At 40.8% G+C, this 136,912-nt stretch overlaps 2 protein-coding genes and 1 pseudogene across 5 annotated transcripts; 2 read left to right on the plus strand and 1 right to left on the minus strand.

Moving 5' to 3' along the window:
- Positions 1 to 4,617: 4,617 nt before the first annotated feature.
- Positions 4,618 to 75,155, minus strand: Ptpn12 (protein tyrosine phosphatase non-receptor type 12). Of its 4 annotated transcripts, XM_076913149.1 has the most exons (19): positions 74,402 to 74,881; positions 59,893 to 59,968; positions 48,492 to 48,600; positions 40,563 to 40,639; positions 38,890 to 38,985; positions 35,529 to 35,567; positions 33,078 to 33,149; positions 30,216 to 30,275; positions 28,363 to 28,505; positions 24,319 to 24,385; positions 21,884 to 21,961; positions 21,689 to 21,784; positions 20,655 to 20,740; positions 16,209 to 17,179; positions 11,969 to 12,037; positions 11,479 to 11,546; positions 10,133 to 10,163; positions 7,637 to 7,738; positions 4,618 to 5,480 (listed from the first exon to the last, which is right to left on the minus strand). In XM_076913149.1, the coding sequence occupies exons 5-19, from the start codon at positions 38,911 to 38,913 to the stop codon at positions 5,419 to 5,421; spliced, it is 1,968 nt and encodes a 655-aa protein (XP_076769264.1). In that variant the 5' UTR covers positions 38,914 to 38,985; positions 40,563 to 40,639; positions 48,492 to 48,600; positions 59,893 to 59,968; positions 74,402 to 74,881; the 3' UTR covers positions 4,618 to 5,418. The 4 variants fall into 4 exon arrangements, with proteins under 4 accessions (XP_076769264.1, XP_034375428.1, XP_076769265.1 ...); XM_034519537.2 differs by lacking the exons at positions 59,893 to 59,968; positions 74,402 to 74,881 and adding an exon at positions 74,896 to 75,155; XM_076913150.1 differs by lacking the exon at positions 59,893 to 59,968.
- On the plus strand, positions 52,100 to 52,901 carry LOC117720929 (fructose-2,6-bisphosphatase TIGAR pseudogene; annotated as a pseudogene).
- Positions 75,156 to 75,417: 262 nt separating the features above from the next.
- LOC117720487 (sperm motility kinase 4A-like) lies at positions 75,418 to 120,849 on the plus strand. The gene is made up of 7 exons (XM_076913152.1): positions 75,418 to 75,727; positions 78,112 to 78,380; positions 116,162 to 116,308; positions 116,585 to 118,337; positions 118,674 to 118,768; positions 118,918 to 119,092; positions 119,601 to 120,849. Exons 3-4 carry the CDS (start codon positions 116,293 to 116,295, stop codon positions 118,315 to 118,317), a joined length of 1,749 nt encoding a protein of 582 aa, XP_076769267.1. The 5' UTR covers positions 75,418 to 75,727; positions 78,112 to 78,380; positions 116,162 to 116,292; the 3' UTR covers positions 118,318 to 118,337; positions 118,674 to 118,768; positions 118,918 to 119,092; positions 119,601 to 120,849.
- Positions 120,850 to 136,912: the final 16,063 nt, after the last annotated feature.

Raw genomic sequence — 136,912 nt, forward strand, 5'->3', positions numbered from 1 at the left:
GAATAATTTATGACACTCAACCTAAATTATATTTTGATAAAGGGATGGAAAGGTTTCCATGTAAAGACCAACATTCATTTACCTCAGCCAAGAGCATCACAGTCAGCCTGGACAACATCATCAGTACCCGGGTTCAAAAACAACTCATTTAAATATCAAATAGTTCATTTATTCTCTCTGGGTTTTTGTTCATATTTTGTTCAATATTTTTATTCATATATAGGTTCATGTTTTGTTTTGTTTTTTTTTTTTTTTTTTTTTTTTTTTGAGACGTTTCTCTGTGTAGCCCTGGCTGTTCTGTAACTTGCTCTTTAGATCAGGATGGCTTTGAACTCAGAAATCCACCTGCCTCTGCCTCCTGAGTGCTGGGATTAAAGGTGTGCGCCACCACTACCCAGCTATGTTCCTGTTCTTAATATGATCTACAGTGTAGTTGTTTCATAAGGCTATCAAATCTTTACTTCTATCTCTAGACTAGACATCACTTCCTGGATGACAGATTTATCAATTACTTAAAATTAAACATACACAAAACAGGCATTTTCCTTTTCAAGCCAGAATCCTGGAAACCAAGACTTGTACTTCAAACCCACAGTAAATTGTAGGTCTCCTTTCTTCCCAGTCACTGGCCCCTGGCCCATGAGATCCAAGGGATCAGAATCAACAAACAAGGTTTTGGACAGCCCATGAGTTCATATGAAAGTGACAACACTCAGATCAGCTTTCGGGAGACAGAGCAACTTTATTCGGTGTGAATCAAGGGTTATATACTTTTGGGAAAAGGGTAGGAATATCCAGGGTTGCCAAAGGTCACTGGCTGAAGGCTAAGGTACTGAGATGCCTCATTAGCAATGGGAGACACTCCGGGAATCTCAGGTGCTCGCTGACCTGGTTGTTATTTGGAGAAAGGAAGCTGAACCTGTAACCAAAGCTAAGTGACATTCCACAGGCAGAGGTTATAGGGGTTTCGAGCTCCCCAGACATAGTTGGAGAAGGAGCCCTGCTGGTTGCTGGTAGAGAAGTACACCATTTGCCCAGAGCTCAGAAGGCAATCATAGCAATGGTAGACTTCGACCTTAATTAGCAGGGTTTCTCCACAGTGAGTGGAGCTTTAATACATAAAAAGATACACTGGTGCTGGGCGGTGGTGGCGCACGCCTTTAATCCCAGCACTTGGGAGGCAGAGGCAGGCGGATTTCTGAGTTCCAGGCCAGCCTGGTCTACAGAGTGAGTTCCAGGACAGCCAGGACTACACAGAGAAACCCTGTCTCGAAAAACAAAAAAAAAAAAAAAAAAAAAAAAAGAGATACACTGGCACAGTGAGCCTTTTAAACTCACGAGTTTTACACTCAGCTTATTAAGTGACCCCAATGGTTTAGAGCATGTCCCCCACCTAACAGGCTGTCCTACTAAGTCACTTTAAGCTCATTAATGATGCAGAGCTTGTGTTTTATTGCTTTATGCTCATCAATATATGAAGACAGTGGCCATAAAATGAAAAGTATTACTTGGGAAAACAATGGCTCCCAAACAGGGCTAAGCTGGTGGCTACTGCAGAAGTCCTTTGTAACTTAGACACAGGGCAGAGTTTTTGGAAAGCGGCAGGATGAATCTGGCAGTGGCCTGCCAGGAGCTATATTTGTTCACTGTATGCTCTATAGGTCTCATCAAGAGCTTTAGGTAGTATAAAAAATTATCAGTGGGACAGGCAGAGGATTGTTAATGCCTGGTTCCAGCACTCCTGGGTCTGAGACAGGAGAATGGCCATGGATCTGGAATACATGTCAAAGAGGCTCTAGGGCTGGGGGTGGGGAGATATAGATGGGTAGGTAGTGAGTGCTTGGCTTAGCTGCTTTCCATCCTCATCCCTGAAAACCCAAGCAGAGTTAAGACCCTACCTCAAAAAACAAACCAACAAAAAACCCTACCCCACCTAAAACCACACCATCTGAAATTTATATAAAACATTTCTCTATGCTGGTGTAACCTGCCCACATATCTCCATCAATCTATTTGGTAAATATATTAGCTTAAGACTTCCTTTTGTTCTGTGACTACAATTGCTCATTTCACAGTGGATGTTGAAATTCATCTGTGTTCCTGGGCCATTGTTCATCCTAGCTGACCCAGAATTAAGCATCTCTATTTCCTTTGGAGCAGGAGGTATTTTCCTATGGCAGACTTTTACTTTCATGATTCTTCCTTCTGGCAGCACCACAGTCCCGACGTTTCTGTGTACCACACTGCTGTCAGCAACAGCCCCAAGTCAAAAAGAAAAGTTTTTTTTTTTTTTAATATGTATTTGTAGAAGTGAATCCTGTGAATTAGGATGTAAAGCCCAGGTCCAGCTATTGTTCCAGCCATGTGTGTGTGCTTCCCACTATGATAATGGACTAACTTTCTGAAACTGTAAGCGAGCCGACAGTCAAATGCTTTCCTTTTTAAGAGTTGCCTTGCCATGGTGTCTCTTCACAGCAACAGAACAGTAACTCATACACTCTATACTCTGAAATTTCCATTCTATAATTTACATATATGTATGTATGTACTGCAAAAGATACACATAAAAGCATTCAACAGTATATATAGTCTGTACTATTCCCAAATGCCAAATCATATTTTCACAATGGTGTAATTTATATTCACAAAACACAGAACTTTGACAATGAAAAAAAAGTCTTATACATAGAAAAATTAACAAATCTCATTAAGTGCAAGGGGTAGCCTCTCAGCAGGTAACATTTCTACTAAACTGGGTACTTATTCTTATATAGGCATGTATGTGTATTTTACAATGATTAATATGATTTTTTGTGCCCATCTAAATACATGTTGGATTCCAATGAAGGTACTTCAAGAAAGCCTGAACCCCCAATTTTTATTAAGTAATTTTAGCACCAGACGTATAAAAATTTTCCTTTGTGAAGACACTAAAATTATCTTTGTGTTACGTGTACACGTGTGTAGTACCTGTGGTGTTAAGGATACTGGGTCAACAATGGATGTCTTTCTCAATTACTCTCCGCATTAGCCTTGTGGAGGCCAGAGGACAGTCTGGTCTCTTTGTAGCACCACTGGATACCACAGGCTAGCTGGCCCGAGTACTTCAGGGAGTGTGTTTGCCTCTCACTTCCTGTTAGGTGAGCTGGGATTAGATACTTAATGTCACTGTGTCTGGCAGGTGTAGACTGAAGCCATCTGGCTTGCATGGCAAGCACTTTATCCACTGAGCCATCCTACCAACCCTTTCCACTCCCTTAAACCATTTAAAGGTATTGTTTTATGTGTGTGTGTGTTTTGCCTGCATTTATGTACATGTGTGTGCCTACTTCCCACTAGACTAAGAACTAGGTGTCTGATCCCCCGGAACTGGATTTAACAGAGGGTTCTCAGCTACCATGTGGGTGATGGGATCTGAATTCAGATCCCTCAGAAGAACAGCCAGTGCTCTTAGCTGCTAAGCAATTTTTCCTGCCTCTCAAACACTGCATTTTTTGGGATAATTCTCATCAAACCTGAAATCAGTTCCATGATTCAAATAGAATGCCAAACCAGAAGGTTTCAGGAAGTCTGCTTCCAGCTCCTTAACACTGAATTAGAAGTTGCCTTGAAACTTGCTATGTAGATCAGGCTGGCCTCAAACTCACTAGCTTTGTCTGCCTCTGTACCCCAAGTGCTAAGATTCTACTGGACCATTTTCTAATGACTAAAATACATGAAAACTTCTCATCGTCTACGGAGTCAACATGAAAAGTCATTTTTAAAATGCTAACATAAACCTGAACGTGCATCTCATAATCCCAGCAGTTGGGAGGCTGAGGCAGGAGGATCAGCAGCAAATCAAGGCCCAAATTGACTCCATAACAAATCTGAAGCCGGTCTGGAATACAAGAGATCCCGGTCCCCAAAATCAAAAACCAACTTGACAGAAATCACAGACATAACTAAGGGTTATGCTAACACAACCCAATTTACTGCAGCACTCTTTAGTCTCGTGGTTTCTCCAGTCTTTTGTAAGTACAGGGGAAACATATCGTCCAACCCAATCCCTGAGTCTAACAGTGTTTCTGGATAGCTCCTGAGGTCCCATCAGGACCCACCCGACCTCACTTCTGGGTGCTCTTCTGGGATCTTGGAAGAGTAACACTGACAGTGCTGACCTCGTTCTTAGTGCTGAGAACATGATTTCCTCAGAAGGTACTTTCTAGTCTCATTCTCACCCTTTCATAGGCTAAATCTCATTATGCTGCACACCCTTTATTAAAACCTTACAGGGTTAAAAATCAAATGACCCTCCTACTGCAGTCTCCTAGGTGCTCGCCTACAGGCATGCAGCTTTCTCTCTTCCTGTTCCATGATTAAGTGACTAAACCCCACCCACAACTCACGACTTAAACGGTAAGAAAGAAGGGCTGGAACCGCTCAACAGTTCGAGTGCATCGTCTTCTAGAGGGCCCTGGTCAGTTCCCAGCAACCACGCTGGACAGCTCGCGATCTCCTGTAATTCTGGCTCCAGGAGGATTCGATGCCTCTGGTCTCTGGGCACCGGCACTCATATGCACATAACTTCATAGATGCACACACACATATATATAATAAAAAACACAATACAAGACGTAGCAGTGTAAAACTTGTTTTTTTTTTTTTTTAATGGCAGGTCAAATATCCTGAAACATACATATATTCTGATAGTCTTCTAACCCCAGTTGAATTCAAATTTTAAAGGAACACACACGAGCTAAGAGAATTCAATATTGTTCCAAGGCACTTACTGAATCTCCATGACTAGATGAAAACAAGAACCATTAGAATGAACAATTAGACAGTATATAATATAAAAATAACTTTTTCCTTACAATTTACAAAACGTATTATTATTACAATCTTTGATCTCTGATAACCTGCAATGCTGGCTGCATGAATCCAGCAAGTTTAAAATTCAGAAACTGTTTTCTAAAACTTCAGGGCAAATAATTTACAAGTAAGATACACAAAGACTTAGACCATGCAGAAATTCTTACATCTTCTGTTAATAATATTTTAGGACTTCAACTTTATCAAATTATATACTTACTTGCCCTGTACATATACAAAATAATGCATACATGATAAAACAGCAAAAGAGTAGTCCTTTAAATCAATTTATCATAAAAGTATTACTATATTAACAAGTCTACAAGCAGCTTGTAACAGGGTTAAGAGACATTAAGGCAATAATACTTGAAGTTACAAAATAAACAATATGTAATACTTTTTCCTAAGTGTAGTATAAGGCAGGTAGATGGTCCCAGCAAAAAATATCAAGGTAACAATCTACACTGCTATCAGTCCCACATTTTAAAGATGGAATACTATAAATCTGGCTTTCAGTGGCACTTGAATTTTCCAGTATAATTTAAAGTGTCTTAACTCCCTGAATCATGTCCATTCTGAAGGTGGATCTCTTGGTCCTTTAGGTTTTCCACAGCGATTACCGAAACCTATTGTCAAACAAAAAATACAAAAACAAAAAACCCCACAATAACAAATTAACATTCAAAAGAACTTTTAAAAACTACATCTAAGAATACATCCATAGCTGTTTCCCCAAACCCAATTATCAGGGTTACCCCTACCATTGCAACAGACACCAGCCGCAGCCTCCTTCAACCCTGTCCATGCCTCCCGATGCCACAGACCACCCCGCTGGCCTCCCCTTCCCTAGTCTCCAACACCAGCAAGCACTCTTCAGTAAGCCCAGCAGTGGAGCAGGCCAATAAAACAGGTGTAACACACAGCCATCACACTCTGAAAATCTACAAGAAATAGAAACCAAAGAACAAAATACACACCCAACAAAGAAAACCCAGACATCAGCACTTCCATCACTCCAAACCCAGGTGCCTAGATGCCAGCATAAGAACACAATCAATAATAGCCAGAGCAGTATGTGACCACCAGAGCGAGGAATCCTACCTGGATGCTTCGATACATACACACGCACGCGCGCATACACACACACAAAAACCTTAGTAACAACTATATGAAGATGACAGAGCTCCTTAAAGAGGAAACTAATAGATCTCTCAAAGAAAGCAAGAAAAACACAAACAAAAATTGAACAAAAAGAAAGCCAAGAGGGGAAAAACAAACAAACAGATGAATAAAAATAATAAAACCATTCAAGACCTGAAAATGGAAATAAAAGCAATAAAGAAAACACAAAGTGATGGAATTCTGGAGATGGAAATTTAGGAATGTTAACAGGAACTACAGAGGCACATTTCACCAACAGATGGAAGAGAGCCTCAGGCAGTGAAGATACCACAGAAGACATAGATATGTCAGTCAGAGAAAACCTTGTATCTAAAAAATTCCTAACACAAAACACATAAAATATTGGACATTATGAAAAGGCCAAACCAAGAATAATAGGAATAGAGGAAAGAGGAGATTCTAAGACCAAAGGACCTGAAAATTTTTCAACAAAATCATAGAATAAAGTTTTCCTAACTAAAGAAGAATAAGACTATAACTGTATAAGCATACAGAACACCAAATAGATTAGACCAGAAGAGAAAGTCCCCTCACCAATAATAAACAAAACACTAAACATACAGAACAAAGAAAGATTATTATTTTTTTTTTTAAAGAATTTATTTATTTATTTTGTGTAAGTACACTGTAGCTGTCTTCAGACACCCATATGTGGGCATCAGATCTCATTATGGATGGTTGTGAGCCACCATGTGGTTACTGGGATTTGAACTCATGACCTCTGGAAGAGCAGTCAGTGCTCTTAACCACTGAGCCATCTCACCAGCCCAAGAAAGATTATTAAAAGCTTCAGAGAAGCCAGGTAGTTAATCCCAGCCACACCTTAAATCCCAGTAGCCGGAGGCAGAGGCAGACAGATCTCGAGTTCAAGGCCAGCCTGGTTTACAGAACAAGTTCCAGGACAGCCATGCTACACAGAGAAACCTTGTCTGGGGGTAAAAGGCTACAAGAGAAAAAGACCATATAACATATAAAGGCAGACTGAACAGATATCTTGCAGGCAGATACCAGCCTAGACTACCCAGCAAACCTTTCAATTACCATAGAAGGAGAAATTGAGACATTTAATGATCAAATTTAAATAGTATCTATCTACAAATCCAGCCCTACAGAAGGTGTTGGAAGGAAAACTGAACCCAAGGAACTTAATTACACTCATGAAAACTCAAGAAATAAGTAACCTCAGACCAGCAAACCCAAAAGAAACATCCACCACCACCACCACCAGAATAATAGGAATTAACAATCATTGGCTATCAGTATCTCAAGATCAACAGTCTTAGTTCCTCAATAAAAAGACACTGTATGTATGTATGTATGTATGTATGTATGTATGTATGTATGTATGTATGTGAAAACAGAATCCATCCTTCTGCTGAATATAAGAAACACACCCTAATATCAAGCATAGGCATTACCTCAGAGTAAAGGGTTGGAAAAAGACATTCCAGACCTAAACGGACCTAAGAAGCAAGCTTGTACAGTCATTCTAATATCTAACAAAATATATTTCCAACCAAAATTAATCCAACAAGATGGGAAAGGATAGCATTGAAAGAGAGCCACTAAGCCTGGCTTTTAGAATTATGAAGTAAATTACCAATATCTGTGACTTCTGTTAGACTTTCTGTTATTTGATCTTTCTTGTCACTGAAAGTAGGTGAGCAGTCTGTACAAGTCTCTGTGTTGATACCCCCTGCATCTAAAATAAAGAAGTCCGTATTAGTCACCATCATTTAAGGCAGCATCACAATCACAATACTTTGATGGCAGAAGGGTGTAGAATAAAACAGCAAGTTTCACCTTATGCCTGTCATTTCTAGAGACTCCATGATAAATACAAGAGAGGGGTGACGAGAAACTGTGGGGTGTGTGTGTTTATGTGTGTACAGTTGATGTGTGTTAGTGGTGTTGTTTTGAGACAGTCTTATTACATAGCTCAGACTGGTCTAAAGCGCTCCTGTTCCAGCCTCCTGAGTGCTAGAATCAGAGGCATGAACTGCAGCCCAGCTTCAAGCCAGGCAGTCACAAGTCTGTAACGGGAAGGTTCTTGTGTACTTACCTCATCTCATCAATTCTGAACCTGGCATGTTATGTTTTCTTAAAGTAGTTACAGTCAAACTGGTTTCTAACTGCTGGACAATTTCCTACTCTCCATGCCAGTACCAATTCTTTTGAAGACTTATTGTTTAAATTGTAGTTAATTTACTAATTTAAAGGTAACTTTAAAAAAAATAAGATTAATTCTTCTACAACTTCCTTCTCTCTTTTCTCCCTCCTTCATTCCTTCCTTCGGGACAGAACTTGGTAAGTAAACCAGGCTGGGCAGACTCAGAGATTCATCCGCTTCTGCCTCCAGAGTGTTCAGAGTGCAGGCAAGCAGCACACCCAGCCTCCCTCATAGTTTCTGTCATTCTCCTTCAACTTCTGTGAAAAACCTTTCCGGAAACCCAGACAACTCTATAGGTGTTCCCTGACCTTACAATACTTATACACTAGAAAAAAGCCAACGAACCTAAGGTCTGTTGTGTTATTCTTTGTCTATCCCCAACCCCAATTCCATTTTTCTTTGTTTTCATTTTGCTACCATAGAGTCTTGATATCTATCTATCTATCTATCTATCTATCTATCTATCTATCTATCTATCTATCTATCTATCTATCCATCCATCCATCCCAGGTAGGCTTCGACCTCCTAATCCCCTGGCCTGCGTCCGAAGTACTGGAATTTCATCACTGGGCCCTACATGGTTTCCTTTTACATCATGTCCATTTGTTACTTATGGAAATGCAGATGCCACAGCATGTGTGGAGGCCAGAGGACAACTTTCAGGAGTAGTAACTCTCCAGCATGTGGATCCTAGAGATTAAACACAGGCCATCAGCCTTGGCAGAGTGCCTTTACTCTGGGAGCCACTTCACCAGCCCTAAAACAATTTTCTAAAACAAACAAACAAGTTCAGCTCAAAGGTACGCAAAGTCCTGTCAAGAGCTGGACAGGACCTGGGGGTTATAGCCTTCCAGTTGCTGGCTTAGTAAGAGACACGCACAAATCATCTTAGTGTGGTAAACTTCATAATAAGATTACAGGCAGATATGATGGGTACAGGAGAGACAACGAGAAGTGGTGAGGTCCTCGGGGCCACCTTCTAAGAAGAAAGATGATGCAGAGTTAAAAGTTTCAACCTTAGTCAAGTGAAAGTCATCCAGAAGCCAGACTGTTTTAGAAGTCAAGGCTTAGAAAGGCAGAGGGTACAGGAGATGTGCTAACTGGAGCACAGGCAAGAAGCAGGGAACAGCGAGAGAGAGCCCAACAGTGATGTCTCAGAAGAGCAGAGGTCTTGGGAACTAGCAGTACTACAGTGACCGCAGTGTCAGTAACTTCATCTAGTTTATGATGGTGAACTCCTTCCATTGCTCCTTCCCTCCCTCCAGCTTGAGACAGTCTGATATAGTACAGGCTGGCTCTGACTCTCTGCTCCTTCCAAGTTCTGGGATTGCAGGTATGCACCACTATGCCTGATTTCTGAAGGGCTGGGAAATTAGGACTTCATGCACACTAGGCACTCACTGCGATATCCTTAATCAAATACAAAATTTCTAACTTGATAGTATTAACTATCGACTTATTTTCAAATAAACATAACCCCCTCAACAGTTATGGACACATTTCTATCTTGTTAGTCAATCTGGAGTGTTTACTCAAGTAGAAATGAACTTCTAAGTAATTGTTGTTAATTTTGGTGCTACAGAGTAAACCTAGACTTTAGACCTGTTAACTATGTGCTCAGTCCGAGCTATACCCATAGCTTCTAGATATTTTAATAAACAATAAAAAATACAACAAATGTCCAAGAAGCAATACATAAACCCATAACTTCTGATAATAAATGTTCCCATGACTTTCCAATTCAGATTAATAGTATCTATGGGTCAGTCAGCTTAGAAGAATTATCTCCTCACAGAACTGTTTCCTCAAGCAGTTATCCTGGAGACCTTCATATACAGGAACAACCAAAGATCATGAAGCAAGGTATGTGCTACTTCAGATAGATGAATCTGTAAAGTCTCCAGTAAACAAAAAATAATAACTTACCATGCTTTTCATTTCCAGAGGTTATCAAGTCCTGCAAAGACATTTTATAGTTATTACAGAAAGTTCATCTTATGTGCAATAAATAAAACACACTTAATCTATTATAGGAATAGATCCCAAGAAATTAAGGTGTATAAAAAAATTCCCTCCTTGTTATTTATTTTTTGAAACAGAATCTCATTTAGCCCAGGCTAGCTTCAAATGTACTATGTAGTGAAGGGTGGGCTCAAATTCCTGACCTTTCTTCCTCCACCTCCCACAGTGCTAGGATTACAGGCGTGCACTACCATGCTTGACTTGTATCTTGATTTTCAATATCAAAGAAAAAGAAAGCAAAGGTGTATCATTATGCTTGAAATTTTGTTATGCTTTACTTAAGATTTTTCCCATTTGTGTGTGTATGTGTGTGTGTGTGTGTGTGTGTACCTTTTGTGTGTACAGAGCTGAGAGGATGACACTGGGCATCCTGCTCTACTGTTCTCTGCCTTACTCCTTTGAGGCAGAGTCTCTCCCTGAATCTGGATGCAGGCTGGCAGTTTGGAAGCATCAGCGTTTGTCCCATCTCTACAGCTGTTACAGTGCTGGGTGCTGGGGCACACCAAGGCCCTCATGCTTGAACGGCAATTGCTCTTACGCCTGAGCCATCTTCTGTAGCTTTTATTATCTTGATGTATACTGTAAGGGAAAACTTCTGCATAAAAACAAAGCACCCCTACCACCTAGCTACTGCATGAAGGATCACAGAGCTGTAATCTACTATATTTTATCAAACTGTGGTGTTCCTGAGAACAAGGTGCCACTATGTAGTTTTCCTTGAATATAAAATAAACCTAGGGTGGTTGTGTATGACAGGGGGACAAAATCTAGCTATAGTAGTTTACTTCCCCAAATACTGGGTCCTATTCATACCTCCAAAATGATTTAAAACATGGTCTAATTTATGAATTTTTTCAACAGCAGTCTAACCAAATAACAGTTGGAAGAGATGGCCTTATGAAAGCCAGAGTTCTTTTTAAATATATTGTATCTTAAAAAAAAAAAAAAAGCTGTACCTTACATTTTATATCAACTTCTAATCTGAGTATACAGCCTGATAAGGTAGTGCATATATATAATATATATAGTTCTTGAACTGAGGAGGAAGAGGCAGGAGGGTCAAACGTTCAAGGTCAACCCCAGGCACAAGGTGACTATAGGAGACCCTGTCTCAAAAAATAACAAACACACACCTGTAAAAACACTAATTTAAAACGGTCAAGTACAGGAATGGGGGAAGCTCGTAACGGAAGGTAACAAGCTCTAAGGTGGAGCTAACGGAGAGCTATTCCAGTCCCCAGACAACTCACTTCAGATTCCCTTTGTTCAGACCGCTCCTCACTTGGAAGTCCGTGCCATTCAGCTCTTACAGGCATATCTGGGAACAAAAAAAGAAATCTCAGTGTTAAAACTTTGTCTTTACTCCTTTAATTGTCAATATTAAAGGTCAATACAAAAAACTCCTATAAATTTTAGAAGCGGTCTTCATAAGCGCGCCCATCCACAGCCCCGGTTGAATGTTAGCTTACACTCACTAGAAGGGAAGCAGCTACGGCTTCTGGACTGGTGAATGTGCTCACTGTGGGCACACTCAGATTCACATTTGCTAGTAGTTTCCAATGACTACCACAAATGTAATCACTTAGCAACTCCGGGAAGGGAAAAACACCACTTAAGAGTTTTCAAGTGAGTAATACAAAACTGTCAGCATCAATTAAAACTTACATTTTGATTGTAATTACTCAGTATAATAGTTGCTAGATTAACCTAGCAATGTAGAAGAAATATTTATTAGCTCACCTGCTAATACAAAAGACTCAGGTGTTCGTTCAGGTAAGGGAGGAGGTGACTCTTCACTAATATCAACATCTAAATTAAACACACAAATTTAGACAATTAAAAATTAGTAAAATACCATCTAAACAACAGTGAACTTTCTTGATGTCTTAAAAAAAATTAACACCAGGCACCAAAAAATTATTTTCAAACATTGTTACTACTCGATTCATGATAGAGAAGAGTTAAAAATCTTACTGAGCAAAGAAGGAACAGACTCCATTACTATGTACAAAGCAAACTCCTACAAGTCTCTAGGAGCCTGAAGACATTACTTTGCACTATGAGGCTTGCTAGGTTTCCTAATGATGCTTCGTGTGCAAAGCAGAGAGCTGTTGACCTGGTTAAACCCAGTGTTTCCTCAATTGCTTAACTGTCAGGAACTATGGCACACCATGCCACAGTGGCCCGTGCCAGAAAACTCAGTAAGGTTGAGCAGGTTCAGAGTCCCCGGCACCCAGGCACCCACCCGAGATGGTAGGCGGCTCCCTGTTCCCTACCAAATGCCTGGTCTGGAACACGTGATACACTTTCCACACAGGAAACACAACTGTGATCAGAACAGAGTTCTCCATGCTAATGAGGTATCTAGAAGAGTCCTGAGGGTTTGGCCAATAAGCTTCCCTTCCTGGACATTCCTTCTTGCAAAAGGTATTTAATCTCTGATCCATCCTGAGGAGTTGGTATGCACCCGTTTTCTACCATGACCAATCAATGAACAGTTTGGAACCTAGGACTGTCTCTTCCATTAAGAACTGTCATGGAAGCATGTCGAAGCCTTCACCTACAGAGCCACAACCTAAATCTCCTGTAGAAGGCTTCTCTGAGCTTCCAGACAGCTACTAAGCTAAGGACAATGGACAATCAGCTAAGCCAGAGCTCACCCCGCCCCACCTCATCTTACTCCTCCCTGGGCTCAGTCCTCAGGCCTCCTCCCTTCTCAGTTCCTCTGCAACTTCCAGTGGCATGTGGGTGTCCAGGAGTCTGAGAACCCCCTCCGCTGCGGCTTCTAGTAGTAACTGGATACCTAGAAGTCAGGGGACCCCAGTTTCGGCCTCCCACATCTTGGGCTGGTTTCCCACCCTGAGTAGTGTATCTGGTGTATGGTACTTCCCTAGAGCCTAGCCTAGATGGTGGACATAGGGTAAATGCAGTGCAGTGGCTCAGTGTTGCCGTTTCCACACCCCGGCAGCGGGGCAAAAACATGGGACCACAATGTGCCATCTATTCAGTTCACTCATGGAAAAAGTATCTACTTGAATCATCTCAAGCAACTAAAGTGACATTTTAAGTTATGTTATCTATTAGATATAATATAGCTACTAATATATCTAATATATTATACTAATATATAACCATATATTTATTACCAAGAACTGTGAAAGGTATCATTTGGCTCTGTGTCAAGAATATAAACTAAAGTCATTTTAAAGGCTTTTGCAGCAGTAGAAGAAACCTATTTAGCCCCTAGAAAAGATAAGATGTAATGCATTAGTTAAGTCCCATAGGTTAGCCTTGTAACTCAGAAAAAAACAGTGTGTTGGCTCTTTGAATTCCTGCTCTAGGGAGAGAAGAAAGAAATCAAGAACCTATGACAGCTGTGCATGTGTACCTAGTCTAGGCAGGCTAGATATGGGAAAATACACCGAGGAACCTGGATTATTCTGTCCAGGCTTTATTCTTATTTTCTTTGAAAATGAGCCATCTGGCAAGACATTATCTTTTTTTTTTTTTTTTTTTTTTTTACCATATTTGATAGCACTAAAAACTGAAAATCAAGTACATTTTCAACAAGCACTGAGGCTGGCCAACTGCCTGCACCCCTCTTATATTTACTTAGCTGGTGCCATCACACAAAGTATAGCCTTCACTCCAGAGTGCCAATGCAGTGCTTGATAGATATACCTAGAATAGCACAACTACTTATCCAAGAGCGGCAGTGACAAAGTAAGCCAACAAGCACCGTTCCTCCTTGTCCTCTGATAGCTAACTGCCACCGTGGGAAAACACTCACTTCAAGGCAGGACATACAACACTGGGGCTAAGTTCTGCACACTGCTAAGTATTTATCACGTTCTTCTTGATGATCACTTGTCAAGAATTCTGTTCTCTAACTGTGGTCCTTTCTTCTCAACTGCATGCTTCTCCTTGGATCTATAAATGGCCTTTTACTTCAGGCCTTCAGTAGAGCTTACTTAATCATGAGCGGGGTTAGAGCTCCAGGTTAGAGCATTTGCCCAGCATGTAAGAGATTCAAGTCTAGTTCCCAGTAGCCCCTCCCCCTACTCCCAAGTCTTATTCAAGGAGAGACTGCCTTGTTTTACAAAGCTTTTGAACATCACACAGTGTGTGGGGCCTACTCAGGTCAAATCTGAATAAAATTTCAGGCCTGAGAAAATAATGAAGTAAAAGTTCATGGCAATGTTTGGCATGTATAGACCCTGGGTACACAGAAAGGAAGAAAAGGAAAAGGGGAACTAATGAAAGAATTCATAGTGAAAAATTTTGTCAGGCAATAACTTACACAAAATACTATTTTGTTATCAATACAAAATTATAGGGTTAATTCACTAACACATTTTAATACAAAATTTCCTAATATTTTTATGTCAATTGTTTTACAAAGCAAGCAACAGATTAAGTAATAATTAAAAAATAAACAGTACATGATAAAATCTACAAGGTAAGTAATTAGGAACAATTAAAAATATGTCTTCTTGTTTTTTTACTTATTTATTTTTATTTTATGCACCTTAGTGTTTTGCTTGCATGTGTATCTGTGTGAGAATGATGGATCCCCTGGAACTGGAAGGCTATAGACAGCTGTCATCTGCTATGTGGGTGCTGGGAACTGAACCAGGGTCCTCTGGAACAGGCCTAGTGCTCTTAATAATTGAGCCATCACTCTATCCCTGAAAAATAACTCTACTGGGACAGTCAATGGTAGTGCATTCCTAGATATATCGGAGCACAAAGGATTGAGCCAGAAAGATGAAGTTGAGGCCCTTGTCTCAAAAACAAAGCAAGACAGAAGGCGTCATGAAGATTTCAAGAACCAATACTCTAGAATAGACATGGTGAGAATCCCAGTGCAAAGGTGTCAGGAGGACCTCGAGTCCCAGGTTAGCCTGGATGACATAAGGAAACCATGTCTCAAAAATCTTAGAGTGACTGAGTACATAGCAAACTGTTTAACAGAATCATTATGGGAACAGACCTGGTAGCAGGGCACATACACAGCCTGCAGTTTTGAATGACTAAAGCTGCCTCTAGACAGCTGAGTAGTGTCCAGCGCCTTTATGGGTTAACTTGCCATAAAGGCAAGTTACTTTTTTGTAAGCATTTATGAAAGGAGCTCTTTTAAAAAAGGTTATTTTGTAGTCCACGATAGGAAAATAGGACTATTAAGTATTTACAAGAAGCACGGGGGAAATTAAATGGCTAAGCAAGGGTTCTATGGTATTTGTACCACTAATTCCATGGACAATGAACAAATTATGGTAACAATAAATACAAACTCTAATTAAAATGTAAGAACAGGGGTTGGCCCTGATTTCTCGTGGGACCCTTTTCTTCCTCCTGAGTTGGCTTGTCCACCTTGAGGTGATGGTATGTGCCTGGTCTAGTGTAGCTTGTAGGCTGATATCCCTGGGAGGCCTGCTCTTTTGGTGGAGAGGGGCACAGATCTGGGGGAGAGAGGAGAGGCGGGGGAAGACAGAGAGAGAGGAAACTGACTGAGATGTAGCATGAGAGTGTAGAATGAAAACATATTAATGTAAATGCAGAGATACTAAATAAGGTTATATACTTCTATAAAACAATCCTGCTAATTATAGACATTTACACTAGTAGGAGAGAAGAAAAGACTCTGAATTAGAATTTAAAAAAAAAAAAATGCTATCTGGCCTGGTGTTGTGGTGCATGTGTTTAGTCCCAGCACTGAGGAGGCAGACACAGGTGGCTCTTTGGGATTTAAAGGCCAGCCAGGTCTAACACCAAGTTCCAGGACAACCAGAGACGAACAGAGAGACCCTGTCTCCAAGAAACAAAAACTAAACCACAAATAAACCAAAAGTTATCTAAATAACAACTAAATTTTGTTGCAGGTTCAACTGTGGAGTGGAGTAGCAATGAAATGACTGAGCTAATGCTTAGAGCAGAGATGGGCACATAACAAGGAGCAAAGTGCCCGACACCGGATTACCTTTCTCAGCACCAGAATGCGGCGTTCCTGCTACTTCCTGTCTGGCAATGGACATTGGCAATACTCTCCTAGTGCAAGCGCTCTCGGCACTGCTGGCCGGAGACACCGTGGCACTTGCAGTTGAAATGCTGGTTTTGTTTCTGCTCACAGCACCGGCAGCATTTCCTTCGTCGGAGTCTGAGTCGTCAGAGTGCAGAGGGTTGGTAAAGCTGAGAGGAACTCTCAACAGAGAGGAGCTGTTGTGGTGCTCCTTAAGGTCGTGGGCTTCCTCTCCTGCTGTAGAGTCTGGTGTGGAACTCACAGTTTTTAGAGTCTGAGAATGATTATCTGGGGATTTGCCTTCAGGTGAGTCAGATACAGACGTGGCATTTTCCGGTCCATGAACTGACCATATTACATGTCCTTTCTTATCAAGGGGCAAGCAGTCTGGCCGTGGAGGTGTGTGTGAGTTCTTCTGGGACTCTTCTGAAGAATCGGCTTTGTCTGAATGTGGCGCATTGCAATCCGCACAAGAATTCTGAGACACATCATCAACTTTTAGATCACCTGAACTTAACTCCTGTGGCTTAGAGGTTTTGTTAACTATAGAAGATGAAGCAGATTTAATTTTAATTGCATGTCCCCTATTCAAGAGTGTGTTCCCATCAAAACTTTTGGGTCCTTCTTGGAGAGGAACTTTCTTAATCTCAAAACTTAAATTTCGCTCTAACTTTTTATCTATGTGCTCAATAGCTGATTCACTTTTCCCCATTGGGTCCGCTGATCTATCATAGTTTCTGTTGAGGTCTGCTGGGGGCTGCTCTGGTGAAGCCATGTGCAGCACTGGCTTTGGGTGGTACCTGTCACTGTCCTGCCACACAGTGGTAACGGTTGGGAAGGCTGAAGGCGGCGACGGTGTCAGGATGGGTGGCACCGGGTGAGGTTCTGGTGGCTGTAGTATTTCTTCCTTGGCATCCCCTTCTACAAGGCAACTGAGGACAACACATAGGGCTTTAACAATGTTTAACATTTAGAAGTAAGCTGACTGATCACAATGCAGTTATAATGTTCTGATTTGTAAGCTAAGAAAATTCAATATTTATCAAGGTAACACAGATGTACTCTTTTAAAGTCCTATGACATTAATGAAAAACAGTAGCCCCTGTTGTCAGAAACGCGCTTCTGAATCCAGTGATGATGTCACCCATAGGCGATAGGGACCCATGCATCTGTTGCTATGGCAATCGCTATACATTCCCAGCATCCACCTGGTTCACCTCCTACCGTTACCTGCGAGTAGTTATCTCAGCCCAAATAAAAGGCAGACCTTCCTGAGTTTCGATTTCTTTCCCTCTTCGTCTCTATGCCCCACAATAAACCTCTCCGGTAGAACTGCACTGGCCTGGTGTGATCTGTCCAGATGTGCCACATTCTCACACAACAGCCCCACCTTCTAGTCTATTAACCAGAGGCACCTACTCTGAAATTCTTTTCACAGGGCTGGGTGTGAAGGCCTTTAATCCCTGCACTTGTGAGGCTAGCACAGTCTACAAATCAACTTTTGTGATAGACCCAGGACTACTTATTGAAAAAAAATATTTTAAAATGTCGATACTGCTATTATCTTTTGATCTTTTGTTCTAAACACTAAACTTCCTACTTTGGAATTATCTCCTATTTTACCTTTTTAATAGTCTTACAGTTTTTTTTTTTTTTTGGCTCAATCTATAACCATAGGTATTATTTACACAACACCATAGGTTTTTTTGTTTTGTTTTGTTTATAACTTTTTGTAATCCTGTGAGTCTTTGAGTTTTACAGGGTTTCTCTGTGTAGTCCCAGCTGTCCTGGAACTCACTCTGAAAAGAAGGCTGCCCTCAAATTCAGAGATCCACCTGCCTCTGCTACCCATATGGCGGGATTAAAGAACAAATACACAAAAAAGCCAAAAATACATTGCATCTACTTATCAGTGGGCTATTCAAATCCCTGAGTTGTTATGTATGTAAGGGGGTGTGTGTGTGTGTGTGTGTGTGTGTGTGTGTGTGTGTAGCTGTCTAGTTATGCTCACGTGAAGGCCAGAGGTCAAACTCTTCTATCATGCTCTACTCTCTCTTTAGAGACAGGCTCTCACTGAACCTCACTGAAACAGAGCTCCCGGGACCTGCCTATTTCTCTCTTTCTCTCCTTCTAATGGTTCCTTGTGTGGCAAGCTCTTTAAACACTACGTCATCTCCCCGTCCAGCCAGGTATGTGTTTTTGCAACTATCGAAAATAAACTGTTTTATTTATCTGATTAAATGGTCTTGTGAAGACCAGGCTGTAGTTGAGATGGCCTTGAACAAAGTTTTACTCATTATTTTTGTGTGCAATGTGGATGTGTGGCTATGTATGAACCACTATGGCAGGAAGAAGACAGACTCAGGAGTAAGTCTTACTTTCCACCCAGCTTTGAACTCAGGTCATCAGAATCCCTGACATTGATGACTTAATACTGAACCATCTGACAGGCCTGACCTTGAACTTCTGATCTTTCTGCCTTTACCCTCCAAGAGCCAGGGTACATGATTGGTCTGAAACCCTATAATTTTAAATGGGCTGGTCCTCTCATCATTTTCCTCCAATTTCTCTTTGATATTTTTGGCTTTTAATAAATCCAGATGCACTTTAACATACTGTCAGTTTTAAAAACACATATTTTGGTGTTTTGAAAACTGTGGCAAATAAAAACAGTATCATAAATATTGTCGGGCATAGGTGGGAGAGGAGGTCCTTGGTTCCGTGAAGGCTGGATGATGACCCAGTGTGGGGGAATTCGAGGTTGGGGAGGTGGGAGTGGGTGGGTGGGGGCACATCCTCATACAAGTAGGAGGAGGGAGGATGGGATGGGCGTTTCTGGGTGGGGAGAAATGGGGAAAGAGGATGACATCTGAAATGTAAATAAAATACCCAATAAAAAGTTAATTACAACCAAAATAATAAACCTATATTTAAAGTTCTATTTTCCACTGTCTACTACTCTATAAATAAACGTCTTTAACACAACTGATTTGAATTTAATACAGTTGTCTTTTAAAAAGTTAAAAACCTGAGGCTGGTGAGGTGTCTCCGCATTTAAAAATACTGTTGCTTCGGGGTCCCCAATGGAGCAGCTAAGGGAAGGACTGAAGGAGCTGAAGGGGTTTGCAACCCCATAGGAAGAACAACAATATCAACCAACCAGATCCTCCAGAACTGCCAGGGACTAAATCACCAACCAAGGAGTACACATGGAGGGACCCATGGCTCCAGCTGCATATGTAGCAGAGGATGGCCTTGTCGGGCATCAGTGGGAGGAGAGGCCCTTGGTCCTGTGAAGGCTAGATGCCCCAGTGTAGGGGAATGGGAGGGCAGTGAGGTGGGAGTGGGTGGGTGGGAGAGGAAGCACCCTCATAGAAGCAGGGGGAAGTGGGATGGGATGGGGATTTCTTGGGGGGGGGGATTGGGAAAGGGGATAACATTTGAAATATAAATACTCCAGTTCTAAGGGATCTGATGCCACCTTCTTCTTACATACACACATAGAGATTTATCTGCATACACATACATACATGCAGATAAAGTACACATAAAGTCAAATGAATACATCTAAAAAAATAATGAAAAAACCCACCATGTAGCCCAAGCTATCATTTGCAGCAATCCCCACATCTGCCTCAGTGTCTTCAATGCTGACACTGCATCATCTTATTCTGTACTTGCTTTTTTCAAGTGAATTTTCCCATACATCCTATGCTGTTTATGAGCTTTCCAAGTTAGACAGTTGTAAATACTTTGACACGAACCACCTTACTTGAATCTTTTCATTGTAATCTTAATGTCTTAGATGCTCTGTGCTTTGCACACAGGTTTGAAGGTGCAGTTTAGCACACTGTTGGCAGCACATATCCATGTTACGTTAGCACTTCCTTGGGATTGGGCACGCGGCCTGGTGGGAGAATGCTTGCCTCACATGCAGGAAGCACTGTCAAACCAAATTCTACACAAACAAAATAAAATCCTTTCTCCTTCAAGCCTCTACAACACCGTTTTCCAGTCTTGCTTCTTTCCTCTGTGCTATACCCAGAATAACGAGCTTTCAGTAAACCTTGGTCCAGACAGTATCTGGACAGCTTCTTGAAACATGAACTGTTCTCTGACTTCCTGGTTCTAGAGAGTCCTCCTATCCTAAGAGAAACCATTTTAAGTGAAGCTAAGGGAATATTTCCTATTCTAAGACCAAAATACGTATTTCAGTATAATGTACTACTGACATTTTATATAAAATCAAACAAAAACTTCAGCTTATCAGTAACAAATAATTGGAAATGTTCTATATCTTAAAAAGATAACCAGTTATAAAACTGAGAAATAATCAGAATTTGTCATTTTAGTTAGATCAGTAGAGTAACTGTCCTCTTAGAGAAAATTTCTTAAGACGCACAGTACCTCCGAGTCCTCGGTGGCTTTGGAGGGGGAGAGTCCTGTTTTTCGCTCTCAATGGAACTGATCATATTTCCAGAGGTAACTTCATTCTGCCAAGGGGGAAAATTTTTCACTAAAATTACAGGAAAAATAATTTTCCTTGATTGACACATGAGAGAATTAAACCCACAAAGTTGCCCTATGACCTCCACTGTGGTATGTAACCCTAACCCCACACCATGATGTGTACACACAAACACACACCCCTTAATAATAAATTAAAAAATCTGCAGATTCAGTAAGATCATTTAAGACTAATATGGCAATGAGTTTCAACATGACAAAAAGGGTCTTACTGGTGACCCTGTGACTCTGTTCTTAAAGAGCATGTAATACACCAGGCATGATGGTATGTTACATTCCAGTATATAACTCACGGAGGCTGAGGCGAGAGACCCTCCAACAGCCTGGGCTACATAGCAAGACTGTCTCACAACACAAACAAGCAATGGAGCATATGCAAAAACCTGCAAAATGTTATACTGCCGTGTCAAAATAAATTTCAGGTAGACTCAACTCATAATGATTTAGTTGGGGGTGAAAGCAAAAAGAATAATGCAGTTAAGTTTTTTAAAAGGTAGTTTATACTTGAAATAATGAATGTAGACTCTGACATAAGATCTTTTTAAATTTTACATAGATTATTCAGTTTGTTTTGAGTCACTAAATCTGTACCATAACAGATAAATTAAGTGAGTTAGTAGGACCCAGGTCAGATAACAGTTAGCCAGGCAGCCAGGCAGTGGTTGCGTACGCCTCTAATCCCAGCACTAGGGAGGCAGAGACAGGGGATCTCTGAACTCAAGGCCAGTCTGAATTTAAGTTCCAGGATAGTCAAGGCTACACAGAGAAACCCTGTCTTGAACCCCATGCCCCCACAAAGTCCCCAAACCAAATCTCCTGTGTGGACCTTCTCACCCAGCTACAACACAAGATCACAAGTGCTAAATCTTGGTATAAAGGAAGTCTGCCAAGGTTAGTGAGCCAAGAATACTTACACCATCTGTGATCTTCTGTGCTCCATGAATTTCATACAGTTGTAGCTGTTTTTCAAACAGCTGGGCAATAGCTCTATGAACAAGTTCATACTGCTCCTATTATAAAGAGAAGTGATAAACAGGAGACAATGAAGAGCATCTAAAGAGAAACATTTATGAAAATATAACTTATAAAGAGAAAAAAATCAACTATACCTTTGTTTGCACTGCAGAGTGTCTTTGTGTTCTCATTTCTTGTATTAAGTTAAATACATTAAATTCCTCTGGAATTTTCTAAAACAAGAATATAATGTATGTAACTGTGGACAATGTCAGAAAATAGTAAAATACTCTCCGAGTTTTCCCAGAGCCCTTAGTTAGACACATGCTGGATAACTACAAATACTGACTGCGCTCTGGCTATCAGACAGACACAGTGCTTCAAACAGTGCTTATCTGATCCTCAGCTGTCACACCACAGAGCAGAGTGTGACTACAGCATACAGGAAACACAGAGACCACGACAAACTGATGGATGGGGGGAAAAGCTACAGTTATGAAGGGGTGGGGAAGGTGCTCAAGTCAGGGAAGTGCTAATGTATGTAAGTATGAGGGCCTGGCTGCAGGTCCTCAGAACTGCCTGGTGGGCGGGACCCGCAGCCCCAGTGCTAGGGAGAGGCCGTCCTAGCTACACTCTATTTACCAAGACACATTAACTCAAAAAATATGATGGCAAATGAGCCAGGAAGACAGCTGAAGTCAACCTCTGACCACCACTTGCTAGCGTGTATATCTGTGCACAAATGAACACATGCACATACCATACAGACATGCACGTGAACACACAAGTGTGAATAAAAGGTCATTCTGTCAAAGTAAAGGAAATATATACAATCATAGGAAACAGGTAACTTGGAGAATTAAGAAGTTTAATATGGATAAAACCTAAGATAAAGTTACTTGAATTCAGATATAAATATAATAAAGAATTTGACTCTCTGGGCCACTGTGTCCTTGGCCACGGCCATGCAAGACACAACTGAAAGAACTAAGATTCATAGGCTTCGTCTCCAGGTGACTACTGTAAAGCCTGGACAACTCATACATTCCACACTGAGACTACAATCTTGACGTACATTTGTACCCTCCCAACTTCTACTCCAGTAAAGATGGCAGTCTGAATTAGGAAGAAGTGGGTAGGATTTGGTTGTCTGATAGAAACATTCTGAACTGATGAGAAAGACTGATGAGCAAAGAATAATTTTAAGCATTATAGCTATAGTCTCTAGAGACATTAAACCTAGTTCCAGATAAGGCCTAGGTTATATTTATGTTAAGACAAATTCAATCAAGTGGGAATTATAATTGAAATATACAACTTTAGAGATGTCTCAATCAAATATTTAAATATTCTGAAATTTTCCTAGAAATTTTGTTTGCTGGTATTTAAATATTTCTTCCTTTTCTGTCTCTTCCTTTTCTAGTTTTAATCTCTGAGTTTAAAAATATTTATGCTGTGAGGTGGTGGCACATGCCTCTAGAACATGGGAGGTAAAGGCAGGTGAATCTCTGTGAGTTCGAGGCCAGCCTGGTCTACAAAGTCAAAACATAGTGAAAGCCTGTCTAAATACTACCCCTTCCCAAATATATGTATGTACACCAGATGCTTGCCTGATGCCTGCAGAGGCCAGAAGGCCTTGGATAGCCTGAAACTGAAGTTATGTGCCACAGTATGGGTGCTGGAACTCAACTCTGGTCCCAGGCAGGGCCATCGATCTACTTTTATGTTAAAAATGAGATTCAGGCACAGTGGCACATTTCCTTTAATCTAAGAACTTGGGAGGCAAAAGCATCCTGGTGTTTCTGTCTCTCTCTTTCCCTCCCCCCCCCCCCCCCATATATAATAGGAAAGCCAGAACCACAAAGTGAGACTGTGTGTTTCATCACCCACCCCAAAAACCAACCAAACAAAAATAAACAAGTGGTGAGATCTTCATAAAATTTTTTCATTAAAAAACATTTCATATTAGGAAGAGACTAGCTTTTAAGGAATATAAAAATGAAAACTTGATTATTCCCTTGGGAGGAGGGGGCAGGGAAAGAACAGAGTGATGGATGAACAGTAATGGCAGGGGAAAAGATGATGTAAAAAGAAAACTAAGCATTGAACCTAGTTTATATAAAATGCTGACTGACATATTCATAACAAATTCTAAGCTATAAACGATACAGTTTGCCTATAACACAGAGAAAATGAACACAGTATGAATATACACATACAGAAGGGACTCTTACTGATCCTCGTGTCTTTCACAGCCTCAAACACAACTCAAGGAAATAATGGGTAGAAACCACAATGCTGACAGCAACTGTCACAACTAAAGTGCCACGGGTAGTGAATTGATTCTAGGCATGTTTGCTCTGTAGTGAACACTTAAACACTACACAAGAAAAAATTCTCAATGGAAAACAAACCCCCACGCTGGTGTGCAGTTCAGAGTCTCAAGGCAGCTGTAACATTTACACTTATTTACATTTCTCTTTACATGGTAAAACTAATTCTGGAAATATAGTATATCTAAAAAAACCCCACACTATCATTTTAACATAACAATAAAGCGAATTTGATGCTATATAAAAGGCATTCTTACCCCTGCTTTCAGTAAATTCCACGTGTAATCTATGGCACAAATAGCACCTGTTCGCCCACAGCCTGCACTAAGGGGACAAAATTTGAGAAAAAACAATTTGATTTTTTGTTAAAATAAAAGGCATGCTAAACATTCAGAAGCCCCCTACCCCCAATTAAGAAATTTGATGCAATTCTACATAGTAAGCCAAATATAAATTACAGTACAGTACCATCCTTAACATTAATATTTGAGTATTTTAAAAATGTAATTCAAGCAATTTCCAAGAGTAAGTGGCTCACAGAAAACCTGTAAGCCTTTAATTCTGTAAGTCTAATTCTAGCCAGTAAGAGATAAGATTATTCTCAACAGTTATAAGCAGAATATAATGCTCAAGATGACTTTATTGTTTTTGGCCAAGAAGACCCAGTAAATTGTAGCAGGTATGGAAGAGAAAGCCTCCCATGTAGGGATGAGCTCAGAGCAGCAGCAGTGACCTTAGCAGCCCAATCCCATAAACAAAGGAAGTTGACTACCACCAGCTCCTGAAGAACAAGCAGAAGCTACAGTTTGTTTGTTTTTACAACAGCGATGTTAATAAAATGGAATCATTCTTGTAAAATAGGCTCTAGAGCTGGGTGTGGGAGGCCTGCCGGAGGTGATGGAGCACTTCAGAGGCTGAGGCCTGAGTATTTGAGTTCCCAGCCAGTTTGGGATAGCTTTTACAATCCCATCTATAAACAAACACACTTTATATTGAACGGACATTTTCTTTCCTTTTGCAGATGTGGTGTTTAAGTTACTTCAGTTAACACATTGTTTTGTAACAGCATTAAATAACCACTATTTTTCCATACATGGTTTCTCTGCGTGGCAAGCCCTGGCTATCCTGGAAATCTCTGTAGACTAGGGTGGCCTCGAACTGCCTCTGCCTCCCAAGTGTTGGGATTAAGTGGGTTGTATACCACCACCACCACCCTGTAAATAATTTTTTAAACCAGAAAAATCCTACTGAAATAGACTTATGAATTATAGTTTCTGACTGAATAACAGGATGGAACAAGAAATAATTTCAAACAAGTTGTTAAAACAGAATCAAGTTAAAGCCATTTCATTTTTCAATTCCAGATCAAAAGTTTTCTTTTTTGACCACCAGTGAATTAACTATGAAAAGACTGCTTTAATCCACTGACTTGTTAGGTGGTTTCCATATTTCTACCAGCAACTGATTCTCTTGGAGGTAGTTCTCTTTACTAATCAAAAGACACCAGTTGGGTAAGAAAATTTCTAAACTGAAATAAATCAACCTTTTAAAAAAGTAACTAACCAATAATCTCTTATGTCTGAAAATTTTCATTTACTTACAAAAATCATTTTATATACATGAGTGTTTTGCCTGTCTGTATGTCTGCATACCACATGCATGCACATTTAGTGCCCAGAGAAACCAGGAGAGGATGTCTAATCCCCTGGAACTGGAGGTCTAAGCTGCTACGTGGGTGCTCAGAGTCGAACCTGGGTACTCTGGGAAAGCAGTCAGTGCTCTTAACCACTGTGCTGTTTCTTGTTTTCCTTCTTTTCTGAGACAGGGCCTACGTAGCCCAAGTTGGTCTCCTACTCACAATCTTCCTGCTTCTGTTTCTAAAATGCTGGGGTTACAGGCATGCACTTACCATGCTGTGTTCTTTATTTACTTCTTATGATAAAATTCAATTACAGATTTTTATACTATTTGGAAACATACAGATTTATCTAATAAAATTCTAAAATTAGGTTTTGAAATACTACACATTACTGAACAGTATAATCATGACTATACTATAAAGCTACTGCAAACCTTGTATTTTTTATGACTGATTCAATATTTATTCTTTTAAAAGTTATATTCTCCCTAACATTTTTATAGATACTACATGTGGCCCTTAAACACGACACTAGGGTGTGGTAGTTTGGATGAGTAATGTCTTCCACAGACTCACACATTTGAACACTTGGCCCCCAGTTGGTGGCACTTTAACAAGTTGGTGTAATGTGAGACCTTTAGGAGATGGAGTCTTGTTGGAGGGAGTACACTGTCAGAGGTGGGTTTGCAGGGTTTACAGTCTTGCCTTACTGACACTGAAGCTATGCCTTCCCCAACATTATGCACACTAACTCTCTGAAACTGTAAGCTAAAGTAAACCCTTTCTTCTTTAAACTGTTTTGGGTCATGGTATTTTATGACAGCAATAGAAAAGTAACAATCCAAGTGGCAGCTATTTTTCCCACGTTTAATACATTACTTAGTAGCTTCCTTTGCTGTATCCTTGGCTTTTGTTGGTTTGTTCCCTTAGGGTTTTATTGTTGATTCTCTTCTTCCTCCCTGACACAGTCTCACTGTTCAGTCCAGACTGGTCTTATCTCTTACTGGTTTCCCAACAGTTTCTATGTAGTAATATTATAGACACGAGCTACTTTATTGAGTCTTTGAATACTTTTAAATTAAAACTAGGTTAGGTAGAGTTCACTGGAGTAGAAAGATTATCAGATGAGACAAATCAGGGAACAAAGGGGTACCAATATCTAAGGATATAAAAATACTATAAATGCTTAGACACACATTCTTAATTTCCCAGACATGGAAAAAATTAAGGTTATCTTCCTTCCAACTGGAATGTTTCCTTGCTTTTCATTTAAAACATTTCATGGCTTATTAGTAGAAAAAATAATCATACAATAAAACAGGGCCATGTTCAGTTAAAAACAGCTGGTCTTATTTAGCACAGTTAACCTCTAATCCACACTTAGAACACAAAATTAGTTACCCCTTCAAGAATAAACAAATATCATATTCACTGTCCCTCGAAGTTGAAGGCTGGATTTACATGACTTCTTACCTCTCAAAATGACTAATTTGGCAAAGGCTAATTGGAATTTAAATATTACCTGAAAAGAGTGAGAATGCTTCTGCAGAGCAGTTTAACACAGACATAGCTAAACTTAAGCCTGCTAAGGGGGCAGGTCATTATTCTGGGCAATGCTACACAGCACAATTTAATAAAGATGTCCAGTAAACATGTACCAACAGTTTATATTTAACTACAAAAACGGTAGGCCAGGTATCATGGCACACATTTATAATCCAAGCAGGCCAGTGGAGGCAAGGAGGATAGTGTTGGCTACTTAGTAAGTCTGATGCCAGCTTGGCCTACATAAGATGCAGCTATAAGTCTTCAATTCTCAAAAAAAAGTTGGGGGATTTGAATATTTAACAATAAAAAATGCCACCCACCCTAATTCCTTAAAAGGTAATGCTAGTTTCATGTTTGCGTAAGATTTCAGCAGTTTTTAAACTATAATTTCAGGGTATGACAGCAGTGGTATAGACATAGCAGTTTGCTCCTCAGGAACAAAAACCAGCACAGAATGTTTGTCACTTGGAAAACACCTTACAACCTACATTGTAAGAGCTCTGAAATTCGGGTAGATCTTACAAATGACATCTATGCTGTGTAACTGGCAATGAATTCTCCTTTCAAACGCTCATGTTCAGTATGTGTAAGGTAATGTGTCCTCTTTCTCTCTTTCCTTTCTTTCTGCTAAGGGACAGCATTACTAGGAGCAGCCCTGACCTTTAGCCAGTCACATTTCACATTAGCCTCCTGGTTCTGGGATTATAAGCATGTTTCCTACATCCAGCACTTCATTGAGACCAATGCTATCTCAGATCAGTGAGACCGTTTATATCTATATACATTATTTTAAAGTCTGAGGCTTTATTATTCACAAAAATTTGCCTGACATTGATCATATCAGGAAATATGATGATGTTTTATAGTAACATTTAGACAATCTATTAAACAGATTAGATTATATCAATTCACAGGGTCTTATTCTCAAACATATTATAACATATTATATATAACATATAATATGTTATAATATTTTATAATATAATATATAAACATATTATAACAGGGCTAGGAAACGCTCAAGATATAATAAAACATATTAATGTAGAAATAAAACTTTATTTCATAAAACTTAAACACTGCACTTCTCTACATTTAGAAAATCATTTTGTACCTGCAATGAATACAAATAGGCACATCTTCATGTTCTTGGTATTTCCTCATTAAGCTTATCATGTCCAGAATAGAATCAAATGATGAAGGAACATCGTGGTCTGGCCAGTTCACGTAATGAAACTGATAGAGCCGACGGGATTCCTTCATGAAAAACAGAAATTCAGTACTTAGAAGAAAGCATTTACAAACTTGTAAGCTATGTATTCCATGTCTTTAAAAAATTTTCCCCCAATTTTAACCTTATAGTAAATACTGAAAGGGACAGCCTGCATAAATCAGAGATCCAAAGAAGCCTCAGTAACTGTAAAAGCTATTTTCGTTTATGAGTATGAGTCCACGGACAGATGTATACTGTGTGTGCAATATACATGCCCCAGAGGTCAAAGAGAGTTTTAGGTCTGAGTGGAATTAGAATGGCTAGCCATCAGCGCTATGCTAGAAACTAACCTGGGCAGTACTCAGCAAGGGCACTTAACCTTAGTCCCCTCAGTCCCGTCAATAACTTCTCAGATTGATTATTCTAGATGTCAGTAGAAAGAAGAAAGTTTGGGCTTCAGTTCCAATATTCAAGTTCTATATCTGTCATTTACTAAATAGGCAAGTTAACTTCTTAAATCTCCTTTATCTATGTCTATGTGCAAAACACACTTTTATGGTTAGGATAACTGATATATCTGTTACACTTGTAGAAGTTTAAAGTACTAATTAGAGATAAAATATGCAACCTGAGTACAAGAAATGACTTCACTAATCAACCAAGGGATATGATTGGTCCAGTCAGTGAGAAGAAAGACTGTACGTACATAGCTTGTCAGAAAGTAGATAGGGTAGCCTTACAAAGTTGATGTACCATGACTGTACTGGATGATTCTGTTTGTTCACTTGACACAAGCTAGCTACCATCATCAGAAACAAAGAGCCTCCATTGAGGAAATGCCTCCATGAGACTCAACTGTAAGGCCTTTTCGCAGTCACTGTTCAATGGCAAGAGCCCAGCCCATGCTGGGCGGTGCCATCCCTGGGCTGTGGTCCTGGGTCTATAAGAAATCGGGCTGAGCAAGCCAGGGGAGCGAGCCAGCAAGCAGCATCCTTCATGGCCTCTGCATGAGCTCTTTCCTCCAGGTTCCTGCCCAGTGTGAGTTCCTATGATGACTTCCTTCAGTACTGAACAGCAATGTGGAAATGTAAGCTGAACAAAGCCTTCCCCCTCAACCCCTCAAGTTCCTTTTTGGTCATGTTTAGTCAGAGCAATAGAAACCCTGACTAACAGTGGCCAAGATGGACTAATAATAAGAGGAGAAAGAAAGCTGGCAAGCATCCTTCCAATGTTTTATACATGTCTTTGGTTTCTTCCCTAAAAAATTATCATCTTGTTTGGCTCTGAATCATTTAAGTCAACAGCCTGAAGTAACCTTAATTTAAAATTTACTTTTTAATTTCTTATACTGCTGGGAATTGAGCCCTTGTACCTGCTAAACAAAGGCCCCCACCACTGAGCTATATTCCAGCTTCTAAGTGAAAATTTAGTTTTGTCTTTAAAAAAATTCTGAATACAAGTGAGTAATAAATAAATAATGCTATAATCTGCCAATGATTAACAGAAGAAAATTATGCAACAAAGAAAGCATAATTATGCCACACACAGAAAATTCCATTGTTCTAAGTAAAGTAAAACTCATTCTGTTTTACTATGCAGTTTGATAAGCATAAGGCTGAAGACACTAACTAAATAAACTACACAATAGCAAGACTCAGACCCACAGCAAGAATGGAAGGGGAGAGGGAGAGAAGGGAAGAGTAAATATGAATAGAAATAGGTACTCTTTTTAATCTATAATAGGAATTACTTACATTTTGAAATTCAAGTAAAAGTGTTCGAATGAAGTAGTCTGTTCTTGCTTGTTCATTTTCCTATAAAGATAAAAGCTTGTAAATTGAACCTGGTAACACATATCTTTAATCCCAGCACTTGGGAGGCAGAGGCACGCACTGGATCTCTGTGAGTTCGAATCCAACCTGGTCTGCCAAGAGAGTTTCTGTCCTGAAAAACCAAACAAACATAGAGTGTGTGTGCGTGCACACACGCGTGCACACACACACACACACACACACACACACACACACACACACTCACTTAAAGGTCCACAATCTAAAATTAACATTTAAAATTTTAGATGTACCTAATAGATATTTTAAAAATCTAAAAGACATTCATTTAATTTTTTTAAAAAAATGGTGCTAGGGACCAAGCCCCAAGGCCTTGAGCATGCTTGAGCCTTTATTGAGTATACTGTGATATGTATTAGATATGGTTCATCCTAAATAACACAAAACGCAGTAGGATTAAAACATGACATCATTGTCCACTGTAGTAGTACATACTTTAAAAAAAAAAAAAAGATTTTATTTGTCTACTTAATGTATGTGAGTGCTCTATCTGCACATACACCTGCATGCCAGAAGAGGACATCAGATCCCATTACAGATGGTTGTGAAGACCCATGTGGTTACTGGGAATTGAACTCAGGCCTGCTCTAATCTGTGGAGCCATCTCTCCAGCCTCAGTGCACACTTTTAATTCAAACCTTCAAGAGGCAGTGAGCTAATCTCTGTGAGTTCAAGGCCAACCATGACTGCACACTGTGACCTTGTTTGAGAAAGGAAACAACAACAAAAACTTTTAATGCTGTCCCACATTACCACTTTAGAATATTTGCTGCAGACTGAATGAGTTCAGTGGATTTTGGATTTACCAGGGTCTGTAATCTCACACACCCTTCTTCATTACAGAGCCCTCTGCATGTTCCATCACACTCCAGTGCCCTTTGGTTCTGTTTCTCTGAAGCATCCTATCGTTGGGTATTACAGCATTTATTGTGTAACATATTAAGGGCCTATAAGTAAAGCCATTGTATTCTATTTAGCTCATCTATATTTTACATCATTTTCTCTCTCTTCCCCTTGTCCTATTCTCTTCCCTCTTTATTTTAAACTTCATTTTCTCAAATTTCTACTGTGGTAGTATTTGAGCTTGAGTTTAACTCCGGAGGTTATTAAATGGTCTCCCATTTCAACCCTGCAACAAGGACCTTCCAGGTGGCTCTTTAATTCAGTTCCTTATGGTGTGGTGACCCCCAACCATACAATTATTTTCGTTGTTACTTCATAGTAGTTGTGGTGTAGTTTTCTTACTGTTACAAATTGTAATGTAAATATTTTTGTAGACAGAGGTTTACGAAAGGGGTCGTGACCCACAGACTGAGAATAACTGTTCTATAACTTGTTGTGTAGACCAGGCCAAACTTGAACAATCCTCCGTAGTGATGCTGGAATTAAAGCATCAACCAGGACCAGCCTACACTTTAGGGTGCATGTCAAATTACCTGCTGTAAGGAATAATCTTTACTTTCAAGATGGCAATTCAAATTTAACTTTATTTCTAATTTTAAAATGTGAGGAAGAATAACAGTGAAGATTAATATGATACACCTCAGTTAGCAATGTTCTTTTCCATTTATTTGATCAGAAGTGAGTATACCAACTTTCAAAGGAACAGTCACATGTACATTGTCAAGAGATGTAAAAAGACTAACAGAATCATCACAAAAGTAAAGAAAGTAACAGTTGTAAAAGTTGTTCCTAAACTCCTGAATTTGAAAGCAGTATAAAACATCAGTACTGATTACTGTTAAGTGAAATCTACATGGGATTAGTTCTAGGCTTGCAACATCCTGAGTTTGTACCATATTATAACTTAATTGTTCATCAGTCTATAATGTAGCTTTTCTGATTAAATAATGTATATAAAATAGGTACTGTGGTATGTAGATGGTGGTGTAAGTCTTACCTGGCTGTGAACTGTGTGAGCTACAATAAATACCTGACGTGGCAATACATGCCTACTGGTGCAATTGTGGCATGGAGTCATAGGATCCCCTTTTCATTGAACCTAAGGTCTGCTCCATAGGATGGAAATCAAGCCTGACACTGTAAACTGGACCGGACCTATGGTTGGATAGGTCATAGGCCCTTAGGGAGAAACCACTTTTATTACTTTGCTAAATGGACAAACTGTCTTCCAAAAACTCATCTTTCCTTAAATCCATCAGCAAACTCTCAAGCTTCAACAAAGAAGCTTCTTTCTGCTGCAGACAGAGGTAGAGTCTTAGCTGACGAAGGAGCAGAGAGTAAATGATGCGGAGCGCTCATCTACAAAGGAGACGTCTGTATGAGCCCCTCCCCACAAAGCCCAGGAAACACTATGGGCAAGCAGGAAGCTTCAGGAGCCAAAGTCTGTGAAACTGTTTTCTGGGTGCAACACACTGAAAACGTTGGAGCGGCAGCTCCCTCAACAAGACACAGCCGATCAAACTTCCAACATGGATGAAGAGGGCCTTCCTCATACAGCCCTACTCCAAGGGGAGGGGCTATTAACAGCTGTCGGCTGCTGGGTAAGGGACAGTTAATTTTCTTTATGATGTGGCTTCTGGAAGTTTGCCTATGCTCCAGCTTCCTGCTCTATACCACGTGCAGCCACTGGACTCAGTGGATTAAAGAAAGGTCATGAAGTTGGGAGAAAGAAGTTGGTGAGTCTAAGGACCTGGAAGATGAGGCAGGGATAGATCTGATCAAAAGATATTGTACTTGTGTACGAAATTCTCAAAGAACAAATTTTTAAAAAATATTTTAAAACAAATAAAAATAGGTACTTACACAAGAAATTTTAAATGGTGCAAATGTTCTAGGATCTTCTCCATACAAAGGCCAGTAGCGCTCACACTTTTTCTGTTGTCCAAAAAGATAAACAGAACAAAGTTCAGTAACATCAGCTTTTAGAAATGTTTTAGTCCTAGGGTTAAAAAGAAACAGCACTGGTTGGTATGAGAAGTTGTTTGGGGGCTGGAGAGATGGCTCAGAGGTTAAGAGCATTGGCCTCTCTTTCAAAGGATCCTGGTTCAATCCCCAGCATCCACATGGCAACTCATTACTGTCTGTACCTCCAATTAAATGAAATCCGACACCCTCACAGAGACATGCATGCAAGCAAAACACCAGTGCACATAAACCCAAAAAGGAACCATATTGAAGAAGAGGAAGAGGAAGCAGAAGCGGAAGCGGAAGCAGCAGCAGCAGCAGCAGCAGCAGCAGCAGCAGCAGCAGCAGCAGCAGCAGCAGCAGCAGCAGAGTTTCTATTGTTTTGTGCTAATTAAGACTGATTTTCACCACTTAATACAATGAGCTCCTTAACAAAATAAAAAGAAAATCCTATACTTCAACGGTACCTAAATGAGCCAGGTGGTAGCACACATGCCTTTAATCCCAGCACTCAAGAGGCAGAGCAGATCTCTGAGTCTAAGGCCAACCTGGTCTACAAAGGGAGTTTCAGGACAGCTAGGACTACCCAGAGAAATCCTGTCTTAAGAAAGCAAGAAAGCAAGAGAGAAGGAAACCCACTAGATGAATAAAATGTAAATTTCCAACTATAAGTAAATGACAAAGAATATTACCATTTATGTAGAAAATCTTATTAGCTTTCAATTTTTATACTTGATGATCTTTGTTTATTTTCTGTCTGACATCACTTAATACTGGCAAACAAAGTTGTTCCCAAGGAATAAAAGAAATTAATTAAAATATATCTTTTCTATTATTTATGATATATATAGAATAAAGGTTTGTCTTGCTTGTGTAACACATCTCTTATTAAAAATTTTTATAGCCATTTTTAAGAACTTAAAATTTACCTTTACTAATGAATCACATGAAGAATTTCAAATAAAGATACTACACAATTTATTCTTTAAGTTTGATTTGGGTGTCACATCTAGAGGTCAACGAGTTTTAGTTAAGTACTATTGTTTGTAAACGTGTCACTGTCTTCTACAGTGACAATCTCAGTACTGCTGCTGTAGGACACCACGATGGTCTGAAAACAACACTTATACAGAGCATCAGCTAAAAACAGAAGCAAGGCTGGAAGCTCAGTGGCAAGACTGTCTGCTAGTGTGTGTACGGTTCTAGGCCCAATCTGAGCATTACCAAAAAATAAACCAAGCAAGGGTTTTCTTTTCTGAGCTTTGAAAATAGTATCAACAGAAGCTGGGTGCACTGGCACAAGTATTTAGTCACAGCACTCGAAAGGCAGAGGCAGGTCTCTGAGTTCTAGGACAACCAGGGGCTGCCCAGAGAAACACTGTCTTGAAATCCCCCCCCCCCTCCAAAAGTATAAACAAACATAAAAGAAGACAGTGGTGGTGGGACTGGGGAGAGGGTGCAATGGATGTAGTACCTGCTCTGCAATCAGAAGCTGAATTTAGAACCCAGCACCCATGTAAAGTCAGGTATAGTATATCTGTCTATAATGCCAGCACTGTAGGGAGGATAGAATTCTGGACACGCTATGGACAGCCAATGTAGCTGAAATGGTAAGTTCCAAGTTTAGAGACCCTATCTCAAGCAAGGAGAGAGAGGGAGCAAGAGACAGACAGACAGAAAAATATTAACTGGATGCTGACCTCTGGTTTTTCATACTCAACATGCACCACATGTGACTCTGCCTGCACACACATACATGTGCCTATGTATGCACACATGCACACATACACAAATACAGAGGGAGATTAGTTTTTGTAAAGAGACTAATCAAAATATTCATGCTATTTTTAAATTATCTTTTTTTTTTGTTTGTTTGTTTTTTTTAAATTCTGAGACAAGGTCTCATACACATTTAACTGGCCTAGAACTCATTATGTAAACTGACTTGACCTCAAATTTGTGGCATGCTCCCTGCCTCTGCCTCCCAAGTGCTGGCATTACAATGGTATGACACCATATACAGCTTCAACTGCTGACCACCAAAATTACTTCAATATGCTTATTTGTCCAATTTTATTACCATTTTAAAATTCCTTTTTAGACAATAAATTACATTTGACTTAAAATACCATGAAACATTTGAAAACTATACTTAACAATACACTTAATTTTAGTATATTATAAAATCAATTTCTGAAACAGAGAAGTTTGTGCTACATGTTTCTTATAAAATAGCAGAGCACAAAAAAGAAGTGTGTACCCTTTAACTACATGGGATCAGATAACTGAAGTAATAAATGACCAAGAACTTCTATTCTCCAAATGCAATGTGTTAACTGGTATACATACCCTTCCCATCTCAAATTCTCGACAGGCCATTACGATAATCTAAGAAGGAGTTGGGGTGAGAGAGAGAAAAAAAATCAGTTAAAAATAGTTTTACTTTTAAAATGAAATATGAATGTCAATAATTATCTTTTAATCTGAGCAAGTTTACTTGATACGAGCTGTTCATCAGAGGACCTAGTTTTGGTTCCCAGCACCCCCGTGGTAGCTAGTAATTATCCACAACTCCAGTTCTAGATGCTCCAATACTCTTTTCTGACCTCTGCAGGCACTGCATACACATAACACATAACCAAATATGCAGGCAAAACACACATAAAAAAATAAAATCTTAAGACTAAGCATAGGATAAATGAACTATCAAAATCATACCTTCTAAACAAAACTAACCAAATAAGAGACCTCATTTAAAATGATTTACTTAGTTTGGATTAATTAATTTAGATTAATAATCTGATTTCTTATTTTTGACTTACACTAAAATACTATTAGGGTATTTACCTAATTTAGTATCACTCAGCTAGGCAGTGGTGGCACATGCCTTAAATCCCAGCACTTGGGAGGCAGAGGCAGGCAGATTTCTGAGTTTGAGGCCAGCCTGGGCTACACAGAGAAACCATGTCTCAAAAAGCCAAAAAAAAAAAAGATTACATTTAGTATTACTCAACCAAAATTAAAGCACATTTAAATGTAACTTTCTAAAGGTTGAATTTACTAAAATTAACAACCTCTAAATGAAAGTTATGCTATCTGCTTCCTCATTTTTTAGAAGCATCTTATATTTAAAATAAAAAAGTTGAAAACTTTAATAGTAAAAACTGTAGGTATATAATCACTATTATAATTATTATTGTACTTATTTATCCTTCTATCACCATATTTATAAAGGTATTTCAATGCCTTAGTAATGCAGTAGATATTAAATATGAGATAACTCATTTGTATTATCTAGAGCTCAATAATATTTAATATAATACTTTCTCTTGAAAATACATAACAATGAAATACAAATCTTATGGGATAATTCTCTAAATTTTGACAAATGCGTACTTCTGTAAAATCCAACCTTCTATGCAGACATAATATGTTCTCACTATCCAGAAAATGTGTTCCTGCTTTAAATCTCATTTTGAAATAAAAATTTCAGCAAACACTAGTTCTGTTACTGCATTCCCCTTTTATTAATCTCTCAAGGGGAGAATGGAAGATGCCAATGCATTAGAATCACTGCAAGGCCACAGAGAAAGGAATGAGAGCGCCTCACAATGGGCTTCCCACGTCTGCACCAGTGCTGATTCCACTGATGATGCCCAGTACCACAGATGGCTTCACAGGGTCCTACAAACCTTTCAAACCTTTCAAACCTAGGGGCACACTACTTCCCTTTATCCAAAAAAGCCAAAAAAGAATTAAAATGCTAATAGTTCAGATATGCATCCCACTGAATGACCAGGGATGGGGAGATAGGCTCTCTACATTCTTTTATACTTACTTGACTTCTTAATAATTTATAGTTAATATATTTACATCTATTTTCCTAGGAAGAGAGACTCAAAATATTCTTTCAGACAAAAGTTAAAAGATATGGTTGTCAAACCTAGCATAACTGACCTCTGAGAGGCTCCACCTAGCAACCAACGGAAACAGAGGCAGAGACCCACAGCCAAACACTGGATGGAGCTCCAGGAGTCTTAAGGAAGAGTTGGGGGAAGGATTCAGGGAACTGAAGCGGTAAGGGACTCCACAGGAAGATGAACAGAGTCAAAACCTTGGCCCTTGGGGGTTCCCAGAGACCGAATTACCAACCAAAGAGCATGGCTGGTCCTAGGCCTCCATGCACATATGTAGCACATGAGCAGCTTGGTCCTCAACAATAGTGAATCTGTTACCTGCCTGCCTGCTGGTGGATCTGGTTCCCCTCAAGAGACAGACTGCTTTGTCTGGCCTCAGTGGGAGAGGATGTGCCTAGACATGTAGTGACTTGATGTGTATGGGGGGGAGGGGAGGAATGAGATTCTGCATGAGTATTGGAAGGAGAATGTGAACTGATATTGGGATGTAAAGTGAATAAACTAAAATAAATAAATAAATAAATAAGTAAAAAAAAAAAAAAAAACAAAAGAAAACAAAAAAAAAAAAAAAAAGAAAAGAAGTGCCTGTCATGGATAGAGGAGAGGCACACTGAGTCCCCACTGGCTGAGAAGATGCGGACAACTGATGGCTGCTTGGGAGGAAAAACAGTTTTTCTTTTTCTTTTTTTCATTAACAAATTTTAAATTTCATGTATACAAATAGGTCTTTTGCCTGCATGTATGTCTGTGAGTTACATACATGCCTAGTGCCCACAGATGTCACAGAAGGACCTAGAACTGGAGTTAAAGATGGCTGTAAGCTTCCATGTGCTGCTGGGAACCAAAACTAGGTCTTCTTGGAAGAGCAGCTAGTGCTCTCCACTGCTGAGTCGGTTTTCCTTAGGGATACAGTCTTTGATGGGCTCAGCAGGCCTCAGTGGATGGCTCCACATTGATGTGTACATGGGAAAAAACTGGACTCTAAGGAGGGGCACCCAAGAGGGGCTAGATGGGGGAGAAGGTAAAGAGTGATGAAAATGCACTGAATGTGTGCATACATTTCTCAAACAATAAATTAAAAATATTATATTTATTATTTTTTAAAAAGAGCATGCCTATATTATCAATCATTTTGTTGGCATTAATCTTTTTGAAAAATGATTTTAACATTACTTAGTGGCTATATCATTGGTTGACTTAGGATAAGATTTAAATTATAGTCACACTTTTCTTAAAATATTTGAACTACTTTGTGAGAATTTAATGAGCCAGCTTCAAAAGTACTTTGTCTTTTCCAGAAACATCATTACACTTAAACCATTATACCTAAAAATTTGTCTTGCAAGGGCTTGAGAGATGGCCCAGAGATTAAGAGCACTGACAGCTCTTTTAGAGGACATGGGTTCAATTCCCAGGAACCACATGGCAGCTCACAGCTGTAACTCCAGTTCCAGAGGATCCCTCACATAGACATATATCCAAACAAAATACCAATTCACATAAAATAAAAATGGAAGCTCACAACTGCCTCTAACTCTGTTCTTGGGCTTTGGACTCTGACTTTCTCTCTCTCTCTCTCTCTCTCTCTCTCTCTCTCTCTCTCACACACACACACACACACACACACACACACACACACACACACACACACACACACACACAGAGGCAAAATACCAATGCACATAAAATAAAAATAAATTATCAAAAAAGGTGCTTCACTTCTTTCTCAGTAAGACACACCATGTCATTACATACTATAGATCTCAGAAATCTATGACAAGTAAGTCACTTACCACAACATTATACTCCCATATCATTCTCCAGAAGTCTATGACTGTATTTGCCAAAGGCCCTTGGGTTGCCACATATGCTTTTGGCCCATACACGCCCTGAAAGAGTGGAAGGTAAATTTTACATTTACTATGATTGACAAGAAAGAATATTTCATTAAGGTTTCAAATTTTGCTAGTAATGTTTTCATCTAAAGCCATTTTCACAGAGTATAAAACATGGCAAAATATACCCAATTCATTTTAGCTTTTGCTAATCAATAGTACTTTTGTATTTACTGGATATATTGTACAGAATTAGCAATTAAAATTTACTTTGTACTTAGAAATAAAAAGAAAATCTTGGGTATGATGGTGCATGCCTTTAATCCCATCACTCAGCAGGCAGAGGCCTACACTGTAGTAGATGCCTGTGATCTTTTGAGTTTGAGGCCAGCCTAGTCTACATAGTTAGCTCCAGGACAGTTAGGACTATATAATAGAGAGACACTGTCTCAGACAACAACAACAACAACAACAAAAACTTACTACCCCCTCCCCCCCCCAATTAACTATAACTATAGCAGAAACACAAAAGCACAGTTGGAATCTAAGAATACTAAACTAGTTAGGAGCTTTACCAATGGCCACCTTCAGAATCTATGCAAAGAGCCAGGTGGTGGTGGCTCAGCCTTTAATCCCAGCACTCGGGAGGCAGAGGCAGGCGGATTTCTGAGTTCGAGGCCAGCCTGGTCTACAGAGTGAGTTCCAGGACAGCCAGGGCTACACAGAGAAACCCTGTCTCAAAAAAACAATCCCCACCCCACCTCCCCACCCCCCAAAAAAAAAACAAAAAAAAAAAAAAAAAAAAAAAAGAGTCTATGCAAAGTGACAGCATACTCAAAACCTACTATACGGGTTTGAAATTAATAAGCTAAGAATAGATAAAACAAGGTATCTGATTAAAACAAACGAACTGGGATATAACTGAATCAGTGTCCTAAGAATAGTCTAACTAAAGTTATCTAACAAGAGGTCTATCACTTTATTTTTATTTACATATTTACATATCTATTTACATATATGGTTTTAATTTACATATTCATTTATGTATTTATTTATTTTGAGACAGTCACATTCCTTAGCTCATGCTGGCCTTGAATTTATAGCAATCCTCTAACATCAGCCTTCTGAATGTTAGGATCATAGGTACACACCTGAACTGTCATCACACATAGTAATAATCACCAAAGGTTTTAAAATTTTCAGTTATATTATATAGATTTTAATCAGTATCACTTGGTAATTTCAGCACTATTAGTTTATCCTAGGAAACTGTTCAAAAGAACAGTGCTCACTGTAATTTCATTACCAAGGAAAATTGGAAACTATCATATGGTTCAAAGTAGGTACACCTAAACTGAAAAGACAATTTACAGAATGACCTAACAGGTAGTACTTATAAAGCCTTGATGTAAAAGTAGCACACAGAAAACTGTCTCTGCTATTCTATATATGGTTTGATCTATGTGGCATAGGTAGCTACAAAAAAAGCAAATAAAATGTGCAAGACAAGGGTTTTCTTTTTATTTATTTCCTATTAGAACCATGCTGGGTAGTTAACACCTTTGATAAAAATCATTATATAAGAAGGCATGAAGCGTAGCAAGGAAACCTCCCTCCATTTTCATACGTACCTTAATAAAATTTGCATTGATATAATCTGAATCTTGGGATGGAGTTTTCAAAGTCAACTTAACTCGGCTGTGATCAACTACAAAAGAGAAAAGATTTTCATAACATATGTTATGAAATAACATAAGCATTTCTCCTCTGGCTTTTCCTGCAGGGCCCCACAATGCAGCTCACAAAGCCACTGAACTATTGTCAGCCACCAAGTGCTGGGATTACAAATCTATCACCACATTGACTTTAAAAAAAATAGAAACTGAAGTTTTAGGTACCAGGAAGATAATTTTTAACAAAAAAATAAAACTTTGAGAAAAGCAAGAAAAATGTAAATAAGTATATTACAGATGCAATCAGAATTATCTCTGGAACTTTAGAAATAGAAAACATTAGGCACTGATGCAAATTAACTAGAGTAATGTCTAGGGATTAAACCTCAGCATGTTTTTTATTTGTTTGGGTTTTTTTGTTTTTTTAAATTTGTTTTGTTCTGAGTCCTAACATTTATCAAGTATATGCAGGTGAATATCTGTGAGTTCCGGGCCACCTGGTTTATAAGCTCGACGACACACAGGGCTACATAGAGAAACCCTATCTTAAACTAAACCAAACCAAACCAAACCAAACCAAACCAAACCAAACCAAACCAAACCAAACCAAACCACACCACACCAAACCAAACCAAACCTTTATGTGTTTGGGTGTTTTGCCTACATGTGTGCCTGTGCGTGTGGGTGTGTACAATGCCCACAGGAGTTAGAAGACAGCTCAGATCCCCTGAGCTGGAATTACAGAAGGCTGTGAACTATGCTGTGGTGCTGGAGAACTGGAGGAAAGGCCACAGCTATCACTGAGCCATCTATCTCCCCAGCTCAAACATCACAACTTCTTAATTACTGTTTCTTTGCCAAAGTTCTTATTAAGAAACCAATCTTTCACATTTCACAGAAATTATAAAACTAAGTAATTATGACTATTGAATTAAGATATGATAAGATTGGAAAAAATGAGACATAAGAAAAAAAACCACAATCTTTTACTTTCCAATATCAGGATTTCTTTTATTTTGATGTGCATTGAGTTGTGTAAATCCTTACTCACTTTCTGTATTTATTTACTTATTTTATATGAGGGGGCACAGGACACTAATGAACTGTGTGTCACATGAACTGTATCAGAGGATGAACTGTAGCAGCTGGTTCTCTCCTTCTGCCATGTGGATTCTGGAAACAACTCAGGTCGTCAGATATGGCAGCAAGTAAGTTAGCTCATGGAGCCATCTTGTCAGCCTTTATGTTGATTTACAAAACATTTAGGTTGGGCATAAGGGTACATGCCTTTAATCCTAGTACCCAGGAGGCAGAGGCAGGAGGATCTCTGTGAATTTGAGACCAGCCTGGTCTACATACTGAGTTCTAGAGTACCCAAAGTTACATAGAAACCCTATTTCAAGACAACAACAAAAGACGAAACCCTTATAAACCCAAAAAACAATAATAAGTATTTAGAAATGACTTTAGATTTAGAAAAAATTGCAAAAATAATGTAGAGTTATAGCTCCTTGCTACTGAGATTCCTAATAATAGTTACAAATGTTTGATGGGTAGGAATACTTCAGCCAGGACCTTGCTATATATTCTGGACTAACTTCAAACTCATGATTCTTTGTATTTAGCCTCCTAAGTGTTGGGATTATAGAAATATCCCCCATGACTTAATCCTAACATCCTATATAAATACAGCATAATTAGCAAACCCAGAAAACTTAGTTATAAAACTATTAAGTAACAATGTTTAACCATTTTCATAGATTTAGTTATTCCTTCTCTTTTGTCTCTTCCAATTACAAGTTTTCCTAATTTATGACTTTTGACCAGGAGGGAATTATATATTTTTGGGGACTAATACCATAAGACTGAGGACTGGCGAGATGGCTGGGTAGCTATAGGCCATTGCTGCTTTGCAGAGGATTGCAGTGATTCTCAATGCCCCTACCAGATGGCTCACAACCACTTGTAGCTCCAGAGCTAAAGGATCTGATGAACTCTGGCCTCCCCAGAGGACCTGCACACATGTGATGCACATAAACTTACACAGGCACACACATGCTCACATACATAAAGAAAAAAGGAACACTACAGAATTATGTTTGTTCTTAATGTATAACATCATGGTTGAAGACAGGATGGTTCATGAGGTGCATATACATCTTATTACTTATAATTTAAAGGAACCTCAGACACCTGGTTGATAAGATATTAGAACTGTCTAATACTTATTACCTTTGGATTAGAAAGGATCAGAACATGTACACTGTAACTATGACCATCACATTATGGCCTTTTAATCCGCAGACAATGAATCAGAAAGCCAATTAACACACAAAAAGAAAAACTAGAGATGGCAACAGCTATGCATAAACTAAACTATTACAAGGACAACTGTAACAAATAACTTCTTTTTCATTGGTTCAAATATTCTAGAAAGTACTAAAGTTCTTTTTCGAGACAGGGTTTCTCTGTGTAGCCCTGGCTGTCCTGGACTCACTCTGTAGACCAGGCTGGCCTCGAACTCAGAAATCCGCCTGCCTCTGCCTCCCAAGTGCTGGGATTAAAGGCGCGCGCCACCACCACCCGGCAGTACTAAAGTTCTTTTTACTTATTTTTTTGAGGGATAAAATCTTTATTTAGGAAGAGATATAAGAAAGATATACTAGTAATCTCTATACAAACTATGTCTAAAAAATATTCCTGGCACTAGAATGGTTACGTGTTTGCTAGTGCTTTCATTCACATTACTTGGCCTCCTTTTTAAAGTACCATTTTGGAAAGAAAACAGATGTTACAAACATGCTGCTTCTGATACATGAGGCTAGAATATTCGGTCAGGATGATGCTGGTTACTTCTATGATGCTTCCTCTTACTACGTTCTCTAGTAATAAGGGGTCCCAGTTAATAACTGTTATCCACACGGCATACCACTCTCTAGTCAAAGTACCTTAAAGGCAGAGTACAACAACTGGTTCCAAAATGATAGTTAAGACCGTTAGCCTACATGTTAGGCTGTCTACGTGCAGGGTGGGAATTACTTCCTCACTCTTAAAAGTTTTCTAAGATAAGCTATAATCTTATAATAATATAATCTTCCTGTTTAACAATAAAATAGGTGGAGCATTCACCAACTCCAAAGGCTTTCTCAATTTTAGCCCTTACAAACAAGAAAACATAGGTAAATAACCTTTTATCTAATAGTACACAGTGAAATTTTAATTCAGAGAATAGTTTCTAGGATGCAGGATACATTAAGAACTCTTGCTGGACACTGGCCCACACTTGTAATCCCAGCACTTGGGAGGCTAAGGCAAGAGGACCAAGGGCTTGGCCAATCAGAACTACAAAGTATGAGACCTCTACCTCAAACCCAAGCAGAAACAACGACAAAAAGACTTCCTATAACACAGTAAGATTACAATAAAGTTTTCTTTAAATAATTTGAAGACTTTTCACCAAAGAATTAGCTAGCAGCACATGAAAAGCTACAAATCAGAAACACCTCAAGAAGCACTAGAAAAACTATAATCAAAAGTCTGGGCCTGGGAAGACATTTCAGTGCTTAAGGCAGCTGAGTGTTTGCTGACTACATCTCCTCAGAACCCACATAAACGCCATAGATGGCTCACTTGTAATTCCAGCCTCAGAGGGCAGAGACAAGTCCCTGAGCAAGCTAGACAGTAAGAACAGTCTTAACAGTGAGCTCTGGACTTCATTAAGACTTTTGCTTCAATCTGAAGAGCAATGGAGAAAAACTACCAGCATTGACCTCAGGCCTCGACAAGCATGTGTGAACACTTATGCACACTCATATAATACCCAAAGACATGGAAAGAAAAAGAAAGTCCTGAAGCTAAGTGCAATGGTTCACATCCCTAACTCCAGCTGCTGAGGAGGCTGAGGCAGGAAGAATGCTTGAAGCTAGTAGCTTAATACCAAGTGGATACAGTCTCAAGCAAAAATCTACCCGTTACAAGTGTCGGTAGGAATGTGGGAAGCTGGTGCTTGCACACTACTGTTGGGAACAGAAAACAGGATAGTGACTTTGGAATATATTTATCTCAATTTCTTAGAAGCTAAACAGAAGCTACGTATTGTGGTGCATGCCTATAGATCCAGTATTACAAGGCTGAGGCAGGAGGATGAAGAATTCAGAAGCTAGCCTAGGCTACACAGCAACTTGCTGCCTCATAAAACCAAAAAGGTTAAATACAAACTTCTGTACGTCTACAATTATATTCCTACATAAGCACTTAAGAATAAAAGTGTATCTATATGCTGGAGAGACGGACAGCTCAGTGGTTAAGACTTCTCACTGGCTGCTCTTTCAGACGTCCTGAATTCAATTCTCAGCAACCACATGGTGGCTTGCAACCATCTATAATGGGATCTGATGCCTTTTTCTGGTACATAAATCATATATGTTTATGGTGGTGGTGCACACCTTTAATCCAGCATTCAGGAGGCAAAGGTGGGCAGATGTCTGTAAGTTTTTAGCCAGCCTGGTCCACCAGGGCTACATAGAGAAAGAAAATCTGTCTCAAAAGAGCCCCTACTCCCCCAAATGGATAAATAAAATGTAATACAGACACAGAGTATTCCTCAATACTAAAAAGAAATTAACTACTAATACTACAATAACACAAATATAACTTTAAAAATATGCTGAGTTAATGATATCGAGCACCACAGATCACAAATTACATGATAGCTATGTTAAGTTTGTCGAACACATTCTAGAATCAGAAAGCATACTAGCAACTGACTGGGACTAAATACCTAACTTTTGAATGTAATGAAATGTCCTAAAACTGGACTGGGCTAGTCACTGCATGACATAAGTTTACTTTGAAAATTAATTTATATACTTTAAATGGGTAACTTTCATGGTGTAGAAATCATATGTTAAAGCCATTAAAAAGTGTGCTTATGCAAACAATGGACATGCTAAACATTCAATGGAAATTAGCAAATTATTTTCTAACAAATATATAAGTACAGTTGCTTTCAATATTACATGTCAAAGCAAAAAACGGGTAGAAATTTATTGAAATTCTACTTGTAAAACCAGGCCCTCCTGACACACAGATCCAGAGCTGCTATTCTAAAGAAGGTTTCTCAACTTCAGCTTAGACAAGTCTGTTCTCAGGACAGTAACTGTGCACTAGTACCCTGGAAGTCTACTAGACGCTGGTAGAGGAAATGCCTCCAGACACTGCCAAATATCCTTAAGTGCCACAACCATTCTATCTGAACATCAAGGCTTTGGATACAAACTACCTTCCATTATGTGAGCACTGTGATAAATTTACTTAGCTTCTCCAGCCTCAGCTTCTCACCTGTAAATGGTATATTACCAACCACCATGGTTTTGTTGGTTTTTTTTTTTTTTTTTTGGGGGGGGGGAAGAAACTATCACATAAATCGGTAACCAATATAAACGAGGGCTTTCTTTGTTAGAAGGCTGGCCCATTAGCCTGCCACTACCGCTCACAACCTGACACTTTCCCTTGGTTCCCAGCTTTCTCTGTGGCCCTAATCCTTTCTACATTATCCCTATGAGCACTAATTATGTATTCACTGTCTACCATCTAGGCTAGAAAATGAAATACAAAAGGAGGGACTTTTGCACGTTCTCTTCTGTATCATCAGCGTATCTGCTCACAACTTTCTGTAACATGAATGTAAAAACAGAAACCTGGAGCCAGTTAAGATTTACTTCTCTAGACCACAGAAAAATCAGTGAACAGTACTGAAAATTATGCTTAATAAAGTATCCAGAAATCCGTATTAACTCCTGTGGTGGTTTGAATATGCTTGACTCATGTGAAGTGGCACTATTAGGAGGTGTGACCTTGTTGGAGGAAGTGTGTCACTGTGTAGGCGGGCTTTGAGGTCTCCTAGTGCTCAGGTTTCACCCAGTGCAGAAGAGCCCCTCCTCCTGGCTACCTGTGTAAGAGTCTCCTGCTGCCTTTGGGCCAAGATGTAGAACTCTCAGTTAGTTCCTCCAGCACAATGCCTGCCTGGATGCTGCCATGCTTCCCACCATGATAATGGACTAAACCTCTGAAACTGTAAGCCAGACCCAGTTAAATGTTTACCTTATAAGAGTTTGCTTGGTCATGGTGTCTCTTCACAGAAATAAAACTCTAAGACAACTCTTATTTCAAGGAGGATTAGTGCTATGGTCTGACTGTATTCCCACAACATTTATATGCTGAAACCTAATTCCCAATGCAAAAGCATCAAGGAGACGAGCCTTTAGGAGGTGAGGAGAGCATGTTCTGATGAATTCAATGGCTATCACTATAAAAGAGGCCCAAGGAAACTTGTTTGCTCCTCATTCTCCATGAGGATTCTGTGAGAAGGCACCAACTATGAATAGTGGGTGGGCACTCATGACACACCATGCCTTGATTCTGGACTTCTCTCAATGCACTTCTACTGTTTATAACACACCAAGTTTATGGTATTTGTGTTACGGCAACCTGAACAGACTAAAGCAACTGGTAAGGGAAGTGGAGTGTATTTGAAGCAAAAGCTTTGAGTGGTTACCGTGTTAGGTTAGTAAAAGATGTCTGACCTATCTAACACCCAAAGCAGGCCTTAGATGCATCATCACTACCAACTTCAACTTACTATTGAGAAAACTAGACACAGTAAAGACCAGCCCTGAGTCTTATAGCTACAAACTAGTGATATTCAGAGTTGAACTTACAGAGTGGTAACTCATCACTGTTACTCTGTGCGGTTCTTTGTTAATTTTATTACTAGTGTCTAATCATACAATCCTCAGATGAGAATAATGTAGAACAGTTAAGAGTAGAAGGATTAAATTTAGGTAAAGAAGCCAATGAGGAGGACTGGAAAGATGGCTCCTGAGTTCATCCCCACCACCCACATAAAAAGCCAGGCATGAGTGGTACTTACACTCCCAGCACTAGGGATATGGACAAAGACAGGTAAATCCCTGATGTCCGCTGGCCAGGGAATCTAGTGAGATAGCAAATCTCAAATAAAGAAAAAGAAAACCAAGTGGCTTCTGAACCACTATACTGAGAGGGCTGACTTTCGACGACCTCCCAATACACACATAAATATGCATGCACACAAGCAAACAGTGGAACGGAGGGAAGCAGGAGGAAATGATCTGAAAGAGGTTATCATGGAAGAAGAGAAACTCAGAAAATGGACTGGCAATGGCGTAACATTTAACAGGAAAGAAAATCCTGGAAAAAGAGCACTGGGCCTAGTAAGGTCACTACTAGGTCTGTGACATGAGGATACTTTAGAGAGAAGCTCTAATAATGACAGTTAAGGAAATGGTGCTATGGAATGTAGATAAGTGAAAGGAAACACTACATCAGCTTTCAAAAAATGCAGGTCCAATGCAAGACACCTTTACAGAATGCAAACTCTCATTTAAGCATGTGTTTACAGTTACTTAGCTAGAAAACAATATTATCTTAGCATATAATTATAATGAGAATATAATGTTTTCACTTGAGACATGCTTAAGAGACAGACTGCTGAGGATAGCAGACACAGGTTTCTGAGGCATCTTATGGCCCATTTTAAATCCACAGTTAATCAATTAAGGCTCTTTTGTGATCAGGTAGCAGATAAGTCAGTGTTTTAAGAAACTATCCCAATCGTCTACATTACTTTTCTTTGTTTGTTTTTGGTAAAAACCAAACCAAACCAAAACCACAAACTGCTACCCAAGAAGGAAGGGATTGTAAGAAGCAGTCACAGTTATTCTGTAGTGAATCTTGGGAAGGACTGATACTACCTCCTTAGCTATTCAATTCAGGAACAAAGCTCGTGGGATTACAAAGGGCTAGATAGCATTTCTATTTATTCTATCAAGGGCATTTCAAACTTACATGGCAGTATGTCCTTATATCTGTTCTTTTTAACATTTTCTTCTTTTTCTCCAGTGGCTGTGGGATAAATCTTTTCTGTTCTATATTTGGTAGACAATCTTCTCAATCGCTTAAAATACAAGAAAATAAAATTCAAGTTTAGAGAAACATTGGTATTTTCAAAATGTTAATGATTTACAAAGAGCTCTTCAATGAATTCTCCTGACCCAACTCCTCAGTTAATTCTCCTATCGCTCTAAGCTGTTAGCTTCCCTATCCCTTAAACATTAAGCCTAAGAATAATTTGTTTTTAGAATAAGTGCAAACAGAGATTAGTGTTTATTACAAATGAGCAAGGGGGAACAACTGGAAGTAATTCTATTTAAAGACACCAATAAGCTGAGAATTTCTGTGTTTAATAAGGGTCTCATTAAGCAAGTTTTAAAATCATACTTGGGGAATTATGTACAGGCTTCTTCTCTCAATAACGCAGGAGTACCCATGATGTGTCAGGCTCTCTCAAAGACAGAAGCTAATAATGACTTGTAAAACACTGCAAAACAAAGTTCTTTCACACTGAATTGGAAATGTCCAACAAAGACTGATTCTGCTTATTCACTGAATTACAGAAGTGGTTTGTGGGTTAGTGACAAATTCTTACCACATATGGCAGTAGGGATGTTCTTTGGGCTGGAATATTTCTGTTTGTCAGTAATACACTTCCTGCTTTCAGCAGAACTGAAAGTCAGCATTGTGAATTGTTTAGGTTCTACTCGAATATATTTTTAAAACTTGATTTCAAAGTAGTTTACTTTCTTGAAGGATTAAAGGCATATTGAAAGCATTTTGACTTCAGGACTCATTCAATGCAAATGAAATGAAAAAAAAGTCTGGTAGCAATTTAATTTTTTCACCAGTTTATTTTTATAGCCTGTGATGCTGACCCTCAAGCAATTAAGAATTTCATGACTATATTTTTTAAAATCAGAGAATTTTAACACATAAGAATCTTGTTTTATTCTTGTTATATTACTTTAAGTAATTTACACACAGGTATTTACATAGTGAATGGTTATTTTTGTTTTACTTTTTAAAAAAAGACATTTTAGAGACTGAACACAGGAATATACTTTTTTTTTTCTCTTAACAAAAATCATGCTGTGCTAACACAGCACAATGCCAAAGTAAAAATTTTACATGGTTATGGTGACTTTTCCTATAGTAGTAAAAATCTCAAAATATATAGATGTGTAAAGTACCCAGGTTTCCTTATGCCTGTAACCCTAGTACTCCTGGGACTGGGACACTGGGCAGTAAGCAGACTTCAACTCAATGTAGGTCCAAAAGGAACATTACCAAACAAGGATGGAGGGTTGGCAGTTACAAATCCACCTATTTTAAATTTCTACACATCTGCCCTCCAGATAAAACTGGCACACATCAAGTAACATATGCACAAAGGTGCATACTGCAGTGTTTGTAGTAGCAGAAGTTCACAAACAATAAAAAATAGCCTATTAATAGGACTGAATAAATTTGTTTCATACAATCAAATATGATATGGCTAGAAAGCACGTAAGGAAGCTCTGTCTTAAATACAGGAATATGGCACCGTATCAAAAAGCCCCATTGAATGTAAAAGAAGAAAACACAACAATGTTCTATTAGCATTAAAGGAGTTTAAAACATGTCTGTTTGTACATATGCACAAAACATGTCCCCAAGAAATCTAATACCAAAGGTTGAAGTTGTGGGGAAAGAAAATGGGAACACTGGGAAATTAACAGCAAAGAGATTAGTGTGTCTTGTATACTTTCAGATTGTACAAATATCCTGCCTACTCAAAATTTAAATGTAAGATAGAAAAGACAAAAAGGTTCATAGATTTCATTATCCCTTCTTAGCAATCACATCTTGCACATCTAGTTTCTCTGCTCAAAGATCTGATAATCTGAAAAGATATATTTCAAGTTATTTACTTTAATATAAAGTATTATGTGAAAATCAAACTTAAAGAAGGATGTCAATTTAAATAGCCAAAGAAGAATTGGCAGAAAAGAAATGTACTTTACATCACTATTACTGAGAAGAGAACTAAAAACAAAGGAAGAAAGAGGACCAAGGTGAACTATAAAACACCACACACTTCTACAGCACCTACTGCATCATTCAAGCACTTTGTTTGTGTGAATGACTGAGAAATATATTTTACCAAATCCTATTGTGAAAGCTGATAATTATTAGAGAATGTCTTTATATCATAAGTGAATATTTATGTTTGGATTTTTATTTATCCAATGTTCTTAAAGCCTGACATATCATGAATGCCTTATATACTCCACTTTAAAACAAAGAATGTTTTATGAAAATAAAATAAAAACCCTAGCATCTATCTGAGTAGTATACTCAGCCTGATCTGGTCATTGCGTATTCTATATGTATGTATGTGTATGGACACACACAGATACATACATACATATATATGTATTAAAATGTCACACAGTACCAGATATATGTATAATTATTATATGTAAATTAAATCACACATATAAAAGTTAAATATAGTATCTTAAAAATCATTATTCAAATTAGATATTCACCATAAAACAGAATAAAACTTTGTTGTGCACTTTGAAAAGTCAACATCAAGAAGTCTACCAAGCTGTATTAAAAAGACATTTAAGTAGACATTTTATTCTTATCAAAAATATAGTCAGCCTTACAATTAGTTGCAGTAATTAAAATTTTGGTTTTGATAATGTGTGATAATGAACACATTTAATCCAGTGTTATAACCTTTATAAAATACATATAAGGCCTCCAGACTCAGCAAAGAGTCTGGGCATAAAATGGCTCAATAACCATTAATTACTATTAGCCAATTAAAAAAAAACTAAGTATTACTTGTTACTTCAGATTTCCTAGACTGAATATCAAAAAGAAATATATTCTGGGCCCATTTATCTGCTTGAAACTGCTGTATAGTGTAAAGCAGTCTGTTTACCAGGAAGGTCAGACTGCTGAGGTCCCCAGACATTCAAAAGGTCTGGGGTAAAGAAACCAGAACACTTTCATTCTTAGTCAATTAACAGGTGCTGCTGCTGAATGCCCGACCAAGCCTTTGAAGGAGTACTGACTAACTGCTTGGTAGAGCAGAATCTGATTTTCAACTGTTGGGTTCCTTTGTATTTATTTTACATACAGGTTTACAGTATCAAATAATTCTGAGAAAAATGCTTAGAGACTTTTCATTGGAAACTGGGGAAGAAGCCGGGCAATGGTGGCGCACGCCTTTAATCCCAGCACTTGGGAGGCAGAGGCAGGTGGATTTCTGAGTTTGAGGCCAGCGTGGTCTAGAGAGTGAGTTCCAGGACAGCCAGGGCTACACAGAGAAATCCTGTCTAGAAAAAACAAAAACAAACAAACAAACAAACAAACAAAGGAAACTGGGGAAGAAATTAGTAAGGAAGGGAAAATGCAGTTTAAAAAGTTTGGAGAGGGATGCCTCGACCAATATCTACCGAGCGGGTCTGCAGGGCAGATGGAAGTAGTGCAGGCAAAGTGGCCCCACAGTCCTGCGCAGAAAGGTGCCACAGAGCTGGATCCTGGCTCATGTGCCTTGGGCCAAGATGCCACGCTTCGCCTTGACTGTCATCCGCCATGGCGAAACAAGCCTTAAGGAGAAAATCATTTAAGGACAAGGAGTAGATGCACCCCTTTCCGAGACTGGGTTTAGGCAAGCAGCTGCCGCTGGTCGGTTTCTGAGCAATGTGCAGTTTACGCACACTTTCTCCAGCGATCTCACAAGGACTAAGCAGACCACACGTGGCATTTTGGAGAAAAGCAGAAAGGCAAGAGTTTGCAAAGACATGGCGGTGAAGTATGACTCCAGACTCCGAGAAAGGATGTACAAAAGGCAAGCCGGGCCATGGCCAAAGCCGCTGGGGAAGACTGTCCCATGTTCATCCCACCAGGAGAAAGAGACGGTAGAGGAGGTACAAATGCATGGAAAGGATTTCTTTGATTTCATTTGTCAGCTAATCCTGGACAAGACAAGCCAGAGAGAAAGCTTCTTCCCTGGAATGCCAGGCCGCTGTTTGGAGAGCTCTTTGTCGGAGGTTTTCCCCGTGGGAAAACATGGTAGCATGGGGTCGAATCCCGAAGGCGGTGCCCTGGGCTTAGCAGCCAGCATCTTGGTTGTGAGCCATGGAGCTTACATGAGCCTCTTTGGTTATTTTCTGAGTGATCTCAGATGCTCACTGGCAGCAACAAGAGACAAATTCGAACTTTCATCCATCACTTCCAACTGGGACAGCGTCTTCATCATAGACTGTGAGGAAGCACTCGAGCCATGTCTGTATGGACCTCCAGGACCATCTGAACAGAGTGACTGAAAAGTACTGCGTTAAAGCCCCACAGTGCAGCCTCTGAAGGGAGTGCCTCGGCCTCTGGTGTTTTTGCCCTCTGCTCCTGCCGTTTTAGAAGCAGTCAAAAATTTCAAGTGATAAAGCCCCACCGGGGTTCTGGCTGTATCAGACGTTATTGGGAGTTCAGTCACAGCCAACCTGGTTTTTCTGAAACATCCTTTTCTACAGTGATTTTGCCACTCCGTCCCATTGTGTCTCTGAACTGTTAACTTATGAGGACATTCAGCATTGCACACTGGGGATGAGGAGCCTTCTTCCCACACGCTTCCTTTCACTGGCCTTTTTTATGTCTAGATGGTGTTGGCTTTTGAAGATAATTGTATGATTTTTCCACTTGCTTACCAAGTGCTTGCAAGAAAGAATGGTTTAAAAAAAAGTCCAGAGAGGGTGGAAGAAAGGATACCATAGCTGAGTAACAAATGAAGGGAAAACTCAGGCTGTAACAAATAAAAGGGCATAAACAGGATTACACTGTCCTGAGAATGACATGGGAACACTATCTCTTAAAATTCAGGGGTCACAGGTCTGAATGTAGTAGATAGGAAAAATCTGGCAGTAGTACAGGGTTTCTAAAGGCACACCTACCAAAAATGAACCCCAAATCAAACATAACCCATCTGAGGCTCTGGCTGTGCTCACCTGTGATGCATCAGCTGATTTTACTGTGCATGACCCCATGCTAAGCAACATAATCATTACCTGAAACTCCTCAACTCAGATAGGAGACCACTGCATGTAATGAATGGTAGTCTGGTTTTGTTTTCAACTGTACACATCAAGTTTGCAGCTATTATAAAAACATAATGGTTTAATGAAAGAAAACAGACTTTAATTAGCATGCAACTATCAAATTAGCTTATCTCTGGACTGTACTTGCTTAGAACGTTTGATTAAAATCCAACTAGTATGACTTACTTGGTAAAGTGTTGCTGCATTAGCCTGGGACCAGAGGTTCCTCCCTAGAGCCCATGTAGTAAGGCTGGGTTCTGCAGGCCACACAGGTAATCCCAGCACTGGGGAGGCAGAGAGAACAAGATCCCTGAGCCTTTCTAGCCAGCCAATCTAGATGAATAGGGAGCTCCGGGTTCAATGAAATGGCTTGACTCAAAACAGAGTGAAGAGTGATAGAGGGAAGATGCCAACAGCACCATCTGACCTCACCATGCACTCATTCCTGTGCCTGCACATGAGGCTCCCCTAAATTCCAGTGTGAGTTTCTAAGTTAGGTTTCATTAAAAACAAAAACACACACACAAAAAAAAACAATTTAGAACAATTTCTGAGATGGCCCTAAGTATTATACTGTTATCATTTGTACTATATCTGTACTATATGTGAAATGATATTTTTAGCATAAACAATGATAAAAATCAAATTTAATCAACTCTGGAAAACAATGAAGATGCTCTATGACCTACACTAGCACACATTTAGCCAGGATTTCCTAATACAAAACTCTATAAGCATGGGCAAGTGAGATAGCTCAGAGGCTAAGGGTATCTGTTGTCAAATGTGATGATGACCAGAGTTCCATCTCCAGACCCTATATGGTAAAAGAGAACCAAGTGCCACACAAATTATCCTACCTCCATATGCATCTTATAAACTAGCACAGGCATTCCGGTGAACACACATGCACACATTTGCTGCTTGTTGGTGCTATGCTAAACAACATGATTCCTTAGAGACAGTTTATTTTTATCCTACAGGTTACAGCCCATTATCTGGTAAACCAGGGAAGGAGCACATGTAAAAACTGAAGCAGAAATCACAGAGATTAATCTGATTCATGCTCAGCTAGCCTTCTTATAGAGCCTATACCCAACTACCTAGAGATGGCACCAGGCATGGTGGGCTGGGCCCTCCACATCTATCATGGCAGTTTCAAACACGCGGTCACAGACAGGCCAGTCTCCTTAGGAAATTTATCAATTGAGGTTACCTCTTCTCAAATGACTCTAGGCTATGTCAAGAAGACAATAAAGACTAGCCAGCCCATACATACTGTAAATTTTTTAAAAGTGTGTCTACCTTATTAGCATACACATTTCCCTAATCTTAACCCCTTAATCAGTGTGGATTTCAATACCAGGCATTCTACTTCTAAGGTAAAGTCTTAGCCCTGCTCTCATCTTTAACAAACAGTAAAATCATATGCATGCCAAAGAATTGTTTTTAAGAATTATGACTTATTAGTAAAGGCTTGATCTATATACAAGTTTATGTATCTATCTATATACCTGGTGTTCCAAGTGAAAAAGTTTAAGACTCTGTTGTAAAATACAAGAATTATCCAACCCTGTATGAACACAGCAAAACTGTACCCCAGCAGGCGAAACTGGCAAAAAGCACCATGTTTTGTTTTTTCGTTTTTTCATTTGAAGCTGTAACTCAGGACTGACTAATTAAGAATATAACTGAAGAAAATAAAGAATCTCAAGGTCTCCTAGGTTAAAAAAAAAAAAAAAAATCCAGCTGACTTCTCTGCTTCATTTGTTCCATCTGTCTTTGCTTTTCAGTACACCAGAATAGAACTCATCTTGAAACATTTTCCTAAGACTAGTACTGTTGTAACACTTTGTCATCCACTTCCTCCCAACTGCTTCCTCATCTCTACCTCAACTCTTTCTATGGACCTCTAACGGAAGTCACAACCCAGTACACAAGCACACCACCCTTGGTACAACTAGAACTACTTGAAGACATAGGCCAGAGGGTCATATTTTATTAACAGCAGCTCCTATCACCAAAATTCATGACACACATTCTTCTGCCTCTGCTTCTGAAGTCCTGGTACCTCGTGTATGTACTACCACTCCCAGCTAGAAACACAAATTTTAATACAAGTTTATCTTTTCCTTACCATGAAGTATTTTATAGAAATAAAAGAATATTTGAATCAGAAGAGTAATAAAATTTTGTCATATTGGGCCAGTGAGATGGCTCAGCAAATAAAGAGGTGCTTGCCACCAAGTCTGATGAACTGAGTTTGAACCCCAGGACCCATGTGATCACTGTGTTGTACACACTCACACTCCACAAATAGTAAGCAAATGTAGTAAAAATTTGCCATATATGTTAGTTTTATTAAACAAAGTTATATATAAAAAAGAAAGATGTATTTTACAAAGTAAATTGGATGGGAACGTGTTTGCTCCAATTCACAGAGCAGACTCACTTCTATTACCAGCACCTTCCTGATCTCTTTAGCTAATGCCTCTCCAGTGTCTACTGACTCTTTTAAGTAAATTCCAACTCCAATGTTTTCTTGTTCTCCCTGTCCACAAAGTGAATTGTTTGGAAGTTCCAAACTTAGGGCATGAAAACTATGGCTCCTCTTCTGGATGTAGTGATGATCCCAGTGACTAGGACATGGAGGGTTAAAAATTAAGGCAACGCTGAAAGTTGTACCACATGCCTTTAATCACAGCACTTGAGAGGAGGCAGAGACAAGCAGATCTCTGTGAGCTCCAGGAAGGACTACATAGTGAGACCTTGTCTCCACTTCCTCTTCCTCCCTCAGCATCAATTCAAGACAAGTCTTTGCTACATAATGAGTTTGAGATCATCTTGTGTTACTTGAGACCTGTCTCCAACAATACATGCAAAAAGTGGCTCCTAATCGAATCTTCCTTCAGATGATTTATCTTACCTTCAAGAAAACAGTCACCATTTTCACAGGATACTAAAGTAGCCCATCATTAATAAAATTAAGAACATCAAGACTCACTATTATAAATTAACTGACAATAACACTGATTCTCTTTATGTCCAACTAAAAAGACAAACCAAAGCCCCAAATTAATAGAACAGATATTTCTCACTGCCAAAACATAGCAGAGGCCAATTATCACGTCTGCAGTTTAAACAGTTCAATATATATTCACCGCTATATGGAAAATAGTTATTTTTACAACACTGGAGTGCCACAAAGCTGTGGTCAATAGACCAGAAGTTTTAAAAAGAAAAACTACATTTCCTGGTAAACCACTAACCTTCTTAAAAAAAAAAAAAAAAAAAAAAAAAAAAAAAAAAAAAAAAAAACCAACCTTTTTTCCTGTTACAACTCTACTGAAATTTACTTTTAGGAGGTTGTCAATAATCTAAAGAGGCATCAAAGGTCAATACTGAACTCAAAAATTTATAATAGAAGGTTAAGATTCAGAGGCAATGATGATGATCACGACTATTCATATGACTGATTTCATGTAATTTCTTTTTCCTGTTTTAGGGTTTATTTACCATCCCTGGCTTTTAATCTCATCACTATTGCCAATGACTATAATTCAGTGTCTGTTGTGATCTTTTATATTTTCTTATTTATATTATATAATATTTATATTATCTTTTTATTTCCTCCACAATGCCAGTGTTTTCTATACATTCAGTAAAGCAGAGTATGTCTTTCAGACACCACAACGCATCAGAACGCCACAGCTAATGAACTGGCATCAATAAAATGCTAATTAAAATTTGATCTTTGTTGCTTAGTGATACCGATTAGAAACTGATAAAAGAAAAAATGAAGTAGTCTGCCTTAAGTAATAACTAACTTGCCCTTCCATACAAGTACTAACCAGGCCTGAACCTATGTAGCTTCTAAGAGCTGATGAGATACAGTGCATCCACGTTGGCATGGCCCTAGTCATCTTGTCTTCAATAACATGCATCAAGTTTTTAAAGTCCATTTTAACTTCAGCTTCTTAAAAAATATATATACTATTGTTGTCTTGGGGCAAGGTGAAGCAGTGGGACAACATATACCTCCACACCTGGTATAAAACTCATACTTTCCAACTGGGGATACAGTTCTCTGGTAGAGCGCTTTTCTAACATGCACGCAGCCCAAGGTTCAATTCCTTGCAGCGTGCAAATAAAACCTCATCCTGTTTCCTTGCTAATCAGCCTCCTTTTGGTCCATCTCCTAATCTTTCCACCAGCTCCTACTAGCCTTCTGTTTTCCAAATATGTTCATCTGTTCTCTCCTGAAGAATGGTTTTTCCTCAGTTTGTCATGGACTCCGGCTCTCCATCAAACTCTGATCTTTTTAAGATGGTAGCACTGTAGTCATGTGTCAAACAAGGAATCAGCATACTTATATATAAAAAACTTGCCAAAGAATCCAGGGTGATCCAAATTATAATCACACTCAGAGCCATGGCTAAAGGATACAAAGTAAAAACAGCAAAAGAAAAGGGGTGTGAAGTAAAGCTCAGGGTACAAGTTTCCCATAGTTTTCTCCCAGTGAAGTCAAAGGACTCAGGAATTCCTAAAGCAAGTTGTCTACCAGGGAAACTCACTAGAGAGATGGTGCCAGGGTTCACTGCCTGGCCACATAGGCATTCTTGAGTAGTACACCCCAACAGTCTAAACTCCTACATGGAAGAAAGGTGATCATAAGCCATGTTGCTTGAACAATCAAGACACAACTGAACTACAACTTGAGGATAGAACTACTCCTAACAAGGAAACTCTTTTCTAAAGGCCCAAGTTCCCAGACATCAGCCAAGGCTCAAGCATATAAAGGAGGTCTCCCTAAGACAAGCAATCCCAGGCCTGCTAAGCAGCTCTTCTCCACACAAATATAAAGTGAAGAAGCAAAATGTCTCTCTCCTCTTCAAGTACTTCTCATCTTCTACAGGTGTCTGCAGGGGAAATTACTGTACTTTAGGTTTCACAAAAATTGGTGTAATTAAGATACTAGGGCATACTCTTTTTTTTATATACATACATTACAGACAGACTTCCAGAATCTGACATGTGTCAATCCTATGAGAAGTGGCCAGCTACTTTCCCCAGTAGCTGTCATTATTTTACTTTCCCATGAATAGACTTAGAATCATTTTTTTAGAATTATTTATTATATGTATGTGAGTACACTGTCACTGTCTTCAGACACACCAGATCCTATTACACATAAGATCCTATTACAGATGGTTGTGAACCACCATGTGGTTGCTGGGAATTGAACTCAGGACCTCTGGAAGAGCAGTCAGTGCTCCTGACTACTGAGCCATCTCTCCAGCCCTAGAATCATTATTCTGTTTTTGTTTTTTGTTTTTTCGAGACAGGGTTTCTCTGTGTTGTCCTGGCTGTCCTAGAACTCACTTTGTAGACCAGGCTGGCCTCGAACTCAGAAATCCACCTGCCTCTGCCTCCCGAGTGCTGGGATTAAAGGCGTGCGCCACCACCGCCCGGTTAGAATCATTATTCTATACTCTCTTCTATACTGTTACTGTTCTCAATTTTGTCAGGTATAAATTAGTTAGGCCCTCCAAAAAAGAAAAAGAAAGAATGATCACTAATTTACATTTCTCTGATTACTGGAAAGATTGGTAATTCCCCTGCCTCCCCTCCCCAACATTTTCTTAATTATCATGCCATGTGCCTATGTTTCTACTTAGAGCAGTGGTTCTCAACCTTCCTAATGTTGCAATATAGTTCCTCACATTGTGGTGACCCCCAACCATAATATTATTTCATTGTTATTTTATTTTTGGTTTTTCAAGACAGGGTTTCTCTGTGTAGCTCTGGCTGCCCTGGAACTTGTTCTATAGACCAGACTGCCCTCAATCTCATAGATCTGCCTGTCTCTGCCTCCCGAGTGGTGGGACTAAAGGCGTGGGCAACCACTGCCCAGCTTCATAACTGTAATTTTGCTAGTGTTATCATAGTGTAAATATCTGATATGCAGAATATTTGACATGCAATCCCTGTGAAAGATCATGCGACCCCCAAAGGGGTAGTGACCCATAGACTGAGAACTATTGTACTAGAGTGTTTTGGTTTTAGAAGTGTTTTGATCTTTAGAAGACACTTATGTTTTTGGACAGTAATCTTCCATCTGTTCAACATGCTAAATATTTTATCTTAAAACTACTGCTTATCTTTGCCTCACAGTTGTGTTCCTAAACTTTCAAATTTGCCTTTATTCACTTTCCATGTATGTGTACCATGCTTCATAATAAGTTAGAGAACAGACGTTTATGCCTTACCTATGGAAAGCCAAACGGAAGAATTACTTGTGATTTCAGAAGCCAGGTAAACAAGGAGAAAATAAAATAAAAGATGCTGAAAAAAAACAAACAAACAATTTCTTACTAAGTTGCAAAGGCTGGTCTTGAAGTCAATTCCATATCCCAGATAGGTCTTGAAAATGGTATTTCCCTCCCTCAGACTCCTGAACAGCTGGGATTACAAGCTAAGCTAAAACTTTTATTTCACTTGTATTTAACAGGTAAAAGATTTCATTCACATACTAGCAGAAAAATTATGTATGTTATGTGTATACTGTTACGTGTATGGTTATGTACAAATAAAATGTTAACAATGACAGAAGAAATAAGAGAGAGGAATAAGTATTACTTAGTATTACTTAGTCATGAAAATGGTCCTTCCCCAGGCTCACGTGTTTTAAGACTTGACTCTAAGTTGGTAGTTCTGTTTGGGAGGTGATGGGACTTTTAGGATGGAGCCTTTCTAGAGAAGGTGTGTAACCGGAGACTGACTAGCCTTTGAGGGCTATAGTAGCACTATAACCAAGTTCCTACATCTAGGAGTACTATCTTCTACTTCCCAGGTACTCAGGTGGGATGTACCCTCCTGATCCTGCTGCCAAGGCCTCCGCACCATCACAGACAGCTAAGCTCTGCATCCAGAGTTCAAAATAAGTTTTTTCCTTAAATTGTTCTTGTTTGTGGTATTTTACCACAGGCATGCAAGTGCACATGTGTATATGTGTGTGTCACTAAACAACGGAAACCATAACAAACTAATACTAGTGTTAACTTACCTAAAAATATGAACATTGAGTAGGATTAGTTAAAAATGTACATTACAAGTTCTAGGGCAATCACTTTAAAAGGTAAAAAAGTAAAAAATGATAAAGAAGAGAAAATATTGATAATATAACATACTCAGTGAAGAGCCAAAAGGCAAAAAAAAAACCAAAAAAACCAAAAAAAACAAAAACAACAACAACAACAACAAAAAAAACTAAACTAAAAAGAACAAGGAAAACCAAACCAAACCAAACAAAACAAAAAACCCAAAAATGTAACAAATGTAGCAGACATTGAATGTCAGTAGTATAAATGTATCAATTAAAAGATTTTGAGAATAGGTAAGGAACAACACAATTACATATTGGTTACAGAAACTCACTTTATTAAGAAGGCATATACGGACTAAAAGCAAATGGATGGTGGGACTGTGTGTAGAGATACATACTACAATCTCAGCACGCAGGAGACTGAGCAAGAAGAAAGAGTTCCAGGCTACTCTGGCCTACATAGTGAGAGACCCTGAATCCCCACCCCACCAACAAAAATCTACCATTCTAAGATGAGTCAAGAAATGGCCATACTAATTCTGGACAGAACGGACTGCACAAGTAAAATGATGAAAACGGAAGGGGTTATCACAGAATACTACAGAAGTCAGTTCTCCAAGAAGACATAACAATCCATACGTACATTTAACACTAATTCATCACAACACATAAGGAAGACTGACAGAAATGGAAGGAGGGTTGCTGGAGTCCACTTACTGCAGTTGGAGATGTCACCTATTTATCAGAACCAGGTAGATGTTAGGGGCAGAAAATCAGTAAGGACATAACTGAACACAACACCACCATCAATCAACTAGATATAATGGATACCTATAAATTACTTCATGAACAACTGCAGAATACATGTTCCCTTCAAGTGCACAGAAACCCTGGCCAAGACCGACTGTATAATGAAGCATAAATACAGGTCATAATATAAAACTTAACATATTCAGAAGAAAAGAAATTACATCGTGTTTGTTATTAAACAGAAACAGGATCAAATAGAAATCAGTAATAGAAATTCTTGGAGATTAAAAACACATTTCTAAATAATACAAGTGGAGAAGAGGTATAGCCCAGTGTTACCACTCAGTACCAGACCTTGCCTAGGAGACACAAGGTTCTGGGTTCAATCTCTATCACTACACTAAGCAAATAAATAATAGATGCGTTAAAAAAAAAAAAAAAAAAAAAAAAAAAAACAGGAAAAAATTTCAAACGATTTTGACCTGCCCGGGTGTGGTGGCATATGCCTGTAATCAGCACAGGGAGGCCTGGGCTGCTGTTCACTAATGCCACCCTTCCATGGAATACTATCATTTGTATAGACTAGCTTGGTATCTGTTAGACATTCTCATTCTTCTTCTTCTTCTTCTTTTTTTTTTTTCTGGTGCTAAACCAAATCCAGGGTTTCACATAAGAGGTAAAGTCATATCCCAGAGGTTTCTGTCATGGTTTGAATATGCTTGGTCCAGGGAGTAGCACTATTTGGAGATGTGGCCTTGTTGGAGTAGTTGTGCCACTGTGGGCGTGGGCTTAAGACCCTCACTCTAGTCCTAGCTGCCTGGAAGTGAGTATTCAGCTAACAGCCTTCAGATGAAGATGTAGAACTCTCAGCTTCTGCACCATGCCTGCCCGGATGCTGCCATGTCCCCACCTTGATGATACTGGACTGAAACAGACCTGTAAGCCAGCACCAATTAAATGTTATCTTTTATAAGACTTGATTGGTCATGGTGTCTGTTCACAGCAGTAAAACCCTAAGGCTGTTTCCTTCAAAATTAACAAGTAAAAAGCCTATTGCTTCAAAGGGAAACAAATGACATAGAGCCTTCAAGCCAACATTCAGAATGTTTATTACCTGTCTTAATTTTTTTATTCTAAAATGAGGAATATGGAAATCATTCAGCCTTAGGTTGGCCCACATCACAAAAAAGGAAATGACTTTATCAATTTATGAAGTTGTAATCACAGGAAGCACTATAGAACGTAATCATATGCTACATTATAAAATGTTTTTATGAGTGAGAAGATGATTCTCAAGATTCCATTTAGTTCTGAGCCTCTTAATTCAAAATATAAAAGTTTCATAGTTAACTACCAGTGTACAACTAGAGCTCAACAGGGAAAAACTCAGAGAGAAAATAAACTAAGAATGAAGGCGATACCCCAAGTTACTCACCTGGAGTAGGCAGCATATAAACGTCACGGACTGGGATGAACATACTCTGTTACTTTAAACAGAAAGAAAGATCTGCTGTTTCTTTTCTTTCTGAGATGGGGTTCCATTATATAGACTTGACTGGCCTGGAACTTGCTCTGTAGACCAGGCTAGTCTCAAACTCTACCAAGTGCCAGGATTAAAGGCATGTGCCACAATGCCCACTTCTCTTTCTTTAACACATGAAGAATAAATGCTGTGCACTATATTAAACTCCTGGGAAATGCTGGGAATCTTAAGAGGTGGAGACTAGTAGGTGTTTATTGAGTTATTGGGGGAATGCCCTCAAATGGGTCTGTGGGATAACTCCATTCCTCCCAAGTCCTGGCCATGAAGAGCTGTCCATTCTGAAACACTCTCAGCCACCATGTACTGCTTTGTTACATACCCAAAAGCAACTCGATCAACTATCAAGAACTGGAGCCTCTGACAGTGTAGGTCAGATACAACTTTTTGCCAAGCCTGATAGCAGAGGCCTATAATCCAAGATCACACCCAAGTTCAAAGGAAGCACAAGCAGCACTCCATATCACAGACAAAACGTATGCTGGAGAGAAAGTTCAGCACTTAGAACTTGATGCTCTTGCAGTGGACATGGGTTCATTTGCCAGTACCAACATGGCAGGTCACAATCCTCTGTAACTCCTGTTTTAACCTCTAAGGGCTCTCTAGGCATACATATGCCATGGTACACATACATACATACATGGTACATATACATAAAATAAAAAAGTTTTAAAAGGCTGAACAATAGTAACAGCTCAGTAACATGTAGTGCAAAAAAAAAAAGTACCATTTTTCTCTTTTAAGAGGTGACTACCTCAAGTACCTGTTCCAGTAATAGAAAGGTGTCTAAAGAAGGGGTGAAACCTTTAAACAGCTTTTTTAAGTTTGGTTTTTAAAAAGATCATGAATTATACTATATACTTCTATGGGCTGCCTTCCTAGTAAAACATTCTTTAACCTTTTTAACATGCCTTTCTCTTCAGAAGTTTCTTTCATACACATGAGTAAGTTCTCACCCTCGCACTTACACACACCCACCTCACTGCTGAGTGTATTCTCAGTAATCTCTAAGTGAGACATAAGAACGGTTCTAGGCATGCTGAGCTGTGAGCTGAGCTCCTCCCTTAAGCTCAAAACAGATCAGTTACTATGCGGTGTAAAGGATGCCCTTATTCAGCAGAAATGGGCAAAACGGAGTCCAGAGAAGTAAAGCCAAGTAAAAAGCAGCCCCATCTGTCAGAGATAGATGTGGAAGAACCACAGAAGCGCTGACATGCAGAGTCATCTAGGTAATGACCTTTACCCCTTATAATCTTAACTTAGTTTGGGGGTAGGTTATTAACATCAAATAAAGGTTTCTGGAAAAATTTCAAGATAATTACGCGCCACTTGGGGAGGCTTTATCAATGTTTTGGAACTAATACAGGCAAATATTAGCCTGTGCAGCACAATCTCAAAGGAAAGCTTCTGTTTTCATTTCATGTCTCAGGTTAAACCCAGCTTGTCACCTTTCAAGATCCATCGCACGTACCTTAACTTCTAGTTTCAGCATTCCTTCATCATTGCTCTATGACTCCAGAAGTAAAGCCATCCTGAATAAAGGCAGGCAGGGAGAAAGGACCTAGAAAGGCTCTTCAGTTTTGTAACACAGGGTCTATGAACTCCTTTCCTGATTCACTGTGTTAAATGTAGGGGTTTTGGCATGTGAACGTGTATGTGTGTATGGGGGTGAATGTGGCTGCTTCCTACCTAGGATCTTGACAAGAGGGGGCTTCTCACAGAACCTAAAGCTCACTGATCTTGTTAGAATGGCTGAGCACCTAAGATTGTCTTGCTTCTTCAATACTGAGATTACACAGTACACCACCATGCCTGTATTTCTCATAGGTACCAGAGAGCTAAACTCAGGCCCTCATACTTACATGCCAAGACTGAGTCATATCTCCAGCCTTCAAATATAATTTCTAAGCACATACTTCTTGTGTATTTATGTGTATGTTTGAGGGTATGCCACATGTGGTGTGCATGCCTACAGAGGTCGAAGAGAGCACTGAATCCTCTGGAGCTAGAGTCAGAGCAACTGTGAGCCACCCTATGCGGGCACTGACTGGGAACTGAACTCAGGCCCTCTGCAAGAGCAGTGTTTTTAACCACCGAGTCATCTCTCTGGTCCCTCAAATGTAATTTTAAAACGCAGTATTTTTTAACATATCTGACAAAACCAATAAAAAAAACACCAAGCTAGTAGTAGGATATTTGTGTTTGCAAGTTTTTATGTCAACCTGACACAAGGTAGAATGATTATGGACTAACCTAACCTAAATTAAGAAAATGTCTCAACTGACTGGCCTGTGGGTGAAGCCTGTAGTTCATTTCCTTAGTTAGTGATTGATGTGGGAAGGCCAACCTACTATGGGTATTGCTACCCCTGGGCTAGGGTCCTGGGTCATATAAAAAAAGACTTAGCAAGTCACAGGAATAGCCAGTAAGCAGCACTCCCTCTGGCCTCTGCATCATTTCCTGCCTTCAGGCTCCTGCCCTGCCTGAGTTCCTGACCTGACCTCCCTGGATGACAGATTACAAACTGTAAAATGAAATAAACCCTTTCCTCCCCAAGTTACTTTTGCTTGTCATGGAGCTTCATCACAGTACCAGAAACTCTTAACTAAAATAGGGTGTAACCCAACAGTAGATCATGGGGTTATCATTCAAGGTCCTGGGAGGAATCCTCAGTACCAAAAGGAAAAGAAAGAAAAAACCAAGTGTTTTGATTGCTTTGCTTTCTTAGTGTTGGAAGGGAACCAACCTAGGGCCTCACACGTGCTACTCAAGTACTCTCTTACTTGGCTCAATTTCCAAACCTGTAAATAAGAAAACATCAGCTTAACCAAGAAGTGGGCAGAGAGAGAAGGCAGGACTTCACATATCATAAAAATCACTAGCTTCAAGAATACTATTGAACTGGAGTGGCGGTGCATGTCTGTAATCCCATACTTGGAATGCCAAGGCAAGCTATCTCAAATTCCAGGCCAGCCTGTACTATATAGCTGTTACATGAAATGTTGAGTAATATACAGCCCCAAAGCCCTAGGTAACAGGATCTCCACCTCACATGTCCCAGGAAAAGCTTCTGAAAGCCAACTACTGCTTGTTTCTTGCATCTACTACAAGCTAGCAACATAATACACACTGTACTATTAAACACCTGGAAACAAGCTTTTTTTGTGATTTCAGAAGAGATAATTGTGAGTAATTATATAAATCTAAAAAATTTAGCCACTATAAGAATACAAAAAATGTTGGAGTTCGGCGTCTTTGTGGAAGAGTGGTGGTCGAAGAAATACGTATCACTTTGCTTACCTTAGCACGTTTTCAACTCAAATCTAATCAAAGGCCCTTTCCCTATATCTAATTCTACAGAGGAGAACAAGTGCCTCTAGGTCAACTACACTAATATACTTATCCCAGAAAATGGAAGTTAAGTACACATCCCCTTCTACAGTTTAGGTAAAGATTCTAAGTTTTTAATTGTCAGGGTATGGGGGTAAAAGTTTGTAATTCCAGCACTGAAGAGGCTGAGACAGGACTACTGCAGGTTTGAGGCCAGTTTTGGTTATAAGCAAACAAAAAATTTTGTTTACTTATTTTTGAGACAAGGTCTCTCTATGTCATCCTGGCTGTCCTAGAGCCTGTGTAGACCAGATAAGGGTAAAGAGAGAAAATAAAAATGAATCATGTACCAGGTGGTAGTGGAGCACGCCTTTGATCACAATGCTTGGGAGGCAGAGGCAGGTGGATCTCTGTGAGTTCGAGGTCAGCCTGGTCTACAGAGTGAGTCCCAATATACTCAAAATAACAATAACAACAACCATCAAACAAACAAACAAAAAAAAATGCTTCTAATGCATTCTATAAGGCTGTATTAAAAGAAAGAAGGAAGAGATTAAATGCATGTCTCCTGATCTTACTACTATGGTTCCCTTTAGCCTAAAGATACAGCACTTTCAAGTATGTTAGGAAAGTGAGGACAATCCATGGAACAGACTGAGTGATGACACCGGAGGCAAGGAGACAGCAAGAACTACTTTGTACTCACTTGCCAAGCACCCACCAGTTCACAAGAAACCACAGGGACACAGTTATCTAGACTTTATTCATTATATCCAAAACCAGAAGTTGAAATTGGTACTTTATTAATGCAATACCCTTAACAGTACATGATTTATGGAGTATGTCCCACCTAGATGAACCCTGAATCTCTAAGCATACTGAGCAGCATTCACAGAATCAGATTTATGCAGAAGAAACTGCAAAAACCAAAGCATCCTTATTTACCTCAGTCTGGCTTTTTTTTTTTTAAATCTAGAAAAATTCTTACTCATCTATTTATGTGTGTGTGAGTGTGTTCACATGTGAATACAGGTGGCCCTAGGAGTCCAGAGAGAATCCTTTGGAACTGAAATTATTATAGGCAGATGTGAGCCACCTGATATGGGTGCTGGGAACTAAACTTGGGTCATCTGTAAGAACCATATGAGCTAACCTTTCCATAAACATATGTATGTATGTGCATGCCACAGTGCTTAAGTGGAACAGTCAGTTCTCGGCTTCCTTCAAATGGGTTCCAGGGACTCAACTCTGGTCCTAAGGTTAGCAGCAAGGTGCCTTTACCTCCAGAGCCATCTTATTGACCAATCTGATTATTTATCATGTTTTCTTTCTCAGTGATTAATAAAAGTACTGCCACATTTGTGTGACACACCTGTGTGTAGAAAAGGGGAGAAACAGCTCTCATAATAGTCTAAGACTTCTATGAACTTTTTCGACCTTTTGAAAAATTCAGCTGATGAATAAATCTGTCTTTCTAGCAGTAAACTTGACTATAATTTCTACATGCAGTGGACCACAGCACTTACATTACAGTCAAGGCTGAGGGCCAGATTAAAAATGACATGCCTGCCTCTAGTCTTAGAGATTTTCAATGAGGAAAGTCAGAACGTAAATGTTTATGAGATTAATGAAACGAGTGGTATAGAAACATGAACACGTTTAATGCATAAAAGTTAAATTCATCTGAATGTTAATGTCTTTCTTTTTCATCCTTTCAAAACTTTAAAACATTGTCTCTTCTTTTGAGACAAGGTTTCTCTGTGTAGCCCTGGCTGTCCTCAAACACAGAGATCTGACTGCTTCTGCCTTCTGAGTGCTGAGATTAGAAGATGTGATTCGCCACCACTGCCTGGCCTTCAAAACCTTTCTAAACTAAATGTCCAACACAAAAAAATAAAATAAATAAATAAATAAATAACCCAGCAATATTCTAAAAACAAATGTAGTAAATCATTCTTGGAAATGAACACATTAGGTAAATTTTTAGTGCACTGTTTCAAAGATCTGGAAAATTAAAAGGTTGTCTGCCACTTGTGAAATTTAAATTTTAAGTATGTCTGTCTGGATACAAAAGATGGGTAAGAAAGCAATGACTAAATGAGTTACATTAAGCATGAAGATTAGCTCAATTTTAAGGACTGAAAACTATTTCCTATTTTTAGTTTTCAAAAACTAGTTACAGACACAAAATCTTGCAAGCTAATCCAAGATACTATTTCATACTTGCAAAGAACAATAACCAGAAAGACAGACATGAGGATATTGTAAACTGGGATTCACATATATTTCATTATGTGGGGGTGTTAAATATACAGTTTTGGAAGAAACTCAACCAGCTAAACAATTCCAGTCATTCTGTTTTTAGTCTAAGAGAACTGGAAACCTAGGCCCACACAAAGTCACACACAAACATTCACAGTAGCATTACTGTTCATAGCGGCCAAAGGGGGAAACAACCAAATAACCCTCAATAGACTAATGAATACATCAAATGCACTCTCCACATAACAGATTATATTTCAGTCATAAACAGAATGAAGTACCATTAGCACACACTGCAACATGAATGAATCTTAAAAAGCATGCCCTCGAGGTTTGGTGGCTGTGGGAGACTGAAGAGGACACCTGCACCTGTCCAGCAGGGGCTACACGACAATACCTAACTCGGACACCAGGGGCTACACCGACGATGACAAAATTCAGACACCAAAGCAAACAAACAAAAACAGGGTGGGGGTGGGAGTGGGAGTGGGGGCAGAGCACAAAGGAAAGAAAACATTGTGGAAGACAGTCGTCACAAATATTCCAACTGCATTTAACAGACCGTCCAGATCTGTCAAGTTTCCAAAGGTGGAAGGTGGGCAACTGATCACTGCACTGAGAGGGGGAATGATCGCAAACATACATGGGGTTTCTTTTGGGGTGCTTAAGATGTTCTGCAATTGATTGTGGAACTCTGTTGCTATACTAAAAACTAGTGAACTATACATTTTGAATGAACCATTTTTTTCTTTGTAAAGCTATTAACTTTAAAAAACCCCATAGGCCACAATATTGAAACAATATTTTATACCTCTTTAGTCTATGAAGCTTAAGATCTCTGTAGTCTTTCAGTATCTCTTTATGTTTTCTAAAATTCCAAATACAAGCACCAAATCTGAAGATTTCAGAGTTTTACTTATTTGTCCTTAAAAGAAAATAAATGCATAGATAATAAATAGTAGAAAAACACTCTGAAAACTTGTCTGTTTTTCAGATTCTACCATCTAGTTTCAAAATGTTAGACTAGATAGAAGACAACTATACCTATACATCACCTATTTTCTCTCCCAAGAACTGTAATCTGGCTTCCTTCTATATCCTAACCCCAAAATGCTTTTTTCTAGATAGCAAACCTGTCAAACAGAGTGGGTGCTTTCTCAGCTGCACCGTGCCAGGCCTTTAAGCACTATGATTTAGCTCTACTGACAATTCCTCTCTCAAATCCCTCCCAGGCTTCTCAGACATCCCTGGTTCCTTTCCTGTCCCTCTACTCCTGACCACACCTTCCCAGGAACAACCACAACACATTTTTAAGGTCTACCCTATTCAAGATAATGCTAGCCTGAATCAGCTTAGTCACTCAGGATGCTCAACCACCTCCTCCAAACTCACGACTGCTACCTATATGATGCTCCATACTTGTACCGGACACTTCATGGGCATTTAACATAACTGGGACTAAACTCCTCTTCTGAAACTTTCTCCTAGAATCGTATTTGATCAGCCCTACTTGTCTCTTTTCTTATTCTATCACCCACTGTACTAAATGGTACCTTCTAGCTTGAGGGATTGCATTCCAAGCCACAATATCATGTCCATACCTAGTAAACATTAAGACATCTCTCCTTTTCCCCAGTCAGGTTATTTAGCCCAGGCTAGCTTTCAACTCAGGATCCTCAGTCTTCTGAGCTCTGGAACCATGAGTGTGCACCACTCCCCTGGGCTTGAGGCTTCAAATACACCGTGTATACTCTAGTTTTACTGGCTTAATTCAGATAAAGCCCTTTTTGTCAAACAACTACCTTACTTAAGACATTCTACTGCCTGCCCTACAGAGATTCAGAGTAGTATCTTTCAGTTTCTCTACCAGAACATATCTGAATAAGATAAGGCTTACAGTAAGTAATCTTAAAAGGCAGGATGGAAGGTAGGGTGTGAGGAAGGGAAGACCACAAGGATGGTAAACTAGCATATTTGTTATGCTCAATAACCTCATGTTTCCCTGGGACCCTAAAAGGTATTTCCAGCCTGTAGCTTCCACATATACAACAGGGTAAGGAAGAATGTGGCCAAACACCAAACTGTAAACTCATTTAAAACATAATGAGATTTTTCTGGAGCTTTTTTGGTTTTGTTTTGTTAACTCAACTGCATGGTTTTCCAATGTGAATTTATAGATGACAACTTGGTATTGCAATGTCAGGGCTGGGCATGCCTGCTAAGGATCAGTGTACAATGACCGTTATGGTCCTACAGAATACTACAGAGTAAACACAGTAAGACCCTTCACCAAGTGGAGGAGGAAAATAAAATGGAGTCACCACCACCACCCTCTCCTCACAGTTCAAAACCTACCTGCCTCAGGCATCACCTTCTGTCTGCATTATATATTGGTTTTCTGGTCCTCAATACATGGTTCAAGGCTGCCTCTCCTCAGTCAATTTCAGGGAATGGGTATGGACTAAAACCTAACTCTGAGGGTTAGAGAGTTGTTTCAGGCTCCATTAAGGGCACTGGCTATTCTAGAGGACCTGGGTTCCATTCCAGCACCCAATGACAACTCTCAATTATAACTCCAGTTCCAGGGAGTTATGGACCCCATCTTCTGAACATCAGACATGCATGTGATACACTGACATACATGTAGGTAAAACAGCCATATACACAAATAAAAATAAGAGACAAAACATAACTGTGAAATACTGATGCGGACCATCATCTTAGTCTGAAAGTTGAGAATAAAAATCAAGTTCCAGTCCTGTCATAAATTAGTTTATCTTATTAGCAAAATTAGCATGTCAAGCATAATGTGGCTGGCTACAAATCCCTGGTGACTATGTTTCTCCTTCTGAGAGAACAGGTACAACTGGCCAAGGACAAGAATAAACTATAGTTAACTCCTTTTCTCCTCCCTCTGTCCATCTTTAAGACAGGATCTCAGTTCTCACATAAGCTAGGCTTATCTGAATCTCACAATCTCCTGACTGCTGGAATTACATGAAAAGACTACCACATGCCTGTGCAGACAGAAAATCTTCTATCAACAATAGTAACCAAGAAATTCGTGCCAGGAATAGTGGCAAATATTCCTAGCACCTGAGTGGTAGAGGCAAGAGAATAAGCACAAGGTCAGCTTAATATACATAGCAAGTTCAAAGCTGGCCTAGGCTGTATGAAATCCATCCAGACTCAAAAAAGCCAAAATGAGAAAAAAAAAAAAAAAAAAAAAAAAAAAAAAAAAAAAAAAAAACCAAAGCAAACAAGATACAATTTTTAAACCATTAAATATAAAGATAATTATAATATGTATTTATACTGACAGTTGTATAAAGTAACTTTTTAAAGTTGTAAGCATATATGTTTTGTATCTTCTGAGTACTTCCTGTACAAATACATTAGGAATAAACAATGTAGAGGCTTTATTCATGTTAATCAAAGTATATAACAAAAATACAATAGACTAAACATTGCAATACAAGCAAATAGTTTAACTATAATAGTCACATTGTGGCATGCTTAAATTATTCCTAGAAAGCAGCTATAATTAATAAAAGACACCAAAATCTAAGCTTAAAAAAACCCCCAAAGACAAGAACATACATAACACAGGTACGGCAGCTCATACCTTTCATCCTAGTACTGGGGAGGCTGAGACAGGGCTGCCACCAGTTCAAGCCTGGGTCATAGAGTTCAGCTCCCTGCCCCCCAGAAACAAAACAAAACTTCCAACTACTTACAAAGGCATACATATGTACTTATTGTGACACAGACTCATTACAAACATAGGTACAGGAAGAATAATGGAAGTAGCTCCACCCTTAAAATAGGGCCACTACAGAAGCCCAACCCATCTCCCCAAATATAAAGAATTACTGATTATACCATTACTGTTAATAATTATATTCTACAGTTTGCAATTTTGAAACTATTACTTTATAATGAAACAGTTATATGTAGTGGTGATATTACTTTTTAAGACTCAATTCTACATGAAGAGATCTTAAAATGGATATTTAAATCCACTTCAGAATTTAAGAATAACAAGTTAGAATTTATCTGCTCATCTATGATTCTCTTTCCATGACAGAAGACAGTTCCTTTCCAGCCTTCTAGTCAAGGGAAAAAAGCCGAGGCAACTGCCAACAATCATAATTATAGCTACTGCTTATCAAGTCAGGAAATTAAAAAAGCAAGCCCTATAAAAGAATAGCTTTAGTCATCAAATCTCTCATGTAGAACTACCCAGCTATACTTTGGTATTATGGAAGAATGGGAACACATTTGGTCTTTGTGAAATGACATCTCCAATAGGAATCCCTGACTCATCTCCAAAGCATGAACTCCAAGGCTACATCCTCTGTCCAAAAGTGCAGGGACTGGGCACCTGTCTGGATGGCCTGCATTATCAAACAATGATCCTTGACAGAATATGTCCACGCCAGCAAGATGACAAGCATGCCACAAACAGCCAGGGCCACATGGCCCCTTATATGACCAAGAAAGCCATTAGCTCTAAATACCCTAAATAAACTATTTTCTTCTACATTTACTACAGACCAGTAAAAAGAGGACTTTTTCCAATTTTTGCAAATCATATCATTCAAAAGATAATAACCAATCAAAATTCGATGGTAAGAAGAGGGAAAAATACCTTTTCCAAAACATCTAAATATCAGAAAATATTTAAAATAAGGAATAATTGGACTTTGATCTACATTTTCAGTCCTCACTATAGCTTGTTCCTAATTTCTTTTTTTATAAATTTTTAAGGTGGAAGTCAAAAAGCCCCACAATACTCCTAATACTGTGCAAGGCCAACGGTCTACTTCTCAAGCCATTAACAATTTTTACACTAAAGTTTTACTAGGCAAAAGTCTCTTTAAAATGTGAAAACCCACTTCAGTACTAAAAATCTCTTCATTTGCACTTTGAAATAAAAACTAGCTAACATTTCGTAGCCACTCACTTTTATAGCTCTCAACCGCATATGGTTTTTCATAACCAAATTTCAGATGAACTGATTATTCTTAGACGTGCACCTTGTCCAGAGCAAATTTTTCCCTAGCTCAGTTGTTAGTCCCAACCCCCGCTAAAGAGCGAAGGACTTCCCAAAGTCCCATTTCCTTTTCCATTCCCCAGACCTCCAGGGTTTACAACGCCCCAGTCTTGCGCAACATCCGTAGGAGCAGCAGCCGCAACCACCGCCTCCAAAGCCGGGAAACAACCCTAGAGGGAACATTGTCCAACAGAAAAATAAAAGGAGCGGGGAGGGGGGTGATGTAGGAAGTCAGCTTCTGGTCCCACGCCTTCGAAATTGATAAACCCCCCCCCTTCCAATTACACACCTAGAGAAATTTCACGTACTAGACTTTTAACTCTCACCTCCACTCACTCAAGCCTGCCTACACAAGCAGAGGGCGGAAAGGGGGGTGGCGGAAAAGAGGGGACGGGAAGGTTATCTCCCAGTCCAGGGCTTCAGCCCATACAGTCGCCTCCACCCGACCAGGACTATTGTTCCCAAGTTCCCCACCCCCACCCCGGATAGGAAGTGATAGTCACATCCCCTCCGGCTTCTGCAATATCCCCTCAAGTCCGGAGTGAGCTTCCTTCAGGATAACCCCCATCCACACTGACCCCCACCCCCACCCCCTTCAACCTAAAGTCACACGGCCTCACAAACCACCTCAAACCTGGATCTCGGGAAGAAAAGAAACCTGGCCAGATAAATAGAGAGCAGGTAAACCGTGGGATTGCTTATGGTCAACCCTCTGGCAAGCGGTGAGATAATAACCGTGAACTCGGGCACCGCGTAGTCCTGCCGTCCACTCGGACCAAGGCCGGCATCAGTACGGGGAGCCAGCGAGTTAATGCTCCGTCAGTCTCAAGCCTTGAGCTCTGCCGGCCGCAGCCAGACAGGTCGCCTCGACCCTCCCCGGAGGGGCAGGCGGGGAAGGCAGGCGTGGGAAGGCGAGCCCGCACCCCAGTCGCCGCCGCCCGGCCCGGCCGGGCAGACAATAGGTAGTCGCGGGCGGCGGGGCCGGAGCGGGCTGGGCCCGGCGGCCGCTCCCTTCGCTCCCGGGCCGGCAGGGCGGGCGCAGCACCGGCCGCGGAAAAAAGAAGCTGACCTCGCCTCCCGCAAGCTCGCGGACGGCGCTCGCGGCTGGGCGCGCGCCCCGCGCCCGTCCTCGCACCGCACACAAAGCGCTGGCAGCCCCGACCGGCTGGGAGAGGCGAGGGAAGCTCGGCGGCTGGCGACACGAGGCGCCGGCAAGAACGGACACTCACCATGAAGTCCCGGGCGAAGTTGTCCTCCCCATTGTGGTCCGGACTCTTCATGGCCTGGACCCTCTGGATGAACCTCCTCAGGATCTCCACTTGCTCCATCCTCCCGCGTCCTCCCCGCCGCCCGCCCGCGCGCCGCAGCGCCCGCTCCGTCTTTCCCGGCTCGTTCCGGCCGCCCTCCCTCCCCGCCGCGCGAGGCGGCTGCGGCTGCGGCTGCGGCGGCACCGGCCCGGCTCCCCGCGCAACTTAAAGAGCAGCGCCGCTTTCTCCACTACCAGGCGAGCCGCGGGCTAGCGCCGGCCCCTACCCCCAGCTTGCTCCATCCTCCTTCCCCGCCCTCCTCACTCCGAGCTGCCGCCGCCGCCGCCTCAGGAACACGGCTCTCCGTTCGCCCTGCCCCCTTCCCGGTTCGGCCTCCCCCCCCACCCCCCACCAGCAGCCGCAGCCGCCTCTCCCCACGGGCGCGCCCCCGCCGCCACCCAGACGCGCGGGCCCGTACGGCGGCCCCGCCCCAAGAGCGAAGACCAAGCCGCCCCCGCTCGCCACCCGGGCCCGCCCCCTTCTGCTCTGAGTGGCTGGGAGCCGCTTCCGGGGCGTGGCTGTGTCTGGGAGCTCGCCGCTCGCTGCGCTGAGGTTGGGTTGTGGTGGAAGTCCTGCGTCTGGAAGCCCGGCCAAGCCCAGTGGGTCAGACAGTAAACTTCAGATGGGGCTTGCGGCCTCCGGGTCTGGCGGAGAGGGAAAGCTGATTCCCAGAGTGCTTCAGCGCCACCGCCGGCCGTGGGCTGGGACTACACGACCCCGCCTGCCGCAGTGCTGGGAGCCGGGTGGGACAGAGGTATGCTGGGAACTGTAGTAGAGCCTTCTCCACCTTCACTGCCCGTAGGTGCTCTTCTGACTTATGCATTGGTGAGGGTCACCCAAGGCTTTGGCACTTTGGCTAGGAGAAGCCAGAAGTTTCTTCGGTGAAAGGGCTTACTCTTCGCAAACATTGTAACCCCAGTGAGTGAAAGCTTTTAATTAGGAATACGTTCTTCACATTACACCCTTTTTGCCAAGAGGAAGGTAATACAGCTTCCTATCTTTAAATCCTCACGGTTTCAGAATTGAATGAGTGACATTCTTTCGTAGAATAGAAGTTGTGACTCTTAGCAGAGAACATGCTGATGCAATCTGTCCTTTCATAAATAGAAATGATTTGCCCAAATCTCACCCCACCCCCACAGCATACTCATGTAGAGTCAGAACTAGAACGCAAGTTCTTTTACTTTGACTCTAAAAACACACACTGCTTCTCGAAAAGACGAGAGTTTGCGGTGGTACTGTTGCACAACTAAGGGATTTGATCCATGGACTGACTGTGGTCACCTACACCCACAAACAAAAAACATGTTTTCACAGAACAGGTTGCCGAGAAATTTGCTTAAGATAGGAGATGTCAATGCAGGAAACATTTCCTAAACTGATGTTTGGTCGGACCATGAAATTAATTAAAAAGAAAATAGAAGACAACAAATGCCAAGTAGCAATATACAATTACACTTTCAAATACAAAGAATGATCCATCTAATAAGTCCTACCCATTTCTCTCAAGACATTTCAAGAAATACTTTCAGTTCTAAAAGAAATTGTCGAAAGGAGTGTCTCTAGTAATTTAACCCACTACACATGCTAAATTTCACTGAATGTGAGCAAAAGAATTCAGGCTGAAGGTGACAAATAGGTAAATAGCAGAATGCTTTCACTTTTATTTATGTCTTTTTATATTTTGGATTCTCTGAGCCAGGGTCTCATTTGGTAACCCAGGCTGGCCTGAATGCATGGTGGTCTTCCTGCCTCAGCCTCACAGGTGCTGGGAACACAAGCGAGGACCACTGTGACCACCTACACTTTTGATATGTCCAAAGACTGTACAAACCAGTCAGTGATTAGCAGACGGTGTATGGATGCGCTTTGTAGGAACTATTGGCAGTCCAGTGGGTACCAGGCTGGGTCTGATTTGCCCTAGCGATTTGTAGGTTATCTTTTTTTCCATATGAGAAAACTCGCAATGCTTGAGGGTTGCTTGAGTTCCCAGCAGCTATTTTTGGCATTGTGTGTAGGTGAGGTAAAAATTAAAGTGTGTCTGAAAAGTTCATTGATTTTTTAAAAGGCTTAGCTTTCCTTGATGATTAGCAAGCTACTTTTTCTAACTTTTTTTCTTTTGTAAGATTTATTTTATGTATATGAGTACACTGTTACTGTCTTCAGACAAACCAGAAGAGGGCATCGATCCCAATACAGATGTTTGTGAGCCACTATGTAGTTGCTAGGAATTGAACTCAGGACCTGTGGAAGAGCAGCCAGCGCTCTTAACCCCTGAGCCATCTCCAGTCCACTTCTGACTTTTCTTACAATTAGAAATTGTACAAGATAATGAATTTGGTTATGGTTTCTTCACACATGCATTCCATATCCATTGTTCATATTCGTCCTCCCATAGCCCTTTCTTGGCCACCCTTATATGCTTTGTCCTCCCAGGTTTCCCTCTTCTAAATCTGTCTGGGAGGCCATCAAATGGCTCAGTGCTTTCTACCAAGCCTGATGATCTGTTTGTTTTCTGCAAGAAAAGAACTTTCATCAAATTGACCTCCATGCACCATCCCCTCCCCCACACAAATAAACAAATGTATTTAAAAAATCTAGAATATCCTAAATATATTTGGGTCTTCTTTCAATCTACATGTCCTTTGAGACACTCAAAACATGAAGGGTTATGTGCTGTGTGTATGTATGTGTAAAGGGTTATGTGGTGTGTGTGTGTGTGAGATACAAAAATGTTTCAGAAGAGTGCCTTTACCTAAGAAGTATATAGTTTTAGAAGACAGAAAAAATTAATTTAGTGAATGCCAAATGAGAAGTTAAGAACAAGAGATCTAATCATCCTGAGAAGAGCATACCAGAGCAAGCTGAGAGAGAAGCCATAGTCTTAGGACAAGTGAGTTTGAACAGGAAAGAGAGCACCCAGGCAAGAGAAGAGGTGAGGCACATGTGGAGAGCAGCAGAGCAGAAGTCTAAATAGATTTTGTATGCGTGGCTCCACAGTAGACTGGTCTCCAGAAAGACCACTTAAGGAAGGATTCACACTTGGTACTGTGGACATGGGCAGCCACCAGAGGGTTCTGATGTTAGAAGTCCACTGGAACTGAGGAAGATATTAATCTGGCTTTTTTTTTTTTAAAGCAAGTCATAAGAGTTAATAGAGGGAAGATGAAATGAGAACTACCAGGAGGCAGTGCATGGAGCAACAGAAGCTGACCCGGAAGTCAAAGCTCAAGTACAAAGACCCAGATGGAGAGAGAGACTACAAAACCCAGCATTAGGCAGCTGACATGGGAATAAACCGGAAGGCTGGATAGAAAATGACAAAAGTTAGGGCTTGGGCATAGCTCAGTGCTAGACATAGATGGTAATCCATGAAAACCTGGGTTCACCTTAGTACCACACACAAGGTAAGACAAAACTCACAACTTTCTATGAAGCTAGTTTTTAAAAATAAAAATAATTTATGTATTTTGACATGGAATTGTCCCAAATATCTATTTGTTGCCAGGAAAATAAGGTACATTTAGGATATACTATTTATGCTTTTGTTTAAAATTTAAATGTGTGTAAAATGTTAGTATAATGAAATCATTTCTTTCTGAAGAGTACTTCAAAAATTGGCTGTGGCTGCCTCTAGAAGGTCCTTGAGAATTTAAGGTGATTTCCTTTTATTTTTTTTTAAAATGTGTGACTGTGTGTGCACGTCAGAAATGTGTACAGATGCCCTTAGATGCCAAATAGGGTATTGGATACCCTGGAGCTGGAGTTACAGGTGATCTCAGTTGCCTGTTGTGGGTGCTGCAACCTGAACTCAGGTCCCCTGGAAGAGTAGTAAGTGCTCTTACCTGCTGAGTCATCTCTCCAGCCCCATCTCTTTATAGTATTTGGTTTGAGAGGCAAGGTCTCACTGGAAGCCAAAGCTGGCATCAAACTTGCTCTGTAGTCAGAGTAGTCTCAAATTTATAGTCCCCTTGCCTCAGCCTCCCAAATACTGGGATTATAAGTGTATAACACAATGATCAGGGCTGTGTATCCTTCCGTATTCTGACTATTTTGCTATTCTCAGTATTGATTTTTTTCCAACAAAATTAAATGTTATTCCAAGTGATAGGAAGAATGGCAGTATCTTTTATGAAACAGATAAAGAATAAATAAAAGAGGTAGGCCTTGTTTGGGGGAAGCTGGTGTTTTGGTTTGTTTGTTTGTTCAAGATAAGGTCTCATGTAGCCAGGCAGGCCTTAAACTTGATATGCAGACAAAGACCGTCATAAATTCCAGATCTTCTGCCTCCACCTTTCAAGTACTGGGATGACAGTATGCATTCTCATTGTCTGACAGGTTTGTTTTATGATAGATGGGAAATAGCATATTTTTCAGGGAAGTTTAGTCTCTAGACAGTCCTCAGCTACACCTGAGTGTTTGGGCACTTACATTATCACTCAACTTATTAATTCCTATAAACTGGCCAGTGACCTATGACTTGGTATAAGAGAGTGATTTGAGCAGTTGCTTCTCATAGGAATCTGAACTTGGAAACCAAGACACAAGTCGTTACAGTAATAAGGGCAGGAAGGAAATGTATGCTAGTATGAGGTATGATTAGGTTTTGGCAAGCTGAAGTTGAGAGGTGGGGTTGGGTTGGGATGCCAGAGAATCTGATTAGTAAAGAACCTGGAGCAGGCATGTAGCAGTGTGTGGAAATGTTAGCGTGCAGCCCCGTATAGCCACCAGGAGTGTCCTTGGAGCAGCCTGACTTCTGAAAAAATTGGGGATAGGTTTGATTGATTTATAAATAAACAAATCCAGCTGTTCTCAGAACAGGACAGGCAAAGATAGAGAATGTGGGCTCTCAAGTCAGAGAGACTGCTTACACACTTTATGTGGAGCTGGTCACTTAACCTCTGTGAGTCTTTTCTCGTGGGAAAGCTGCCCCATGCCCCCGAGCTGCATCTCAGCATACAGCACTATGCATCATACTTTCACACAGAAAACAAAAAACTAGTTAATCCTGGTGATTTCTACACTGAAATTTCATCCCTCCTGTTTTACCTCTTTTAGCTCTTTTTCTACTTATCAACTACCAACACTGTAGGGAAATACATGAGGAGTTAGAAGGGAGCCAAATAGCTTGTTAGAGAGTGAAGGTACTTTGGTGGTTTCAGCAAGAAGTTTCAAAAAGTTAATAATCTGAAAGAGGTTTCAGGAGTGTCTATTTGTTCATTCTCATGCTCTCAGTTCATAGTTCATTTGCAGAACATTTAGCCTGTGTCTTTGCATCTGTTCTTGTAAAAGCTATGGTTATCAAGGCATCTAGAGCATTTATTGCTTTCTTTAAAAAAAAAAAAAAAAAAAAAAAAAAAAAAAAAAAAAAAAAAAACCTATCTCAGGAAGTAATTTGGTATCACTAGCCTCACCAAGAAAAGCTAAACAAATCACAGGCAGTGAACATGATTAACTCATGCCAAGCGACAAACATGAGACTCATGAACATAACCCACAGGTCCTGAGTTTACAGATTGTTACACAAACCTTTGAGTCCCAACACTGTGCCTGGTATAAATTATGTGAAACTAAAGGTGAAGATTCACTCCATTCCTGAGATTCTAATGCTGACCTCCCATCTCATCCTGTTGGTAAGCCGTGTCCCAAAGGCCCGCTAGCTGGGAAGTTATGGGGAGTGAATAGCACAGGAGAGAAATTCTTCTCCAGTTTATTTTTGCCGTTTACTCCTACATTCCTCAATCCAGTCTCAGCAGAAACAGTTGTTCACCATTTTTTTTTTAATTCGGAACATTTTTTTTTCTGAAAGTGTTTAATCCAATAAAAGGGAAAATGGACTAAAGGAACACACTTTTTAATATCTTGAATTAACAATATTTTACGAAACAAGGGCTCATAAAAACAAAGAAAAGTAGGGATGAAGAGATGGCTCAGCAGTTGAGGGCACTGACTGCTCTTTTAGAGAACCTGGGTTCAAAACCCAGAATCCACATGGCAGCTCACAACTGTAAGTGCAAGATCTGACACCTTCACACAGACATGCATTCAGGCAGAAATCAATGCACATAAAATGGAAATAAAAAGAAAAGAGGAGCTTGGAAAGGATAAAATTTAAAAATCTATATTCCTGAGGCTTTATTTTATAGCTTTTAAGCAGATTAGTCTCTGTTTAGTTTGAGTCTTATGATCTTCATCTTTAAATGTTAGAATACTGGTAGGAGAGAGGTGGAAGGGAAATGCCTACTGCTGAAGACAACATTCACTTAAGAAACAGGCCCAGAAACCCCTGAGCTGGAGCTGACCTGGATGTCCCCTCCCTGAAGACTAGCTTTCATGGTATCAAAAGGCAGCATGTAAGCTTCCAAAGGAGGGAGGCAACCTACCCAGCTATGGATGCTCATGAACCACATTAATGACCAAGATGGCACAATAACCCTGAGGGTACAGTAGTGGCATGCATATCTTGGCAGTAACCAACAGCTCTCTAGTTGGAGGGAAACCATGCTTGGTGTTGGGAACCTTGCTAAATACTCAGTACCTAGAAGAGTTGTGATTATTGAAGGAGAATTTGGTAAGTGATGAACAAGCTTTGATACTAGCACTAGTGATCTTTTGGAGGCCATGTTCCAAGTGTGTTTTTAGTGAATACAGTCTAGGCTGAATAGGTGTTGACCAGATGCCAACTTCACCTAGGGGGTGATAATGAAACAAGGGCCAGGAGAATTCTAAACAGGCATTTGTCCGCAGCCTAAAAGAGCTGCTTCAGGCGGAAGGAGCAGGGTTTTCAAATCATATGTTAGAAAGATTTTTGGCTCAAATAGATTCATGCTGTCGATGGTTCCCACAAGAAGGAACTTTGAATAAGAAAACCTGGGAAATAGTCGGAGAAGTTTTGAGAACCACCCAGGCAGATCCTAACACTCTCTGCATGTGGGAGCTTATAAAAGATGCTATTGATAATAAAATAAATAAAGAGACCTTGCATGCATTAGCTGCTGCCCAGGAACAGCTTGAAGAAATTCAAGAACACCTATCAGAGAGGGCTTTTACAGAAAAAGGCCCTCTCAACTTTAAATCAGACCCCGTATACCTTTTAGAGCTCAGAAAAAAAGAAATTGGAGATTCTGATGATGAATTAGACCCAGAGGAGGGAGCTGATTTAAAAGGAAGGGCTGCCAAATATTACAATGAGGATTGGCCTCCCTATGCACCTACTGCTCCACCTTTGATGCAGCAGATGCTGCCCAGATGGACATGACGGTATATAAATTAGAGATGGAAATTAAGCTGCAGAAATTGACTAATGAGCTACAAGAGTTAAAGTGTCAGTCAGGTGCGAAAAGGAGCGATGATTCTGAGATGTGCCAATCGCCATTAGAAAGAACTGTGAATCAGGCTCGCAGGGATGGGCAAGATATATCTGACATGTTAGCTTTACTGTAGTTGATATAATTGACCAGCAGAACAAAAGAGACAATATCAGGCATTGGAGTTCAAGGTGATAAAATAATTAAAAACAGCTGTGGCACAGTTTGGGCCTACCATCTCCTTCACACAAGCTTTATTGGATACTTTGGTAGAAGCAAATTTAATTCCCCAAGAATGGAAAATTATATGTAAGGCTACATTGTCAAGAGGATATTACTTACTTTGGAGCTCAGAATGACATGAAACAAGTAAGAGAACCACCATGATGAGTGCTCAGGCAGGTAACACAGATTGGGATATTAACATGTTCCTAGAAGAAGGTCAATATGAAGGTAATGCTAATCAGATTGATCTACCTTCAGGAGTGTATGCACAGATTGCAATGGCTGCCCATCATGCTTGGAATCAATTACCTATTAAAGGGGATCTCAGTGGGAATTTATCTGGTATTAAACAAGGCCCTGATGAATTGTTTCAGGAATTTGTGGACAGGCTGCTGAAAGCAGCTACTAGAATTTTTGGAGATCCCCAAGCAGGAGTTCCTTTTGTTACACAATTGGCTTAAGAGAATGATAATGCAGCCTGCCACACAGCTATCCAGCCATATAAAGCAAGGACAGACTTACACGGATGCATTCATCTTTGTGCTGAAATTGGGCCCTCATACTATCAGGGTCTGGCTATGGCTGCTGCCTTACAAGGGACCACTGTGCAAGCAATACTTTCACAGAAGCATAAGGATAAAAGATGTTTTAAATGTGGAGATTTAGGTCATTTAAAAATGACTGTCTCAAGAACACAGGCACAAGCAAACCATCAGGTCACACTCCAGAAATTTGTTTTTGGTGCAAGAGGGGTAATCATTGGGCCAGGGGATGCAAATCTAAAACAGATAATCAGAGCCATCCCTTGTTAGGAAACAAGTGGAGGTGCCAGACTCAGGCCCCTAGGAATCCACAGGCAACAGCTTATGAGGCCATGAAGCTGTTGCCAAGCCAGGGAAATCTATTTCTGAATTTATCTGAGCAACCCCCAGAAGTGCAGGACTGGACCTCAGTTCCACCACCTACACAGTGCTGACCCCAGAAATGGGAGTTCAGACACTTTCTACAGGAGTTTTTGGGCCCTTGCCTCCAGGGACATGGGGATTACTTCTGGGCTGATGCAGCAGTATTTCAAAAGGATTGCAAATCTATCTAGGTGTTATACGTAATGATTATGAGGGAGAAATTAAAATTATGGCTGCTTCCCCCCATGGTATTATAACTGTACCTACTGCAAATTTGTTAAGAATGAGAGAGGACAAGATGGCTTTGGTTTCTCTGATGTGTACTGGGTTCAATCTATTACTAGCAAGAGACCTAATCTTAAACTAATAATTGAAGGAAAAAGTTTTGAAGGATTAATAGATACTGGGACTAATGTAACAGTTATTGGAGGACAAGATTGGCCTTCAGCTTGGCCTTTATCTGATACTCTCACTTACCTTAAGGGGATTGGTTATGCCAATAACCTGAAACAGAGTTCTAAACTTCTAACTTGGAGAGATGAAGAGGGCAATTCAGGACAAATTCAACCCTATGTCATGCCACATTTGCCTATAACCCTCTGGGGAAGAGATCTCTTGTCACAGATGGGTCTTATGTGCAGCCCTAATGAAGTAGTGACTAAACAAATGCTAAGACAAGGATTTTTGCCTGGTCAAGGACTTGAAAAAGAAGGACAAGGTATTATAACATTTGAAAGGCCTAAACCTCATTCTAACACTAGGGTTTTGGGGTATTTTCCCCTGTCTTGCCTGCATCCCATGATGATAAAATTCAATGGCTTAACAATGTCCCAGTGTTGGTTGATCAGTGATCTTTATCTGAAAAACAAATAGAAGCTGCCTCATTGCTTGTGCAGGAGCAATTAGAGGCAGGGCACATAGTAGAATCCCAGTTACCCTGGAACACTTCAATATTTGTTATCAAGAAAAAATCTGAAAAATGGTGATTGTTACAAGATCTAAGAAAGGTTAATGAAACCATGGTACCCATGGAAGCTTTACAACCTGGGCTTCCATCTCCAGTAGCCATTCCTAAAGGATATTATAAAATAATAGTAGATTTGAAAGATTGTTTCTTTACTATACCCTTGCATCCTCCGGATTGTAAAAAATTTGCTTTCAAAATTTCAGTGTTTCTTCTATTAATTTTAGAGAGCCAATGAAAAGGTATCATTGGGTAGTTCTTCCTCAGGGCATGGCCAATAGTCCTACATTATGTCAAAAATTTGTGGCACAAGCCATTCAGCCTGTAAGACAGCAATGGCCAATAATTTACATCATATATTATAGGGTTGATATTCTCCTAGCAGGAAAGGATCCTTTGGACTTGCTTTTATGTTATAGAGATTTACAGCAGTCATTAGCTGATAAAGGACTACAAATAGCTCCTGAAAAGGTACAAACTCAGAATTCTTATAATTATTTAGGCTTTAGGCTTACAGATCAAGCCATTTGTTCCCAGGAGGTAATCATCCACAGGGACAGTTTAAAAACTTTAAATGATTTTAAAAAGCTGTTAGGTGATATCAATTGGCTTCATCCCCATTTAAAGCTTACTGCAGGGGAATTGAAACTCCTATTTGATATTCTCAAAGGGAGTCCTAATACTACCTCCTCTTGATCTTTAAACCCAGAAGGATTGTTGGCCTTACAACAAGTAGAAAGAGCTATTGAGAAACAATTTGTTACTTATATGGATTATTCTTTGCCTCTACATTTGTTGATTTTTAATACGAGTCATACACTTACAGGGTTGTTGTGGCAAAAGGCGCCTCTCATGTGGATATATTCAAGGATATCCCCTAAATGTAAAATCCTGCCATATTCTGAGGCAGTAGCCCATATGATTATATTTGGAAGGAAACAGGCATTGATTTATTTTGGCAAAGAGCCAGACATCATTATTCAGCCTTTTAATGCAGATCAGAATACTTGGTTAAAGCAGCATAGTATAGATTGGTTGCTTGCTCAAATAGGATTTAATGGCGTTATAGATAATCATTATCCTCCAGATAGATTGATATAATTTTTAAATGTACATAAGGTTATATTTCCTAACACGACTTCCTTGCAGCCCCTACATGATGCTCTTTTAATCTTTACTGATGGCTCCTCTAAAGGACAAGCAGGATATCTCATAAATAAACAACAGGTAGTCATAGAGACTCCTGGACTCTCTGCTCAGCTAGCAGAACTGACAACAGTACTGAATGTTTTTTAGTCTGTAAATGATGCTTTTAATCTTCTTACCAGTAGTCTATATGTGGCTCAGTCTGTCCCCTTTTTGGAAACTTGTGGTGTATTTCATTTCAATACACCAACCAGATCTCTCTCTGTTTTCACAACTACAAAATCTCATTCTTACCTGAAAAAAACTCTTTTATATTGGCCATATACAAGCTCATTCTGATCTTCCTGGACTTTTAGCTATAGGCAATGATCATACTGACAGAGCTTTAATAGGAGAAGCCTTAATTTTGGATCCTATTGTATTGACTAGATGTGATAATAATAAAATTTCATCTCTCTAGTCACATCTTAAGGCTCCAACATAAGATCACTAAGGAGCAGGCTAGAATGATTGTAAAACAATGCCCTAACTGTCTTGCTTTATCTCTAGTCACTCATTTAGGCATTAATCCAAGAGGCCTTATGCCCAATCATATTTGGCAAATGGATGTAACTCATTATGCAGAATTTGGAAAATTGAAATATATACATGTCTGTATTGACATTTGCTCAGGATACCTTTCTGCTTCTCTACGTATGGGAGAAGCCTCTAGAAATGTAATTGATCGTTGCTTACAAGCATTTAATGCTATGAGATTACCTAAAGTCATCAAGACAGATAATGGGCCAGCCTATACTGGAAACAACTTTACATAATTTTGTAAGGAATTTGGTATTGAACATAAAACTGGAATTCCTTATAACCTAATGGGACAAGGAATTGTTGAACATGGACATCACACTCTGAAAAACTGACCTTTAAAAACTAAAGAGGGGGAATTATACTCTCCAAGGTCACCAAAAGCACACCTTGCTTTTGTCTTGTTTTAAATTTTTTGCAAACTGATGCTAAAGGCCAGTCTGTAGCAGATTGCCTGGCCTCCAGTCATTTCCAGCTCATTTGCCAGTGTCAAATGGAGAGATCCCTTAACTAATACTTAGAATGGTCCTGACCCTCTTTTAATTTGGGGTCATGGTTCTGTCTGTGGTTTTTCACAAAAAGAAAAATGGAGCCCGATGGCTGTCTGAAAGATTGGTCCAGCAAGACACAGATCTTGAGCCTAATAATCATGATACTAATGATGAAGTTGGCTCAAAGTCCCTATCAGCCAACTGAGTTAACCTGGCGTATAGTGTCCACTCTTACTAGAGAGTGTTTTTTATCATTATTTAAAGCCACCCTCTATATACCTGGTGGTCATATCTTGCGTCTGATCCCTGCCAATTAGCAGCTGGATTAGATACCTGGGACATTCCTGCATACAACTTTATTTTCTACACTTCTTGGATCCTGTTGCTTTTAACCTTTGAACCTTGTATCTCAAACAGATTGGTTGCCTTCACACAGGATCACTCTCAGCAAGCTTAGCTATTCATTGTGGCAGTTATTCACTGATATGAAGAAATGCATTGAGTGCGTGCTCACAGGTCCTTTGGTCTGAATGTGGCTTTGGTCTGTATGGGAAAGAGTGTGCTATAGATGGCTGATAGTCAAAGACAGGTAAGAGTGTTCTTGAGCTTTTATAGACCTAAGATAGAGGCATACATCAATAATGCTATGTATGTTCTCCATGACGGGTAATAAGGAGCAATATAGACACCAACCTAAGACAGGCATGGCCGCCCAGCCACTCTTTACCCTAGACGAGATGATGGAAAACAAGTAAATCTTGTGCCCCCTGTCCAGCTGCTGGCACTGCTCATCTTCAAAAAACTAATAAGGGGGAATTGTGCCTTCCACCCAGCCTCAAGCAGGCCAGAAAGACCTTGTTTAACACAATAGACCTAATAATAGGACCTAGGTGGAGTTACCCACCTTGGCTACAGGCACAACTTCCTACAGAAACTTAGAAGAACAGACTGCCTGCTGAGCTTGCCTTGAGACATCTCTGGCTGAAACAAAGGATGAGTTCTCCCACCCATCTCCAGCTGAAACAAAGGATGGGTTCTCCCACCTATCTCCAGCTGAAGCAAGAATGGGTTTGGTGGGGTTTTCCCTTTAAATATAAGAGCTGAATATTAAAAATTTGAGCCTTGATCAGAAAACTTTGTCTTTGCTTCATGCCTCTCTCACCTCTCTGTCTCCCATTTTCATTTCCAGCCCTCCTTTCAGGTGAACTCAGTTCGCCCATAGCTGCAAGAAGCTACACTTTTCCATGAGGTGTCGCCTTTGAGTTGCTCATAGTCTTTTAGTGAGCCCCTCACTCACACATCTATAAGTAACCTCAATAAACTTACTGTCTCACACAATAGAGAACTGATTCATTGGTTTGTTAGTGCCCTTTCCATGGAGAATAGGTGAATAGATATTTGTTCATAGCTCACAGAAAAAGTTATACAATACCTGCCTTCCTGAAAACTTCCCCCTTGAGCTAAAAAATTAAACTGATGTATAATTAGTAGGTTTTTATGTATACATGTGTGTTATGTATGGTGTAAGCATATGAGTCTACATGTGTATATCTAGATGGCCTTTTCCTATTGCTCTCTACTTTATTTCTTTGAGACAATATCTCTTACAGAACTAGCCTGTGAGATCTCAGAATCTGTTTGTCTCTCCCCTCATCCAACTTCCAGTGCTGCAGCCATGCCCAGTTTTTTTGTAAGGGCCAAGTATTCAAACTCAGATTCTCATGCCTACATAGCAAGAGATAAAAGATTACACCCACTGAGACATACCCCTACCCCTGAGTTAACCATTTTTAAGCAAATAGTTCAGTGGTGTTTAGTATATTTCACAGTATTTGCATGATACTCCCCAAAGGAAATCACATCCCCACTAAGTATTTGCTCCCTATTTACTCCTTGGCGAAACTCTGACAGCCACTGATCTGTGTTCCAATGAAGCACTCTATGAGTTACTTAGACTCTGCATTTTGTATGGTGGAATCACACACTATATGAGCTCCCATGTGGCTTCTTTCACTTAACATGCCATTTGCTTGTTAACCATTTTCTTGTATGCAGAATGTTGTTTTTTTCTATGCATCTATAACCTTGTGTTGAGTAGAGCATTGCCATTATTATCATTATTTTATTATTAATGTAAAAGTGCATGCCTGTAATCTTAGTACTGGGGATGCTGAAGCAGACAGATGTTAGAAGTTCAAGGCCTGTCTGAGCCACAAAGCAAGATCCTATCTCAAAAAAGGTAAAAGTCATGGAACATAAAGCTTACCATCTTGCTTCATTGTTAAATATATTCACATTGTTCCAAGAGAAATCTCAGGACATTTTTTCATCCTGCAAAACTGTTGTCCTGTATCAGCTTTTACATCAGCATATATTGGTTATTGTGAAATTAGATGTGTACATATATATGTGCACCTGTGTGGTTATAATCTCATGATAGGAAGAATATAAAATACTTGCTATAGAAAGGGACAGCAGGCTATCAGACAAGGTCTGCCCTGCACAGTCTTGCCCAGCTTCTCCCCTCCCCCAGAATACTACTCTGCTTGAATCCAGTCAACTCCTTCTTCAATTACCTTTCTCCTTTGTGCTTGTTTCCTTTGGCACTCCAGCCCTTGGCATCCCTGCTGTCTCATGAAATTCTTGCCCTTGCCAGCATCTGACCTCAGTCTATACTGGCTGGTTATTTCTTCTCCAGGGTGCTTCTCCACCAGGTATCCACATGGCTCATTCCCTGGATTAGTAGTTTTAAAATTCTCACTCTGTGTGTGTGTGTGTGTGTGTGTGTGTGTGTGTGTGTGTGTGTCTGTGAATTTAGATTTTGACTTTTATATTACTGTGGCTTTCAAGAAAGCAATACAAAGTATATTCCATTTAGTCTCCTTCCTGCAGTAAAAATTGATTGACTCATTACTGGCTCTTTAAAGGTCCTTTTGTATTCCTTTCCTCATTAAGAGGATTGACAGCTATAAGCTAGTGTTATTTATAAGCCATACAGTCAGCCATAGTGATGAGTGTCCTATTTATGGTATAATTAGCTGACTCATAAATTACTTATCACTTATCAGTCATTTGCCTCTAGGTGTTAGGTAACATATGGTGTAATTCCTAAGAATAAAAATGGGGAAACACTGTTAGTACACACTGACTTGAGACCATGCTATTTCAAAATTTTAATGTTTATCCTTGCATACTCCCAGAACAAATACAGATCAGAGATATAAGTGAAATTTTAGGAAGTTGATCAGCTTAAAAAAGTAACCTACTTTTGAATAATCATTTGAAGTAATCATTTATTAATCTAGCCAATATTTATTAAGCAGGTATATGCATCAAGCACAGGCAACAACTATAAAGACAAACAAGGTATAACTCGTAATTTAATTTAATTTTTTTTTAAATTTGTAACTTAATGGAAGCACATCAGTAAGCAACTAAGTACAATAAAATGTGATACTATCCAAAAGGGCCATCTAGGGTGCAGCAGAGGATAGAGATGAGAGTGTAGAAGGCACGCACACTGTGGCCATGAGAATGAAGCAGAAATCGAACAAAGAGCTTCACTTGAGACAGGTTGGGCAAGCAGCTCAGTCCAGGAAGTGAGCTTGATCTGCAGAACCCACGTTTGGGTTTTCTTTGTTTGTTGTTGCTTAAACCTGGGCATGGTCATGGTAGTGCCTGTTTCTAATCCCTGCACTGGGAAGACAGAGCAGGGAAAATCCTGGACTCTGGCTAGTCAGCCTCACTGGTTATATAGTAGATGAACTCTAACAATGAGAGATCCTGTTTCCAAACCTAATGTGGACTCAAGGCATAAAGATCCAGATGTTGCAAACGATCTATCTGGTTAGCAGAGCTGGTTAGCTTGGGAGTGTAAGACCACAATGGTGTGTAGGAATCAGTGATTGGATATCGTGGCATTCTGTATCTGTGCTGGTTAGTTGTTGTCAACTTTAACAGGAATCTTCTCTATCAGATTGGCCTGTGGCAGCATTTTCTTGATTAATGAGTGATACCGAGTGAAGGCCACTGTGGGTGGTGCCACAGCTGGGCAGGTAGGCTTACACGACAGGTAACTGAGTAAGCCAGTCAGCAAAGTTCTCACAGTCTCTGCTTCAGTCTATCCCCCCAGGTTGTCTTCTTGACTTTCTTCCTCTGATGATTGCCTGTGATAGTGACTATTGATGGTCAACTTGGCATTGACATTTAGGATATAGAATCATCTGTAGACAAACCTCTGGCCATGTCTGTAAGGGAGTTCCTGGATTGGCTTAATTGAGGTTTGAAGACTAATCCTAACACTAGGCAGCACCATGCCATGGGGCTGTCAGACTGAACGAGAGGAAAAAAAATTGAGCTGAGCACCAGAACTCATCTCTGTTTCCTGAATGTGGACACAGTGGGACCAGCTCTTGCTGCCCGACTGCACCTTTGTGTCAGCCAAAAGACACAACCTGTTCCCTAAACTGCTTTTGCCAAATGCTTAGTCACAGCAATGAGAAAGTAAATTCAGCCAGTAAATACCTCCAGATAAGATAGCATCATCAAGGTGGGGTGTGGTGGAGCATACCTTAATTCCAGCATTCCAGGACTGAGGCAGGAGGATCTCTGTAAGTTCAAATTCAGGACTGACCTGGTTCACTTAGTGAGTTTTAAGCTAGCTAAGTATCAAAGTAAGACCTTGTCTTAAAAAAAAAGTAGAATGTCAGTTTACTTGCCTAGGTGATGGGTTAAACAGAAGGAACTGGAACAGCACTCCATGAGTGCTGAGATTCTGAACTAAGAACATAGCAAGTAAGAGAAGAGGAGACAGCTGAGTAATGTTAGAATCCAGAGGGCTTTCTGAGTACTTGATGGAGTTATGGGGAAAGGGAGCAGTTGGGACACCAGTCACAGCCTTCATTGCCTGCAAGAATGAATGAGAGGAACTTCCGTGTCCCTGGTGGCCACTGTGATTCATCCGAGCCTCACAGGGACTGGTGATGCTCATTCCTAGCCAGTTCTACACAGGCAGTGCTTTTTGTGGTCTCCTGATTATTATTAATTTTTTTACAACTTAAAATCATATATTTTTGAAATTTATTCTCTCATATTACACCCTCACTGCAGTTTCTTCCCGCTTCCCTTTTTGCCCCACACCCACACCCACACCCACTTCTCTTCTGTTTCCCTTCAGAAAAGGGCAGGCCTCACAGGGATATGAACCAAATATGGCAATATCAAAGTTGCAATAAGACTAGGCACCTCACCTCCTATTTATTACTGTCTGCTTTTTACTGACTGTTTTTTAAAGAGAAGACTAAATATGTATTTCATGTGAAATCTCCCAAATCTTAAGGGATGTCCTAAACATTCTATAGCCTTGGCTGGAAGTGCGTAGAAAGTAGGCAATAGTAAATAATAATAACATGTACCAGCAAGTGTGGCGGCCCAGACTCATTCTTCTTTTCTAGTTAGTTATTAAAAGCATGATGCTCAACCAAAGTGTATTGTGTGTGTGTCCCAAAATATCATATTTCTTAGATATACACATTTTATTATACCTCAATAAAGCTGAATAAAAAGCAAATCAAACCATGAGGTTAAAGTAAAGAGGTGTTGGGAACAGAGAGACTGCACACGAGAGCACTGGCTGCTCTTCCAGAGGTTGGAGTTTGATTCCTAGACCCACATGGTGGTTTACAACTGTGTGCATCTCCAGTTTAGGGAATCTGATGTCCTCTGGCCCCCTCTGGCAGTTTACACATGTGGTGCACAGACACACATTCAGGCAAAATAAAAATAAATAAATAAAATAATTCACATAAAAATAAATAAGTAAGCAAAACTGTTAAGAAATGAAGTTTGGGTCAATTCAATACTATAGAAACAGGCTGCTTGGAAGGTAGCTTTGGAAAGAACTGACGGGTTTAAATGTGTTGAATTACCAGGAGGCCACACAAATGAAGTTGCTGAATGTAGGTATTCTGGACTGGAAAATAAAGTTTTGGAAGAGCACTAAGTAAAAGACATGACCGTTAGTGGTTTAGAGTGAGATGAAAAGAGAAGCAAGAACCAAATCCTGGGGAACATCTTTAAAAGGCAGGCAGAGAAAGGAGTTAGCAAACCGCAGCACTGTCAGATTAGGAAAGAATCAGATACCAGTTATGTCTTGCAAGTCCAGGGAGATGTTTGTTTACTGAGACAGAGTCTCACTATACTGGCTGGCTTGGAACTAGCTATATAGACCAGGCTGGCCTTGCACTCAGAAATCTACCTGCCTCTGCCTCGCAAGTGCTGGGAGTAAACATGTGTGTCACCGTGGCTCTGGGCAAGGAGACATTTTTAAAGTTTGCATACCTTGAAAACCTTAAGTAACAGTAAACAGAGATGGGAGAGTGGGAGATAGATAGATAGATAGATAGATAGATAGATAGATAGATAGATAGATAGATAGATAGATAGAAAGAATATAAAAATATGAGAATATGAGATGAATGATGATTGGCCAGTTGCTGAAGTGGCAGACATAGGCATAGTTTCATTAACAATGTCAGAGAACATAATGCCTGTGGAGCTCTCCTTGATTCCATTTTGTTTTTTTAGCAAACTTTTACATTGTCTGAAAATATGACTGAGAAATTACCCTGGGATTTCTGAAGACATCTCTCCCAGGCAGTTAGTAAGAAGAATTTCCCAGCCTACCACATAATGAACTCCTGATAGAATCTTAAGCATTTGAAGTAAAATGTCAAATCTAGTTATATATTAGAATCCTCCGTGTGTGTGCATGTGTGTGTGAGTGTGTGTCACTAGGGACTGAACTCAAGGCCTTGCACTTATAAAGTAAGCACTCTGTTATTGAACTATGTCTCCCATTCAACCTACGAGTCTTTAAAACACATAACACCACAGCCCTGATCTAAATCAGGAACTAGGCTCATCCTAGTTGTGTTGCCTACATGTCCAAGGTTAAAAATTATTGGCTTGCTGAAACTGGAGTTGCTTGGAAAACTTAGCAGAGTTAGTCCCCTCTTCAGGGCAGCCCACTATGTGTATGTAAGCCTTCCTGTCTCTCCCAATTATGTTAGATTCTAGTATTTTCCACTTTAAACTGCCACATTTTCTGTTTCATTCAGTTAGTAGGCAGAACTATAGCCTATTGATAGAATTTCTGTCCTCATCATTTGTAGGCGTGTAACATCCAGGACAGATCTTTCCTTCCTGATCTTCATGCCCCTGCACAGTCTTCTTCTACTTCATACCAATGTTGGTCTGGGTGACACACAATTCAAGATAAATCAGAGTGTGTTACTTTTAAGACTGGATCAAACTATGACAGTCACTTCTGACCTTCACTCTTGGATGCCACATCACTGAAGATGACTGTCATGTGTAATGTAGCCAAGCAAGTATGTGCAGAAATGAAGAAGTGGAGGCTCCCAACAGCTAGCATCCTGCCATGGGAGTGTGCCACTGACGCTGCTGATTCTATAGCCCCATCCAGACCTTCAGCTTACTGCACTAGTAGTGACTACAAGTTCAGGAGCCAGTGCTGTCTAGCTACACAGCTCCTCAAAAAAATCATGAGCAACAGATGAACATTTGTTGTTGTGACCTAGTGAGTTCTAGAGCAGTAATCTATTATTCTAATATTGCAACTAGTATAGGGAGCCCCTCAAATCTAAAGATTTCCTCAATATACTCTACATTAATTCATTTAGATGGCTTGTATCATTCTCCTGTCTATGCCCCAGAGACAAAACCTGAGCTCCTTGCCTGAAACTACAGAGCCGTTAAAGAATTCCCATCTTTTGTTGGCAGGCTTTGGTATTTTGTATCTGGCTTGAGGAAACCATTCTCTGTGTTTATGCCTATGAAATGTTGTATTTCAGTCTTTGTAATAACATTAGAAAATTTGAAGATTGATTGACTTTTAAAAAATATTATAATTACTCCTAAGATGATGGACACATGAGTAGCTCCTTAAAGTTATGGTGATGTAGAAGAAAGGAAATTATACTGCTCTGTTGTGGGAGATATTTTAAATGGCAGCACCCAATCTTCTATTACTGGGCTTCCAAGTTCCCTACTAGGCTAGGCCTGAGGCCACGAGCTAGCGGCGGAGGTGTGTTCTCACTGCTGCTGCAACTCACACAGCCAGAGACACAGGCCCTGCCACCCATGAGACACCAGCATTGGAGATGGCTCTGCTAATCTCCCACACTGTCTCTACAAGATTGGGCAGTGCCCAGATCATCCCAACATCCATGTGGGCCCAGTAAAAAAATGAGACTCTAATGCTTAAATATTAATCAAAGGCTTTATATATTTGGTAATGCTCAATCAACAAAATGCCCATAATTATAGATATTTCCCATTTAACTAACCTAGATATACATTGTTACCCAGGACTGCTCCCGGTACATTCGGTCATCCATGGTCCTCCTATATCTCTGCCTGTCCCTTGCCTCGCTCCCCCTCTTCCTCCTCCTCTTCCTCCTTTCCTCCTCTTCCTCTCCTTACTCATTCCACCTTAGCTCCTCCCAACGTGTGGGAAAAATATCCCACTACACTGCTCTATTAGAATTATCAATGTATGTTGAGTGTTTACTATGGTCATTGGATATAAAAGTTACTTTGTCTTATTTGAATTCCCTTAATAAAAGGTTGCTCTGAAAACACTACATTTCCTCAGTCTCTGCTTAACTGTCCCAAACTCTGTCTACCAAGATGTAAATGGGAACTATCTAAAACACAAGAAGCAGGAAGGATGGGTACTTTTCAAACTGTAAAAATCTCTGCTTGGCAACCTGTCAAGGACCCAGCACACCTCAAAATAGAATATAAAATACAGAGTGATTTTAAGTAGAAAAACCATGTGATAACAATCTCTTTTATCCCATATATTAGTATAATGAAAAATTTTTATAATTGTGTATTAATTCCCTTAATCCCAGCAATGGGGAGGCAGAGGCAGGCAGATCATTTGAGTTTGAAGTCTGTTGCATGCAGCTACACCGCCTAAGCTCTGGGAACAGGCCCACCCCCCACCCAGCTTCCTGTGAATCCATGGATAAAAGATGCACACACAGTTGTTCATTTTCAATTTGCCTCCTTGACACACTTGCTGACCATCATTAAACTCCTGCTGCTAGCATGCTCTGATAAGAGTACTGACAAGTACTCTCAGCTCTGCACCTCCCATGATACATCTACTAAACATTCCTGACCACCCACCTGCCTGTAGGATCTGCCAGAGACCACCACTCCTCCCAAGGCTTGCTTGGCTTTTGGCTTTTCCCTCTCCAAAGCATGGCAAACTCTCCTCTCCTCCCTTGCATCTGTCTCTTTTCATCCAGGGACCCAGAAGTCCTCTCAGTAATTGGCCCATGGCTTCTTTACTGACAGATCAAGAACCAGTTGGGGAGCAAGACAGCATCAGAACCATCCTTACAAAGGCCAGCCCAGTCTATATAACAATTTTTAGGCCAAAATTTGTTATGTTTTTTGGTTTTAAATTATTTTTACATTTATTTATCTGCCAGGGCAGGGTGTGTGAGCCATCATATGTGTCAGATAAGGTCAAAGCAGTTGGTCCTTAGCTTCCAGCAAGTGGAATGAATTCAAGTCATCAGGTGGCAAGCACCTTTACTTGCAGATATACCTCACCATATGGTTTGTTTGTGTGTCTATGTGTGTTTGTGTGTGCATGCACTCACGTGTTTACAGTGCAGAGGTTGATTTCATATGTCTTTTTCTAACACTCTTAGTTCAGAGGAAGGACCTTTCTTGCTAAATACCTGCAGAGCTTGTCACTTTGCCTAGAATGGCTACAGGCTGGCTGCGGGGATCTTCCTATCCCTGTCCCACTGAACACTCAGATTACACCACACTTGCTTTTTTATGTGGGTACTGGGGATCTGAACTCAGGTCCTCATGTTTGTATGGCAAATTCTGAACCCACTCAGTCACCTCCCTATCTCCTGTGCTATAGTTTTTAAAAGGTTTTCTAAACCTGCTCCACCCTATACAGGGTCATGTTGTATAGACCAAAATGGCCTCAAACTAGCTATGTAGCCCAGACAGGTTTTGAACTCGGAATTAATCTATTTCTAAATCTGGTTTTATTCTGGAAAAAAATTATTTAAATCTTTCACAAAACTTTAAAGACATGACCTACCAAAAGTATTGAGTAAAGTACCATTAAAATGTAAAGATGGATATACAATTTCTTTCAGAAATTTAGTTCTTTTTTTCTCCTACCATTCCTATTATTAAATGGATTCATCTTTTCTTTTCTTTTTTCCCTTCCCTTCTCCCTCTCACTCAGCCCCACTTTCCCCAGCCATGCGCACTCTGGTCCCAAGGTTTTTATTTATTTATTATACATAAGTACACTGTAGCTGTCTTCAGACACCCCATAAGAAGGCATCAGATTTCATTATGGATGGTTGTGAGCCACAATGTGGTTGCTGGGATTTGAACTCATGACCTCCAGAAGATCAATCAGTGTTCTCAACTGCTGAATCATCTTACCAGCTCAGAAATTTAGTTCTTTTGGTTGAGTTTAGTTTGTTTGTTTTGAAGACCCCCCTCTCTGGGGAGACCCTCACTCAAGTCTAGGGAAGTCACGGCCACCCAAAAACTCGCAAGACACCGAATCTGGATAAAAACAGCAGAGGCTTTATTCGGGAGAGTTAGCCGGCTGTCAATTCATTTGTCCATGCAGGAGCTGAACTGACAAAGACCAGCTGGCTGAGGGGCTTTTTAAAAAGGGAAAACCACAAGCCAGGGGAGTGAGGAGTGGGTGAGGGGTTGCTAAGGAAACATAACATAAAAATAGTGGAAAATTCCAGAGGAACCCAACCTAAGTGAGTCAGGGTCATGTGGAAAACACTCTGTATACTCATTCTTCTCAAAAATGTGGTCTTGCCATGTCACTGTGGCCTTGCCCTGTCACTGTGGCCCTGCCCTGACACTTGCTCAACTATTTCTCAGTTATTCCAGACACAGCCCTGCCCTGTCACTTGTTCAACTATTTCTCAGTTGCTCCAGACACGACCCTGCCCTGTCATCATGGTTACTAGTTTCTCAGCACCACCTAGATGACTTGCATTCCTCTCTTCTGGTTCCTGAAACCGGACAGTCTACATTTTTAGCTTGCTTCAGAGAAAATTTTCCATGCCCTTTAAAGTGAGGCTTAGAGAAAAGCCTATATACAATTTATAAAATGATATTTATAATTTTTCACTCTACAGTTTCAAGGAAGGTGTGTATTGGGTAGCCCTGGCTGTTCTGGAACTTACTTTGTAGATCAGGCTAACCTTGAACTCACAGAAATCTCCCTGCCTCTGACTCCTGAGTACTGGGATTAAAAGTGTGCACCACCTCCACCTGCCAGTAACTTAATTCTTAGGAAAAGAAATAAAGTACATTTATAAAAAATAATGAGTTAAATTACTATATGGTATCAAATAAAGAGTTCTAAAGATAAATATGTATTTTCATAAATAGTACAACAGATACAGTATAAATGATAAGGAGATAATGCATGTTTCATAGAGGTCATAGTACTTGTTGATAAAGTAACTTAAGGGATTTATAATTGTGCTGTTTAGTTTTGTCAACTTGACAAAAACCTAGACAGACCTGATGTGGTGGTTTATATATTCTTGACCCAGGGTGTGGCACTATTTGGAGGTGTGGCCTTGTTGGAGTGGGTGTGGCCTTGTAGTAGATATGTCACTGTAGGTGTGGGCTTTAATACCCTAGTGCTAGCTACTGGAAGCCAGTGTTCTACTAGCAGCCTTCACATGAAACTGTAGAACTATCAACTCCTCTTGCACCATGCCTGCCTGGAAACTGCCATGTTTCCCACCTTGATGATAATGGAGTGAACCTCTGAACCTGTAAGCCAGCCCCAGTTAAACTCTGTCCTTTATAAGACTTGCCATGGTCATGGTGTCTGTTCACAGCAGCAAAACCCTAACCAAGACACCTGGGAAAGAAAATCTCAGTTGAGGAATCGATTCCATCAGATTTTCCTGTAGGCAATCTGTGCAGGTGTTTTCTTGGTTAATGAGTGATGTGGGAGGGCCCAGCCCACTGTGGGTAGTGCCACACCTGGGCAGGTGATTCTGAGTGATATAAGCCAGTTTAGCTGGCTGAGGGACACGTCTTTAATTCCAGCATTAGAGAGGCAGAGATTGGTGGATCTCTGTGAGTTCAAAGCATGCCCAGTCTACAAATCAAGTTCCAGACTAGTCAGAGCCAGATGATGAGACTGTATCTCAAAACAAAACAAAACAAAACAAAATATAAACAAGGCAAAAGCAAGATGAGACAGCCCTGGAGAGGATTCACGTAGGCTGTGTTCCCCACGGCTTCTGCTTCAGTTTCTGCATGTAGATTTCTGCCTTGAGCTCCTGCCCTAGCTTCCCTCAATGATGGTCCATTAGGTGGTTATCACTGCAATAGAAAGCAAACTGGACCAACAACCTTCATATGAGACCCAAAATGATTTAGATTTTGCCAGTATAGTGCCAAATATTCCTTAAAGCCATAAATTACACTTTGAAATTATGAATATTGTTTTTTAGCATTATAATTTTTATAACTTAGTCTCACAGAAATATGTGTATAAGGAAAGCCAAAAAAAGCAAGCAAAAATAGAAATATGTTTTAGCATTATAAAGTAAATATTTTGACTAATAACGGTATGTTAGGTTATTTGAACCAATCTTGCTAAAGATAACTTTAAAATGCTGACAAACATGAAAAGACATAATTTAAAAGCACTGGAGAGAAAGAAAGACTGGAACCCAGATGAGTTAGCACAAAAACCATTTGCTAAAGACATGTACTGACTTCTAGCAAATTCCAGCTTTAATTTTGGTGGCAAGGGCACAAAGTGCCTGGCTAACATCACTGGGAGACTAGCAGTCTGTGCAGTTGGACAGTAAGCTGAGTTTCTAAAAACATACAGCTTGGGACAAGGATAAACCAGTGCTCAGGGTGACAGTTTGGTTAGTGTTAGCTACATGGCTGAAGGTTGTTGAGGCCTGCTCTGCTAGCATAGCTGTAGCCATGTTGTTCCATGCCCACCAGCTATTTTATATTGTTGCTCTAATATGCCTGCCAGTCATCGATGCAGAAAATAACTTGACCCAGAGCAGGGTCATGCTGACCACATACCCTGTTATGTTCTGTATGCCTTAAGGTTTGTTGACCTGAAGAAATTCCACAAGCTTTACACAGGACCCATCAAATTAAAGGTCAATATAAATTGTTATATCTAAATTGGCTTGAGTCAGGGCTGACCACTGGGCAGCACTGCCAGCACTTGCGTATGAGTTTAGTGTGGTTTTTGGAGTTTTAGCTTTGATAAGCTGACCGCATGAGTAGGACACTTCATATTCAGCAGAGGAAAATTCCACCAAGAAGAAGTCTCAATTCTGAACATTTATGCCCTAAATGCAAGGGTACCTACATTCATAAAAGAAGCATTACTAAGGTTCAAAATATACATTGAGCCTTACATGATAATAGTGGGAGACTTTAACACCCCACTCTCACCAATGGACAAGTCATTGAAACAGAAACTCAACAAAGACACAGTGGAAATAATAGAATTTATGAACCAAATGGATTTAACAGATATCTAAAGAACATTTCACCTCCCCAAACAAGAGAATCTTCCTTCTTTTCAGCACCTGATGGGACCATCTCCAAAACTGACCATATAATTGGACATAAAACAAGCATTAACAGATATAAGAAGATGGAAATAATCCCATGCATTCTACCACAGACTAAGATCACCACAGACTAAGGCTAGACTTCAATACCAGCAAAACCAACAGAAAGCCCACATACTCATGGAAACTAAACAATTAGATCACCACAGACTAAGGCTAGACTTCAATACCAGCAAAACCAACAGAAAGCCCACATACTCATGGAAACTAAACAATTCTCTGCTCAATGATAACTTGGTCAGGGAAGAAATAAAGAAAGAAATCAAAGACTTTATAGAATTCAAGGAAAACAAAGACACATTATACCAAACTTATGGGACACGATGAAAACAGTGTGAAGGAGAAAATTCAAAGCACTAAATTACTTCATAAAGAAATTGGAGAGATCACATACCAGCAACTTAATAGCACACCTGACAGGTCTAGAACAGCAACAACAAAAAGCAAACACACCCAAGAGGACTAGACAGCAGGAAATAGTCAAACTCAGAGCTGTGGGAAATCAACCAGGTAGAGACAAAGAGAACAAACAAAGAATCAACAAAACCAAGAGCTGATTCTTTGAGAAAATCAACAAAATAAATAAACCTTTAGCCAAACTAACTAAAGGGCACAGAGACAATTTCCAAATTAACAAAATCAGAAATGAAAAGGGAGAGTTAAAAACAGAAACTGAGAAAATTAAAAAAGACATTAGAACCTACTACAAAAGCCTATATTAATTTCATCTATATTCTAGATGAAATGGATGATTTTCTAGATAGATGCCACATACCAAAGTTAAATCAAGATCAGGTGAACTATTAAAACAGTCCCATAACCCCTAAGGAAATAGAAACAGTCATCAAAAACTTAAAACCTCCCAACCAACTAACCAAAAAAAAAAAACCCAGGGCCACATGGTTTTGGTGCAGAATTCTATCAGACCTTCAAAGAAGAGCTAATGCCAATACTCCTCAAACTATTTCATGAAATAGTAACAGAAGGAACACTACCTAATTCATTTTATGAAGCCAAAGTTACTCTGATACCTAAACCACACAAAGACCCAAGAAAGAAAGAGCACTTCAGACCAATCTCACTTATGTCAATGCAAAAATACTCAATAAAATTCTCACAAACTCAATCTAAAAACACATCAAAACCATCATTCACCATGATCAAGTAGGCTTCATCCCAGGGATGCAGGGATGGTTCAATATACAAAATCCATTAACATAATACACTATATAAACAAACTCAAGGAAAAAAAACCACATGATTATATTAGATGCTGAAAAAGCATTTGACAAAATTCAATACCCCTTCATGTTAAAAGTCTCGGAGAGATCAGGAATTTGTGGCACATACCTAAGCATACTAAAAGTGATACATAGCAAACCAACAGCCAACATCAAATTAAATGGAGAGAAGCTAGAAGCGATCCTGCTAAACCCAGGATAAGACAAGGTTGTCTACTCTCTACTTATCAATAGATATATTACTATCAATATAGCACTCTAAGTTCTAGCCACAGCAATTGGACAACAAAACGAGATCAAGGGGATACAGATGGGAAAGAAAGATGTCAAATTATCACTATTTGCAGATGATATGATAGTATACATAATGGACCCCAAAAATTACACCAGAGAACTTATATAGCTGATTAAAATTTTCAGCAAAGTGGCAGGGTATAAAAATTAACTCAGATCAGTAGCTTTTCTCTACTCAAATGATAAACAGGCTGAGAAAGAAATTAGGAAAACAGCACCCTTCATAATAGTCACAAATAATATGAAATATCTTGGTGCAAATCTTACCAAGCAAGCAAAAGATCTGTATGACGAGAACTATAAATCCCTGAAAAAAGAAATTGAAGAAGACCCAAGAAGATGGAAAGATCTCCCAAATCAAAACCCAGAAGTAAACCCACATACCTATGGACACTTGATATTTGACAAAGAAGCCAAAAACGTACAGTGGAACAAAGAAAGCATCTTCAATAAGCGGTGCTGATCTAACTGGCAGTCTGTAGTAGAATAATGAAAACAGATCCATATTTATCGCCTTTCACAAAGCTCAAGTCCAAGTGGATCAACGACCTCAACATAAAACCAGATACACTGAATCTAATAGAAGAGAAAGTGGGAATGAGCCTTGAATTCATTGGCATGGGGGTGTGGGTGGGCGGATTTCCTGAACAGAACACCAATGGCTTAGGCTCTAAGATCAACAATCAATAATAAATGGAACGTCATGAAGCTGAAAAGCTTCTGTAAGGCAAAAGACACCATCAACAAGACAAATCAGCAACCTACAGATTGGAAAAAAAACTTCATTAACCCTACATCTGACAGAGGACTAATATTCAAAATATATAAAGAACTCAAGAAGTTGACCTCCTAAAAACCAAATAAGCTAATTTAAAAGTGAGGGTACAGAGCTAAATAGAGAATTCACAACAGAAGAATCTTGAATGGCTAAGAAGCACTTAAAGAAATGTTCAAAGTCCTTAGTCATCAGAGAAATGCAAATCAAAATGACTCTGAGATTCCACCTCACACCAATCAGAATGGCTAAGATAAGAATTTAGGTGACAGCACATGTTGTGGAGGATGTGGAGAAAGAGGAACATTCCTCCATTGCTGGTAGGATTGCAAACTGGCACAACCACTCTGGAAATCAATCTGGCAGTTCCTCAGAGAATTGGAAATAGTTCTACCTGAACACCCAGATATACCACTCTTGGGCATATACCCAAAAGATGCCCCACCATGCCCCAGGGGCACATGCTCTACTGTGTTCATAGGGGCCTTATTTGTCATAGGGAGGAGAAGGGGAAAAGAGGAACAGGCTCAGATATTGGGGGGGGGGGGCAGGAGAGAAGCACAGAGGGCCAAGAGAATGAATGGAAACAAGCAGCACTGGGGATGTATGGGAGGTGAGGGACTCTCCTCTGTGGGAGGGGCAACAACTGGGTTTTTTGTTTGTTCTTGTGTGGAGTGAAAAATTATAAATATCATTTTATAAATTGTATATAGGCTTTTCTCTAAGCCTCACTTTAAAGGGCATGGAAAATTTTCTCTGAAGCAAGCTAAAAATGTAGACTGTCCGGTTTCAGGAACCAGAAGAGAGGAATGCAAGTCATCTAGGTGGTGCTGAGAAACTAGTAACCATGATGACAGGGCAGGGTCGTGTCTGGAGCAACTGAGAAATAGTTGAACAAGTGACAGGGCAGGGCTGTGTCTGGAATAACTGAGAAATAGTTGAGCAAGTGTCAGGGCAGGGCCACAGTGACAGGGCAAGGCCACAGTGACATGGCAAGACCACATTTTTGAGAAGAATGAGTATACAGAGTGTTTTCCACATGACCCTGACTCACTTAGGTTGGGTTCCTCTGGAATTTTCCACTATTTTTATGTTATGTTTCCTTAGCAACCCCTCACCCACTCCTCACTCCCCTGGCTTGTGGTTTTCCCCTTTTAAAAAGCCCCTCAGCCAGCTGGTCTTTGTCAGTACAGCTCCTGCATGGACAAATGAATTGACAGTTAGCTGGCTAACTCTCCCGAATAAAGCCTCTGCTGTTTGCATCCAGATTCAGTGTCTTGCGAGTTTTGGGTGGTTGTAACTTCCCTAGACTTGAGTGAGGGTCTCCCCAGAGAGGGGGGTCTTCACTTGTTTTGTTTTTCAAGACAGGGTTTCTCTGTGTAGTCCTGGCTGTCCTGGAACTCACTCTGTAGACCAGGCTGGCCTTGAACTCAGAAATCTGCCTGCCTCTGCCTCCCAATGCTGGGATTAAAGGCGTGCACCATCACTGCTCAGCAGGAGCGGGCAACAACTGGAATGTAAATAAATAAAATAATAAAAAAGTAGCTCTCTCAGCAAGAGCACCAATTTCTATTCAGCAGGAAAAAAAAGCTGACCCCATTAAGTGTCAGGTGTATAGGAGGCACCCCACAAACCACACAAACACCAGTCTCAATTAAACAGGGAGATTTGTTGAATGTACACCCCATGACTGATAGACCAGGGCAACAACTCAGGCTTGAGAGTTGAAAGCTACACAGCAGAGGCTGTACAAAGGCAGGCAGGTCTTTTACAAAAGATGAGGTGGGAAGCTTTTCTGGCTGCAGGCACCTGTACTCAGGATACATCATCAGCCCTTTCCCTGAAACCCCCTCCCCCCACACCAACCCATACTGGCTAGTTTTGTGTGTCAACTTGACTCAAGCTAGAATCATCAGAGAAGGAAGAGGTTGAGGAAATGCCTCCAGGAGATCCAGCTGTAAGGCATTTTCTCAATTAGTGATCAATGGCAAAGGGCCCAGTCCATTGTAGGTGGTCCCATACCCTGAGCTGTTAGATCCTTTAGATCAATGGTTCTTAACCTGTGGGTCAGGACCCCTTTTTGGGGCAGGGTCAAACAACCCTTTCTGAAGACAACAAAGGGAGTGTTTCACATAATAATGTGGCTCAGTCACTTAGAATTTCAACAAGAATGTTCTGTGAGGACAGGGACAAGACTGTCCAAATTAATTTAACTTTTACAATAATGGTAAGAAGATCACAGTGAAGGAACACACAGGTGGAGAGATGGCTCAGTAGTTAAGAGCAATGGTTGCTCTTCCAGAGGTCCTGGGTTCAATTCGCAGCACCTACATAGCAGGACACAATCAGATATACCTCTAGCCATAGGGCCGTGGGTCACAGGTCTTTTAGGGGTTGAACAACCCTTTCACAGGGGATGTCTAAGATCATCAGAAAACACAGATATTTACATTTTGATTCATAAAAGTAGCAACAAAATCATTTTATGTTTGGAGGGGTCCCCACTGTGCCCTCCACCCAGCCTTGAGCAGGCCAGAAAGACCTTGTTTACCACAATAGACCAAATATTAGGACCTAGGTGGAGTTATCCACCTCAGCTGCAAGCACAACCTGCTACAGGAACTTAGTAGAATAAACTGCCTGCTGACAAACTTGCCTTGAGACATCTCTGGCTGTGACTAAGGAGGGGTTCCCTCACCCATCTCCAGCACTGATCAAGGATGGGCTCCCCCACCCATCTCTGGCTGAAACAAGAAGGGGTTTGGTGGGGCTTTCCCTTTAAATTAGAAGAGCTGAACATTAAATAAACTTCAAGCCTGGATCAGAAAACTTCGTCTTGGCTTCATCTTTCTCTTGCCCTTCCGTCCCTTTCTTCATTTCCAGTCCTCCTTTCAGGTGAATCCAGTTGGTCCATGGCCACAGGCAGCTACACCCCACAACGTGAGGAACTTTAATTTTCTTTTCTCTTTTTCTTTCTTTTCTTTCTCTCCTTTCTTTTCTTTTCTTTTCTTTTCTTTTCTTTTCTTTTCTTTTCTTTCTTTCTTTTCTTTCTTTCTTTTCTTTTCTTTCTTTCTTTCTTTCTTTCTTTCTTTCTTTCTTTCTCTCTTTCTTCTTTTCCTTTCTTTTTGAGACAGGGTTTTTCAGGGTAGCCCTGGCTGTCCTGGAACTCGCACTATAGACCAGGGTGGCCTTGATCTCAGAAACCTGCCTGCCTCAGCCTCCTGAGTGCTGGGATTAAACAGGTATGTCACTACTGTGGCTATGAGGAGCTTTTCTATGGGGTTGTAGTATTTAGATTGTGTCCTTGTCTACTTACTTTTCATGTATGTTTTCAAGTAAACAATGTAAGATCAATAATAGATGAAAATCATTTTTAACCTTTCCTCTAATTCTGTATTAATTATATTTTTCCAGACATTTTAAAACTGTTTCAAAACTACATTTCCAAATGTTATATTTATATAGAGATGTATATGTGAATATCTATAAGAGGACATGTTGGGTTAAAGTAAGGGTCCTAAGTCTAACCTGCCATGGGGCTAGGGCCACTGTTCGGGGAGGCTGGAGGCAGGATTCGGGAAGTTTGACTGCACTTTCGCCCCATGCTGGAGCTGGGTGGGTCGGGCTGTGAGAAGCCACTGTGAGGACACCGCTCCCGGAGTGGGGGAGTGCAGTCTTAGGTCTTGGGAGACTGCTGGAGTTGGCTCAGAGGTCCCCAGGCCTTCGATGAGGCCAGGGATTGTCTGGTTCTCAGGCTCTTGGGCACCCAGGCACTGCTGGAAGCCTTGAAGGAGTTGACAATGAAGTGGGGGGCCCACAGACTGGATTGTCCAGCTGTGAAGAGGAGATGGGGAGAGTACTCTGGCTGTGCCCCACAGGGATGAGAGTCCTTGGCTTATTGGCAGCAGTCAGCTTGGCTTGCTTGGCTTGGTCACAGCAGCTCGGCTAGCTTGGCTTGCTTGGGTTGGTGGTCATTGTGGCTGGGAACTCAGAGGTCTTCTACAGGAGATTAGATGGGGGCTCTGTAGACAAAGGCCTGTTCCATTGTTCCCCAAGGGAAAGAAAACAGTCCCTGGTCTTAAGATGTTTATTGTCATGGTGAAAAGTAGATGATAAACTGTACCCTCAGGGAGGGCCTGAGGTTAAATACTTTTTGCCAGGAGTAGGGTCTGGAAAGGAAAATTTAATTGGGCCTTTAGGTACCTCATTAATATGGAGATCTGTCTTGAGGCTACATGACCTGTGGTCATGCCTTCTACCTGTGGAGGGGCTAGTAGAGGTGTGGCCCTTACATGACTGAAGGACACAAATCTATGGAGGGTTACAGCCTTGTGTCAGGAGCCTGGGGTCTGGGAGCTTGGTGAAATGCCTTCTGTCCCTTAGGGTCACCTGAGGTCCCACCTGGGGGCCCCTCGGGATCACCTGAGGTCTCTGGAGTTTCCAGCCTGTGCTCGATCAGGAACCAGGCTGCCTTTCACAGTCCTACAAGGACACACATCATATATATGAATGCACATGTGGTTAAATACATTAAATGCCATGTGTACCTTCAATCCTGCGCTCAGTACACAGAGGCAGGAGGTCTTACATAGTGAATTCTAGGCCAAGGCTACATAGTGAAACACTGTCTCAAATATAGTTGTGTGTGTGTATGTGTGTGTGTGTGTGTGTAAGAAGACTTTTAATGTTTTAACACATGTAGACTGACAACTTTTTCACAATAGAAAATTAATGAAATGTCCACAATGTATTTTTAAAAGATAGATTTTGAGGACTGGAGACATAGCTTGGTGGCTGAGAACACTGGCTGCTCTTCCAGAGGACATAGGTTCAATTCCCAGTACCCACACAGCAGCTCACAACTGTCATGTGGTGCACAGACATATTGTATGTATTGGTGGCCAAAACACCAATATACATAAAATGAGTAAACACTTTTTAAAAGACAGATTAGCAACAAAATCTTTTTGGTGAAAAACAGCAGACTTTCCCCTTATTCATGTCTATATTAGGAGTGTTCAATGAACAGTCTTTCTTTCTTTTTTACTTCCTTTCTTTTTTTAGTAATTGATTCCAAACTCCTTTTGTATAACTATAATATATTTCTTATTTATCAATTTGTTTGTCATGTGCTGTCATTTAGCAAATTACCTAAAAATACAATGGCTTAAAACAACAAGCATTTATTATCCCAGATTCTATGCATGAGGACTTTGAGGATTAATCCCCAGAGTTCATTGTACCAACTGAAAGAGAAAACCAACTGATGACTGTTGGGGAACCTTGCTGTTAAAGTCGCAGTCTCCCATGGTGGGGAGGGCTCCCTTTCTTAGAGGAGCTTCCCTTTCTCTGGCTGACTTTGTCTTGAGAGTGTCTCTGAATCCTGGGGCCTGGCCTTATCTGAAGAATGACCTTATACAGAGCTGCACAAGCTGAACTCAGCTCACAAGTCCGGCTCTGGCTTCCTGCTCACATGATAATTATAGGTTCTGTGTTAGCACTTTCCACCTGTACCCCTAAAAGCCATTTATGTACCCTATTTCTGGAACAATAGAGTTCTCTTCTCATTACAGTGGCCCATTTGTCAGTTGTCTGAACCCCCATGGCCTCTGAGGAAAAGAGAGACCTACAGTGACTCCTGTAAATAGCCCTCTGTCGGTTACACATATACCTTCACACACACACACACACACACACACACACACACACACACACACACACAATCTAAATAAATGGATGAATCAATAGATTGATAAATGTTTTAAAATATTTATTCTAAATGTATTATGTTTGTCACTGTATCCAAGCACCTGACAGGAACATGTTAAGGAAGGAAGGAATTCTTCACCACCTCCCAATAATCATCACATTATGAACTCACTGAGGGATCTCTTGATAAGGTCAGAGACCTCATGATCTAATTGTTTTTGGGCACCATTATAGGTAAAGCCAAGGTTTTGCTTCATTATTCTGGTAGGTGTTAATTAAGTCAAGCTGAGAGCCAGAATTACCATCACAGTTGGTGATTCTGGGCTTTGGGTGTGAGTGTTTGAAGGCTTGCCTGAGGATGGAGGCTGATTGTAAGATGGCTCACTTACATGGGTGTTGGCTTCTTTCACTTCTTGGCTAGAGCCCTACGTTTCTTCTTGGCTTCTCCACTGGGCTCATGCCACAGCCGCGTGTTTTCCCACATCACGTGGTCCAAAGAGCGTAAGGGTGATGAGCTGTGGTGCTTGCTGTTACCTACTCTCCAAGGTTACATTCTGTTGTCTGCACTTTTTTCTGTTGGGCACAAGTAAGTCTTGAAATCCAGGTCATACTAAGTAAGGGGAATTGATCTCAAAGCTCCTCCCTGTCTGTGCTTCCCCTATTCATCCAATAAACTCACTTCCTTTGGCTAAGTATATGGTGACGCTCTCACTGCTGTGACTGCATGAGTAGCACAGAGCAGGCAGCATCCCATGGCGGCTGTTGTACACTTGTCTTTTTCTTAAGCACTGTTTTACTTTTTCACGAGTGTCTAAGTCTTTCCTTTACCATGTCTTCTTTTCTATTTATTTATTTGACACAAGATTGCCTATGAACCCCAGGGATCTTCCTGTATTCTGCCCCTTGAGTATCGAGGTGACAGGTGTGTGCCACAGTGCCCAGCTTTTGCATAAGCATTAGGGATTCAAACTCCAGTCCTGACTCTCGCACACATCTCCTGGCTGAGCTCACTGCACAGCTCTCAACTGGCTCACTTCATCCATTTCTCTTACTCTGAGCTGTTTTCTTCTTCACTGGTTTCCTGCTCTCTCTATTTAGAAATCTACCAGGATCTCTTGACCTTCCTTTCCTTCTTCTGTTGTTTTTGTCCTTGTGAATTTATACCCATTATCTTCCTGTCTCAGCCTCTCATGCTCATTGTATGTGGCACTGTTTCGTGGGCTGGGTCCTAGACTGTATCCCAGTAGAAAAATTGAATTGAATGGAACTACCTGTTTATTCTCTGTGCTCTTGACTTCCCCGTGACAATGTGATGTGCCTTGACTTCCCCGTGACAATGTGATGTGCCTTGACTTCCCCGTGACAATGTGATGTGCCTTGACTTCCCCGTGACAATGTGATGTGCCTTGACTTCCCTGTAATGATAACCATAGTCTGGAACTGGAAGCCAGGTAAACCCTCTCCCCTGTGGTTTCCCCTCTGCCACAGTTCCTTTTTCTCAGGGTATTTTGTCACAACAACAGAATTGAAACTAGAACACTAGGTATTAAGCTTTCTAGTCTTCCACTTCTCTTCACTAAAATATAAGAAATGTTACTTTGTACATAGTGTGAGAGGGAAGACTGAGGCTGGAGTGATCAGAGCCATGGCCAAGACTGCTGCTGAGAACAGCTTACAGATTCCGCTTTACTTTTTTTTTTTTTTTTTTTTTTTTTTTTAATTTTATTAATGGCTGGAGAGACAGCCGCGGGTGCTGGGAACCAGACTCTTATATTTTTGGTTGTGAGCCTAGCCTTTAACAGCCAAGCCATCTCTACACTTTAGAATTTTTAGTCATCAGGCAAATGAGAAAGAACAGATAAAGTGCTGTATTTATGAGGGAAAAACAAGCACACGGCTTCACAGAAGCATAGCTGGTGTTCTTGATAAAGCCGAAGAGAAAACGTCTTCTGGTTTGTAAAGAAGGTGTCACTAAGGGCTCAGGATATAGGTCAATGACAGCCCTTGCCTAGCATGTACGAGAGCCTGAGTTTGATTCCTCAGCCTTGTCATCCCCCCCAAAACACATGTGATCAGCAGGGCATGATGATTCCAAGTTGAGTCAGGAGGATCATGTTCTTTGGGACCAGCTCATGCTACATATGACAGTCTGGTCTAAAGGGGTTGTGGTAGTGGGGAGGGGGGATGCAAAACAAAAGCCAAACAAAAATAACATATCAGAATCTATAGCTGAAAATAAATGCTCAAAGGCCATTTTAGAGCATCTATATGGACAGATGTGACAGCCACCACAGTAAAAGCAAGACAGGTTGTAGCATGGTACAAACTCTAGTGGTGTGCTCGCCATTAGGACATTGGTTGGACTTACAAGTGCAAGTGACTACAGGGGACAGCTGTGAGATAGGGTGTGTGTGTGTGTGTGTGTGTGTGTGTGTGTGTGTGTGTGTGTGTGTATGAGTGTCTGTGTGAGAAAGACAGAGACAGAGAGGTGTGGATTGTGACCCGACAGCCTCCTTCCAGAATTAAATGGTGCAACAGGCATTTCTCAACTCCAGTAGACATTGCCATGTCTGGTGTACTGTGGTCCTACCTTCTAGATTTGCAATCCCAATTTTTCTTTTTCTATTTAATTTTTTTTGAGACATGACCTCATTTAGTCTAGGCTACCCCGAAACTATAATGAAAACTCAGTCTTGAATTCCTGATTTCCCTGCCTCCCCTTCCCCCGCTCCTCTAAAGTTGATATTATAGCCCTGTACCACCACTCTTAGCTTCAGTTTTTCAAAGCTGACTACTACTTTTTAAAATATTGTACAGGTCAGATTAGTTATTCCTGTGAGCTAAGATGATCCTGTTGGCGAATGGTTATTGAGAAGAATGGATTGATTTCATATTCTTTAGGTAAGCCACCACAGGTACACATGTGCATACTACTACATATGTACTCATTGGGGGTAAGATTCTTTAAAAACAGATGTGGCTTAGTTGGCAAAATATTTGCCTTGTAGCCATGAAGACCTCTACGGTTGGTTTTCAATGCCTACCTTAAAAACTAGGCATGGTGGCAAAAGCTGGTAATCCCTGGAACTTGCTGGCCAGGCAGCCTAGCTGTATTGAAAAGTACAGGTGTTAGCAAGAGAACCAATCTCAAGAACAAGGTTAGCAGCATCTGCTGAGGAACCATACTGAAGGTCGCTCTTTGGCGACCCCTGCATGCATATGCACATACATGTACCTACCCATACCTGAGAACATACAACCACCCAGATATCACACATACAAAGCAACGTGATAAGAGAATTGCTTAAGAAATACAAGGCTCTGAGCTAGAAGTTAAAAAGGAAGAGAGTGATGTATTCACTTCTCATCCCTGGATCATTCCTTCTCATTTTATTATTATTATTATTATTATTATTATTATTATTATTATTATTATTATTGGTTTTTCGAGACAGAGTTTCTCTGTGTAGTCCTGGTTGTCCTGGAACTCACTGTGTAGACCAGGCTGGCCTCGAACTCAGAAATCTGCCTGCCTCTGCCTCCCAAGTGCTGGGATTAAAGGTGTGCGCCACCACCGCCCAGCTCGTCCACAGCACCAACTTTAAAACTTGCAGCTGATCTAGAAGAGGGCCGGCCTACTCCATGGAGGCAGCGTTCACCACAGGCCGCTTCCAATACCTCTCAGCACTGACACTAATGTTTGATTTTCGTCTGCTAAGTAATCAATTTGAAACTTATACATGATGGGCCTAATAAAAGGGATTGAACCCTAGTTTTATGAGAAACAGAGAGTGTGGCTGAAAAGTCTTAGCAGGATGCATGAGACGAGGAGCGGAGCCCTTCCGATGCACATGTACCAGCCAGGCTAACTGAGGCGAGGGCTCCAACAGTGCTGATATTACGGTTTTTCTCAGGGACAAGTGTAGTCAGCTACTGACTGACAAGGATCCTATTTCACGATGACTTCAAATAGTCAGTTAAATCCAACATAGCCAGATAGAAACTTCAGAGACCTCAGCAAAAATATGTCCTGTTTGTTTGATTTGAACTGCAAATCCAAGAAACAATTTTTTTTTAAAAAATAATTTAGTTTAGAACCAAATGATTTACAGCATTAATTAAGACCTGTCCTAGGGTGTTTGGTGTATAGGGCAACTCTTTTAGCACTGTACAGATTTCTGACTAGAGCCCTTTACTTGTTTGGGGGTCACAGCCAGAGGTGCTGCCACTAGGCATAGACAGCCTACAAAGCCAATGTCTTAGCACTTAATTCTAGTGGGTGTGGAAGCCCAGGGTCTTCTTTTAGTTTAAGCTTAGCATTAGGAACCCAGACAAACTGGCTTGAATTATAATGTAGCCAATTGAGAAAAATAATCCTGTTTGGCAATGTGTAATTATTTTTTATATTTTCTAAAATTTTTATAGTTTATAATAAAGGCATGAATTTAAAAAAAAAAGAAAAGAAAAACTCCACAGTTTAAAAATAGACTAATACGGACAGAAGGCACAGAGTCATCAGTAATCAAAACGAAAACCCAAGCATTATTCAGTGGTGAAACTAAGTAAAAAGATTGGGGTTTGCCAGTGTGATTCTTTTTGCATTCCCTGTGGTTCTTCTACTATGCAATAGACAGAAACTGGCTCAGAGCATGGCTTCCCAAGTTCTCCATTCCATAATAACAGTGGAGTGGCAGCAGCTTCGGGGAGTGCAGGACACATTGCAACAAACTGTAAAGAGCTCAGTAAAAAAGTGATTGTCATGTCAGCATAAGAGCCGGAGTTCAGATCCCTCATGAGAGCAGGTGGACACAGCAGTCACCTGTAAGCCCAGCACTGGGGCGGTGCAGACAGGGAATCCACAGGCCAAATAACCAGCTGGATTAGTTGGAAGCAGCAAGCTCTGGGTTCAGTGAAAGACCATTCGTTGATAAATAAAGTAGACAGAGATTGAGGAAGACACCAGCATCAACCTCTATACAGAAATCACACAAATACACACATACTTGTACAATACACATACGCACACGCACACACACACGCACACACATGCACACGCACATGCACACACATGCACACGCACATGCACACGCACATGCACAAGTACACACAAAGTGCAAAGGGGCTTATGTACTGGAAGGGATCATAGACCCATTTAACTGTCAGTTTAAACTGGCTGCCCATAAAACCTAAGTAACTTCAAATTATTCTATCTCCCCTCTATCACAATGATTATTTATTGGGTGTAAGGAATGGAACAAAGTAACTATGTAATTAAATATTCTTCATTTTGTTGCATTGACTTTACCTGGGGAAATATGAATAAATGCCTCAATATAAATAGAGTATCAGTGACAGACCCAAGGAAAGATTCCACCCAAGTCTAGCTTGGTGAACCGGTGGGTTTATTGTTATTTCTTACAGGAGCATGGATATGAACTTGGTTATTTATTAGAGTGTGAGTGACCTCCAAACAGCTTACATTTCCAAACTATGGTACATAGTGCGCTTGCTGGCTTCCTCATAGCTGTGAAAGCAGAAGCTCCTTCAGCTAATGATCTGTCCCTATATGCTAGCACTTCCGGAGACGCTGGGGTGGAGGGTAGAATTGCAGAAGTCTGGGAGAGTGGTCCAGAAATGAGTGCCTGGGGTCTCAGATAAAGGTCTAAAGATTCACAGCAACCTCCTATGGGGAGTCAGCAACAGGGCTGATCTTGGGAGGCAGGGAGGCATTACTGTGGCAGTCAGTTGCTCTGGTGTGGATGGCCACAGCCATGCTCCCAGAGGATGGTGTTCCACTGCACATTTCATTTAAATGCTAGAAAGAACTCTTTCTGTTTCCCTCTGGTAGGCATTAAAAAATAAAATGCTTATTACTGAAAGACGTTAGCACTTAGAGTTAATATCACTTCCTGTCAGGTGGATGTAAAATTTAGAAATAGTGACAAAATGCTTTAGCAGGTCACATTGGTGTTGATCTGTTGTTACATGTTATATCTACTATTATTGCATCTTGACGTGCAAATAATCCTTGATTCCATGAGTAAGATTTCCATGGCTGTATATGAAAGATTCTTAGTTTAGTTTTGATGGTTCTGAAAGGCAGAGTAGAGTCACAAGCTCAGTTCTGAAGTCTGCTCTTGAAGATATGATTGTATGTTCTTCAAAGGTTTTGGTTGCCTTTCCCTGGGATTTCTAATTAGTTTTTAATATGTCCATGAACAGGTAGCTTCCAGGACTTCCTTAAAACAAACATATTTTTAATGTGAAAAGGCAACATAGAAACATTACTATAACTAAGATCTAACCAATGGCAAAATGAAGGCTGGTGTATCTCATGGTAATGTATACATAACATTATGCTTATTCATAAACATTTTTAGGATAGGACTTTTCCTAATCCTCTAGTCTTTTGTGTTCATTCCTGGTATACTGTATATATAGAGGATCTCTTGTACTGTATGGAAACATCATCCATCAATAAAATGATGTTGTCTGAAAAGACTGGAAGATGGAACATCTAGCAGAGACGTGAGAGAGAGGTGGGGAGGGAGGGAAAGAGAGGGAGAAGGAGGGAGAGGAAGAAGGAGAGAAATCTGGGACAGAGGGAAAGGGAGAGAGAGAGAGAGAGAAAGAGAGGAGAGAGAGAGAGAGAGAGAGAGAGAGAGAGAGAGAGAGAGAGAGAGAGAGAGAGAGGCAGAGAGAGGTCATATTTCTTGCTCTTTCCTTTTCTGGAAATATCTAGATGTCCTTCCAATCCATTTTGTTTCCACCTCCATCTAAAACATTCCTTTTGACATGATGCTAAATCCCCAGTGGGGGAACCATAACATTCCCAGAAAACCCCTTATGCCATGAGACTAAATAAAGCCCTTCCTCCCTTAAGGTGCCTCTTGTCAGGTCATTGCTCTCAGTGAAATGAACAGTAAGAGATAGAGCCTGTTGGTACCAAGGAGTGAGAAAAGCCACTGTGGGTTGTTCCAGCTCTGAGTGGCCACTAATGCTCTGATGTCACAAAGAGCCATTGTGACGAATGACCAAAGTCAATCATTTAATGCCCTGTCTGGGCTGCTCTGTGTTCTTCTGTGCAGAAAGCTGTTTGGCAGTGATTGTAGGACCTGGTGGTTGGTGGCTGGATCAGATTTGGAATTTTATGATTGTTTGAATTTTGACATTGAACATCAGCTATACCTACTCAGAGTGAGTTATTTCCTGCTGTTTCCTTTCCAGGAGCTCAGAGGTTTGGATTTCTGTTTATATGACTTGATTCACTCGGGATCTTTGTTTACAGCTTCCCCATCTTCTTCTGTGTGTTTCTTTAACTTTTTTCATTTGGCTCTCTGGATTAACATCCATCTATTTTCCTTCTTCCTTTTTTCTTTTTTCTTTCTCCTTTCTCTTTCCTTCTTTAGTTTGATTTGGGTTTCTTGTTCTTTGTAGACTGGGTTTCTTACTCTGTAGACCAGAGTAGCCTCAAACTCAGAGATTTGCCTGCCTTGCCTCACAAGTGCTGAGATGAAATGTGGGGAGAAACCCGAGTGGCATCCCTGCCTGGCTAACATTCACATTTCTTTTCCTGACTTCTCTTTGACTTTGTCACTTCCTTTTACTCTCTATGTCATCCTCTCTCTAATCCTCCAGTCCCCACATACTTCTCCTTTCCTTCAGTCCAGCCTCAAACAACAAGGATCCTGCATATAAGGAAAAATTTACAGTATTTGTCTCTGTTGGGATATGTTATTTTGTATAACACAGTGACCTCAAAGTATATCCATTTCCAGAAAAAAAATTGACAAATTTTCATTCTTATTCGTAGGTGCAGTGCAGCTTTTGCCCCATCCTGTGTACATACTGTGTTTATCTATTGGGGCAGGTTGCATTTCATGCATTTCCGGGTAAAGCTGCCTTGATGTTCAAGTTTGGGCTTTAACTCAGCACTGGCCCTTCATGATGGATGTCTTAGGTAAGTTTGTCAAAGTGTTGTCTTTTGATATGGGGATCCTCGTTCTCCTGACTAAACTGTAGTCTTCTATTGCCCTTGCTTCTTTCTGCTCTGAGCCTCCTTCCTTCTTTGCATCCACTGTGTTTGCCTTTGCTTTGTTCTGGTTTCCCTGTGCCCTTGAGGCATCACCAGACTTGTCTTTGGAGGTATCCCTGACTTTGAATCTTAGATCTTTAGCAGTAAGCTTTCCTAGAAGTAATTCTAATTTGTTTTCCCTGCCATCTTTACTTGTTATAGCTTCTGGTGACTCCGACCAAGAGAAGGGAAATGTGATGATGAGAGAGCTTGAGACCCATTGCCATGAAGGGAACACCCTGGCACACGGTTACTACATCCTGGGCACAATAGATAAAGGGTCCTTTGCAGAAGTCAAAGTGGGTCTCCACGTTATGACAGAAATGATGGTGGCTATTAAGATACTGAAAAGGGGCACAAAGACAGACACCTTAGTTATTTCTGAGGTTGACATAGTAAAACGTTTGCATCACAGTAACATAATACAGTTGTTTCAAGTCATTGAAACAAAGCACACAACTTATATCGTGATGGAATACGCAGCCCGGGGATCCCTGCAGAAACACATCAGCATCTATGGGCTTTTAGATGAGGATGAGGCACGTAGCATATTTACGGAATTGTCTTTGGCCATCAACTATATACACAGTCAGAATATTGCCCACCGAGACATCAAGGCCGAGAACATTCTACTGGATTGGGAGGGGCATGTAAAACTTGCAGATTTTGGCTTAAGCAAAAAAGTGGCCCCTAGAATGAAGTGGAAAGGATTCTGTGGCACAGCACAATATTGTGCTCCTGAAGTCTTTGGTCTTGAAGCTTATGATGTCTTTCCATGTGACATATGGAGTACTAGGGTGTTATTATATTATGTACTTATCGGCCATTTTCCCTTCCAAGTGACACTGTTTTCTGAAATAAAACATGAAATCCTCCCCTGGAGCTGTTGTATCCCGTATACTGTGTCCCCAGAGCTTCAAGATCTTTTGCATAGATTAATGACAATAGACCCCACAATGAGGCCATCCAGCCAAGAACTATTAGCACACCCATGGCTGTGCCATGATGAAGACAGACTTGGATCCTCAGAGATTTCAATCCCTCTAGAACCAGAGCCGAACATTGCGTTTGCAATGTTCTTACTAGGATATAACATTAAGGAGCTCAGAGACTCTTTGAGAGAACGGAATTATAGTCACATCATGGCCACTTACTTGATGTTTAAAAAGAAGCAGCCCCAATTTCATCACGGAGGACCAGTTTGTACACTGGACCCTACAAATACTGGCAACCATACTTGGCCTAAAAGGACGGTAACCAGTGCCCCTAGCCTTCCTACCTCCACTTGGGACACTCTCTCTGAACTGCCTGGTGGTTTGAGGAAAGGCTGTAAGAGGAGTCACAGTGTGCCTCCCACCCTTTTTTCACTTGAGAGTAGCTTCCTGGAAGACACCTCCCCACTGCAGGGGCTTATGCCTCACGTTGGAAAGTGGACCCTCAGAGAGGAGGGCAGCATCAATTCCACAACTTTACCATCACGAAAAGGAAAGGCAACAAGAACAGAAGCAACATCATCAGTAACCATGGTCTCAGTCTTCGTATCACAAGCCTCAACCTTTGAGAACAGGCAAGATGTCAGCAATGAGAGCTCTGCGTTTATAGAGGCAAGTTGCAGCACATCTGCCTGGGGGTCTGCAACCAGGACCCCCTTCCCCAGCGAGAAAATACAGGAAGAGAATATAGGGAATGAGTCCTTACAAGAGAACAGCTCATCCTCCAGGAAAACGGACCATCAGGGTCATCTCCAAAGGCAGTGCCAGGCTGTGCCCAGAGTACCACTGAGAAGGTGGGGATGGAAGGGCCTGAAGAGGAGGATTTCCAAGGCCTTGAGGAGCTTGTGTTGCTGTCTGCCAGTGACAAATAACAATATCATGCCAGTCAATGAAGAGTGCTAAAGAGACACAGGCTAAAACAAGTAGGTGGGGTGTGATGGGAAAGAATACACTCTCTAGTTCCTTCCCTTAATATATTCCAGCATGTACATTGAGGGGGTTGGTGACATTGTATCTATCATGCCAGAGAGAAAAATCCCACCCTGTCCTCCCTCCTCTGAGGAGCCCTCCAATGCTTGAGCTACATGCAGAGAGCAGAGGATAGTGGGCCAATGCTAGGCGAGGATGCTGGAGAAAGTTGGTGTAGGGATCAATGGAGCACTCAAGAGGAATCAGCCTGAGAGACCATGTCAGCACAGGGCCAGCACAGCCAAGCATAAGTTCTGCAGATTTCTAAGATTTCGTTTGTCTGTTTCAAGTGCTGTCGGAGGCCCTGTGGTCCCTGGAGGATGATACAAGAGAGTGGAGAGGAGCCTGGTGAGGATGCAGACGAGAGCATGGAGGAGAGAGCCAGGTAGGAATTTCAGGTAGCTGCGTGCTAGTGGGAAGCTCTGTCTATACTGCAGGCTTAACCTAGAGGCAAAATGGTGTTTTCCCCTGAAGTCTGAAGGAAGACTCTGGGAAGAAGGTCTGAGCAGTGTTCCTTCTGCCCATCCCATGTAGGGAGCTGCACACTGGGCAGCAGTCCCAGTGCATTGATGGAGTGCTGGTGATTACCAAAGAAACCGAGAAGAAACACCAGCCTTGGGAAAACCTTCATGCACAGTGAGGACATCAGCTCAGCGGCCTGTGTCCAGGTGTCCCTGAGAGCTGAGAAGACAGTGCTGTTGGAGGCGGAGTAAGGAACTCAGAGAACCTGACCTGTTCCATGTGTGGCCAGGATAGAGGCAGCAACAAACCTGAGAAGCAGTGAAAGTGCATCTGGGGTCCAGAAGTGAATCCAGAGGGAGCACAGACAGCTCAGCCCCAAAGTTCTGCTACAAGCCTTCATAGTATTCTGGCTGCTGCTCAGACACACTGAGAGTTATCCCAAAGCCCTCACAGAGATACCAGGTCTACTCTCTGATTGTGCACTTTACAGTCCAACATGAGTCATTTGTTGGGTACTCTTTACATCTGCCTGGAAACACACACACACACACACACACACACACACACACACACACACACACACACACACATATACAGTGGATAATGAAGTTTCCTTGAAGTGGAGAGAATCCACAGCAAACAAGTTACTTTCATATTTTGAGTGATTCCTCCTCTGAGAAACATTCCTCCAGATCATTTTTCTCTTGTCTCCACTTCCTTCTGACACATCAGCTCCCTATTCCACTGCTTTCTAGGAGTCATGGGAAGCCAGGATGCACCTTGTGTCCCAGTTTGGCCCAGGATACGCAGCCATGTGCATGACGGTGATGCTTACCTGTGGACTGTCATTTGAGGAGATCCAAGGTGAGGTCTGTGGTGCTTACCACGAGAGTCCAGAGAATTTGCTGGTAAGAAGTATTGTGGTGGGCAGGGAAATGTTGATGGGAAAACAGATGAGATGCCCTGATATGACACTGTGGAGTTTTCTCTGGGTGGCTCATTATTTCTTGCTCCATTCCTACTAAGTAGAAATACCCAGAGGTCCTCAAATGTGTTAAAGAGGAACTGGATTCTTCTATCCCCTGACAGCACCCTCTATTGCAAAGTATTTGGTGCACATTAATCAGTTTTACCACAGAGCTGGCGCCTGGCATGCTCATGTCCTTGCTACCTCTGTCATCCCTGCTGCTGCTGCTGCTTCTGCTGCTTCATTGTTATGCCCATTGCAGGCTGGGAAGGGCCAGGAGCTTCTGGAGCCAATCAGTGAGCATTTCAAAGCATCATGCTTAGGAAACTGCAGAAAACACCAGCAACATCCCTCAACCCAGATCAAAGCTTACAGCCAGCCTCACCTGCAGGGACCTGGGAAAGGGCCACCTTTCCGAGCATAGAAAACCTGGGTGGAAGAGACGCACACAGGAGATGCTTCTTGGGTCAGGTCGCCAGGATGACATGATCATTTACAGATTCACAACTGGCCTTTTGTAATTCTTTCTCAAACTCCTTGTTTTCAGATCTCCTTCATGGAAGAGGTTTCTGTTGATTGATACAGAGGTAGGACAAAGCCAGGCCCACAAGTAGGTGGGCAGAGAAGAACACAGAAAGATGTGTTCTGATTCCAGGAACACCTAGCACCTTATCCTGACCAGGATTGTGAGACAACACTGAGTCAGCTTGAAGAAAGTCCTCAGTGAGGACAGTTCCTTTCTGTTCTGGCAAGAACCAAGTGACAGGGTAAGGTGCTTCTCAAGTCCCCTCAATCCATCACCTCCACTGTTGTGTGCATGGGGCAAGTAGAGATAGCTGGGGGCTCTTTATGTTGGTACCACCCACAGCAGTGACATCACCACATGCCTGTGGAACTGACCAATTTCATGGAATCGTGGGTTTGAAACTGTGTGGTTTTTGATATTAGGCATTGTGTGTCTGGTGCAGATCAGCCACCTGGGATGTGAAGAGAGACCTGGGCCCCACGCTGTGCCTGCAACAGAAGTGTTACTGTGACTAGAATTTTTCTATACTTATTTTTACAGGCCTGTTGACTTCAGTTCCTTAAAGGGTTGATGTCTTGAAGATGTTCTCCGGAGCCGTCTTTGGTGTGGAGGAACTTTCTTCCAGTGTCTTTCTCCCACCCATGCTATGTGTCTCTCTCTGGAACAATAGGCAGGAGCTGTGTTGTGCACATCCTCCAGTGGGATCTCAACAAGCATGACACTTCTATTCAGAGGTCCCTCTGTGTACTCCAGTTAAGGGTGTGCAGCCTGGGTGTGATAGAATGGAATGTTCATTCATGAGATGACAGTGTTACTAAGCGCCTTGGGGAGATGGAATATGTTCATCAAGGGACTATGTTCATGGGATGAACAAATTGTTTGTCCTAGACATAAATCTAGGCAGAAAATTTAAAAGCTGCAAGCAGAGAGAGGCGGACTGCTGTTGTGTGCGAATATGTGGTACAACAATAAACTAAAACTTTATTTGAACAGACAAATCGTCCCCATGGGGTCATAGGAGGACTGCAGACAGAAGTGGGTGTCCTGTTCTCTCCCATCAGATCTTTAATATGCTCTAGAGCATCTCTGTTCCTTCTACACATGACAGTGACCCAGGGGCACTGATCTTTCCCCAAAGGGAAGAAGTTTGAGCTCCCTGGATACTACTACTATCATATGTCCTCACTGATCCCTTGGTGTCATGGTTCCCCCTAATCATAAGGGTTACTGGCTGTGTAAAAGATACTTTTTCCTATCAGGACATCCAACTCTGAATGAAAAGAATAACCTGAAAAGACAGAGATAGTACCACTGATAACATCATGACAGTTTATATCAAACTTGCTGTCCTTTGAAGGAAAGGAAAACAGTTATTTGTGTTACTACATGCAGAGAAAAACAGGAAGTCCTTTTTTACTCTTGTCAGTCCCCTAAGAATAAGCTCTTCTTGGCACTGAATTCTAAATGGATATTATGACCTGAGCCCCTATAAGGAGAGCCACCCTTTGAAAGGTGACTCATTGGTGGCCAGGCTAGCCAGGTGGTTACAAAAGAGACTGAAACAAATGAGTGGGTTTTCCCAGGTCCTGCCATGGAGGTGTGAGGCATTACTCAAAGCACTGTGCATGTGGTGACCTCATTGAGGTAGGTTACAGTAAGGTGTTCTGAGGAAGAGCCAGGCACCACTACAAGCCAGCTCCCTTGTTTATGCCCACTTAGTGCTCTCTGGACAGCCCTGAATGTCAGCCCAGGATTCTGGCTCCACAGCTGTTGGACACACACTGTGACAGCAGTCTTTATCCAAGGGCTCATATGCCAACAACAGCAGAGGATTCCAAACCTGTCTATTTATCATGATGATCGAGAACAATGGTGTCTGGATCTTTCAAATCTTTGTGAGTATAAAGATTTCAACAAGGTAACAGCAGAAGAAAGTGCTGACTGTGCATAATCCATGTGTTCAGCTGCTGAACTGTACCTCATCACTTACTAAGCAACACTGTAGGAGGTTTAGATTTTGTTTTCTCTGCTTGACTGCCAGTAGTTCACTTTCTATCACACAGAAACAAATTCCAACTTCCCCAGAACCCAAACAGCCATGCAATTGATACACTTACTTGTCTGCAGGACCTTGGAATACGGAATTCTTCCTGATGGGCATAAGCTTCATATCAAGTCACGTTAGGTTTCTACAAGTCCATGGCTGCAATCACAGGTACCTTAAAACTCACACCTTTCTCATAGGACATGGAATTCTTTTTAACTCACTTTAGGTCTACAGAAGTTCATCTTCGTAATCCCCCTCTTCCGCTTCTGAAACGTCCAGCTAGAGTGGTTTTCTGTCAGTAGTGACGGCAGAAGTCTTTGCTATTGCCTCTAGTACAATGGCGATGGGTAGAAATGTGTACTGGGAGCTCTACTGTCTGTGGTGCAACCCATGACGCGAGGTCTCTGGTGAAACATTTAGCAGGGCATAGCACCGGGTGCAAAGGCCTCTGGGTGGAGCAGTTAACTGAGAGTAGCACGGGGGCGCAAAGGCTTCTGGGTGAAGCGGTTGCGCAGGTATTGCAGTAGGGTTCACAGGCCTCTGAGTGAAACAAATTCAGAGGTAGGTGTTTCTGCTTCTCGGCCCTGGATATCTTTGGGAGCATCTCAGCAGTTGGGGTCTGTGGGCTTTTTGCCATAGGTAAGAAGGGCTTAAGTACGAGAAAGATTAAAAATAATTATGTAATGGTAACCTGTAAGGCAAGGACCATTGCCTGGGTCTTTCAGTTGTGCATGTGCCAGAACCTCCCGCCTATGTTACAGTGCTTTAAACTAATCTATCTTTAGTAATTTCCCGCATGCACACATTGTAGTTAGGTAAGGTTCTTTTGTTTCTCCTGCCTCTGACTGCAACCGGGCATGTTCCTGTTAACCAGGTGAAGTGAGTGCTGTCTCCTGTGTTTGCATCTTCAAGTAGCCTCAGCTTTGCCCTCCTGCTTCTTACTATAAATATTTTGGGTCCCTCTAACGTAGGTGACCTGTGTTTTAGAGATGTGGTTTACTGAAGCATATTGCCACATCTGAACGTCCAGCATTCCTGTTGGTTTCCAGACTCCACGAGTGTGTGTCCGTGTCTACCATCACATAGTGAGGAAATCAGCAGCATGAAATAGAAATGTATTAACTATCATCTAAGAGCTGAGTGAAAAAAGGTAGGTAAAGGAAAAGGCACGTGACTGCTGCTAGGGAAGTCTGAGGGAAATATTGGTCATAGAGATGTGGTTGAGCATAGCCAGAGGGAGTGGCTTGTGGAAATATCGAGAAGAGCCCTGAGAAGCCTGAGCTGAGAAGCCTGAGCTGGGCCATATGAGGAGAGGGCGAGGGAAAGAGGGGAACAAGGTGTGGCAGCCAGGATGCCCAAAGGTTCAAAGCACAATTAACCAACATGTTTGTATTACACAGGGAAGAGGAGACAAGCCCCCTGGGCTGTGGAGATGTAGGGTGTGGGTTGAAGCATGCCAGCCAGGAGAGACCAAATGACTGAGGGATGGAGAGAGAACCTGGCTGCCAGTTTGATAGTTTAAATCAGCACCTTAGTTGACAAAGAGTTGACTGGGTTGTTTACTTAGGATGCTCTCAGAAGCTGGGTTGCTACCACTTATCCTCAGCTATTGGTTGGCCATCCTTGGTCCTTTGCTTTGTAGAGTCCTTGTTTCCAAATCTGTCTGTCTTTGCATCCATTTTCTTTACCTTTGATTTCCCTCCTCTCTTTATCCTCTTCCTGTTGCAAATATTACTTCTCCCATGGACATCAATCATTTAGTGTCTGCACTAATCTGTACTAAAGACGATTCAGTCTTCTAAGACCTTTGTTTTGGTTAGACTGAAATGTCTCCACAGATTCACGTTAAAATCCTCAAGTAGTCCCTTCTCTAGCTAGTACTGCTGCTATGGAGAGACTATGGAAACTTTAAAATGTGAAACTTTTAATGGTGACTGACAGATGGATGTTGGCTGTCTTTGATATGTGGTTGCCTTGGTTGGCAGGGCGGTCACTGTTAGTCCTGGTCCATTGTACTCTGAACCTCTGTCCTCTTCCCACACTCTTCTTCAATTGAAAGATGTTCTGCTCAAGAAGAAAGGGCTAACCTATATGGAGTAAACACTGTGATAGAATGAGTCAAAATAATTGATTTCTCTCTATTTTTGTTTCTGCCAGGAATTATATTTTATCCATGCTTAAGTAAGACAAATCTAATTCCAAAGAAGGTCATAATGCTAGCTTTTGGAGGTAGGGATCCATGGTATATTAAGGAAGACATTATTTAATCCACAACAGCCTACTCTTATTTCCTCAAGAGAAAATGTTCCTCTGGAGACTGTGGTGATAGCTCAATTGGAGCCGTGGTTTCCTCACAAGCATGGAAACCTGACATTGATTCCTTGAAACTTTAAATCCAGGAGCAATGTTATGATCTCTGCCTGTAATCTTATCACTGCACCGATGGATCCTTGCATTGATCAAGACCTTAGGGATTAAGTCCTAGTGACCTATAATGCATCCTCGTGGCATTAAGACATGGAACAAAAGTTCTTTCTTTCCCTTAGAGAAATTTAACCAAGAGTGAGTTCAGTTTTGACTTCTGTCTCTCATGCTTTCTGTGTCTCCCATTTTCCTAAAAGGGCATCTGTTCTTTATTTATGGAACCGTATAGAAGTATCACATGAAGAATGGTGGTATTCTTTACAGAAATCTTTAACAGAGGTTGAAAATGTGATTAAGTCACTGGCTCCAAGTGACCAAAACCAAAAGCAGTAACCCACATATCATTGTTTATCAACCAATAACCAGATATTGAATTCAAAATGTATGCGTGAGGATTTATTTTTGAAGATTATTTTCAACACTGGTATTTGTTGCTTTCATTAGTGACGCACATGCTTTGTTCCAGGTCACAGTCTTGGAACAATGTACAATTTGAGATTCAAGCCACGTATTGGCATAGTGTATAAAAGCTGATTACATCTAAGGCAAGGAAGGTTTGCTGTTATATTGTTCGTGTAGAGCAGGTTAAACACACAGCCAGAGTTCACAGTAGAATTGTATCTTATGCTTTAAGTGATCTTTAGGTGAATTATTACCTCTGGCTCTGAGACCCTTAAAACTTGCAGTGTTTCAGAATGTGACATTTTCTTCCATATAGGTTTCCACAGTCTCCTTGAGCTGCTGCACAGGTGCCTCATTGATGCTCCCTCATTGAGCCTCGGTCCCTTATTAGGTCACTAGCCCTTGTGAAGAGGAAAGAGAAAGTATGAGAAATCATTCCCTTCCTCTCCAGGGTTCTCCTCACAGAGCCCCTTCAGAAGCCCTTTGGCATTGGTGAGACCACATAACCTGATATCAGATCCCCCAAGTGACCCAGCATGAGCAGCATCACCAGCAACACTCTACAGGGAACGCCATTGTAGCCTTAGCCCTTGGTTGACTGATAACTCTCAAGAATCTAATTGTACAATTTTGAGAGGTGATGGAGACCAGATCTTTTGCCTCTTAAAAGCATGCATGCCCAAATGAAAAGGCTTTTGTTTTTAAATCAGTCTGAGGGCTTGTTCTCCCTTATCTGATTCCTAGGCTTCATCAGCCTCTTTGTGGTAGTGTCTTGGCATGCTGGAAGGTCATGTCCCCTATAGATTAATAGGTCTTTTAGAAACATGTGAGTTCAGTACTCTTACCATCTGGGGTCTGGGGCTTTGACAAACTGGGACCTGGATGGGGTGAAGAGTCTGGAGAGAAGGGACAGTGAAGGTGGTCAACTTTTGGAATATAAATAAATAGAATATCTAATTAATAATGATGATGATGATGATGATGATGATGATGATGATGATGACAATGACGATGATGATGAAGAGAAAAGACACTTAGGTGCTCACTGCTAATACCTGAGGGTGTCCTATGACCTTCATATGCACCTGCATACATTGCAACATTAACATGCACATGCGAACATCTTTGAAAGAATCTCAAAGGCACTATTACTGAAAAAGTATCCAGTGTAAACACTTTTACACACTGAATTACTGTATTCTAATGTTCTTGAAAAGAGATCTATAAGGACCTCACGTTAGTTTTGACCAGTGGGAAGGGCAAGTAAGGAGGGTGAGGCAATTTAAGAGGGAGGGGCAAGTAAGGAATGACTGTAAGGACTATCCCAGGAATTATTTGGGATAATGGTACTATTATTTCTCCTGATCACAGCGGTGCTCACACAATTCTATACATGTATTGATTTGCAAACCTGTATATGAAAAAGACCAATTTTACTGTGTGTTAATGAAAATAATCTTGGGGTGAGCACCCTGTTAGAGTCACTGGGACACAAAAATACAAGCTGTATTCTTGCAAGACAAACCAAAAACAGAAGAATAAATTTCAGTAAAGAACTAAGATCTCTGGTAGGCTGACCAGAAAAGTAAAAGTTTAGTGAGAGGAAGTTATCGCAGCCCAAGTCTATCAGTTCTATAGGTTTCCCCATTTGATGTCAGTTTTGAATATTTTCTTTTGTGATATATAGTATCAGATGACAATAAGGGCCACCATGGCTGCTTCCACCATGGCTGGAAGAAGGACATGCCATATAAAAAAGATGTAGTGACCGACTACCAACCCATATTGGCTACTAAAAATGAGATCTGTGGGGGGATCTTCTATGTTTGATTATAGAAGCAACTAGAGCATCAGGACCCTGGTCAGAAGATGTGACAAATCTTCTAATGTACACCGGGGTGGGGGTGGGGGATCAGAATGGTCTGCAGTGTTCTAGGAAGGTGTTAGACAGACAGGGGCACTTGGTAGAATTCCAACTACTATTGTACTTTGAAACTTTAAGCCAAACATAGTGAGAAACTCACACCAGAGTGAGTGTTGGAAGAAATGAAAGGGGTGAGAGGGGGTCTGTAGGGAACACAGAGAGAAACACAAGGAATGAAAATCTAGTCATGTTCACAGAAGACACAATTCTCAAGGGAATTCCAGGTTTTAGGAAGAAAGGAAACAATATCGATCCTTCATGAGGCTAAAGATTTTTTTTCTGAGTCAGAGTTTCACTACATAGGATTTTCCATCCTGGAACTTTTACTATGTAGACAAGGCTGGATTGGAATTCACAGAGAATTCACACTTCCAAAACAGGCATTGAAATCAAGTGTCAACACTTTAATGAATGTCTTTTGACATCTGAAATTGCACTTACAGATTTTCTTCAGAGCTATTTCTCAGTAACTGTTTTGTTTGCATGTCTTATGCTTTGTTGTTTGCAGTATTTGCTCACTTTGCTGACTTCCTCATGGTAGCTAACACATAAACTGTTTTCTCTATGTATCATGTCTGTGAGATCACTGAGAAGGGCATGGGCAGAGGCCTAGGCTCTTGTGATATCCTACTTTGTTCTCAGGAGCTAACTGTCAGGTGACAACAGAGGAACCACTGTGTGGAGAGTGGCTTGGGTGTTGGGGCCACCACATCAATACCCCAAAGGGTACAATGTGCATGCTCCCTCTAGTGCAGTAATAACTATACTTTCAGGGATCATTTCTATAGTTTGTTACTATACTTACAATTTAATGTGATGGTTACTGATAGTCACTCCTCACAGAGCTGCCGTTTTGAAAGCTTTAGTACCTGGAGTTTAGAAGGAAGTATGCAGTTTCAGGACACCCCTGTCAGGCAGAAAGAAAAAAATTCCATTATTTATTTATTTATTTATTTATTTACTTATATCTGCATCACAGCACCCCTCTTCTTAATGACAACCCTGTGCTTCAATTGTTGATGACCCCGCATGAAGACCATTGTGCAATCTGTTAATATGACTTGGAAGGGCTAGGTCCAGTCCATGTATATTGTTTGGTCAAAGTTTCAGTCTCTGTGAGCTTTTTAGGTTTGAGGTTAGTTGAATCTGTTGGACTTTATGTAGAGTTCCTTTTCCTCCAGGTCCCCCAATCCTTCCCTCAACTCTTCTAAAGATGGCCTGAGCTCTGTCTAATGTTTGGCTGTGGGTCTCTTCAGCTGTTTAGTTCTCCTGATGGCTGGAGCCTCTTAGAGGACAGTTTTGCTAGGCTCCTGTCTGCAAGTATAAAAGACTGTTAATTAATATTGTCCTGGATTGGTTCTTGTCCATGGGATGGATCTCAAGTTGAGCCAGTCACTGGTTGATCATTCCCTCAGTTCCTGCAATCACATTTCCTAGCATTTCTTGTAAGCTAACAAATTTAAGGTTGAATATTTTGTGGGTAATGTTGTTGTCCTTTCCCTCCACTTGGAGTCCTGACTGGCAACAGCAGGTGGCCACTGTAGGTTTCATATTCCCCACTGCTAGGAGTCTCAGCTGGAATCACCCTCATAGACTTCCTGAAGTCTTTCCCATCACAGGTCTCTGGCACATCCTAGGAATGAGAGCCCCAACTCAGAAACACACTTCTGGTCACTTTCCCCTACCCCTCTCTGTGATTTTCCCTATGTCAGATGTCCGGGTTCTCTAGTCCCTATTCCCTCTCCCCTACTTGTTCCCTCCCTCCTTCCATCTCAAGTGACTTTTTATTTCCCTTTGGGTGAGATTCAAGCATCCTCCACTGTACCTTTCTTGTTCTTTAGCTTCTTTGTGTTTGTAGACTGTAGCAAGTGTATTATGTACTGTATGGCTAGTATCTACTTTTAAGTGAGTACACACCATACATGTTTATTTGGGTCTGAGATACTTCACTTGGGATATTTACTGGTTCCAAGGAGGAAGGTTCTTTCTTTCTTTCTTTCTTTCTTTCTTTCTTTCTTTCTTTCTTTCTTTCTTTCTCTCTTTCTCTCTCTCTCTCTTTCTTTCTTTCTTTCTTTCTTTCTTTCTTTCTTTCTTTCTTTCTTTCTTTCTCTGAACATCCAACACACATGAAGACCAAGGTGCACATCTGCTACATATTTGCAGAGAGGCCTCGGTCCAGCCCGATGACATTCTTGGGTTAGTGCTTCTGACTCTGAGATCCCCAAGGGTTCAGGTTAAGTTGATCCTGTTGGTCTTCCTGTGGAGTTCTTATCCACATAGGGGCTGCAATCCTTCCTTCTATTTTTCCTTAAGAGTCCCAAGCTGCATCTACTATTTGACTGTGGGTGTCTGTAGCCTGTATGGGTCAGTTGGTGGATGGAGGCTCTCAGAGGACAGCCATGGTAGACTTATGTCTGTAAGTATAACACAGTATCATTAATTGTATCAGGGATTGGTGCTTGCTTATGGTTTGGGTCTCCAGTTGGTCAGGTTATTGATTGGCTGTTCCTCAGTCTCTTTTCAATCCCCAGTCCCTGAATTTCTTGCAGACAGGATCCATTTTGGGTTGAAATTTTTGTGGGTTGGCCTGTGTCTCTATGGCTCCACTAGGGTTCCTGCCTGGCCATAGGAGGCAACCTTCCCAGGCTTTATATCCCCAATATTGTGAGTCACAGCCAATGACACTCACATTGATTCTTGGGCACCTCCCCTATCCCAGGTCTCTGTGTCCTATTCCAGGCCTCTGACTCTCCCTGGAGATGCCTCTCGTCCCCCTGCCCTGTTAGCTGCAGATATCTGCAACAGGAAGATTTTTAAGAGTGTTTTTGATGAGTTCTGGATACCTTCAGAAGTCACTGACTCTCATGCAGGCACTTGAAGGACAGGTATGGGAAATAATGTGTAGAAGCACAGGCTTTATGAAAGGCTTATATTCTCACCTTCCATAACACTGAGAGCCCACAGAAGCATCTCAGGGTTGTTTGAGTTAATTATTATCTTTAAATTTTGGTTTCTCCAGAGTAAACATCTCAAGTGCTGTTTCTCTCAGAATCTGACCTGTCCTTTTCAGGTCTTCCAAAGTATCATGACTTTAGATCAACCAACAGTAAGTTCTTTCAGTCACTTGAGTAAAGTGTTCTTTGGAAACAGTTTAAGAGATAAGCTGGCTGAAAGACGGTTGGCCATGTTTTATGCAGTGGTCACATTGTTTGGAGATAGTTTGAAGTTATACTACTGTACATACTATGTAGTATATACAGAATACTGTATATTCTATCTAGGTTCTAAGGCTGGGGTCTTGCACCCAGCCTGGCAATGCAGAGAGACAGTGTAACCTCTCAGATGTGGGATGCAATGTGGCATGATAGGGCACTAGATGCAACTCTGTGGTAACTCCCTTGGTGTAATGCTACACTATTTTGAATGTATGTACTCTTTCCTAATGTACTGGGACTTCTCCGGGACCTCAGAGCCAGAGTTACTGATACACCATGAGGTCGCCTAAGACTGATGTTTTACTGTGAAGTCAATCTGTCTGCTTAATCTGTCTTTAAGGGAACAATATGATAATAAATGCTAGGAATAGAAAATACAGGTTGAGAGCACTTCTACTGAATGGTGATTGAGCGGCCATAAATGGGTAAAACATCTTGTTTTGTTTCCTGTGGAAGTTGGGGTCAGCTATAGTCAGTGACTCAATCCCCTGGAAAACTGTTAAAGATTTCTGTGAAGTATTTCTCATTCCTGCCCCATATGATAGTTTCTGTACTGTTCAAGAAAAGAGATAGGGAAGGCTTTGGTTTGGGGCACAAGCACACAGAGACAGAAATGAAAACACAGACATGTAAACAAATTAATGAGACAACATTCAGGCAGGAACTAGTTCAGACTCATATAACACACAAGAAGAACTCAAGACAAAGGGAGAGAAAAGTAGAGAATTCTAGTCTGGGCTCGATCTTGGGTATAGCCTATTCTTGAGTTTAATTTCCTTATTTGCAGCCCTGTCACATTTGGGGTGGTCTGTCCCACCCCAAGTTAATGCATTCAGGCCAACACTTTGTAGGAAAGTTATATCTCTGGCATCATTTTCATCCTGCTACATGTTATGGATGCCTGCCAATGAGATGATGCCACTGCTTGCTGTGAGGTTGTCCTCAGAGAACCATGTGGTGGTGCTTGTTCTTAGTCCTTTTAACTCCCAAACTGGATGTTTCTTCTCTTTCCTTTATGAGAGTAAATTTAATCTGGGTGTTTTATTTTTTGATTATGTGTAGTATATTTGTATCAGTATGGGGTGTGGTGGATAGGTACACAAGAATGCAGATGAATAAGGAGATCAAGAGAAACTTCTGAACCCCAGGAACACAGACAATTTTTAGCTACTCATGTGGTTACTGGGAATTGACATGTAGAGTGCTGAGCCATCTATCCAGCCCTCAGATCAGGATTTGTTAGGTAAGTAAAAAACAGAGTGCCATATAGTTTGCAATGGTTGATGCAGACCCATAAATCCATTAAAACTGTCAACCTTGTGCTATGAAACGAACACTTGGGTTTCTTCTTTCATTTTACAGATGGCAAAACTGAGGCCCAGAAATAGGATACAATTATCTCAAGGCATTGTGTCTATTTCAATTTTATGTGATGCTTAATTTCATGGTTAAAATTAATTTTTAAGAAACTTTAGTTCTATAATTGTCTTAGCCTAGTGTTTTACTCCTGTGAACAGATACCATGACCATGGTAACTCTTTTAAGGGTAATATTTAATTGGGGCTGGCTTGCAGATTCAGAGGTTCAGTCCAGTATCATCAAGGCAGGATCATGACAGCATCCAGGCAGGCTTGAGCTGAGACTTCTACATCTTCCTCTGAAGGCTGCCAGCAGAATCCTAGCTTGCAGGCAGCTAGGATGAGGGTTTTAAAGCCCACACCCACAGTGACACACCTACTCCAACATGGCCAAACCTCCAAATAGTGCCATGCCCAGGGCCAAGCATATACAAACCATCACAATATAGTTATGCAATAATAATTACAATGTTTCATCATGTAGCCATCTTTATCTTTGGTTAGACTGGAGCTTGCTCTATAAACCAGGCTTGCCTCAATTCACAGAGCTCCATGTTCCTTTGCCTCATAGTTCAGTTCTGCATTTATTGATTAAAGTCACTGCTACAGAGGACACTATATAAATAGCACACATAATCTCCCATCAGGTTCCTGTATGTTTGGCCCTTTCATTTGGTAGCTTTTCTGTGTCATCTCATTGAGGAAGTGATGTCCCTTCTTAGGTCTAGGATTATAGTAAACCCAGTGGACTCAGTGCCCACGTACACAGCAGGTGATGTGATGGATAAAGGGAACTTGAGCAGCACCCCACACTCACTCGACTCCTGCCAGGACAGAGAGGCATCTGCCTCAGTGAGGAAGGTCTGCAAGCTGCCAAAGACACTATTCTTTTACAACAAGAGGTGAGAGCGAAGGGTTGTACTCCAGAAATCAGCAGCCATTTTCATTTATCTTGCTCTGCTTAGTTCATGCACTTGTGAGTATCTTGATCTGGCCTTAATCTAGGTGAGGATGCGGGAGCCTCTTCAGTCAAAGAGACTTGAAAATGTGGGTTTTTGGTAAAAATTACAAAGTGTTCTTTTATCCACTCCTTGAAACTGACCACCCATTTCCATTGACCTGATCCAGGGAGCAACACCTGAGTGCCTCTCTTCCACTCAGTGTGTCCTGTTCAAAGAGCTAGCCCTACCCCTGGCCTTGTTTATTATGAGGCTGGCCTCAGGCTTTGCCACATGCTGTGTCTGTATATCAATGAATCTTGCTGATACATTGTCATCACCCCCTATATGTGTGTCTTAGTAAATATTTATGTTAAGACTAAGTAACCACACATACATGATTAAATAGAAAACGGTCTCATTACCATTGTACCTGTATGTGTTAGCTGGTTTTTCTGTGACCTCCCTTATTTGCTATCAGGATTTTACTTTCGCTCAAAAGTTGTTGGCTTTTTGTTTGCTTGTTTCTCTAGTCTTGTTTGTCTTGTATTGTTTAATGCATGGAAAGATAAGATCAGAAGCTGTGTAGGCATTTTAAATTTGTATTGATGGTACCCTTCTTCCTGATCTTTTAGGGGGAGACCAAAGTAGACCTTGGCACTTCCAGCTGAGATGCTGCTGAGGGTGTGGTTCCCAGCAGGATGCACTGCTGTCTTCTGAGGCCTCTAAACTGGGATCTCACCCAGAGCTTTCTTGATGGAAAAGAAACCCAAAGAGCATGTGCTTGGTTCTAGATTCTCAGTGTTGTCTAGATGTCTCATGCTGTCCTGTAGTAGTCATATGTGAAGACATTCTTAATGATTTTAAACCCTGGGGCAGATACTGATCTCAGTCCCTCTCCAAATTCTATTCCTGAAATCAAGCATATGGATGTTCTAGTGTACAATTTTCCTGGCATATTTTCTCTTCAGGAAAAGTCCTTTTCAGCAAAGAAAGGGAGGGAGGCAGACTACATTTTCTTCAGTCTTTCCTCTCCAGACAGATCAGGTGAAGGGAGGGGCACTGGTTCCCCCTTTCAATGCAGAGGAAGGTTGGGAGGTGGTGTGAGGGTTACCATACAACCCTGCCCTCTATTTTAATTACCTTTGCACTTCCATGTGGACTGATTATTTATAATTAGATACGTTGTTATTGCATAGTTGTATTTTTGTTCATTGAAAGCATCTTTGAACGAATTTTTTCTGTAAACCAGTAGAAACATTGCGAAAGCTAGATTGAGATCTGGTTCCCTTAGAATTTTGACTGGGGAAATCTTTGATGAATGTCCATCAAAGCACAGGCAAGGGTGTCCAAAACACCCATGAGCGGGGAATCTTCATGGAACCCACTTCTATTAGTATTTGATTAAGTATATGTGTAAGCTTTGGGGGAAATTATACAGGACACATGTTTCAGGAAAAGGTCTGGCATTGGAACTTTACATTCTATCTTTCTGACTGGGGCATGACTACTCACTGAAACTTAGAGGACCACTCCAAGGCTCAACCTGTAATGTGATCTAGTTCTGCTCCTTAGAAGCAGACGAGTCTGCAGAGGTGATGAGTGTTTCATTGTACTGCCCTGACCTTGACTGTGGTCATATTTGTGCTGCCAAGAAGGACTTTATATTCAGGATTAAATAGGTTTTTATTTCATGGTATTGTTGCTCTAAAAGACTGTTCTTTTGTATTCCCTACCACATTATGATGATTTCTAATCATACCTTTGGGCAAGGTCTTTATAGTTTTTTTTTTTTTTTTCTTAAAAGAATCACTAATGATTTTGCATCATGGGGCATCCAAATGATGTGTCATGATGTGGTGGTTGTTGCTTTCTCTGTGGCCTCACTGTTCCTGTTTGACTAACTGATGTTCAAGCTCTTAGAAAAGTTTGTTGAGTGAGTATAAAAAACAATAAATTTTGTTTCCAGATAAGAGTTGTAATTTGTCCATCCCATGTGCAGTCACCAAAGGCAGATGCTGATGTGGATGCCAGGAAGTACATGCTGACAGCAGCCTGATATAGCTGTCTCCTTAGAGGTCTGCCAGAGCCTGACATATACAGAGGTGGATGCTCACAGCTAACCATTGAACTGATCATGGGGTTCCCAATGGAGAAGTTGGAAGACTGAAGGAGCTGAAGGGGTTTGTGGCCCCATGGGAAGAGCTCCCAGAGATCCCGGGGTCTAAATCACTAGCCTGGGAACACATAGGGATGGACCCATGGCTCCAGCTGTATGTAGTGGAGGGTGGTCTTGTTGGACAAAGGTGGGAGTGGAAGTCCTTGGTCTCATGAAGGTTGGATGCCCCAGTGTGGGGGGAATTCGTTGGTGGGGAGGTGAGAGTGTGTTGGTGGGGGCCCATTATCTTAGAAGTAGAAGGTGGGGGGATAGCATAGGAGGTTTCTGGGTGAGTGGGGGAAATGGGGAAAGGTGATAACATCTAAAATGTAAATAAAATATCCAATTCAAAAAAGAAGAAATAGAGGTGTAAATTGAAATTTCTGTTTCTCTTAATGTAAATTCATTGTGACTAAAAGTAGAAGCCACTGCAATGTCCAAAGTATCAGTGGGAAGCCCTTCAGATAATGCTCCTGACCACCTGTGCAGCACAGCATTTCCCTTAACTCTCGTTAAGCATCTCGTTCTGTGGAGGGTGGGCTGCTGTCTCTGAGGATTCTTCTTGCTCTTACTCTGGACATCTTCATGAGAAAAGTGCCTCAACACATAGAGGATCATATGTTTGGGCCTTGGTTCTTTGTGCTCTCAGTGGTCACAGCATAGTATGAAGCTGATAAATATCTGCTTCTTATTAATAAGAATTATTATTCTTCAGAGGTAATAATCCTCCTGTTCTCTCTGTAAGTCCTGTTTGAGACAAGGCTTAAGTGATGGGGACAGGCTTTGTGTAGAAAAATCACAAACGTTTTTAGCTCAGATAGAGCAGGAGCAGTGGCAAGTGTAGAAACACTGGCTCCTCTTTAGAATCACAGGGATTTTGAGAAGTTTGACTTGGGTCTTTGTTCCCTGCTTCTATTGTGTTCGAATATTCATTGGCAAATTAAACCCTTATATATGATTAAATGTGGTTCCATGTATTTTGTTGCTTTAAAGCATATTTGATTCCCTGCATTTCGCACTCTATTTAAAACATGTATAATTCCAGGTTGGAGTCTGGTTCCTTCCACATTTCTTCTGTGGACCTAGATCATATGTCTTCAACTTGGTGTAGCTACTGGGTGCCAGAACCTCCAGTATCATGAGCCTCTTTTGGCATCCTCTGCAATTTATTGATTATGTAGATCTTCAAGCTCTGGGATTGATGATGTTGGGTATAAATTTCATGAAAGTATCTACTGATTAGGCATTGAATTCTGTCTCTATGAATGGGACATTCATTGAACTGCAGCATGTGCGCTTCTCAGCATGTCAGAGACAAAATATTCAGTTTAATACAAACCCTGGTTCTAACCCTGGAAGTGCTCCAGAGGGTGTTTCCATGGGGACAGGCTTCTAACTATTGAGGGTTTCATTCTTGTGTTCTTCCTGTGGGCATCTTTCCTGCAAAAGGACCCAATATTCGTGTGAAGAAATGCTTTATCTGGGTTCTGAGCACTCTGAGTGGTCACATATTGTGGTTTTCCACAGTTGAAGTTTGTGAAGAGGAAAACTCTGAAAGCGTACTTAACAGCAGTGAGTCCTTGAAGCTGGCACTGCTCTTAGTCTCCCAGGAACTGCTCTCCATGAGGTGAGGATGATATCCATGCTGTGGGGGAGCTTTGGTTTGTGAAGTTTTCTTCAGGAAGACACAGTGGAAGGCACACTCTGCCCTCATGTCTTTTCCTTTCATCTCCTGGCAGGTTCACAAGAGTGGTTGGAGTGAAAGTGTGGAGGGCAGGGGCACTGGTACCCTCCTCAGTGGGAAATTGGGACATTGTGCAGGAGGTCACTGTACTGCCTACTGTGGTCACATTGACACTACCTGGTGAAATTCATCTTAGTCAGTTATTTTATATAACATGGTTGAACTTTGGTTGCTTTAAAGTATCTCTGACTTCCTGTATTCAGTAACCCATTAAAGAGAATTCTAATGCCAAGTAGGGGTATGGGTTCCCTTTGGACTTCTTTTGAGGAAATCTTGTTTTGTTCATTATGGATCAGCCTTGGGTGTCCCATAACTGCCAGAATCCCACGACCGTATGCGACTTTATCTTCAGTTATTGATTTAG

The sequence above is a fragment of the Arvicanthis niloticus genome, chromosome 15 (genome assembly GCF_011762505.2).
Source record: "Arvicanthis niloticus isolate mArvNil1 chromosome 15, mArvNil1.pat.X, whole genome shotgun sequence".
In the NCBI taxonomy this organism is placed as follows: domain Eukaryota; kingdom Metazoa; phylum Chordata; class Mammalia; order Rodentia; family Muridae; genus Arvicanthis; species Arvicanthis niloticus.

Excerpts from the sequence above, each read along its gene's own strand:
- Ptpn12 (XM_034519537.2), bottom strand. The coding sequence starts at position 74,994 with ATGGAGCAAGTGGAGATCCTGAGGAGGTTCATCCAGAGGGTCCAGGCC. Across the intron at positions 30,276-33,077 it reads CACCATTTAAAATTTCTTGT|GAAAATGAACAAGCAAGAAC; the intron begins GTAAGTACCTAT and ends TTATCTTTATAG. Across the intron at positions 20,741-21,688 it reads CACAGAAGATCACAGATGGT|AATGAAGTTACCTCTGGAAA; the intron begins GTAAGTATTCTT and ends CCCCCTTGGCAG.